Raw genomic sequence first — 144,179 nt, 5'->3', positions numbered from 1 at the left:
AGTGACGGAACTGGAACAACCATTCCCATTTTATTAAGGTGTATCCATATAAATGGCCCACCCTGTAGATCTTTTCTGTCTGACCACAGTGCTCTCTGCTGACACCTCTTTCCATGTCAGGCAATGTTTACAGCAGGAACAAATCTCCATAGCAAACCTCTCCTGCTCTGGACAGTTTATGACATGGACAGAGGTGTCAGCAGAGAGCACTGTGGTAAGACAGAAAATAACTATACAACTTCCTCTGCAGCATACACCAGCTGATAAGTACTGGAAGGATTAAGATCTTATATAGAAGTAATTTATAAATCTGTTTAACCCCTACAGGACCCATGACGTACATGTACGTCATGAATCCGCTCCCGTTCTATAACGCGGGGCCCCGGCGTGGCCCTGCGTCATAGCGGGTTGGGCCCGGCCGTTGTGGCTAATAGCGAGCGTCACTGATCACGGTGCTGCACGCTATTAGCCCTTTAGACGCGAAGTTCAAAGTTGATTGCCGCGTCTATAGTGAAACTAAAACGTTGCCGGTTAGCTCAATGAGCTATTGGGGATCGCCGCGGAGAAATCGCAGCATCCTGAAAAGCCGGAGGGTTCCTACCTGCCTCCTTTCTGTCCAATCGCCGAATGACTGCTCAGTGCCTGAGATCCAGGCATGAGCAGTCAAGAGGCCGAATCATCGATCAATGGTTTCCTATGAGAAACCACTGATCAATGTAAAAGATCAGAGTGTGTAGTGTTATAGGTCCCTATGGGAGCTATAACACTGCAAAAGAAAAGTGGAAAAAAAGTGAATAAAGATCATTTAACCCATTCCCTAATAAAAGTTTGAATCACCCCCCTTTTCCCATTTAAAAAAAACAAAAAACTGTGTAAATAAAAATAAACATATGTGGTATCACGGCGTGAAGAAATGTCCGTATTATAAAAAAATATCATTAATTAAACAAAGGCGTACGCGCAAAAAAATTCCAAAGTTCAAAATAGTGTATTTTTGGTCACTTTTTATATCATGAAAAAGTGAATAAAAAGCAATCAAAAAGTCCGATCAATGCAAAAATGGTACCGATAAATACTTCAGATGATGGTGCAAAAAAGGAGCCCTCATACCACCCCATATATGGTGAAATAAAAATGTTATAGGGGTCAGAAGATGACAATTTTAAACGTATACATTTTCCTGCATGTAGTTATGATTTTTTCCAGAAGTATGACAAAATCAAACCTATATAAGTAGAGTATAATTTTAATCATATGGACCTACAGAATAAAGAGAAGGTGTCATTTTTACCGAAAACGTACTGTGTAGAAACGGAAGCCCCAAAAATTTCAAAATGGCTTTTTTTTTTTTTTTTTCAATTTTGTCTCACAATAATTTTTTTCTGTCTCGCCTTAGACTTTTGGATAAAATGACTGATGTCACTGCAAAGAAAAAGTGGTGGCGCAAAAAATAAACCACCATATGGATTTTTAGGTGCAAAATTGAAAGAGTTATGATATTTTAAAGGTAAGGAGGAAAAAACGAAAATGGAAAAACTGAAAAACCCCGGGTCCTTAAGGGGTTAACTTTCTGGCACCAGTTGATTAGAGAAAAATAGTATTCCACTGGCTGGAGTACCCCTTTAAACCTTAAAGGAAAACTTTTGCAAAAATTAGCTATATATATATATATATATATATATATATATATATATATATACATATACAGTTACATTTTCCATGTGCTATCCAGTGCTTTTCTGGTTGAATAACATATCACAGTTTCTTAGTGGTTAACACTATGGCACTGCTGCACAGAACAATGAGGGGCATTTACTAAGGGGTTTAGTAATTTTTTCTGACTATTTTTGGCGCAAAATTGTCGCAATTGCGCCTACCCTATTTTTTGTGTGACTTTCTCTAGCAAGAGCTAGAAAGTAAAAAAAAAATGTCTCCGCTTAATTTACGCAAGTTTTCAGTTTTTACTTGCAGTGGTCAGGAATTTATTAACTGAGACAGTCGCAGTTGCGCAATAAACTGTCGCAACGGCTGTAAAAAATGACTAAATTTACTCCAGCTCCAACATGGAGCAGGAAAAGCTACTGCCGCCCGAGCTCCGACATACTTTCTCCCCGCTACCCTCACTGAGCTACCGGGACACTACAGTGATTTACATCCCCCCCTCTCACCTGCCAGCGCCACACAACTCCCATCTGTCTGCTGTTGCAAGACTACAAGTCCCAGCATGCCCTTACAGTGAGGACACGCTGGGAGTTGTAGTCTTGTAGCAGCGGGAGCTGAGCGGCGCGGGCAGGAGACAAGGGGGGGGTAGCGGGGAGGCCATATGAGGAGCCCGGGTGGCTGCACTGTAATGTCAGCCCGGGCTCCTGCCCTGAGAGCCAAAGGCTTTGGCTGTCAGGGCATGCTGGGTGTTGTAGTTTTGCTACAGCTGGAGGGCCACAGTTTGCAGACCAGTGGTGTGTGGTCTGTAAACTGTAGTCCTCCAGCTGTTGCAAAACTAAACAGCTGAAGGGGACCAGTGTTTCCCAACCAGGGTGCCTCCAGATGTTGCAAGACTACAACTCCCAGCATGCCTAGACAGCCTTTGGCTGTCCAGGCATGCTGGGAGTTGTAGTTTTGCAACATCTGGAGGCACCCTGGTTGGGAAACACTGGCCTAAAACAGTGTTTCCCAACCAGGGTGCCTCCAGATGTTGCAAAACTACAAGTCCCAGGTTGGGAAACACTGTGCCCGGCCTCCGCCCCACCTTACTGTAAGGGCATGCTGGGAGTTGTAGTCCTGCAGCTGGGGGCAGGGGACAAGCTTGTCACTTGCTCACACATCTCCTGCACCACACAACTACAACTCCCAGCATGTCCTTACTGTAAGTTGTAGTCGTGCGGGGCGGGAGATGTGTGAGCAGGTGATAATAAATGTACTAACCCATTTTTTTTTGTTCTCATTTCAGATCCGTGTATCCTATGGACTCCTTCGGATTCGGTGGACTACTTCGATGACCAGCGTTTTTCTTTGTTTGATTTTAATAAAATGGTTAACGTGGGCTTGTGGGGGAGCGTTTTTTGTAATAAATTTTTTTTAAAACCTTTAAAAAGCTGTCTTATAGACGGAGTCCATTACAAAGCTGGGCTTAGCGTTAGCCACAAAAACAGCTAGCGCTAACCCCTATTATTACCCCGGTACCCAATGCCACAGGGGTGCCGGGAGGAGCCGGTACCAACAGGCCTGGAGCGTCAAAAATGGTGCTCCTGCACCTAGGCGGTAACAGGCTGGCGTTATTTAGGCTGGGGAGGGCCAGTAACAATGGTCCTCGCCCACCCTGGTAACATCAGGCTCTTACTGTTTGGTTGGTATTTGGCTGAGAATTAAAATAGGGGGGACCCTATGCGTTTTTTTAAAATAAATAATTAAATATATTTAAAAAACGCATAGGGTCCCCCTATTTTTATTCTCAGCCAAATACCAACCAAACAGTAACAGCCTGATGTTACCATTGTAACTGGCCCTCCCCAGCCTAAATAAAGCCAGCCTGTTACCGCCTAGGCCCAGGAGCGCCATTTTTGACGCTCCGGGCCTGTTGGTACCGGCTCTTCCCGGCACCCCTGTGGTGTTGGGTACCGGGGTAATAATTGGGGGTTAGCGCTAGCTGTTTTTGTGGCTAACGCTAAGCCCGGCTTAGTAATGGACTCCGTCTATAAGACAGCTTCCACTACGAAGCCTGTATAGTAAAGTAAAAAAAAAAAAAACACAACAGGTTTAAAAAAAAATCATTACAAAAAAACACTCCCCCACAAGCCCTCGTTAACCATTTTATTAACATCAAGCAAAGAAAAACGCTGGTCGTCGAAGTAGTCCACCGAATCCAAAGGAGTCCACAGGATACACGGATCTGTAGCCAAAAAAAAAAAAAAGTGTAAGTACATTTAGGGAGAAAAAAAACTGTGTTAAAAAATGTAATAAACACACATACACACACACACAGTAAACACCGTTCTGAGCCATGACTACAATTTAGTTATTGAATTATTTAGATGTGGTTAAAAAGCTAAAAAAAAACTCAAAAACAAAAGATCCAGAAGGAAACCTAGCAGCCAAACCTATTCAGACAGCAGGAAAAAGGAACAGACTATTTTTTCTACTACATGAAGTAAATTTCCCACTTTTGCCTATGTGTGCCAAATTTATTAATGCCGTGCAACAATTTAGTAAATTTGTCGCACATAGTCAAAAATGAAGTAGAAAAAAACATGGTAAAAACCAGACTACATAGTAAAAGATTAGTAAATGCCCCTCAATATGTACATAGAGTTTTTAGAATACTATGGTATGTCTTCTAAACTGTTTCTATGAAGTTTTCATATTGGTATTCCTCCTACACTACAAAAACATACATATAGGTTACTCATGCTTCTGGGAAATGTGCATGCATTATTGAGGTTACAAGTAATAACATTACATTTTGAGTTTTATCGTATTTTTATACTACGGGTGGATTAGATGGCATTGTAGTGTTTTTTTTATAGAGATGATAGCAGGGGCTCTATATACAGCTTGTGTTGGCCTAGGCACTTGGAACGAATACACTCCATTAGGGTAATTAAACAAATGTCGGAATTTTTTCATGCAAATCTGACATAAATATGCAGCAAAAACCACATGCAAGCAAATTTGCTAGTAATTTAGAATTTATACATCTATAGTAATAAGTGTGTGGCAGGTATATTGAAAATGTTTATACATTTTTTTTTTAACCACTGAAGTGCTGCCCCCCTCATCCCTACTGCCAAAGCACAGACCCAAAGGTGCCTAATGGCAAGTACAGCCCTTATCATAACAGGCTTTATACTTCTTGCAGTTTTCTTCTTGCACTGTATTGGTTTATTATTGATCCTACTGTTTGAAATTACATATTCTTCAGTAGAGAATATTAGCTGCTATTGTGGTAAGTATCTATTGCTTGCTTGTAATCCTACTCTAAGTATATTTTCTAATCCTTACAAATAACAAGAGTTGTTTTTTTCCGTCTTCAGCTTGTCAAACAATGGACATCATCTATGCTTTGTGAGTCATCCATGATTTTTCTACAGATTTATTAAACCCATTTTCCTGCAGACGGGCTAAGCAGTTTATATAAAGCCTCTATCATTAACTTAATGATTCTCTGTAAATTATTCTGCACACAGCCCAGTTAATCCGGTAAATGGAACATTAATGTTGATGGATCAATCAACTTGCATTCTGCTGTAACCTAAGATAACACCGAATTCTGAAGTTGGCGATCCAGAATAAAAATATATTTATTAGAATTAATTTCTCATTTGCTAACATGTTAGAAAGTATGTTTAAGGCCTAAGCAATGACCTCTGTCTCCATACCTAAAACGCCATAATGTTAAAATAAACTTCCATATAAAAACAACAAGCCAAAGTAATTGATGAGACCTGTCTTGTTAAATTTCAGACTGTTATCTGTCATTTTAAGTCTATAGCTAATTTATTTCGTTGTTTATGGGAGTGCACAGCTATAAGTGCATTGTTTGTTGGCTGTTGATCAAATAAAACAGCAAAATGCATCTCCTGTCACGCTGAATATCAATCCTTTCATAACTTAAACAAAACAAAAAAATTGAGGATGTGCAGAATGAAGTTTCACACACTTACACGAGCATGTTTACTTGGTTAGTTATCTTTGTATTGTCTAAAATACTGAATCATAAAGACACATCATAAGCAGAGTACCAGAGCTTATTTCAGTTGTTTAGTTATAGTTTGAAGTGGGAGTTGAAACTAGAGATTTCCTTTCATTTGATAACTAGAGATGTCCTTTCATTTGCTTGTTGAAAATATAATAAGTGGTGTTTCAATACTTTATGCACCTTTATTTTAAAGCGCAACTGTCATGAAGTGTGAGCCATATAACCTAACCACAGTGTGTGTATTGTGTATATAATATGTATTCAGCATTACTTTTACCTTTTTTTTTTTATTGCAGTTTATTACCCCAAGAAAACGCCAGGCCACCATGCCTATTCCCTGTACGTCATCACTATGTGACTGGCACACAGGTCTTAGCGCATAAGCCCCTTATCTTCTTTATCTGTGCGCTGACATGAATTCTCAAAGCAAGTCCTCCCTCCCCTTTGTCCCCAAAGTCTACCACCTCTCTGACTCTCTGTCTTTAGCACTGCTCGGGCGCACAGAGGTGGCAGACTTCGAGAGCGAACGCTCACTGAGGGAGTGAGGGCTTGCTTTGAGAATTCACATTAACGTGCACATAAAGAAAATAAGGGAGCCATGTGCTGAGACCTGTACGTCAATCGCACAGCTGTCCCAGCGCTGATGTACAGGGGATAGGCATGGTGGCCACGAGGTAAAGCAAACTCTTGGCCAAACCTATCTGAATGTTATTGGTTACAAATGTGGTGTCCCGGTGCAGAACACAACTGTCTTCCTGACTTGTCAGGTGGATGTCCCTAACGTGTCTGCTCCGGGCCCACTGCTCGGATTTAAATGTACTATTTATTGCACTGTAATGTGTTTTGAATGCACTTTTATGCTCTTGTGTCCTTTAAAGTTAACTTGTCTTTGCAGGAGGATGCTTAGAGGATCACATGACTGCTTAAGCCAATCAGGACATCTGCCCTGTTCCCCCAAGTCTGGTAAGACAGGGAGGAGCTAGTTCAGTCCAGAGTTGGAGTGAGAGAGGAGAGTGAGTGGATGACTCCTTCAGACCTCTGCTTTGGACCTGTACCTCACCACATGAGGACAGGCCTAGGAAATCCAGTTGCTGCATTAATTTGTTGCTGAGCAACAACATCCTTTTACAAGATCCCACTGACCAGGTCATCCAGTAAGTCTGTCCATTCAAGTTCAGACCCAAGTCCGCAATGGGGAGAAGAGCCGAGTGAGCCCACAGATCCCATTTGCAAAAGAAGAGGAAATGGGAAAGAAAGCCTCAGGCAACTCTGGTCCACAAGTCTAAATCCACCCTGGCGGTAAGCCCTAACACAGGATTCTTAAGTGAAGAGCAATGCCAGTGTTTGTTAGCTCCAAAGTGTTATGCAAGTTACTCTCATTCCAGCTACAAAGCACAGTCTAAACCATATTTCAGTCAATCACAAAGCTAGTCAGCAAGGACTACAAGTCCCATAGTGCCTAGAAGCAACTGTGATTCCTAAAGCATCCTTTAGCGAACATTGCATTAATTATTGAACTGTTCCTGTTTATTCTGCTAATTCCTGAGTAAAATTAAAGTGGTTTCCGTAACCCTACATCTGTGGTCATTTTTGATGTGAAGTGCTTGGCCCAGGACGCTACTATCCTTGGAGTGTGGAGGTTAACACTACCTTGGTGTCACAAGTTCTACATTAGTCCCAACTACAACAAACAGAGGGGGCTCAGCTAAAGTATACATAGATATAGTGTATTCAGGTGCTATTGTAGGTGTTAAAATAACAACACAAAAAAACATAAATGACAAACAGCACACCAAAAAAACATGGCAATACAAGAAAAATACACAAGATAATATTATTAATTAAACATAATTACGTTAAAAAATTTCAGAAGAATATACAAGGACATACATTTAAAAACACAAAAAAGCACACAATATATGCGTAACTCTAAAACTGGAGGAGGCCAAAAAAAAAAAAAAAAAAACTCCAGCGGGCATCCACTCAGTATCTATAATAATTGAGTACCTCCACTGTTTCCGAAATTAAAAATTCTACATTAGTCACAGCACCCCACAAGAACATCATACACACCACCCTTAGCCTACCACACAAAGAGTTTTTGGGAGTAATAAAATCTGTAATAAAAAGCTAAAAGTAATGCTGAATACATATTATGCACACAAAACATACACTGTGGTTAAGGTATATGGCCCAAACTTCATGACAGTTGCGCTTTTATGTTAAAAAGCATACAAAATCCGCTAGGGCTGTGTGTTTCTAAACAAGCTGCTATTTATCTTTATTAACTTAGCATTAAAATCACCTTAGAAACTACTCGAATACATTCCTAGAAGTGCTTTAGAGATCAAAGGCGTTGTTATACACATGTGTTGAAGGTTATTGCATTTCCAGTTCAAGTAGAACTTGTTCAATGTAAACTGAACTTTTTGAGGAAACTTCTGTGAGCCTGGCGAGTTGAACTTTTCCAAAGCTTGCTGAACTCTTTTTAACATAGTGATGGGAATACAAAGCCTTGGTCATATAGTGTTTGTTTACTTCTATGTCGCTTATCACCTTGGGAAGTGATTTGTGCTGTTCTGAGCTCACTCACAGCCTCTATCCCTACCCACTTGACAATTTGCCCTAGGCACCAGACCCCCAATTGGACGATTGTGCAGCCTGGATGGTTCAGCCTCCGAACCACTGGTCATCATGGTCATTGTCATCATTACAGTCACCTTGTGTAGGTTCCTCGTCCCTATCCCTTTGACAAATTCCATCTCCAATTCTCCTTATGTCTCACCTTCTCACCAAACTCCTACTCAAGAAGAACATTCATACTGCTGCCAGCCAGATGTATATCATCCCCTGCACAATCATCAAAATGAGCATTTGCTCCAGAAGGAATATCAGTGGCATTACATCAGTGATTCCACTATTGTCCTTGCTAAAAAATCTTATTGCCTCTTCAAAAGGCCTGAGCCAATGAAGTCTGTCTACTGCATTAGATAGTCTGTCTACGCTTTGAGCTGCTGGTACAGGCGTTTATACCATATTTAATGTTGAGTTCAACCACATTGTAACGTTGCAAATTAGGCGGTGTTAAGAAAAAACATTTTGGCAATGTAAGTCTAGTAGGGCATGTTTACAAGCATAAGAAAGGGGTGGTCACCAAACAAACAAAATAGTGATACTATCTGTGGTCACATCACATCATTGTCACCAAAAAATAAACCACATGATATATATTAACGTCAATAAGGAATAACATTTATTGTTTAAAACCACCAAGAGATTCAAAAAAAAAATATATATATATATATATATACAGAAATAGACATATATTCAGGTACGGCAATTGGCACAAACAGAAAAAACTGTGGGATTTCGCAAAAGTACATAGATGGTAAGGTACAATATTATAAAGATATAGGTGTAGGAACATACAGCATATTGAAAAGAGCAGTATAAATGCATAGACAAAGGGAAAGGCTAATTACCTACAAGGTTAATAAAAAAGGCAATGGATTGGACTGTGCACCTAATAGAGAGACATTGACCTCCAGCCCCAAACACGCCTTTTTGCCCTGTGCTTCGCCCTGTGCTTGGAGGTAAGCCTGCCAGGGTTCTCCTTGCATCCGACAAAAGATCTGACTTCAGGCTCGCAGCGCATAACCCATGTCAGGATCCGGACTGGTATGCAGCGAGGACACTGGAGGTGGATCCTCTGTGTCAGTGAGGTGATGGCGTGGGCCGTACAAGGGGAACGGAATCTAAGGGGTTACTGGTTTTCACCAGAGCCCGCCGCAAAGCGGGATGGACTTGCAGCGGTAGGAAACCCCCAGGTCGTTCCATCCGATAGTGACTCAAGCCCACTGACAGCTGAGACAGGCGCAGTACACAGGGACAAGGCAAGAGCAAGGTCAGACGTAGCAGAAGGTCAGGGAAGGCAGCAAGAGTCGTAGTCAGGGGCAACAGCAGAAGGTCTGGGTACACAGGCTTGGGAACACACTAAAATCCTTTCTCAGGGCACTAAGGCAACAAGATTTGGCAGGGACAGGAAGGGGAAGTGGGTTTTTATAACAATGGAAGTGATTGACACTGATTGGGCCAGGCACCAATTAGTGGTGCACTGGCCCTTTAAATCTCAGAGAGCCAGCGCGCGCGCGCCCTAGAGAGCGGGGCCGCGCACGCCCTAGAGAGCGGGGCCGCGCGCGCCGGGACGTGACAGCCGGGGAACGGGACAGATGAGTGGATTGGGATGCGACCCTTTGGGCTGGCGCGTCCCGCTACGCGGATCGCATCCCCACCGGCAGAGACAGTGCAGTGCTCCCAGTCAGCGGGTCTGACCGGGGCGCTGCAGAGAGGAGAACGCCGCGAGAGCTCCGGGGAGGAGCAGGGACCCGGAGCGCTCGGCATAACAACCCGGAGACACGTTTAGAAGGGATTCCCTCTTCTTTCTCAGGTCACGCCGGGTCCTGACCTAGGTAAGAAAGGGGAATCCCTTCAAAACGCATTGTCTATGTATCTAAAATACCTGCAAAATAAAAAGATACCTGGATTTCACCACCACCGTGTCTCCGGGTTATGCGCCATGAGCCTGAAGTCGGATCTTTTGTCAAATGCAAAGAGAATCCTGCCAGGCTATCCTTACCTCCACCGTGTACCTGCATTTCCCACCGTTCTGAGAACAGCACCAACAGCCAGCTACTTTCCGAAATTTTCATTTCCAAAGCACTTCATAGTGTTGTGCTTCATAGCGCAAGATGTGATTTTACATCTAATCTGCACTCCCTGACTTGGTACAAATTTACTGCACTATATAGCCCCATCTCTGTGTCTCTCCTTTTAGTACGTGAATGAGACCAGGTTGATAGACAGATGAAAGGACTTAGAGGAGCAGCAGGGGCAAGGTTTTCTTCACATTGTGGGGCATCTTGACCGTCCCACATGGCCTTGTGATGCCACTCCATGTGCCTACGTAGAGAAGTAATTCCTATATTGTACCCTGGCCATGGCTTACTTTATGTTTGCAGAGAAAGCACAGTGCCATGTTTTCTGCAGCTGGTAAAGTAGAAAATAATTTCCAGATGGCAAAATAATGCAAAGGTACAACACAACACAACTTTGCCCCTCAAGCCTACTGTTAGGGACCGACCATGGGACAGGGAGAGTGAGCCCTAAACTGACCCTAAAACTGCTCTCCCTGCCTACTTGCCCACTCACCCTAAACGGTGAGTCGACAACTGGGCGCTGGTCCCTCCATGAACTTAAAAGGGTACTCCGCCCCTGGCATCTTATCCCCTATCCAAAGGATAGGGGATAAGATGTTAGATCGCCGCTGTCCCACTGCTGGGGACCCCGGGGATCACCGCTGCGGCACCCCGCCATCATTACTGCACAGAGCGAGTTCGCTCTGTGCGTAATGACGGGCGATAAAGGGGCCGGAGCAGTGTGAAGTCATGGCTCCACCCCTCATGACATCACGGCCCGTCCCCTTAATGCAAGTCTATGGCAGGGGGCGTGACGACCGCCACGCCCCCTCCCATAGACTTGTATTGACGGGGGCGGGCTGTGACGTCACGAGGGGCGGAGCCGTGATGTAACGATGCTCCGGCCCCTGTATTGCCTGTCATTATGTGCAGAGCGATCTCGCTCTGCGCAGTAATGATAGCGGGGTGCTGCAGGAGCGATCCCCGGGCTGCTCAACACTAGTCATGAACAGAGGACTCTATAGATCTGTGGTCATGAACAGAGGTCACTATAGACATGTATAAAACTCAAGAGATCAGAATACAAGATCTAATAACAAATAGAATTCAAAACACCAGACAGGAAAACGAATAAGTCAACAGACTACAGGAACAGACAGGAATATAGCATAATCCCCCAGAACGTCCAATAGACTCCAAGTCCATGGACCAGAAACAGGGCTCTATAGCTAAACAGGAATTAATACAATCCCCCAGATACCTCCAGTAGAAACAGGTATGTCTTGATACTAGAACGCAATCTCCCAGAGTCCACCTTGGAGCATGGAGATATCTTGTATTTATTCACAATTCTCTGGATTCCCCATGGACAGGTAACAGGGATATCTAGATACACAGGATATAATTATAGAACACTGTTCACACTGAACCCAAGACAGGAAACCGCAATCCCTCAGGAACGTCCAGTAGACTCCAAGTCCCCATGGACCAGAAACAGGTATGCCAGATAGGACACTTTTCAAACTGAACACAAACCAGGATACCAAACAGGCATAACTTACAGAGCATAATCAGACATAGTGTGAACAGACATATAAAAGAAAGGATAATAAATCCTAAAACCGTCTAAACAAACACAGCTTAAAATCTACTAAGAGCATGGCACATAAAATGGCAAAACCCAGAAAATACAAGGTGCTTGCTAAAACAGACATAGTAGATAAAAGCACAAAACAAACAGAGTTTCACCCAACCTTCATTAGCCGCATGTCCAACATGTTAGCAAGACAGGGTACAAAGAAGTTATCTGTAATCACCAGCAACCAGAGGCTAAGCTGGGATTACTATAAATAGACACACCCAAAAGGCTATTGGCTAACAGAGGCCTGGTCTGAAAAGGCCAGAAACATTTAACCATTACCTGGCCAGGAAACATAAAACTGTTCACACACAAGGTCTTCGCCAGGCAATTATAGATCGGTAAGTCTAACGTGCATTGTGGGTAAATTGTTTGAAGGATTTATAAGGGATTACATACAGGAATACATAGTATTATAAGTGATAGCCGGCATGGGTTTACTAAGGATAGAAGTTGTCAAACCAATCTAATTTGCTTTTATGAAGAGGTGAGTAGAAGCCTTGACAGAGGAATGGCTGTGGATATAGTGTTTCTGGATTTTGCCAAAGCGTTTGATACTGTCCCTTACAGACGTCTGACAGGTAAGTTAAAGTCTTTGGGCTTGGAAACTTTAGTTTGTAACTGGATTGAACACTGGCTCATGGATCGTACCCAGAGAGTGGTGGTCAATGATTTGTACTCTGATTGGTCCCCGGTAATTAGTGGTGTACCCCAAGGTTCAGTACTGGGCCCGCTGTTGTTTAATTTATTTATCAATGATATAGAGGATGGTATTAACAGCTCTGTTTCTATCTTTGCAGATGACACCAAGCTTTGTAGCACAGTACAGTCTATAGAGGATGTGCATAAGTTACAAGATGACTTGGATAGACTAAGTGTCTGGGCATCCACTTGGCAAATGAGGTTCAATGTGGATAAATGTAAAGTTATGCATCTGGGTACTAATAACCTGCATGCATCGTATGTCTTAGGGGGGATTAAACTGTCAGTCACTGGTAGAGAAGGATCTGGGTGTACTTGTAGATCACAGACTACAGAACAGCATGCAATGTCAGGCTGCTGCTTCCAAAGCCGGCAGGATATTGTCATGTATAAAAAGAGGCATGGACTCAAGGGTCAGGGACATAATACTCCCCCTTTATAAAGCATTGGTACGGCCTCACCTGGAATATGCTGTTCAGTTTTGTTCGCCTGTTCATAAAAGGGACACTGTGCAGTTGGAAAGGGTGCAGAGATGCGCGACTAAACAAATATGGGGCATGGAACATCTTAGCTATGAGGAGCAATTAAAGGAGTTACAATTGTTTAGTCTTGATAAGAGACGTTTAAGGGGGGGATATGATAAAGGTATATAAGTATATAAATGGCCCATACAAAAAATATGGAGAAAAACTGTTCCAGGTTAAACCCCCCCAAAGGACGAGGGGGCACTCCCTCCATCTGGAGAAGAAAAGGTTTATTCTAAAGGGGCGACACGCCTTCTTTACCGTGAGGACTGGGAATTTATGGAACGGTCTACCTCAGGAACTGGTCACAGCAGGAACAATTAACAGCTTTAAAACAGGGTTAGATACATTCCTGAAACAAAATAACATTAATGCTTATGCAGAATTATAAAACTACATCCCTTTCCCTTATCCCCTTACACCCTTCCCTTCAATACCCTGGTTGGACTTGTTGGACGTATGTCTTTTTTCAACCATACTATGTAACTATGTAACAAGCAGTACAATAGCTGTGTGTGAACACAGACCAATACAGACATGACACTTACAGAAGCAGCATTGCCGTCACCTGCTATTGAGCTCATCATACCAGCATAAAGAACCTATTGTGATGCCCAATCCATATGTACATATGGATTGGGCATCACAATAGGTTCTTTATATAGTTCCCTCTGGCTCTGCTTTTGTACATATTTTGTAAGTCATGTCACTTATCCTGTTTCCTTTGAGTCTATGTATATAACTCTATTACTTTACATGATGATTTTTTCTTACCTGTTGCTTTGTACATTGTATGTTTTGTTGCATCCTGAGGTCCTTTATTTGTGTGCCTTTATCTATATGTATCTTCCTGTTTGTTCTCTGGTGTCCATTTAGTTCTATTGTTTTATATGTATTTTATTATGTGTATAAAATAAAGATATATTTTAACATGACTTATTGATTTGTCTGTGTGCACTTTCCCTTGTTACTAAGGTTTTTTTTTCGGTGAACATGATTTGTTGCTGCACACCATTTCTACCAGGATTTCTGCTAGTATGTTCATTTGGTGATAGTTGCAATGTGTAACGGGTCTTGGCAGGTGGTGGATCCTCTGGGTTCCTGTGTGGATGATGATGTGAGCCGTGCCAGGGAGCAGAGTCTAAGGTGCCGCTGGTTTTCACCAGAGCCCGCCGCAAAGCGGGATGGTCTTGCTGCGACAGGCGGCACCCAGGTCGCTACCCCTGGCATGACTCGCCCACACAGGTAGCTGGGAGGTGGCATGGCACAGAAGGAGACTGGCAGGATGGCAGTAGGTCAGGGCAGGTAACACATGTGCAGGGGAGGTAAGGTAGCAAGGAACAGGTACATGGTAGCAGGGAAACAGACTTTCACTATGGCACAAGGTAACCAAAGATCCGGCAGGGAACCAAGGGAGGAGCTGATATTTAAGGACAGGGTGCAGGTGTAGACACTTAATTAAATGAGCACTGGCCCTTTAAGAGTAAGATCTCCGGCACGCATGCCTTAGGAGGCGGGGGCACACGCGCCAGGGCTGCGAGGACATAGAGAGGCGGAAGATGAGGGAGGTGAGTGACAGGCTGGAATTTGCATGCGGGCACGTCTGGTGATGCGAATATCAGCCCCGCCTGCAGCGGGGACATAAGCAGAGAGTGCTCACGGCCGGCGTGTCCGGCCAGAGCGCAGGTGTTACAGTATGCAAGTATACCCTGATGTAATCTCAGTGTTCCTACTTCCTCATCCTAAGCTGACATGGCACCAAAAGGCCATATGTTCCTTATCTCTTCTCCCATAGCGCTGTTGCCAGGCTCCTGAGAGCTAAGCCTGCCAAAGTTCTAAAGTTTAAAAAGATACTTTTCCCCAAAGTTTTGAGCAAGAGCAGGTTCGCCTGCTCAACTTGCTAATTTCTAATCTTAATGCCCTACAGATCAAGATGATGCTGCCTACACCTGTATTGCTACTTAGGATTCCCATGCTAAGTTAGTGAGGAATAGTGTTGGGCGCGAATATCTGCATTTCAAAATTTTATCGTGAATTTGCGAATATTGCGATTCCAAGTTATGAAGAGGCTTAGTCACACAGTGCTCCAGGCACTCGGAGCTCGTGTCTGAACAGTTTCCGACGGAACGTGCAAAGGTGGCCTTTGTCATTAGTCTACTGTTCAGAAAAGCCCTGGCATGGGCGACACCCCTTTGGAACCATGGTGATCCGGTATCCTCCAATTTGTCCCCTTTCTTGGTATGGTCTGAGTCATCTACCACACAGGTCCAGCGAATCCACTATCATCAGTGTTCCAGTCTACTGAAACATGAGTGTTACACTGAGAGGAAGAGAATTGAACAAGGACCACCGATCCCAGAAAGCCTTTACAAATCCTATAGAATTGAAAGTCAGCTGAACAAAGCATAAATCAGTTGGCTGACCACAGTGACCCCCTGTCACCTTCAGTGCTGCTGTATATAGTAAGTGCACTACAAATCCCAGCCAGCAATTAATGAGACCAGAAGAGTTGTCACATTACAGGCAAAGCAAAGCATTGTTCAGTGAGCTGACCTTCCCACAGATAGTAACCTCCTGCCTCCTGCAGTGTACTGCCCAGTTGGTGCACTACAAATCTCAGCCAATTGTGAAAAAACCCATAAAAACCACCAAATTACAATACATTGGAAACTGAGCAAAGCAGTAGGCTAACCTGTATTTTATATATTGAAAGTGTTGTGAACATGGAATACACATTTTTGGCCATGTATTTAGACATGTATTCTCTAGGGTTAATAAAATATTTCGGCCCCGATTTACTAAGAGTGGAGTGTAGTTTTCTTTGTGGGTTTTCATTTTCTACAATATTTTTTCCATAGTATTTACTAAGGTTTCCCTATATTTTGCACTTTTCCCTACATTTTGCTTTTTTTTACACATGCTCTGAGCTGTCGGGTTTTCCTCACCTTAAATCCACCATATTTTCTGTGGAAACCTTAGTTAAAATGTTGGGTTTTTGTAAAAATGTCAGGGATATGCCCCCTTTTCAGTAGCTACACCCCTTTCTCATCTATCATGCCCCCTTTTCGTTTTTTTCTCAGTAAAATGGAGAGTTGGTCGGTTTTTTTCAGAATCTGGTGCACAACTCAACGGGATTACAATAGTAAATCAGGGCCATAGAATTTGAAGCTGGGTGTATAAATCTACATTATAAGCGTTGAGAGTAAACATGGAATAGGCATATCAGGCCAAGTTACAAGTATTTACTCAGCTGTGAGACCTTATATAGACAGGGCTGTGTATTTCCAAATCCTGTCCAATCACCTGAATTTACCAGAGGTTACTCCAACAAGGTGCAGAAACATCTCAGAGATGATCAAGAGAAATAGAAAACCTCCAGAGCTAAGTACAATAGGAAAGGGTCAGAATAGTCCATTTTACTTTTTATTTTTAATACATTTGCAAAAATGTCCAATATTTTATTTTTACATTGTCTAAAGGCCTCAACATAACAACATGTGAAAAATTAAAAGGGTCTGAAAATTACATATACATACTGGCCCAGATTTATCAAACTGTCTGAGAGAAAAAAATTGAGAGATTTTCCCACAGCATCCAATCACAACACTGCTAACAAGCTCTGGTAATGTGAAAGCTGAGCTGTGATTGGTTGATGTGTGAAAATCACTCATTTTTTTCTCTCACACAGTTTGATAAGTCTTGGCCACTGTCTGCTGAATTTTCAAAACTATAACATACACTTTAAAAAAAAAAAATTTGCTGGTGCATCTAATAGTCTGAATGTAAGCTTCTGATGCACAACTCTAAGCTCTAAAGTACTGGCAGTGCTGTGTTCTGGAAGCGGCTTGTGAGGAGGATGAAAATTGGGCAGTTATATAAATAATTTATGCCTTCTCTTCAGCTGTTATTACATGTGTTTGCTGTGAAAAAAATGTAATGTCAATAGCCAAAATACGATTTTATGTTAAAGGGGTACTCCGGTGGAAAACTTACAGGTGCCAGTAAGTTAAACAGATTTGTAAATTACTTCTATTAAAAAATCTTTATCCTTCCATTACTTATTAGCTGCTGAATAGGAAATTCTTTTCTTTTTGGAACACAGTGCTCTGACATCTCTGTCCATTTTAGGAACTGTCCAGAGCAGCATATGTTTTCTATGGGGATTTTCTTCTACTCTGGACAGTTCTTAAAATGGACAGAGATGTCAGCAGAGAGCACTGTGCTTGTGATGTCAGCAGAGAACTCTGTGTTCCAAAAAGAAAATAATTTTCCTCTGTAGTATTTAGCAGCTATTAAGTACTGATAGGATGAAGATGTTTTATTAGAAGTCATTTACAAATCTCAATTGCAACAAAAAAAAGAAGGTTGCAGAGCACTCACAGGATGATTGTACCCCAGGCTGGTAGGTAGACAACAAAGGATTTCTTCTATTAGCGGGGAGGCGGTGGATGGTCTGGGGAGAGGCTCAGACACCGGTGTGGATAAGTACGGACAGATACGGAGCCATTAACTATTATGGGGCAGCTAGTGACTATGATCTGGTCATTTTCTCAGCATGTCAGATTTTTGACACGGACTGAAAATCGTGGCCAGCATCTGAGCCTCCCCCCCAGACCATCCACCGCCTCCCCGCTAATGGAAGAAATCCTTTGATGTCTACCTACCAGCCTGGGATACAGTCATCACGTGAGTGCTCCGCAACCATCTTTCTTGTTGCAATTGATATTTAGATACTTTTGTTTCGGCATGAGCACCTCCTGACATTCCGGTCTCCGATATATCATCTCCAGTATAAGCACTAACATATCGTTTCCCACAATTATACTTTCCATAGGTATATTAGTGCCGGTTTACAAAATTCCTTTTCCAGTTTAATTAATTTACAAATCTGTTTAACTTTCTGGCACCAGTTGATTAAAAAAAAGAAAAGTTTTCAACCGGAGTACCCCTTTAACTGTATATTTTGGCCATTGTATTTCACATTGGGGGAGATTTATCAAAACCTGTGCAAAGGAAAAGTTGCCCAGTTGCCCATAGCAACCAATCAGCTCGCTTCTTTCATTTTTAACAAGGCCTCTGCAAAATGAAAGACACAATCTGATTGGTTGCTATTGGCCACTGAGCAACTTGTCCTTTGCACAGGTTTTGATAAATCTCCCCAATTGTGTGTTCTTTGCTGCTGTTTCTGTAAGGTAAACAACATGGTGCAAAGGAAGTTTGGCTATGCTGCTGTTAGAAAGTAGAATAGTCTAGCATGAGGCATTCTGTAGGTAGGAGCCAATTGATACATTTGTAAGGATGGGTTCACATCACGATTTGACCTTCCGATGCACAGATACGATTTCGGAAGCTCAAATCGCCTGAAATCGTATCTGTGCACGTATGGACAGTTACGGAGCCATTAACTATTATGGGGCTGCGGACCCGATAGTATTAAGCTAGTGACTACAATCTGGTCATTTTCTTAGGGGATCCGATTTTTGACTCAGACATGCTGAGAAAATGACCAGATCATTGTCACTAGCTGACTACGATCGGGTCCGTAATAGCTAAAGGGGTACTCCGTTGGTCAATGTGCTTTTCCGTTTGTGACTTACCCTATTTGTTTTGTTTCATTTCTATTCTTGTTGTTTAGCCGACTCTATTTCCGCTATTTGTTGTCTTTTTATCCCCCACTTTGTTTTCCTCTGTTTACTTCTATTTCCTGTTTCTTGCGTTGCTGAAAACTACAAATCTCAGCATGCCACATGTCTTGATGGTTTGGGGCGGCTCCTTTTTTTTTGTTTGTTCCGCCCTTTCCCCACCCTACTATTTTCCCGGGTCAGCCCCCTTATACACAGCACACTAATATAATCAGCCTTGGTTGGGATACACTGGCATACACACACAAAAGGGACTACAACTCCCAGCATGTGTCATTCAGGAGTCTTCAGTCTGTGGTATAACACCAGCATGCTGCCTTTGTAGTCTCCTGGGGGTTGTAGTTCACCACACCTCTATAGAGCATACACCAGTGTTTTCCAACCAGGGTGCCTCCATCCAGGTGTTGCAAAACTATCACTACCAAAAGCTGTCCGGGCATGCTAGGAGTTGTAGTTTTGATACAGCTGAAGACACCCTGGTTGGGAAACAATGCACTTTGTTTGTAATATAATGAATTTGCTAGAACAGTGTTTCTCAACCAGTGTGCCTCCACCTGTTGCAAAACTACATCTCCCAGCATGCCCAAAGGCTGTCAGGGCATGCTGGGAGTTGTAGTTTTGCAACAGCTGGAGGCACACTGGTTTGTAAACACTAGCATACACACACATAACAGGGACTACAATTCCCAGCATGTGTCATTCAGGAGTCCCGTCCCCCCCTTCACACATAGATATCATCCCCAGTCCAAGATTTATTCCCCTGCAGTCTATACATCCCCAGCCCCTGCACTTTGTTATCCTCCCCTTCAGATAACACTCTTATCCTCTCTGTCTTCTTTCAGTGCAGATCTGCGTCCTCAGAAGACAGAGCAGGGGGAGGGGAGATGAGGCGCTATGTACGTCCTCTCTCCCCCTGGTCTAGCTTCTTTCTCTCATGCAGACCTGCGTCCTCCTGGAGGGAGAGATGAAGAGTGTGGCTTCTTTCTCTCATGCAGACCTCCGTCCTACAGGAGGGGGAGATGAGGGGCGTGGCTTCTTTCTCTGATGCAGACCTCCGTCATCCGGGAGGGGGAGATGAGGGGCGTGGCTTCTTTCTCTCATGCAGACCTGCATCCTCCGGGCTCTGAAAGAACAGAGAAAAAAAAAAAAAAAGCCCTGATGGACGACAGTAAGATATCCAACACAGAACTACAGAACGTCCTGGCCCACAAACAGGTAAGAAAAAAGACACATGCTACACAAATATATAATACATGTCAATTGCAAAAAACATGAACATTAAAAGAAGATGAAATATAGCCAAAAATATTAACCACCGGAGTACCCCTTTAATGGCTCCGTATCTGTCCATACCTATCCATGCGCAGATACGATTTCAGGCGATTTGAGCTTCCGAAATCGTATCTGTGCATCGTAAGGTCAAATCGTGGTGTGAATGCAGCCTAAGTATAAGTGATGCTAGGCATTGAGAGTTGAAAGCTGTGAGTTGTTAAGATGATCATCCTGTACCTAAATGGATTGTTGTGTATGCTGTGGACTGTAGAGATGCCACCTGAGTTTTACCAAGAGCACATGAAGTAGAAGTAAGAGTTTGAGATAGCAGTGCAAGGTTTGGTAGAAAGACCAAGAGAGTAAAGATTTCTCCTATTGGAGCAGAAATCAAGCGAACTGTGACTGGTTAATGTAGAAAGTGCCAGAGTTTGTGTAACTTTGGGGCCCTGGTCACAAGGGTCTAGAGTCTGATTGTGTGTAGAAAGCCATGGTCATAAAGTCTGTGTGTATTGTGAGCCTCTGGGACAGAGGTCTAGAGCTATTGTCCGATAGACTTTAGTTTATCCAATTTGCACCAAAACCACCAGCAGAACTGAGTATTTAAAATGAATACGGCTTTATGAGAACAGCAAAGCATTCTGAACTAGTTATATATGTTCCTACAATTGTCACTTTTTTGTGTCTACATTGAGTTCAGCATTGCAATCAATTGTGTGTCCATTTCTCCAGCTAGGTAGTAACTACCAGGCCTCGTGAGTGTACTAAACTCATATGTTATCTGTTCCCTGAACGGTCAGATCATACACACACACACTTCTGTAAATTGAAGCTTTCAGTGGCTTAAACTTGCTGTAGTCATTATAGGTAGGCTGTAGTAACAGAAAGAGCACCAAGTGATAACTGAACAAAAAAAAAGGTGCTTTGTAGCAAGCCCTAAGGAAAATAAAGAGGATTGATTGCAAGGCAGCCAGATCTGACACAATGTTTTTAGATACTGACGTGTCCTTCTGTACTTTTCCCTTTGACTTGGCATGATTTCTTGATTTCTTTATCTATATGTTGCCACTTAATGATTGTGATGTGGTTTTTAGACTGTCGATGGTTTTAATAGAATGTTGCAATAATGTATTGAATTTGCATCTTGAGAAAATTAATTAAAAATTTTTAACCCCTTGACGACATCGGACATAAATGTACGTCATGGTGCGGTGGCACTTAGCGCACCATGAAGTACATTTACGTCATGTACCACCAGTACTCGCATTATGCACGGCAGGGACCTGCCGGTAATGGCGGACATCAGCGATCGTGCTGCTGTCCGCTATTAACCCCTCAGGTGCCGTGATCAATACATCTGCGGCAGTGTGGCACGTAAAATGGATGATCGGATTGTCCGCAGTGCTGCTGCGAGGATCCGATCATCCAGCATGGCGGCCGGAGGTCCCCTCACCTGCCTACGGCCGTCTCCAGGGGTCTTCTGCTCTGGTCTGAGATCGAGCAGACTAGAGCAGAAGATCGCCAATAACACTGATCAGTGCTATGCCTATGCATAGCACTGATCAGTATTAGCAATCAAGTGATTGCTATAGATACTACCCTATGGGGACATAAAAAGCGTTAAAAAAATGTAAGTAAAAAAATGTTTAACCCCTTAAGGATGCGGGTTTTTCCGTTTTTGTATTTTGATTTTTTCCTCATCCCCTTCTAAAAATCATAACGCTTTCAATTTTGCACCTAAAATAACATATTATGGCTTATTTTTTGTGCCATCAATTCTAATTTGCTGTGAAATTTGTCATTTTACAAAAAAATTCATGGCGAAACGGAAAAAAAATTAATTGTGCGACAAAATTGAAGAAAAAAAATGCAATTTTGTAAATTTTTGGGGCTTCCGTTTCTACGCAGTGCATTTTTCGGTAAAAATGACATCTTATCTTTATTCTGTAGGTCCATAAAGTTGAAATGATACCTTACTTATATAGGTTTGATTTTGTATTACTTAAAAAAAAATTCATAACTACATGCAGGTAAATTTATACGTTTATACTTTTATTTTTCCTAGTACAGTCTGGTATGAGGGCTTATTTTATTTTTTTTAAACTGTAATTTTTATTGAAGTTTTCACAACAAAAAGACAAACCATGACAAAGTCAGGGGGAAACAGGACCCCTCATCACAAAACAGTAATGAGGGCTTATTTTTTGCACCGTGATCTGAAGTTTTCATTGGTATCATTTTTGTATTGATGGGACTTTTTGATTGTTTTTTATTCATTTTTGCATGATATAAAAAGTGACCAAAAATAAGTTATTTTGGACTTTGGAATTATTTTGCTCGTACGCCATTGACCCTGCGGTGATACCACATGTGTTTATTTTTATTTACACAGTATTTTTTAAAATGGGAAAAGGGGGGTGATTCAAACTTTTATTAGGGAAGGGGTTAAATGATCTTTATTCACTTCTTTGTTTACAATTTTTTTTTGCTGTGTTATAGCACCCCCTGGTGGCAATTACACTGCACATACTAATCTGATACACAGATCATTGCCGTGCACGGCAAAGAAAGGTGTTATCGGCGGTGGGCTGCTCAAGCCTAGATTTCAGGCTTGAAGCAATCAATCAGCGATCGGACGTGACGGAGGCAGGTAAGAGACCCTCCTGCTGCGTCCTAGCTGATTGGGACATCGCGATTTCCCCACGATGTTCCCGATCAGCCCCACTGAGCTGCCAGGAAGCTTTTACTTTCATTTTAGACACGGGGATCAACATTGAACGTCACGTCTAAAGGATTAATAGCGCTCAGCACAACGATCAGTGCTGCACGCTATTAGCCCAGGGTCCCAGCTTTCATTTGCCGCTGGGACCGACCCAGTATGATGCGGTTAAAATCCCCTCCCCCAATAAAAATGTAAAACGTCCCTTTTTCCCATTTTACCCCAAAAAGCGTAAAAAAAATTATTAATAAATATATTTGGTATTGCCGTGTGCGTAAATTTCCCAATTAAACGAAAATGTAAAAAAAAAAGTCCAAAATAGTTCGCTTTTTTGTCACATTTTATTTAACCTCTTAAGGATGCAAGGCATACCTGTATGTTCTGTGTCCGGTCCCGGTATATAACACGGGGTCATGGGTTGGTCTCGGAAGCTAATGAAAGCCGGACCCTGGGCTAAGAGCGTGCGGCACCGATCGCAATGAAATTGGGATATCCCGATCACCTAGAACGCGAGCGGTGGTCCCCTTACCTGCCTTCATCGCATCCGATCAGCAATTGATTGCTCCAAGCCTGAAATCCAGGCTTGAGCAATCGACCGCCGATAACGACCGCCTAATAAAAGTAAGAATCACTCCCCTTTTCCCATAAAAAAAAACTGTGTACATAAAAATAAAAAAAGCATATGTGGTATCGCCGCATGCAGAAATGTCCAAACTATAAAAATATTTCATTAATTAAACCGCACGCTCAATGGCGTATGCGCAAAAAATTCCAAAGTCCAAAATAGTGTATTTTTGGTCACTCTTTATATCATGAAAAAATGAATAAAAAGTGATGAAAAAGTCCCATCAATGCATAAATGGTGCCGAGAAAATCTTCAGATCACGGCGCAAAAAATTAGCGCCAAACCGGCCGGTAGGCGGAAAATAAAAAAGTTATAGGGGTCAGAAGATGACAATTTTCAACGTATAAATTTTCCTGCATGTAGTAATGATTTTTTTTTAGAAGTAATAGTAAATCAAACCTATATAATTAGGATATCATTTTAACCGTATGGACCTACAAAATAAAGATAAGATTTCATTTTTACCAAAAATGCACTGCGTAGAAATGGAAGCTCTCAAAATTTACAAAATTTAATTTTTTCTTCAATTTTGTAGCACAATTAATTTTTTTTCCCGCTACGCCGTGCATATTTTGTTAAAATGACTAATGTCACTGCAAAACAGAATTGGTGGCGCAAAAAATAAGTCACAATATGGAATTTTAGGTGCAAAATTGAAAGCGTTATGATTTTTAGAAGGTGATGAGGAAAAAATGAAAATGCAAAAACAGAAAAACCCTGCATCCTTAAGGGGTTAAAAAAAAATGAATAAAAAGTGATTAAAAAGTAAAATGTAGGTAAAAGTGGTACTGATAAAAACTACAGATCACATCGCATACCACCGCATATACGGAAAAATTAGAAAGTTATAGGTGGTCAAAATAGGGCAATTTCAAACATACTCATTTTGTTAAAATAGTCAGAATTTTTTTTAACCCCTTAATGATGCAGGGTATTTTCCATTTTTGCATTTTCATTTTTTCCTCATCACCTTCTAAAAATCATAACCCTTTCAATTTTGCACCTAAAAATCCATATTAAGGCTTATTTTTTGCACCACCAATTTCTACTTTGCTGTGGCATTAGTCATTTTACCCCAAAATCCACGGCAAAACGGAAAAAAAATCATTGTGCGACAAAACTAAAGAAAAAACGCAATTTTGTAACTTTTGGGGGCTTCCGTTTCTACGCAGTGCATTTTCCGGTAAAAACTCCACCTTCTCTTTATTCTGTAGGTCCTTACAGTTAAAATTATATCCTACTTATATAGTTTTGATTTGTTGCACTTCTGGAAAAAATAATTACTACATGCAGGAAAATGTATACTGTTACGCCGAGCGCTCCGGGTCCCTGCTCCTCCCCGGAGCGCTCACGGCGTGTCTCTCTCTGCAGCGCCCCGGTCAGACCCGCTGACCGGGAGCGCTGCACTGACATTGCCGGCGGGGATGCGAATCGCATCCCAAGTCACTTACCCGTCCCGGTCCCCGGCTGTCATGTGCTGGCGCGCGCGGCTCCGATCTCTAGGGAGCGCGCGTGCCAGCTCTCTAAGATTTAAAGGGCCATTGCACCAATGATTGGTGCCTGGCCCAATCAGCCTAATTAGCTTCCACCTGCTCCCTGGCTATAATACCTCACTTCCCCTGCACTCCCTGGCCGGATCTTGTTGCCTTGTGCCAGTGAAAGCGTTTAGTGTTGTCCAAAGCCTGTGTTCCCAGATCTTCTGCTATCCACATTGACTACGAACCTTGCCACCTGCCCCGACCTTCTGCTACGTCTGACCTTGCCTCTGCCTAGTCCTTCTGTCCCACGCCTTCTCAGCAGTCAGCGAGGTTGAGCCGTTGCCGGTGGATACGACCTGGTTGCTACCGCCGCAGCAAGACCATCCCGCTTTGCGGCGGGCTCTGGTGAATACCAGTAGCATCTTAGAACCGGTCCACCGACACGGTCCACGCCAATCCCTCGCTGACACAGAGGATCCATATCCAGCTAGCCGAATCGTGACATATACGTTTAAAATTGTCATATTTTGTCATTTTTCCGCATATGGAGAAGTATGAGTGCTCATTTTTTGCGCCGTGATCTGATGTTTTTATTGGTATCCTTTTTGTATTGATCGGACTATTTGATCGCTTTTTATTCACTTTTTTATGGTATAAAAAGTGATCAAAAATACGCTATTCTGGATTTTTTTTTACGTGTGTACGCCATAGACCGTGAGGTTTAATTAACAATATGTTTTTATAATTTGGACATTTACGCACGCGGCGATACCACAAATGTTTATTTTTATTTACACTGTTTTATTTTTTTTTACTGGGAAAAGAGCGGTGATTCTGACTTTTATTATGGATGGTTAAAATGATCTTTATTAACACTTTAATATAACATTGCACACACTGATCTTCTACACAGATCACTGCCTGGCAACAGCCGGGCATTGATCAGTGTTATCGCCGCTGATGGAGCAGTCATACGGCGATCGGACAGCGAGGAGGCAGGTAGGGACCCTCCAGCTGTTCAGCAAGCTGTTCGGGAAACCGCAATTTCATCGCGGCGGTCCCGAACAGCTCCACTGAGTTAACCAGCAAAGTTTACTTTCACTTTAGACGCGGCGATCAACTTTGATCGCCGCGTCTGAAGGGTTAATACTGGGCATCACTGCGATCGGTGATAACCGGTATTAGCCGCGGTCCCCGGCCGTTCATGGCCGCCAGGACCGAAGCGATATGACGCGGGGTCAGCGCATGACCCCGTGTTCTATCGCGGGAGCCCGCTCATGACGTATGCATACATCATGTAGCAGGAAGGGGTTAAAGTGGTACAATTATAAAAAAGCATATAACATGGGTATCATTTTAATCATATTAACCCACAAAATAAAGAAAACTTAATTTTTACCGTAAATTGTTAGTCTCTACTGTGTATGTAATCATATTGAGGGGCATTTACTAATCTTTTACTATGTAGTCTGGTTTTTACCCTGTTTTTTTCTACTTCATTTTTGACTATGTGCGACAAATTTACTAAATTGCTGCACGGCATTAATAAATTTGGCACACATAGGCAAAAGTGGGAAATTTACTTCATGTAGTAGAAAAAATAGTCTGTTCCTTTTTCCTGCTGTCTGAATAGGTTTGGCTGCTGGTTTCCTTCTGGATCTTTTGTTTTTGAGTTTTTTTTTAGCTTTTTCACCACATCTAAATAATTCAATAACTACAGTGGTCCCTCAAGTTACAATATTAATTGGTTCCAGGAAAACCATTGTAAGTTGAAACCATTGTATGTTGAGACCATAACTCTATGGAAATGTGGTAATTGGTTCTAAAGGCACCAAAATGTCGTCCAAAATAGGACAAAGTGACAAAGAAAAATAAGTAGATAACTGATATAGATAAAGCAAATCCCTACATATAAAAGTAATAAAGATCTGCTGGGAGCTGTAAATCACTGTCTATGTCAGTGTTTCCCAAGCAGGGAGCCTCCAGCTGTTGCAAAACTATAACTCCCAGCATGCCTGGACAGCCAAAGGCTGTCCGGGCATGCTGGGAGTTGTAGTTTTGCAAAAAATGGGGCCACCCTGCTTGGCAAAGACTGGTCTATGTAGAGGACAGGAGCTTCTTCAGGGGTCCTGTACAGTACAGGCAATGTCCAAAACAAGTAATGGAGTCGCCCTCACCTGGTGTCCAAAAGAGCAGCTAACCCTGATACAGGTAAAGTGTACAGAACATGTAATACCAGACACCAGTCAGTGCATACACTTCAGTAATACAGGGGTTTTACCAGTGAATGCCCATTTTGATTGGTTGGTTCTTCCAGCCATTGACACGTTTTACAGATCTGGACTGTCTGTAGCATTGTATGTTGAGTCTGGTTTCAACTTACGATGGTCCAGAAAAGACCATTGTATGTTGAAACTATTGTATGTTGAGGCCATTGTAAGTTGAGGGATCACTGTAAATTGTAGTCATGGCTCAGAAGTGGTAAACGACGTTTAGTGTGTGTGTTTATTACATTTTTTTAACACAGTTTTTTTCTCCCTAAATGTACTTACACTTTTTTTTTTTTTTGGTTACTTCTTCTACGGATCTGTGTATCCTGTGGACTCCTTCGGATTCGGTGGACTACTTCGATGACCAGCGTTTTTCTTTGCTTGATGTTAATAAAATGGTTAACGAGGGCTTGTGGGGGAGTGTTTTTTGTAATAAATTTTTTTTAAAACCTGTTGTGTTTTATTTTTATTTTACTTTACTAGACAGGCTTAGTAGTGGAAGCTGTCTTATAGACTGAGTCCATTACTAAGCCGGGCTTAGCGTTAGCCACAAAAACAGCTAGCGCTAACCCCCAATTATTACCCCGGTACCCAACACCACAGGGGTGCCGGGAAGAGCCGGTACCAACAGGCCAGGAGCGTCAAAAATGGCGCTCCTGGGCCTAGGCGGTAACAGGCTGGCGTTATTTAGGTTGGGGAGGGCCAGTAACAATGGTCCTCGCCCACCCTGGTAACGTCAGGCTGTTACTGTTTGGTTGGTATTTGGTTGAGAATAAAAATAGGGGGACCCTATGCGTTTTTTTTATATATTTAATTATTTATTTAAAAAAAAAAAAAAACGCATAGGGTCCCCCCTATTTTCATTCTCAGCCAAATACCAACCAAACAGTAACAGCCTGACGTTCCCAGGGTGGGCGAGGACCATTGTTACTGGCCCTCCCCAGCCTAAATAACGCCAGCCTGTTACCGCCTAGGCCCAGGAGCGCCATTTTTGACGCTCCATGCCTGTTGGTACCGGCTCTTCCCGGCACCCCTGTGGCGTTGGGTACCGGGGTAATAATAATGTTTTTGTGGCTAGCGCTAAGCCCAGGTTAGTAATGGACTCTGTCTATAAGACAGCTTCCACTACTAAGCCTGTCTAGTAAAGTAAGAAAAAAACACAACAGGTTTTAAAAAATTTTTATTACAAAAAACACTCCCCCACAAGCCCTCGTTAACCATTTTATTAAAATCAAACAAAGAAAAACGCTGGTCATCGAAGTAGTCCACCGAATCCGAAGGAGTCCACAGGATAAACGGATCTGAAATGAGAAGAAAACAAAAAAAATGGGTTAGTACATTTATTATCACCTGCTCACACATCTCCCGCCCCGCACGACTACAACTGCCAGCATGCCCTTACAGTAAGGACATGCTGGGAGTTGTAGTTGTGTGGTGCAGGAGATGTGTGGGCAAGTGACAAGCTTGTCCCCTGCCCCCAGCTGCAGGACTACAACTCCCAGCATGCCCTTACAGTAAGGTGGGGCGGAGGCCGGGCACAGTGTTTCCCAACCTGGGACTTGTAGTTTTGCAACATCTGGAGGCACCCTGGTTGGGAAACACTGTTTTAGGCCAGTGTTTCCCAACCAGGGTGCCTCCAGATGTTGCAAAACTACAAGCCCCAGCATGCCTGGACAGTCAAAGGCTGTCTAGGCATGCTGGGAGTTGTAGTTTTGCAACATCTGGAGGCAACCTGGCTGGGAAACACTGGCCTAAAACAGTGTTTCCCAACCAAGGTGCCTCCAGATGTTGCAAAACTACAAGTCCCAGCATGCCTGGACAGTCAAAGGCTGTCTAGGCATGCTGGGAGTTGTAGTTTTGCAACATCTGGAGGCAACCTGGCTGGGAAACACTGGCCTAAAACAGTGTTTCCCAACCAGGGTGACTGTTTTAGGCCAGTGTTTCCCAACATCTGGAGGCACCCTGGTTGGGAAACACTGTTTTAGGCCAGTGTTTCCCAACCAGGGTGCCTCCAGATGTTGCAAAACTACAAGCCCCAGCATGCCTGGACAGTCAAAGGCTGTCTAGGCATGCTGGGAGTTGTAGTTTTGCAACATCTGGAGGCAACCTGGCTGGGAAACACTGGCCTAAAACAGTATTTCCCAACCAAGGTGCCTCCAGATGTTGCAAAACTACAAGTCCCAGCATGCCTGGACAGTCAAAGGCTGTCTAGGCATGCTGGGAGTTGTAGTTTTGCAACATCTGGAGGCAACCTGGCTGGGAAACACTGGCCTAAAACAGTGTTTACCAACCAAGGTGCCTCCAGATGTTGCAAAACTACAAGTCCCAGCATGCCTGGACAGTCAAAGGCTGTCTAGGCATGCTGGGAGTTGTAGTTTTGCAACATCTGGAGGCAACCTGGCTGGGAAACACTGGCCTAAAACAGTGTTTCCCAACCAGGGTGCCTCCAGATGTTGCAAAAATACAAGCCCCAGCATGCCTGGACAGTCAAAGGCTGTCCAGGCATGCTGGGAGTTGTAGTCTTGCAACATCTGGAGGCACCCTGGTTGGGAAACACTGGCCTAAAACAGTGTTTCCCAACCAGGGTGACTGTTTTAGGCCAGTGTTTCCCAACATCTGGAGGCACCCTGGTTGGGAAACACTGTGTAGGCCAGTGTTTCCCAACCAGGGTGCCTCCAGATGTTGCAAAACTACAAGCCCCAGCATGCCTGGACAGTCAAAGGCTGTCTAGGCATGCTGGGAGTTGTAGTTTTGCAACATCTGGAGGCAACCTGGCTGGGAAACACTGGCCTAAAACAGTGTTTCCCAACCAGGGTGCCTCCAGATGTTGCAAAACTACAAGCCCCAGCATGCCTGGACAGTCAAAGGCTGTCCAGGCATGCTGGGAGTTGTAGTCTTGCAACAACTGGAGGCACCCTGGTTGGGAAGCCTGCGCAACTTACCGGCTTCCGTAGGATCCAGCGCTGCACGACACTGCCGCGCGACAGTGCCGCGCGACGATCTCCGACAGCGATCGTCGCTGGAGCCTCGGAAGGGTAAGTGAACTTCTTCGCCGGTCCCCTTCAGCTGTTTAGTTTTGCAACAGCTGGAGGACTACAGTTTACAGACCACAAACCAGTGGTCTGCAAACTGTGGCCCTCCAGCTGTTGCAAAACTACAACTCCCAGCATGCCTGGACAGCCAATGGCTGTCCAGGCATGCTGGGAGTTGTAGTCTTGCAACATCTGGAGGCACCCTGGTTGGGAAACACTGTTTTAGGCCAGTGTTTCCCAACAAGGGTGCCTCCAGCTGTTGCAAAACTACAACTCCCAGCATGCCCGGACAGCCAAAGGGTGTCCAGGCATGCTGGGAGTTGTAGTCTTGCAACATTTGGAGGCACCCTGGTTGGGAAGCTTGCGCAACTTACCGGCTTCCGTAGGATCCAGCGCTGCACGACACTGCAGCGCGACACTGCCGCGCGACGATCTCCGTCAGCGATCGTCGCTGGAGCCTCGGAAGGGTAAGTGAACTTCTTCGCCGGTCCCCTTCAGCTGTTTCGTTTTGCAACAGCTGGAGGACTACAGTTTACAGACCACACACCAGTGGTCTGCAAACTGTGGCCCTCCAGCTGTTGCAAAACTACAACACCCAGCATGCCCTGACAGCCAAAGCCTATGGCTCTCAGGGCAGGAGCCCGGGCTGACATTACAGTGCAGCCGCCCGGGCTCCTCATACGGTCTCCCCGCTACCCCCCTTGTCTCCCGCCCGGGCTCCTCATACGGTCTCCCCGCTACCCCCCCCCCCCCCCCCCTGTCTCCCGCCCGGGCTCCTCATACGGCCTCCCCGCTACCCCCCCCCTTGTCTCCCGCCCGCGCCGCTCAGCTCCCGCTGCTACAAGACTACAACTCCCAGCGTGTCCTCACTGTAAGGCCATGCTGGGACTTGTAGTCTTGCAACAGCAGACAGATGGGAGTTGTGTGGCGCTGGCAGGTGAGAGGGGGGGATGTAAATCACTGCAGTGTCCCTGTAGCGCAGTGAGGGTAGCGGGGAGAAAGTATGTCGGAGCCCGGGCGGCAGTAGCTTTTCCTGCTCCATGTTGGAGCTGGAGTAAATTTAGTCAATTTTTATGGCCGTTGCGACAGTTTATTGCGCAACTGCGACTGTCTCAGTTAATAAATTCCTGACCACTGCAAGTCAAAACTGAAAACTTGCGTAAATTAAGCGGGAAATTTTTTTTTGACTTTCTAGCTCTTGCTAGGGAAAGTCGCACAATTTATAGGGTAGGCGCAATTGCGACAATTTTGCGCCAAAAAAAGTCAGAAAAAAATGACTAAACCCCTTAGTAAATGCCCCCCATAGAGAGGACCATACACTGAGCACTCTGAGCCCCTAATAGAAGTAAATGCAAGTCTGGAGGGTCCACTAAGGAGAGAACTGACTGACTGACTTCAGTATATTGAGATAAGTGCAGTCATACCTGTTTTTCTGATCTATTGGAGTGCGCAGAAGCATTGATTGGAATGAAGAATATTAACTATTATTTTCAGCTGATGAGGCTGAAGACACATTATTGGCCGTGTTAGCATTGATTGGAAGCTGATTGTGGATGACTTGATGGATTCAAATGATTTCTATTTAAGCGGCCATGTCCCAAAATTTGCAATTCACTGTTCAAGTCTGCAAAAAGGGATATTATTAGCAGTCCAAAGACTTTTTAATATTTGTAAGTACTGAAACCTTTTTAATAATTCCTTCTCTTTTGTGGGTGCTCGATAGAAGTGGTGATGACTCAAAAAGTTAGGAGAGTTAGACAATACAATGGAGGAAATTGGAGAAGGTATACTCCTTTAATCATGAAATTAACTTATCTGTGGATGACATCTTATTAACAGTGACTAAACTTTTACTGTCTTTCCAAAATATGGAAAAACTTGAAATTAGTATAGTTAGATTTTGGGGTTGAAAATGAATATAAATGTAATATGTAATGCTATTCAATATTCCCCAGAATATTAGAAAATTAATTGATCATTGTTTTGGTTTTGATATAAAATACAATTACAGCATATTCAGTACCTTGGCATTAAATATATATTTTTCCAGCAAAAAATTATTTAAAGGCATCGAGATGCAGTTAGATTAAACTGCACAATCTTCCATATTGCTACCGTTACAGTGATGCCCACGTACCCACTGTTTATATATTCCTGGTGACATCTCAACAAGCAGCAAATGCCCTCTTACCCTTTCACCAGCCACAGCAGTAACTAACCTTAGCCAGTGCTTGGCTAAGTTGGCACTTCCTGCTTTTTGAGACATCACCAGGAAGCAATGAGCAGCAAGGGTCACATACTGTCATAATAGCAGTGGTGTTACTTATGTTTTATGCTTCAATCTTTTTTTTTTTTGCTTACTTTGATGCTAACCCCTTTAAGTTAAAGCATAGTTGTTTTAATTCATATGAGGTTAAATGCAGTTAAAAAAAAAAGTTATGAGTTAAAAAAATTATATGAAGTCTAAATTTTGTTAAAATGAATACTGTATATTACCTACAGTAGATTATTATGTGGCCTAACTGGGTTACAGGGGTTATCCAGAAAAGAGTTTTTATTGTGCAGTGGTCTCAGACTGTGGTGAAAATAATAAACATTTCCTTACCTATGCCGCTCAACTGCTGCCAACGCACCCATTTTGCTGCATACCATGTCTAAATGTAGACTAGATAGTATAGAACACCAGATTTATCAAACTATACAAAAAAGAAGGTTGCAGCAGCACTCTTGGGTAAAAAATTGAGACTCCTAGCGCACTTTTTGATCAAAACGTGTCCTCCATCCACCACGCGGAGGTTGCCTCATTTCGGATGGGACCCGAACACTCATTTCACTCACCTCTGCTGCCCAGCAGAGGTGAGTGAAATGAGTGTTAGGGTCCCATCCGAAATGAGGCCACCTTCACGTGGTGGATGGGGACATGTTTTGATCAAAAAGTGCGCTAAGAGCCTCCATTTGTTTGACCAAATGTGCTGCTGCAATCTTCTTTTTTTGTATACTCTGTATTTGCCACAGCAGTGTGCACCCGTGTATTAGGTAGATGTGCTGGCTATTTTTGTTTTTGCAGATTTATCAAACTGCTTCAACTACTTTGGTAAATCTTACACTAAAATTTTGACTGTTTTAGTAAATCTAGGCCGTGGTTTTATGTATAAGGACAGTAATACCTGTTGCTAAGAAAGTCCCCAGAAATTTGAAGAGAAGCTATAAAATATAAGTTATGTTAATGACACTCCTTTCTTATGGATTTGTTCTATAACTCAGCATTTATATTACATAAGAAGGTAAATACTTATTTTTATTTTTTAAAAAATATGTAATTTTCTTTGATAATGGTGAACTGCATAGTTATAAATGCCTATATAGACACATTGGGGGAAATTTATCATTGGCTTTACACCATTTTAATGTTGTAAAAGTCCCTGCAAATTTTTTTTGCGCTTTTTTTGGTAGAATATCTTTCAAAGTTGTCTACTGTTTGGTGCACCTTACACCACCACAAAGTCTGTCCCATGATGGGAGTAGTTGTAGTACCGCAGCGCTCAGGGACGGCACTTTTTTGGGACTTTTAGGACTACTATTCCCATCATGGACAGACACTGCCCATGATGGGAATTATAGTCCAGTGGCTGAGGGGCAGATTGCAGCAGATCATTCTCCAGAGACCCCCTGCGATCCGCATTTATCAACTGTACAAGCCGGCGGCACATGCGGCTCCACTGCGCTCCCCGCCGGCTCCAGGCTCCTCTATACAGCTTTCATAATTCATAATCCCTCAGCACTTCGGTACTACAACTACTCTCATCATGGAACAGACTCTGTCCCATGATGGGAGTAGTAGTACTAGGGCAGAGGGACAGATCGAAAGGGGGTCTCACTTCTGAGACCCCTGCGACCTTTACTGTTCCGCCAGGCCTGACATCATGCTGAAAATAAAAATGCGGGGAACCACACACATTTTTTTCATAAATGTTTTTTTTTTTTTTTTAATGCATAGGGTTCCCTTTATTTTCATTCTCAGCACTATACATACCAAGCAGCAACAGCCTGACGTTACCAGGGTGGTTTAGGACCATTGTTACTGGCCCTGTCGTGCTAATAGGCCCTAAATGTGAATCACTATTTCTAATATAACATGGCAATATGATCCACCATTTTGTCTGAATTCTCAGACGGTTTAAGAGGAGTTAATTGAAAGTCCATCTCTAAGAAATGTGTATTCATGCCATTTATTGAAAAGGCATACCTCTTCTGAGGGACATATAAAGAAATTAAGGGTCAAAAACAATGGTTTATTGGTAAGTTCTTTATCAAATAATAGTAGTGTCTGGGAAAAACAAATAATTGAAAGCCTTCGCATCTTAACAGTGTTAGTTGTTACATAGTTACATAGTTAGTACGGTCGAAAAAAGACATACGTCCATCAAGTTCAACCAGGGAATTGAAGGGTAGGGGTGTGGCGCGATATTGGGGAAGGGATGGGATTTTATATTTCTTCATAAGCATTAATGTTGTTTTGTTCCAGGAATGTATCTAATCCTGTTTTAAAGCTGTTAATTTTTCCTGCTGTGACCAGTTCCTGAGATAGACTGTTCCATAAGTTCACAGTTCTCATGGTAAAGAAGGCGTGTCGCCCCTTGAGACTAAACTTTTTCTTCTTCAGATGGAGGGAGTGCCCCTACGTCCTTTGGAGGGGTTTAACCTGGAACAGTTTTTCTCCACATTTTTTGTATGGGCCATTAATATACTTATATACATTTATCATATCCCCCCTTAAACGTCTCTTCTCAAGACTAAACAAATGTAACTCCTTTAATCGCTCCTCATAGCTAAGATGTTCCATGCCCCATATTAGTTTAGTCGCGTGTCTCTGCACCCTTTCCAGCTCCACAGTGTCCCTTTTATGGACTGGTGCCCAAAACTGAACAGCATATTCGAGGTGAGGCCGTACCAATGCTTTATAAAGGGGGAGTACTATGTCCCTGTCCCTCGAGTCCATGCCTCTTTTTATACATGACAATATCCTGCTGGCCTTGGAAGCAGCAGCCTGACATTGCTTGCTATTCTGAAGTCTGTGATCTACAAGTACACCCAGATCCTTCTCTACCAGTGACTCTGCCAGTTTAATCCCCCCTAAGACATACAACGCATGCAGGTTATTAGTACCCAGATGCATAACTTTACATTTATCCACATTGAACCTCATTTGCCAAGTGGATGCCCAGACACTTAGTCTATCCAAGTCATCTTGTAACTTATGCACATCCTCTATAGACTATACCGTGCTACAAAGCTTGGTGTCATCTGCAAAGATAGAAACAGAGCTGTTAATACCATCCTCTATATCATTGATAAATAAATTAAACAACAGCGGGCCCAGTACTGAACCTAGGGGTACACCACTAATAACCGAGGACCAATCTGAGTACGAATCATTGACTACCACTCTCTGGGTACGATCCATGAGCCAGTGTTCAATCCAGTTACAAATTAAAATTTCCAAACCTAAAGACCTTAACTTACCTATCAGACGTCTATGAGGGACAGTATCAAATGCTTTAACAAAATCCAGAAACACTATATCCACAGCCCTTCCTCTGCCAAGGCTTCTACTCACCTCTTCATAAAAGCAAATTAGATCGGTTTGACAACTTCTATCCTTAGTAAACCCATGCTGGCTATCATTTATAATACAATTATCCCCTATGTATTCCTATATGTAGTCCCTTATTAGTCCTTCAAACAATTTACCCACAATGCACGTTAAACTTACCGGTCTATAGTTTCCTGGGGAAGACCTAGAGCCCTTTTTGAAGATTGGCACCACATTCGCCTTGCGCCAGTCCCTTGGCACAATACCAGTCACCAGTGAATCTCTAAATATCATGAACAATTGAGATGTGAAGACAATGGCTCTCACATGTATTGAGCTAAGTGATACTGGGGGACTGTAAACAATGGACAGATCCCTGAGAGAGGTCAGTTTCAACTAGCCAGAGGTGAATTGGAGGCTAAAATATAATGTCTTCATAAAAATAGATGATCTCATGGTATGATCTTTATAGCATGAATATGCTATCTTGCTCTATTATACAATACTGATATATTTAACAATATACATATATATATATATATATATATATATATATATATATATATATATATCTGATAAATAGTGGCATAATAATGTAGTATGATTGTGTATACAGCTATATAGCTAAATGCTGTATTCAGGTGTTTAAATAATGTGTGAGATGTTGTATCATATAATTGGTGTTGCCTGATGTATTAATTCATGATTATTAATCTCAGGAATAATATAGCGTACTATGAAAATATAGTAGCCATGATAAATATATATATCACTTATGGTGAATTTAATCATATAGTATATAATGAGTAAATTAATGATTAGCTGTGATGTCATGAGACTAGACATGTGACTTGCCCTGATCTCCATATACGCACCCACCAATCATTATTGGATGATCTGAAATTGTGGGGGTGAATCTTTTAGATAGGAGACAAGCTAAAAGCAGGACAGGGAGACTTATAGGGGACACTGACACTGACCAAGGGACTTACAGATGGACATCACAGAAGTTCCTACAGGCTACCTGAAGGGGCAGAGCCATGAAGAGTCAGGGAGAAATACATTAGTCCATAAGCCCATTTTTCCCTACTCACCGGTTATGAATACAGGCGTTCCCATGGACTCCTGGCAGCCATCTTTCTTTTATACTGAAGTGCTCTCGGTAAGATACACAGGTTTCTTATTTGATTAAGCTACCTCATTTTAATGTGGACAATTATGTCATGTTTATGAGCAGACGGGCTTATTATATATATATATATATATATATATATATATATATATATATATTCTCCATTGTGAGATGGTAACAGTAGTGTATAAGCCACCCCCTTCTACTGCAGATGAACGGGGCGTCTTATGGGGATCAATGCAATGATCATATTGCATATTAGCATAGTCTGATTGGATCTCTCTGCTCCTCCACATGACATAATAATTGCCACGAGGAAAACTTAATTTAAGTTTTCTTAATATATAGTATATTTTTATACTGTATCTTACCAGGAAAAGCTGTGGTTAGGACTGGGTGGGGTTTATTCCCATTTTATATATCTAGAGATAATATGCCCATAGGATATCATATAATATGATGATCTCTACAGAAAGTAATATACTGATATCTGAACTAACCCACTTCTGTGATTAAGTTTAATTATTAACATAATATATTAATACATCATAGTTTAAATCTGACATTATGTCATGGATATTCGTTATATAATTTATTTTATATTATCGTAGTCCGTTTGTATTACTTTCCTTAATGTTAATCAACTGTAACAAATAAATGTACTTATTTTTATAATAACTGCGTTATTATTTTATTACATTGCAAAAGTTACTTTACCACTACTATAGAACTCATATCTGGGAAAATAGTCAGGCCCAGATATGGTGAATTGCATTGTTTGTATATTTTTGGCAATTCATAACGGTCATAATATTTTTCAGATTTTTGTTGACCATAATTAATAATTCATAAATGAGTTATTAAACCCCTGATAGCCCTCTCCAGCCTAAATAACGCCAGCCTGTTACCACCTAGGCCCAGGAGCACGCTCTGGGCCTGTTGGTACCAGCTCTTCCCGGCATCCCTTCCTGGAACATGCGGATATGTGGAATGTCCACCAATATTTTTCAGGCAGACATTCTGCACATTTTACATCTATGTGGCCACAGAATGCCAGAAAAAAATACTACAATCAACATGTTTTTATTTTATTTTATTTTTTGCTATTGTGCCTTAGTGGTTTTATACACAGCATTTATTTGGAAAAATGGCAGGAGTTATTGCAAAAGGAATGGGACATAAAATGGAAGGCCTTCACCTTACTGGATCTTCTCTTGCGTTTTGGTTTAAAAAAAAGCATGAATTTTGAATTTTTTTTATATGGAAATCCATGCTTAACCCCTTAATGACCAAGCCCATTTTCACCTTAAGGACCAGGCCAATTTTATTTTAGCGTTTTATTTTTTTTCCTCCTCGCCTTCTAAAATCCATAACTCTTTTATATTTCCATCTACAGACCCATATAAGGGTTTGCTTTTTGTGTGACCAATTGTACTTTGTAATGAAACCTCTCATTTTACCATAAAATGTACGGTGAACCCCCCCCCAAAAATTTTTTTAGGGAGGAAATTTAAATGAAAACCCATATTTTCCACATTTTGGAGGGTTTTGTTTTCACACTGTACACTTTACGGTAAAAATGACGTGTTCTTTATTCTGTGGGTCAATGCGATTAAAATGATACCCATGGCTAGATACTTTTATATTTTTGTACCGCTTAAAAAAAATCTAAAACGTTTTGTGCAAAATCAGTAATCTAAAATCGCCCTATTTTGACCACCTATAACTTTTTCATTTTTCCGTATATAGGGCGGTATGAGGGCTCATTTTTTGCGCTGTCATCTGTACTTTTTTTAGATACTACATTTGCGTATATAAAACTTTTAGATTTGCTGGATGATCGGATCCCCGCGGCAGCGCTGCGGGTGATCCGATCATCCAATCAAAGTACCGCAATGCCGCAGATACCGTGATGTGTATTGATCACGGCATCTGAGGGGTTAATTGCAGACATCCGCGCGATCGCGGATGTCAGCCATTACGGGCGGGTCCCTGGCTGCTGCTAACAGCCGGAACCTGCCGTGTATGAAGCGAGCACCCTTCCGATGCTCGTCCTGGTGCAGGAAGTCCCGCCAAACCAGGACGTACATTTACGTCAGTGGTCGTTAAGGGGTTAAAGGGGTACTCCGGTGCTAAACATCTTATCCCCATCAAAAGGATAGGGGATAAGATGTTAGATCACGGGGATGTGCAGATGAAAAACGGGGGTGCTGTAGAGGATAAGATGTTTACGGCCCGGAGTACCCCTTTAAAATGCTATAATTTAGCAGTTGAATATCAAATCCATACCAGTCCATATGCAACAGGTGTCACTAGTTATGATGCCTTCTTGTTTATTTCTTTTATACAATTATAAATTGCCTTGCAATCATAAAGTACATTGTGTATCTTGCATTAGAGCTGTGTTAGGATTTCCATTTTACATGCTGATATTGCTGTTCCTCGGTGATAAAAATAGAAAGACGACGATGCATTACAGGGATAGTAATTTACTCGGGGAACTGGGTGATAAAAATGGCAGTGTTCATGCAGGCCTTACTTTATTTCTGCATTTATAAGGTGAAACCAAATAACAATGAGTACAATATGTACTCTAGGGAAATTGTTTCTTTGGCACTTTTTGGAATTAATGTAGAAGATTTATTTACCTTTCATATATTCCAACATCGCAGTGTATACGCTTTAGTTAAAGCCGCAGAGAGAGGTCAGATTTGATGAGCCATAGGTTCAATCTCTGTGAGTTACAATGTACATTATGCATAAATAGGCAATATGATGAGGATATAGGTTTTATTAGACAATGTTCTTATTTGGTGCCTAAAGTGCGGTAGTGCATTTGTACAAAATCAGCTTCTAATGTAAGTTATGTAGATAAGTTCCAGATTTAGTCCAACAATTCAATTTATATGCAAACAGTGTGCTAGCTGAATAGCAATGTATAGAAGTGACAAAGGGCAGAACAGATGACTGATTTACTATTATATTCCAAAAATATGTAGAAATCAGTGTAGCATAATCTCCAGAATTAGCAAAGGCATTGCCATTATAAGGGTGGGTTAAAGGGCTTGCTCACTTTAGGAATTACTGTCAGGTAAAAATGGCTGCTGAACAAAGATTTCCCAAAGGATGATGATGATGTAGTACATTTTATACAATCTTTGTTAAAATGTAATAATTATTTTAAAGCATACCACTCATTTGAGACAGGTGGCAGGATCCAATCCTGGCAACTTAATTATTTGCTGCTAAAGCAAGTTGCATATAGAATTGCCTAGGACTTTGAGCAATTCTGTATACCAATCACATTAGTGATGGAAAACTGGGTTTGGGCCTGTCTCAAATGAGAGATACCTACTAATAAGTAAAAGTAGTACTCCTCTGTGCTCTCTCCTGTCTGATAGTACCCCTCTGTGCTCTCTCCTGTCTGATAACACAACTCTGTGCTCTCTTGTCAGACAGCACTCCTGTGTACTCTATCCTGTCTGATAGTACTCAATTGTGCTCTCTCCTGTCTGATAGCACTCCTCTGTACTCTCTCCCATCTGATAGTACTCCTCTGTGCTCTCTCCTGTCTGATAGGACTCCTCTGTGCTCTCCTGTCTGTTAGCACTCATCTGTATTTTCTCCTGTCTGATAATACTCCTCTGTGCTCTCTCCTGTCTGATAGCACTCCTCTGTGCTCTCTCCTGTCTGATAGTACTCTTCTGTGCTCTCTCCTGTCTGATAGCACTCATCTGTGCTCTCTCCTGTCTGATAGCACTTCTCTGTGCTCTTTCCTGTCCGATAGTACTCCTCTGTGCTCTCTCCTGTCTGATAGTACTCCTCTGTGCTCTCTCCTGTCTGATAGTACTCATATGTGCTCTCTCCTGTCTGAAAGTACTCCTCTGTGCTCTCTCCTGTCTGATAGCACTCCTCTGTATTCTCTCCTGTCTGATAGTACTCCTCTGTGCTCTGTTCTGTCTGATGGGACTCCTCTGTGCTCTGTTCTGTCTGATAGTACTCCTCTGTATTCTCTCCTGTCTGATAGCAATCCTCTGTGCTCTCTCCTGTCTGATAGTACTCCTCTGTGCTCTCTCCTGTCTGAAAGTACTCCTCTGTGCTCTCTCCTGTCTGATAGCACTCCTCTGTATTCTCTCCTGTCTGATAATACTCCTCTGTGCTCTCTTCTGTCTGATGGGACTCCTCTGTGCTCTGTTCTGTCTGATAGTACTCCTCTGTATTCTCTCCTGTCTGATAGCAATCCTCTGTGCTCTCTCCTGTCTGATAGGACTCCTCTGTGCTCTCTCCTGTCTGATAGTACTCCTCTGTGCCCTCCCCTGTCTGATAGTACTCTTCTGTGCTCTCTCCTGTCTGATAGTACTCTTCTGTGCTCTCTCCTGTCTGATAATACTCCTCTGTGATCTCTCTTGTCTGATAGTACTCCTCTGTGCTCTTTCCTGTCTGATAGTACTCCTCTGTGCTCTCTCCTGTCGTATCAGACAGGAGAGAGCCCAGAGGAGTGCTAACCCACCCTCATTTACTGGACTTTGTCCATGCCTGTGCTTCAGTTGGGACAAAGCCATGATTTCTATAAAAAGGATATACAATTTTCTTAGGAAGTATATTAGAAAGGTTAATGTTTTGCCAAGATGTACAACATATAAAAGGTTTTTGTATCTTGCTGTACCCATTTAAATGCACAAGCTCAGCATTATATCAAGAGGTTGTCTTTGGTAAAAAAAAAAAAAAAAAAAGACGTATCAGTCCTGCCAGCATTGCTGGAGAGGTGGAAGGGGTGTAGGAGTGGGGGTGTCAGCCTGTCAGTGCTCAGACGATATGCCGTACACGGCATCAAGTTGGCCTGTCGTCCAAGAAGGAAGCCTCTCCTAAGGATGAAGCACAAGAAGGCCCGCAAACGGTTTGTTGAAGATAAGCAGAATAAGGAAATTGATTACTGGGACCATGTTCCATGACCATTTCAGTTCAGATGGTGTCAAGCAAGTGTGGCAGCAACCAGGTGAGGAGTAGAACAAATGTGGTGGGGGGAGTCAAGCATGGGAGTGGGAGTGTCATGGTTTGGAAATGCATCAGTGCTGCTGGCACAGGGGATCTACATTTCCTTGGGAGAACCATACATGCCAAAATGTACTGTGGCATACTGAAGCAGAGCATGATCCTCCTCCCATTGAAGATTGGGCTGTAGGACAGTATTCCAACATAACAAACCTAAATACATCTCCAAGACCACCACTGCCTTGCTATAGAAGCTTTGGGTAAAGGTGATGGACTTGCCAAGCCTGTCTTCAGACCTAAACCCTATTGAGCATCTGTGGGGCATCCTCAAATAGACGGCAAGGTCTCTAATATCCACCATCTCTCATCGTCATGGAGGAGTGGAAGAGGACTCCTGTGGCAAACTGTGAATCTCTGGTGAACTCCATGCTCAAGAGGCTTAAGGCAGTGCTGAAATATAACGGTGGCCACTCAAAATATAGACATGTGGTGAGGGTGTGATGAGGGCAGATGTTATCACCCTAGGGGCAGATGGCATTAACCCCTTGCATTCGTGACGCCAGGGCGTGGTTAATATCTGCACCACCCGAGGTTTGGCAACTGGATCCTGGGCTAGGCATGGGGCAAATAATGACTCCAAAGCCAAGTTATGGAACAATGGCAGCTTTACTGAGGTAGACAGATGGAATAGTCTTTACAGCTCAGTTAGGCCCAAGGGGGTGACCAGTGACTTTAGAGACTTGTGGGCTCGTTGGGACTTGGACAAAAGGCTGCAGACCCACACTGAACTTAGACAGACTTGACTGACTTTGATTAGGACTGACTAGACTTCACCCCTTGTGTAGCTTACCAGGCTTTTACATCCACCTGTTGGACACTTGGTGATGGAAGCGTGGCTGCATGACTAGGCCTTAGGTCTCCTCAGCAAACCAGACACTCTCAGGTCTTGACTGTTCCTCAGCATGTTCTAAACTGAAAATAACTATCTCCTCCCTAAGTTTATATAGGGGAGACTTTTGAGGGGTCCTATAGGTCACCCACAAGTCATCTGGTCACTGTCACCTAATTTCAAGTGACTCTACAGCTGTTCCAAAGCTAGAATTCCCATCATGCCTGGAGAACCTCAGGTAGTATGGAAGTTGTAGTTTTGCAACAGCTGAAGAGCCACAGATTGGGGTACAGTGTCATCCAACATCACTGTAGAACTAACAAGTGACTGCAGCTCAGATGGGACAGGAGAATACACAATGAAACCAGTGACCTGAGTGACATCTTCTCTGTTGGCCCATGCACCAGGTCTTCTTCCAGCTACATCTTCTCTGTAGAGTCTGACGCCCGGACATCATTGGCTCCTCACTTTGTCAGCAGACCCTCATCCTCTGTATGAAAAAATAAATCATTATAACACTGCCAGACACTGTGCCACCTGAATATATTCCCGACACACATTGTACCCTTAAAGGGTACCTCTCATCAAATAAACTTTTGATATATTTTAGATTAATGAATGTTGACTAACTTTCCAATAGCATGTTAATGAAAAATATAATTCTTTCTATTGCATTTTTCCCGATCAGTCCTGTCAGCAAGCATTTCTGACTCATGCTGGAGTCCTAAACACTCAGAGCAGCCAGCATGCTTTGTTCACAGCCAAACAGGCTGGGAACAAAGCAGGCTGGCAGCTCTGAGTGTTCTCCTTTGTGAGCAAAGCAGACTGGCAGCTCGTAGTGTTTAGGACTCCAGCATGAGTCTGAAATGCTTGCTGTCAGGACTGGTAGGGACACCCCTAGTGGTCATTTCTTCAAAGTGGAAAATTAAATAGAAAGAAGCATATTTTTTAATAACATGCAATTGTAAAGTTATTCTGCATACATTAATCTATAATATATGAAAATTTTTTTTTGATAAGAGGTACCCTTTAATAATAATAATACTGCCACACATTATTTCTTCTCAGTGTGGCTGAATTTTATCCCTGCACTGTCCTCTTTCATCTCCCTCCTCCAGACCCCTCTTGCCTCGTTCGTTGTCCTCCTCCAGATCCCTCTCCCCCTTCTCCACCAGACTCCTGTAACATCTGCGCTCCGACCAGACATGCTGGCCGTGAGCGCTCTCTTGTCATGTCCCCGTTGTCAGCGGGGCTGGGATTGGCCCGCCCGCATGCGAATCCCAGCCCGTCACTCACCTTCCTGGTCTTTCTGTTCCCGCAGCCCCGACGCATGTGTCCCTGCCTCCTAGGGAGTACGCGCACGTGCCGGAGTTCTAACATTTAAAGGGCCAGTACTCATTTAATTAAGTGTATTCACCTATGCCCTTGTTATAAGTACTTGCTCCTCCCTTATATCCCTGCCAGATCTTTGTTGCCTTGTGCCCTAGTGAAAGCATAATGTGTTCCTGTGTTCCTGATTTCTGTGTTCCTTATCCTTGTTCCGTTACCTTACCCTGCACCTGTGCCGCCGGCCCTGACCTACTGCTACCTTGACCTGGTCTTGCCAGTTTCCTTTGTGCCACGCCATATCCTAGCAACCTGTGTGGACGAGTTGTGCCAGGGGTAGCGACCTGGGTCTGCAGCTTCTCCCGGGACCAAACTTTATTTGTTCTTGCCTTCTAAGTATGACGGAGATCCCAAGCTGTGTAGAGGCTTTGTGACACAGTGTTCTATCCATCTAGAACTCATGGCGGCTCTGTTCCCGACAGAGTGTGGTCAGCCTACTTTCTGGGAAAGCTTTAGCCTGGGCCACTCCTCTCTGGGATCATAGAGACCCGGTCTCCTTGAACCTGTCAGCTTTCCTTGCAGAATTCCGCAATGCATTTGAAGAGCCCGCGCAAGCCTCCTCTGCTGAGACGGCTCTTCTGAACTTCTGCCAAGGGAACTTCTCCGTTGGCGACTACGCGGTTCAGTTCCGCACACTTGCCTCTGAACTTGCTCGGAACAAGGAGGCCTTGTGTGCTACCTTTAAAAAAGGACTCTTACGTTATGCGCTCGGGCCGCACATGCTGGCCGTGAGTGCATGGTCCTGTTACCTGCTGCTGCCAGCGGGGCTGGGATTCGCATCGCGGGACGCGCCCACATGTGAATCCCAGCCCACCACTCACCTGGTACTTCTCCTGCCCCCGCCTTTACCTCTCTGCTCCAGCACGCATGTCCCCGTTCCCCAGGTTGCATGCGTGTCAGAGCTTTAAGATTTAAAGGGCCAGTGCGCCCATTAGTGAAGTAACACCTGTGGCTAATTGATTAACTCCTCCACCTCCCACACTTCCCTACCGGATCTTTGTTGCCCTAGAGCCTTAGAGAAAGCATTCCTGTGTATTGCCTTGCTGTGTATCATACCCTTGCTCCGTGACCTGATCTTGCTCCTTTGCTGCCTACCTACTATTTGCTACGTTTCTGACTACGCTACTGTGCCACCTGCCCTGGCCTTCTGCTATCCTGACCACGAGTTGCCTTATCCTACCTGTGCCTTGAATCTCCTCAGCCGCCTGTGTGGTCGAGCCGTGCCAGGGGTAGCGACCTGGGTGCCACCTGCCGCAGTAAGTCCATCCCGATTTGTGGCGGGCTCTGTTGAAATCCAGCGACTTAGACTCCACTCCCTGGTATGGTCCGAGTGATCTACCACACAGGTCCAGCAGATCCACTATCATCAGTGTTCTAGTCTACTGAAACGTGAATGTTACAAGGACTTTCCTCTAGAATTAAGGATGCTCTCGCTCCACGAGATTCTCCGACTAACCTGAGCGAACTCATCCATTTAGCCACTCGAATTGATGTGCATTTTGCAGAGAGGCCGGAAGAACTTCCTTTGGAATAAGATCCTGTCCGAACACGTCGATTACCTTGTCTGGCACCCGTGTTCCAACATCCACCTCTACTGTCTTCTTTGCCTCCTGCCGAAGAAGCTATGGAAGTGGACCGTTTTCGCTTAACGCAGCAGGAAAGATCCCGTCGACGCAATGAAAATGTGTGCCTATATTGTGCCAGTCCAGAGCACTTTCTCAAAGACTGTTCTGTTGTTCTGTAGGTCCTCCACGTCCAGGAGAATGCTTTCATCTTGGACAAGTAGGAGTGGCATCCCTTGATGTGAATATTACCACCCCGGTTCAAGTGTTTACGTCTGCCAAGACTTCTTTCATCACTTCTGCTTTTTTAGACTCTGGTTCTGCTGGCAACTTCAATGGTGCCTCCCAGGTCCATAAAAACCATCTTCCAGTGAAGCGTCTTGTCAAGCCCTTCTACATTTCTTCTGTTAATGGACAAAATCTGAACTGTAAGGTGCAATTCCGCACTGAACCCCTCGTCATGCAAGTGGTGGATTTGCATAAGGAAAACATTTAGTTGTATGTGCTACCACATTGTAATTCGGAGCTTTTTCTTGGTCTTCATTGGCCTCAACGTCAATCTCCACAACTTGACTGGAAATCTGGTGAAATCACTTGTTGGGGACAATTTTGCCAAGATCACAGTCACATGCCTCCTCTTAGGTCTGGTAATAAAAGCTTCAGACCCGACGCTCTTTCCAGATCCTTCAATGTCGCAGGATTGAATATTACGCCAAGGCATAATGTTCCTCATGTGATATCTACTGTGCCTGTTAAACTCAGACGTAAAGTCTTGAATTGGGGACATTGTTCTTTGCCAGCTGGTCACCTTAGAAGATGGAAGACTCCACGACAGAAACCTGCAAGTCCCTTACAGTCTTTGCCCATTCCAGAGATCCCTTGGTCTCATGTAGTGATGTCGCGAACATAACATTTTCGGTTCGCGAATGCGAACTTCCGCAAAGGTTCGCGAACTGCCGAACCGGGCGAACCGCCATTGACTTCAATGGGCAGGCGAATTTTAAAACCCACAGGGACTCTTTCTGGCCACAATAGTGATTTAAAAGTTGTTTCAATGGGACTAACACCTGGACTGTGGCGTGCCAGAGTGAGATCCATGGGAAAACTCCCATGGAAAATTACATAGTTGATGCAGAGTCTGGTTTTAATCCTTAAAGGGCATAAATCACCTAACATTCCTAAATGGTTTGGAATAACATGCTTTAGCCCCCTTTAAGCAGCACATAGAGCCCCCCTTTAGGCATCGCATAGTTAGATCCCCCCTTTAGACAGCACATAGATTCCCCATATAAGGCAGCACATAGTTAAAGCCTCCCTTTAGGCAGCACATAGTTAGATACCCCCTTTAGGCATCACATAGTTAGAGCTCCCCTTTAGGCAGCACATATGATTCCCCCATATTAGGCAGCACATAGTGGGATTTGAACCCAAGGCAGCAGTGCTAACCTCTGAGCCACCATGCTACCCTTAGCATACATCTAATATCCCCGGTTGCTAAAATGGACAGAGATGTCAGCAGAGAGTACCAGACAAATTAGACATGTACACATGCCTGAAAAATTTGGTATTGTTGCAGCTGCTTCTGTAGCAGCGGCCAGAAAATTTGCAGCACCATAACAAGTGCAGCAGCAGAGGCCAGAAAAATTAGGCATGTACACATGGATGAAAAATTAGGTATTGTCGCAGCCGCATCTGTAGCAGCAGCCAGAAAAATTGCAGCACCAGAAAAAGTGCAGCAGCAGAGGCCAGAAAAATTAAGCATGTACACCTGGCTGGAAAATTTGGTATTGTTGCAGCTGTAGCACCGGCCATAAAAATTGCAGGACCATAACAAGTGCAGCAGCAGAGGCCAGAAAAATTAGGCATGTACACCTGGCTGGAAAATTTGGTATTGTCGCAGCCGCTTCTGTAGCAGCGGCCAGAAAAAATTCTGTTTGTTTCGCCAGGCAGAATGTGCCCTAAAACATTGCGGCTTGAACCCTAGTTGGTGGCGGATAAGTCACGTAAGTCATCCGGCATTCAGAGTTCAAATACAGCAGCGTGTGGACCATTTTTAGCCCAAGGCAGCTCATCTGATCAGGCATTGTTCAGTCAAATGTATCGCCCAGTGTCAGTCCCTTCGGGATCCATCCCTCATTCATCTTAAGAAAGGTGAGGTAATCCAGACTTTTTTGACCAAAGCGACTCCTCTTCATAGTGACAATACCTCCTGCTGCACTGAAGGTCCTTTCTGACAGGACACTTGAAGCGGGACAGGCCAGACGTTCGAGCTCAAATTGGGATAGCTCAGGCCACAGATCAAGCCGGCACACCCAGTAGTCAAGGGGTTCATCGCTCCTCAGAGTGTCGATATCTGCGGTTAAGGCCAGGTAGTCTGCTACCTGTCGGTCAAGTCGTTCTCTGATGGTGGACCCCGAAGGGCTGTGGCGATGCGTAGGACTTTAAAAGCTCTGCATGTCCTCCATCAACAGCATGTCTGTACAGCATCCTGTCCTTGCTGGCGTGTTCGTGGGAGGAGGAGGAGGATTACTTTCACCTCTTCCCCTGTTAGATCCCTGTTGTGCTGTGACATGACCCTTGTACGCTGTGTACAGCATACTTCTTAATTTATTTTGGACCTGCTGAATCCTTTCCGCCTTTCTGTAATGCTGTAACATGTCAGGCACTTTATGTTTATACCGGGGGTCTAGTAGCGTGGACACCCAGTACAGGTCGTTCTCTTTCATCCTTTTTATACGAGGGTCCCTCAACAGGCACGACAGCATGAAAGACCCCATTTGTACGAGGACGGATGCCGAGCTACTCATGTCCCGTTCTTCGTCCTCAGGTGCCGCAGGTCAAGCAAACGATGCTGATAAGGCTGTTTCTGGTGGTGATAGTGTCCACAACTCTTCCTCTTCACGCTCATCTACTGCATGATCCAGCACTCTTCGCAGGGCATGCTCCAGGAAGAAAACAAACGGTATGATGTCGCTGTTGGTGCCTTCGGTGCGACTGACCAGGTTTGTCACCTCCTCAAAAGGACGCATGAGCCTACAGGCATTGCACATGAGCCTCCAGTAACGTGGCAAAAAAAAACTCCCAGCTCCGCAGATGATGTCCTAGCACCCCGGTCATACAAATATTCGTTGACAGCTTTTTCTTGTTGGAGCAGGCGGTCAAACATTAGGAGTGTTGAATTCCAATGTGTTGGGCTGTCGCAAATCAAGACCCTCACTGGCATGTTGTTTCACCGCTGGATATCTAACAAGTGCGCTATGGCCGTGTAGGAAAGCCTGAAATGGCCACACACCTTCCTGGACTGCTTCAGGAAATCCTGTAAGCCTGGGTACTTGAGCACAAAGCGTTGTACAATCAGATTACACACATGTGCCATGCACAGCACATGTGTCAACTTGCCCAACCTCAATGCCACCAACAAATTTGTTCCATTGTCACAAACCACCTTGCCGATCTCCAGTTGGTGCGGAGTCAGCCACTGGTCCACCTGTGTGTTCAGGGCCGTCAGGAGCGCTGGTGCGGTGTGACTCTCTGCTTTGAGGCAAGTCAACCCCAAGATGGCGTGACACTGCCGTATCCGGGATGTGGAATAGCACCTAGGGAGCTGGGGGGGGGGGTGCCGGTGATGTGGAGCAAGACGAAGCAGTGGAAGAGGACTCGGCCGAGGATGTTATGGAAGAGGATGGAGTAGGAGGAGGTGGCAGCAGGCCTGCCTGCAAGTCGTGGCGGTGTCACCAACTCCTCTGCAGAGCCACGCATTCCATGCTTGGCAGCCGTCACCAGCTTTACCCAGTGCGCAGTGTAGGTGATATACCTGCCCTGACCATGCTTTGCAGACCAGGTATCAGTGGTCAGATGGACCCTTGCCCCTGCACTGTGTGCCAGACATGCCATAATTTCCTTTTGCGCAATGGAGTAAAGGTTGGGGATTGCCTTTTGTGCAAAAAAATTTCGGCCGGGTACCTTCCACTGCGGTGTCCCAATGGCTACAAATTTTTTAAAGGCCTCAGACTCCACCAGCATGTATGGTAAAAGCTGGTGGGCTAGCAGTTCCGACAAGCCAGCTGTCAAATGCCGGGCTAGGGGGTGACTTTGAGACATTGTCTTCTTGCGCTCAAACATCTCCTTGACAGACACCTGACTGTGGGCAGATGAGCAGGAACTGCTCAAGGCGAGAGACGGAGATTCGGATGGTTGAGAGGGGGCAAGGAGGGCAGCAGTGGTTGACCTGGCTGAAGATGCTGGACCAGGAGGAGGATGGCGGCTTTGACTTTGTGTGCTGCTTGTACTGACGTGTTGATCCCATAGGCGTTTGTGATGTGACATCATGTGCCTTCGCAAAGCAGTTGTGCCTAGGTGGGTGTTGGACTTCCCACAACTCAGTTTCTTCTGGCACAGGTTGCAAATGGCCTCGCTGTTGTCAAAGGCAGACACACAAAAAAAATGCCACACTGCTGAGCTCTGCGACGATGGCATTCTGGTGGTGGCAACAGCATGCGTTGATTGGCGTCCCGTCTGGCTGACTCCGGTTGCCGATGCATGCTGTCTGACTGTGCCACTAGCTCCTTGCGACGACCTCCCCCTGCTTCCAACTCATCTCCTCCTCCTCTCTGTCTCCCCATCTGAACTTTCCCCCTCTTCTTCTCTTCTAGCGGGCACCCACGTGGCATCCACGGAAACATCGTCCTCATCAACACCTTCACCGCTATCTGATACCTCAAGAAAGGAAGCAGCAGCAGGTACAACATCATCATCACACCGTACGTCCATGTGTGTAATGCTGCCTGACTGAGACATATCCCTCTTAACTACATCCTCTGGCAATAATGGTTGCGCATCACTCATGTCTTCAAACTGATGTGTAAATAACTCCTCTGACGGATCAAGTAAAGCTGTTGTGGTGCTAGTGTTGGTGGTGGCTGCAGGCGGGCAAGTGGTAGCATGAGAGGTGCATGAAGCTAAGCTAGAGGAGGAGAAGGATGGTGCGTCAAGGTTCCAAGCGGAAGCAGTAGTAGATTGGGTGTCTTGTGAGATTGGGTGTCTTGAGACAGTCAACTAAGTCCTCAGAACTTTGGGGGTTCAGGGTACGTGGCCTATGAACACTGGCCATTCTAGGGCCAAAGGGAATCCCAGCACCATGACGGCTCCTGCGGGGTAGCCTTCCTCTGCCTGTCATTTTTTTGGTCACACCAAATGTGATTTGCACTAGGGTGACACAATTTGCCCTGCAGGCATAAAAACTGTTAAATTTGACGTGAACAGACAGTGATGACTGGTTTTATTTAACAGCCAAAAAAGATATTTTTTTTTTTATTTTCACAACCGTCACACCTAATGTGATTTGCACTAGGGTGACACAATTTGCCCTGCAGGCAAAAAAACTGTCAACTGCGACGTGAACTGACAGTGATGACTGGTTTCATTTAACAGCCAAAAAAGTAGTTTTTTTTTAATTTTCACAACTGTCACACCTAATGTGATTTGCACTAGGGTGACACAATTTGCCCTGCAGGCAAAAAAACTGGCAACTGTGACGTGAAATGACAGTGACGACTGGTTTTATTTAACAGCCAAAAAAGTTTTTTTTTTTTATTTGCACCATTGTCACACCTAATGTGATTTGCAATAGGGTGACACAATTTGCCCTGCAAGCAAAAAAACTGGCAACTGTGACGTGAACTGACAGTGACGACTGGTTTTATTTAGCAGCCAAAAAATTTTTTTTTTTTTTTTTTTGCACAACTGTCACACCTAATGTGATTTGCACTAGGGTGACACAATTTGCCCTGCAGGCAAAAAAACTGGCAACTGTAACGTGAACTGACAGTGACGACTGGTTTGATTTAAGAGCCAAATTTTTTTTTTATTTAATTTGCACAATTGTCACACCAAATGTGATTTGCACTAGTGTGACAATGAGCAAAAAAGCTTGCCAGCGGAGTTCCCCTTTTAAGCAGTGGTCCCCAACCAGGGTGCCTCCAGCTGTTGCAAAACACACAGACTGATATCTTTCAACTCTTTGAATACTGTAGTAGTTAGTTGTTTGAAGGAACTTAAATTTTATACTGGAGTACCCCTTTTAACCAGCGGTTCCCTCCCAACCAGGGTGCCTCCAGCTGTTGCAAGACGCACGGACTGATATCTTTCAACCCTAAAAAGGGCTTTTTTGGGTGCTGTCCTTAAAGCAGATGTTACACTAGTGCTTTAGAAGTAAACTGGACCCTGAATACACCACCTAGCAGCAACCTAGCTATCGCTTTCCCTATACAGCAGGAGCAGCTTCTCTGACCCTCCACTTCCTAAGCCTGCAGCATGCTGAATGAGGGTAAAATGGCGTCCGTGCAAGAGGTAGGAGGTTCTGGAAGGGAGGGACTGCTGCTGATTGGCTGTAATGTGTATGCTGACTCTGACTCACAGGGTCAAAGTTTACTGCAATGTTAAAGTATAGGGGGCGGATCGAACTTCACATATGTTTGCCCGGCGATGCGAACGCGAACATGCTAGATTTAACTGTTCGCCGGCGAACAATTCGCGACATCTCTAGTCTCATGTAGTGGGGATTTTTTTGAGTTCCAAAGAAGAGGGGGAGACCAAATAGGGGGGGTACTGTAACATCTGCATTCCGGCCAGACACGCTGGCAATGAGCACCCTCTTGTCATGTCCCCACTGCCGGCGGGGCTGTGATTCGTATCGCGGGATGCGCCCGCATGTGAATCCCAGCCCGTCACTCACTTCCCTGGTCTTTCTGTTCCCACAGTGTGTGCCCCTGCCTCCTAGGGCACGCACGCGCCGGATCACTTACATTTAAAGGGCCAGTACTCATTTAATAAAGTGTATTCACCTGTGCTCTTGTTCTAAGTACTTGCTCTTCCCTTGTATCCCTGTCGTACCTTTGTTGCCTTGTGCCCTAGTGAAAGCATACTGTGTTCCTGTGTTCCTGATATCCGTGTTCCTTATCCTTGTTCTGTTACCTTATCCTGAACCTGTGCCGCCTACCCTGACCTACTGCTACCTTGACCTGGTCTTGCCAGTTTCCTTTGTGCCACGCCACATCCCAGCAACCTGTGTGGACGAGTTGTGCCAGGGGTAGCGACTTGGGTGCCACCTTAGACTTTTCTCCCTGACACGGCTCACATCATCATCCAGACAGGCCCAGAGGATCCACCACCTGCTGTGACCCATTACAACCACTCTGTCCTCCTCTTTTCCTCCTCCAGACCCCTCTGTCCTCCTCCATCCACCCCAGACTGCTCTGTCCTTCTCCAACTTCCTCCTCTTCTAGACCCCTCTGTCCACCTTCATCTTCCTCCACCTCCAGACCCCTCTGTCCTCCTCCAGACCCCTCTGTCCTCCTCTATTCTCCTCTAGACCACTCTTTCCTCCTCCTCCTCCAGACCCCTCTGTCCTCCCTCTCCAGACCACTTTTTCCTTTTCCATCCTCCTCCTCTAGACCCCTCTGTCCTCCTCTATCCCCTCCTCCAGACCCCTCTGTCTTCCTTTATGCTCCTCCATATCTCTCCAGACCACTCTTTCCTTTTCCATCCTCCTCCTCTAGACCCCTCTGTCCTCCTCTATCCCCTCCTCCAGACCCCTCAGTCCTCCTTTATCCTACTCCAGACCCATCTGTCCTCCTCCAACCTCCTCCAGACGCCTTTCTCCTCCTCCAACCTCCTGCTCCTCCAGACCCCTCTGTCCTCCTCCATCCTACTCCTCCTCTGGACCCCTCTGTCCTGCTCCATCCTCCTCCTCCAGACCCATCTGTCCCCCTCCATCTTCCTCCTCCTCCAGACCTCTCTATCCCCCTCCATCTTCCTCCTCCTCCAGACCCCTCTGTCCTCCTCCATCCTCCTCCTTAAGAACCCTCTGTGTTCCTTGATCCTCCTCCTCCAGACCCCTCTGTCCTCCTCCATCCTCCTCCTCCAGAACCCTCTGTCCGCCCTCAATCTTCCTCCTCCTATAGACTTCTCGGTCCCCCTCCATCCTCCTTCTCCAGACCCCTCTGTCTTCTTCCATCCTCCTCCTCAAGACCTCTCTGTCCTCCATGATCCTCTCCTCTAGACCCCTTTCTCCATCTCTTCCAGACCCCTCTTGTCCTTCCTCCAGACTCCTCCATCCTCCTCCTCCAGAACCCTCTGCCCCCCTACTCCTGAGGCCATTTTCACAGGGTATAATTTGTGCAGAATGCCAGCACAGAAAACACATGTGGGCATTCCGCACATTTGAATAATCTCGCAGGCACTAGGACTGCTCAGAAATGCACCCATAGATGGCAATGTATTTCCAAGCGAAATCCGCAAAATAATAGACATGTCTATTCTTTTAGCAGATGCTGGAATTGAAATTTCTGCAGAAGAAACATCTGCCAAGTAGATTCTACAGTGAGAACAGTGCAGCCAGCAGAATCCCATTGAGAGCAATGAGACTCTGCTGCAACGGAGTGTCCGTGCGGACTACTCCTGCGGAATTCCACATGGATATTCCGCCATGTGAACATACCCAGCTCCTCTGTCCTCCCCCCCCCACCACTAACTTAGTCCTCTACAGGCTCTTCTGTCACCTTTCACCAGACCCCTGAGTATAATATATTTGTTTATGACCAGTGTATGCATGATGATAGATGTGTGTAAGTTTCATAGATATGTGTATGATGTACACATCTATCATACACACATCTATTGTATACTAGAGATGTCCCGAATTGTTCACCGGCGAACAGTTCCCGGCGAATTTCGCATGCTCGCGTTCGCATCGCCGGGCGAACATATGTGAAGTTCGATCCACCCCCTATACTTTAACATTGCAGTAAACTTTGACCCTGTGAGTCAGAGTCAGCAGGCACATTACAGCCAATCAGCAACAGTCCCTCCCTTCCAGACCCTCCTAGCTCTTGCACGGATGCCATTTTAGCCTCATTCAGCATGATGCAGGCTTAGGAAGTGGAGGGTTAGAGAAGCTACTCCTGCTGTATAGGGAAAGCGATAGCTAGGTTGCTGCTAGGTGGTGTATTCAGGGTCCACTTTACTCCTAAAGCACTAGTGTAACATCTGCTTTAAGGACAGCACCGAAAAAAGCCCATTTTAGGGCTGAAAGATATCAGTCCTGGTTGGGAGGGAACCGCTGGTTAAAAGGGGAACTCCAGAATCAAACTTAAGTTCCTTCAAGCAACTAACTACTACAGTATTCAAAGGGCTGAAAGATATCAGTCCGTGTGTTTTGCAACAGCTGGAGGCATCCTGGTTGGGGACCACCGCATAAAAGGGGAACCCTGCTGGCAAGTTTTTTTGCTCATTGTCACACTAGTGCAAATCACATTAGGTGTGACAGTTGTGCAAATTAAAAAAAAAAATACCTTTTTTGGCTGTTAAATAAAATCAGCCGTCACTGTTAGTTCACGTCACAGTTGCCATTTTTCCTGCCTGCATGGCAAATTGTGTCACCCTAGTGCAAATCACATTAGGTGTGACAGTTGTGCAAATAAAAAAAAAATACCTTTTTGGCTGTTAAATAAAATCAGTCGTCACTGTTAGTTCACGTCACAGTTGCCATTTTTCTTGCCTGCAGGGCAAATTGTGTCACCCTAGAGCAAATCACATTAGGTGTGACACACTGCAAATTTAACCAAAAAAATGACAGGCAGAGGAAGGCCACCCCACAGGGTCCGTCGGGGTGCTGGGATTCCCTTTGGCCATAGAATGGCCAGTGTTCAGAGGCCACGTACCCTGAACCCCCACAGTTCTGAGGACTTAGTTGACTGGCTATCACAAGACACCCAATCTACTACTAAAGCTTCCTCTCCGAACATTGACGCATCGTCCTTCTCCTCCTCTAGCTTAGCTTCGGGCACATCTCATGCTACCACTTGCCCGCCTGCCGCCACCACCAACACTAGCACCACAACAGCTTTACTTGATGCGTCAGAGGAGTTATTTACACATCAGTTTGAAGACATGAGTGATGCACAACCATTATTGGCAGAGGATGTAGTTAAGAGGGATATGTCTCAGTCAGGCAGCATTACACACATGGACGTACTGTGGGATGATGATGTTGTACCTGCTGCTGCTTCCTTTCTTGAGGTGCCAGATAGCGGTGAAGGTGTTGATGATGACGATGTGTCCGTGGATGCCACGTGGGTGCCCGCTAGAAGAGAAGAAGAGGGGGAAAGTTCAGATGGGGAGACAGAGAGGAGTAGGAGACGAGTTGGAAGCAGGGGGAGGTCGTCGCAAGGAGCTAGTGGCACAGTCAGACAGCATGCATCGGCACCCGGGGTCAGCCAGACGGGACGCCAATCAACGCATGCTGGTGCCACCACCAGAATGCCGTCATCGCAGAGCTCAGCAGTGTGGCATTTTTTTTGTGTGTCTGCCTCTGACAACAGCGAGGCCATTTGCAACCTGTGCCGGAAGAAACTGAGTAGTGGGAAGCCCAACACCCACCTAGGCACAACTGCTTTGCGAAGGCACATGATGTCACATCACAAACACCTATGGGATCAACACGTCAGTACAAGCAGCACACAAAGACAAAGCCGCCATCCTCCTCCTGGTCCAGCATCTTCAGCCAGGTCAACCACTGCTGCCCTCCTTGCCCCCTCTCAACCATCCGCCTCTCCGTCTCTCGCCTTGAGCAGTTCGTGCTCATCTGCCCACAGTCAGGTGTCTGTCAAGGAGATGTTTGAGCGCAAGAAGACAATGTCTCAAAGTCACCCCCTAGCCCGGCGTCTGACAGCTGGCTTGTCGGAACTGCTAGCCCGCCAGCTTTTACCACACAAGCTGGTGGAGTCTGAGGCCTTTAAAAAATTTGTAGCCATTGGGACACCGCAGTGGAAGGTACCTGGACGAAATTTTTTTGCACAAAAGGCAATCCCCAACCTTTACTCCATTGTTCAAAAGGAAATTAGGGCATGTCTGGCACACAATGTAGGGGCAAGGGTCCATCTGACCACTGATACCTGGCTCATTGGGTAAACCTGGTGACGGCTGCCAAGCATGTAATGCGTGGCTCTGCAGAGGAGTTGGTGACACCGCCACGACTTGCAGGCAGGCCTGCTGCCACCTCCTCTACTCCTCCTACTCCACCCTCTTCCATAACATCCTTGGCCGAGTCCTCATCCACTACTACGTCTTGCTCCACATCACCGACACCCCCCCAGCTCCCCAGGTGCTATTCCACATCCCGGATACGGCAGTGTCACGCCATCTTAGGGTTGACTTGCCTCAAAGTGGAGAGTCACACCGCACCCGCGCTCCTGTAGGCCCTGAACGCACAGTTGGACCATTGGCTGAGTGGTTTGTGACAACATCGGCAAGGTGGTTTGTGACAATGGAACAAATTTGTTGGTGGCATTGAGGTTGGGCAAGTTGACACATGTGCCGTGCATGGCACATGTGTGTAATCTGATTGTACAACACTTTGTGCTCAAGTACCCAGGCTTACAGGATGTCCTGAAGCAGTCCAGGAAGGTGTGTGGCCATTTCAGGCGTTCCTACACTGCCATGGCGCACTTGTCAGATATCCAGCAGCGAAACAACATGCCAATGAGGCGCTTGATTTGCGACAGCCCGACCCGTTGGAATTCAACACTCCTAATGTTCGACCGCCCGCTCCAACAAGAAAAAGCAGTCAACGAACATTTGTATGACCGGGGTGCTAGGACATCATTGGCAGAGCTGGGAATTTTTTTGCCACGTTACTGGAGGCTAATGCGCAATGCCTGTAGGCTCATGCGTCCTTTTGAGGAGGTGACAAACCTGGTCAGTCGCACCGAAGGCACCATCAGCGACATCATACCGTTTGTTTTCTTCCTGGAGTGTGCCCTGCGAAGAGTGCTGGATCAGGCAGTAGATGAGCGTGAAGAGGAAGAGTTGTGGACACCATCACCAGAAACAGCCTTATCAGCATCGCTTGCTGGACCTGCGGCAACGCTGGAAAAGGATTGTGAGGAAGAGGAGTCAGAGGAGGAATGTGGCTTTGAAGAGGAGGAGGAAGACCAACCACAGCAGGCTTCCCAGGGTGCTCCTTGTCACCTATCTGGTTCCCGTGGTGTTGTACGTGGCTGGGGGGAAGAAGATCATACCTTCCCTGACATCACTGAGGACGAGGAACGGGACATGAGTAGCTCGGAATCCGACCTTGTGCAAATGGGGTCTTTCGTGCTGTCGTGCCTGTTAAAGGACTCTCGTATAAAAAGGATGAAGGAGAACGACCTGTACTGGGTATCCACGCTACTAGACCCCCGGCATAAATATAAAGTGCTTGACATGTTACCGCATTACAGCAAGGCGGAAAGGATTCAGCAGGTCCAAAATAAATTAAGAAGTATGCTGTACACAGCGTATAAGGGTCATGTCACAGCACAACAGGGATCTAACAGGGGAAGAGGTGAAAGTAATCCTCCTCCTCCTCCCACGAACATGCCGGCAAGGACAGGAAGCTGTACAGATATGCTGTTGATGGTGGACATGCGGAGCTTTTTAAGTTCTACGCATCGCCACAGCCCTTCGGGGTCCACCCTCAGAGATCAACTTGACCAACAGGTAGCAGACTACCTGGCCTTAGATATCGACACTCTGAGGAGCGATGAACCCCTTGACTACTAGGTGTGCCGGCTTGACCTGTGGCCTGAGCGATCCCAATTTGCGCTCGAACTTCTGGCCTGTCCCGCTTCAAGTGTCCTGTCAGAAAGGACCTTCAGTGCAGCAGGAGGTATTGTCACTGAGAAGAGGAGTCGCCTTGGTCAAAAAAGTCTGGATTACCTCACCTTTCTTAAGATGAATGAGGGATGGATCCCGAAGGGACTGACACTGGGAGATACAATTGACTGAACAAGGCCTGATCAGATGAGCTGCCTTGGCCTAAAAATGGTCCACACGCTGCTGTATTTGAATTCTGAATGCCGGATGACTTGCGTGACTTATCCGCCACCAACTAGGGTTCAAGCCGTAATGTTTTAGGGCACTTTCTTGCTGCAAATCAAACAGAAATTTTTCAGGCCGCTGCTACGGCAGCGGCTGCGACAATACCAAATTTTCCAGCCAGGTGTACATACCTAATTTTTCTGGCCTCCGCTGCTGCACTTGTTATTGTGCTGCAATTTTTATGGCCACTGCTACAGCTGCGACAATACCAAATTTTCCTGCCAGGTCTACATGCCTAATTTTTCTGGCCTCTGCTGCTGCACTTGTTATTGTGCTGCAATTTTTATGGCCACTGCTACAGCTGCGACAATACCAAATTTTCCTGCCAGGTCTACATGCCTAATTTTTCTGGCCTCTGCTGCTGCACTTGTTATGGTGCTGCAATTTTTATGGCCGCTGCTACAGCTGCGACAATACCAAATTTTCCAGCCACGTGTACATGCCTAATTTTTCTGGCCTCTGCTACTGCACTTTTTCTGGTGCTGCAATTTTTCTGGCTGCTGCTACAGATGCGGCTGCGATAATACCCAATTTTTCATCCATGTGTACATGCCTAATTTTTCTGGCTTCTGCTGCTGCAGTTGTTATGGTGCTGCAATTTTTATGACTGCTGCTTCAGAAGCGGCTGCAATAATACCAAATTTTTCAGGCATGCGTACATGCCTAATTTTTCAGGTACTCTCTGCTGACATCTCTGTTCATTTTTGCAACCGTGGATATTAGATGTATGCTAAGGGTAGCATGGTGGCTCAGAGGTTAGCACTGCTGCCTTGCAGCACTGGGGCCCTGTTCAAATCCCACTATGTGCTGCCTAAAGGGAGGCTCTAACTATGTGCTGCTTAATATGGGGGAATCTATGTGCTGTCTAAAGGGGGGAATCCAACTATGTGATGCCTAATGGGGGGCTCTCTGTGCTGTCTAAAGGGGGCTAAAGCACGTTATTCCAAACCATTTAGGAATAGTAGGTGATTTATGCCCTTTATGGTTTAAAACCAGACATCAACTATGTAATTTTCCATGGGAGTTTTGCCATGAATCCCACTCCGGCACGCCACAGTCCAGGTGTTAGTCCCCTTGAAAGAACTTTTAAATCACTTTTGTGGCCAGAAAGAGTCCCTGTGGGTTTTAAAATTCGCCTGCCCATTGAAGTCAATGGCGGTTCACCCGGTTCGCCGGTTCACAAACTTTTGCGGCCATTCGAAAATTTTATGTTCGCGACATCACTATTGTATACACATCTATCATACATATGCATATACACATACATCTATTATACATACACACATCTAACATGCACACACACAACATACATACACACATCTATCACATACACATCTTTCACACATATATAATACATACATACATACATACACACATCATACATGCATGCACACATCATACATAACACATACATACATATACACATCATACATACATAATACGTACAAAACACATAATACATACATAATACATAAAAAAGAGAAAAAAAAAGTGTAATTTCAGCTACCAGGTTGGATGCTGTAGTAGTTTTGAGTATATTTGCTGGCAGAAGAGCACTGATTGCAGAGAGTGGGCCGTGTCCCGTGTACCAGAACAAAGGAAATAAGAAAGTTGCCTCCAGCTCTTCCAAGGAAAACAGTGCTTGAAGTATTAAAATATCAAACATTTAATCTGTATGCATAAAAAAAAAAAAAAAGGTGGACATCAATCATAAAAGAGAAGTGAAATGCCAACACGTTTCAAGCTACATGTAGCTCAAATCGCGATGGAGTTACACTTCTCTTTTATGATCGATGTCCACCTTTTTTTTTTTTATGCATACAGATTAAATGTTTGATGTTTTAATACTACAAGCATTGTTTTCCTTGGAAGAGCTGGAGGCAACTTTCTTTTTTCCTTTATTCTGATACATAATATATATATATATATATATATATATATATATATATATATATATATACACGACATACATACATACATACATACATACACACATCATACATACATAACACACACACACATATATATATATATATATATATATATATATATATACACATCATACATACCGCATTTTTCACCGTATAAGACGCACTTTTTCTTCCCCAAAACTGGGGGGGGAAAGTCGGTGCGTCTTATACGGCGAATATACCCCTATCGCGGCGGTCCCTGCGGCCATCAACGGCCGGGACCCACGGCTAATACAGGTAATCACCGATCGCGGTGATGCCCTGTATTAACTCTTCAGACGCGGCGATCAAAGCTGACCGCCGCATCTGAAGGGAAAGTGACACTAACCCGGCTGTTCAGTCGGGCTGTTCGGGACCGCCTCCACCGCGGTGGTCGCGAACAGCCCGACTGAATAGCCGGGTTAGTGCTTACAGGACACCGGGAGGGACCTTACCTGCCTCCTCTGTGTCTTCTCCGTTCAGGGATCCCCTGTATGGCCGGCGCTCTCCTTCCTCGTCATCACGTCGTCGCGTACGTGCGTCGGCGTGCGTAACGACGTGATGACGGCGACGGAGAGCAAGGATACCCGGCGGGTAGCAGAGACGTTCAGCAGCAGGCCGGCAGCAGAGCGACGGGGACACGGCGACAGCGATGGAGCGACATCCAGGGCAGCGGTGACGGGTCCGGAGCGGCGGGGACACGTGAGTATTACCTCCTATGCAGTGGTCTTCAATCTGCGGACCTCCAGATGTTGCAAAACTACAACTCCCAGCATGCCCGGACAGCCAACGGCTGTCCGGGCATGCTGGGAGTTGTAGTTTTGCAACATCTGGAAGTCCGCAGGTTGAAGACCACTATTGGCTTCAAAATCTTAAAATTTTTAGGTTTTGCACACCGGTGCGTCCTATAGGGCGAAAAATATGGTACATACATACATAATACATAAATACAAACATCATACATACCATATGCATATATACATATCATACATATATAGTACATCATACATACATAATATATACATACATAAAACATATGTAATACACATCATACATACATCCAACCCCACTTCCCCTTCCCCTCTCAGTCGCCTTACACCCATTCCGCACATTCTCCAGACCTGCAGGGAGAGCCGACTCCCTTCTTCTAAGGTGTGCTTTGCAATGGTCTCCCCTACTTCCTCATGCCGAGGTATGGCCATCTCAGAGGGTGGAAGCAGACGTTCAGAAGAGTGCACCTGCATGGGGCACGTCTACTCCCAGCAGCCTCTGCCGTTAGCGCAGCATTGTGCGTGGCTGGGGAAGGTGCGGTCGAAGGAATGGGGAAGTGTGCACGGCCGGAGAAGTGGGGCAGAGCGGCCGGAGAAGCAGGGCAGCGGGAGAAGCAGGACAGGGCGGCCGGAGCCGGACCACTAAGCAAATGCCCAGTTTGCCCGATGGCCAGTCCGGCCCTGGTTATAGGCCTGTATGAAGAGATGTGTCTTTATGGTGTGTTTATAACTCTGGATGTTGGGTAGAAGTCTGAGGGTTTGGGGTATTGTATTCCAGAGAGCTGATGCGCATGTGAACCTGGTCTAACAGAGGAAAGCCCTAGATGAGAACGCCTTCCATTAACTAAATCTGGAAACGCATTTAGCTCTGGAACACCATAGGAGTACCTTTTTAGTGATGTTATGACACGACATGTTGACGGTGAGGCTGTCAGCAACCAGATGCCCTGTGATCATCATGGCTTTAGGGTACACTCCAAAGGGCATGGGGTTGTCTGGAAAATCCTTTAACCCCTTAAGGACGGACCCCTTTTTTACCTTAACATCTTAAGGACCAAGCCCATTTTCACGTTAAGGACCAGAGCATTTTTTGCACATCTGACCACTGTCAATTTAAGCATTATTAACTCTGGAATGCTTTTACTTATGAATTTGATTCCGAGATAGTTTTTTCGTGACATATTCTACTTTAACATAGTGGTAAATTTTCGTTGATACTTGCATCATTTCTTGGTGAAAAATTCCAACATTTCATGAAAAATGTTTTTACTTTTGGAAGACATCAGAGGGCTTCAAAGTTCAGCAGCAATTTTCCAATTTTTCACAAAATTTTCAAAATCGGAATTTTTCAGTTGTGCCTCCGGCCATTGCATAACTACATCTCCCAGCATGCCCTTCCGCAATCAGTACATGCTGGGAGTTGCAGTTTTGCAACAGCTGGAGGCACACTGGTTGGAAAATACTGAATTAGGTCATAGAACCTAACTCAAGGTTTTCCAGCCAGTGTGCCTCCAGCTGTTGCAAAACTACAACTCCCAGCATGCATGGTCTGTCAGTGCATGCTGGGAGTTGTAGTTTTGACCCCCCTCCCGTGTGAATGTACAGGCTACATTCACACTGGTGGCAGATTACAGTGAGTTCCACGCTGCAAATTTGAGCTGCGGCAAATTTTCCGCTGCAGCTCAAACTCCTAGCGGGAGACTCAGTGTAATCTGCCGCCAGTGTGAATGTAACCTAAAAACACTACACTAACATAAAATAAAGAGTAAAACACTACATATACACACGTACACTGCCCCACCCCCCTTCTCCAATAAAAATGAAAAACGTATTGTATGGCAGTGTTTCTAAGATGGAGCCTCCAGCTGTTGCAAAACAAAAACTCCCAGCATTTCTGGACAGCAATTGACTGTCCAAGCATCCTGGGAGTTTAGCAACAGCTGGAGGCACCCTGTTTGGGAATCACTGGCATAGAATACCCCTATGTCCACCCCTATGCAAGTCCCTAATTCAGGCCTCAAATGCGCATGGCGCTCTCTCACTTTGGAGCCCTGTCGTATTTCAAGGCAACAGAATAGGGCCACATAAGGGGTATCGCCGTACTCGAAAGAAATTGCCTAACAAATTTTGGGGGGCTTTTTCTCCTTTTACCCCTTATGAAAAGGAACAGTTGGGGTCTACACCAGCATGTTAGTGTAAAAAAAAAAAAAAAATTTACACTAACATGCTGGTGTTGCCCTATACTTTTCATTTTCACAAGAGGTAAAAGGGAAAAACGCCCCCCAAAATTTGTAACACAATTTCTCCTGAGTACGGAGATACCCCATATGTGGGCGCAAAGTGCTCTGGGGGCGCACAACAAGGCCCAGAAGGGAGAGTGCACCATGTACATTTGAGGTGATTTGCACAGAGGTGGCTGATTGTTACAGCGGTTCTGACAAACGCAAAAAAAAAAACCACACCCACATGTGACCCCATTTTGAAAACTACACCCCTCACGGAATGTAATAAGGGGTGCAGTGAGAATTTACACCCCACAGGTGTCTGACGGATCTTTGGAACAGTGGTCCGTGAAAATGAAAAATTTTGCACAGCCCACTGTTCCAAAGATCTGTCATACACCAGTGGGGGGTAAATGCTCACTGTACCCCTCATTACATTCTGTGAGGGGTCTAGTTTCCAAAATGGTATGCCATGTGGGGGTTATTTTGCTGTTCTGGCACCATAGGGGCTTCCTAAATGCGACATGCCCCCCGAGCAAAATTTGCTCTCAAAAAGCCAAATATGACGCCTTCCCTTCTGAGCATTGTAGTTCGCCCGTAGTTCACTTCAGGTCCACTTATGGGGTACCTCCATACTCAGAAGAGATTTTGAGGGGTCTTTTCTGCTATTAACCCTTGCAAAAATGTGAAATTTGGGGGGAAATCCACATTTTAGTGACATTTTTTTTTTTTTTTTTTTTACATATGCAAAAGTCGTGAAACACCTGTGGGGTATTAAGGCTCACTTTATTCCTTGTTATGTTCCTCAAGGGGTCTAGTTTCCAAAAAGGTATGCCATGTGTTTTTTTTTTTGCTGTTCTGGCACCATAGGGGCTTCCTAAAGGTGACATGCCCCCCAAAAACCATTTCAGAAAAACGTACTCTCTAAAATCCCCTTGTCGCTCCTTCGCTTCTGAGCCCTCTACTGCGCCCGCCGAACACTTTACATAGACATATGAGGTATGTGCTTACTCGAGAGAAATTGGGCTACAAATATAAGTATACATTTTCTCCTTTTACCACTTGTAAAAATTCAAAAATTGGGTCTACAAGAACATGCGAGTGTAAAAAATGAAGATTTTGAATTTTCTCCTTCACTTTGCTGCTTTTCCTGTGAAACACCTAAAGGGTTAAAACATTTACTGAAAGTCATTTTGAATACTTTGGGGGGTGCAGTTTTTATAATGGGGTCATTTATGGGGTATTTCTAATATGAAGACCCTTCAAATCCACTTCAAACCTGAACTGGTCCCTGAAAAATTGCGAGTTTGAAAATTTTGTGAAAAATTGGAAAATTGCTGCTGAACTTTGAAGCCCTCTGGTGTCTTTCAAAAGTAAAAACTTGTCAATTTTATGATGCAAACATAAAGTAGACATATTGTATATGTGAATCCAAAAAAAAATTTTTTGGAATATCCATTTTCCTTACAAGCAGAGAGCTTCAAAGTTAGAAAATTGCACATTTTTTTAATTTTTCATCAAATTTTGGGATTTTTCACCAAGAAAGGATGCAAGATACCACAAAAATTTACCACTATGTTAAAGTAGAATATGTCACGAAAAAACAATCTCAGAATCAGAATGATAACTAAAAGCATTCCAGAGTTATTAATGTTTAAAGTGACAGTGGTCAGATTTGCAAAAAAGGGCTTCGTCCTAGAGGTGAAAATGGGCTCCGTCCTTAAGGGGTTAATACTGCAGAAAAAGAAAATATTGCTTTTCTTTTGATTCTAAGCCTTCACTTATCTGCATTTTGTATTTGACAAGCGTAGGAGAAAATAAATTTTATTAAAGAATACAGTGAACAGAATAAACCAAAGAACAAAGTATGCTGCATGGATAAAGAAAACAGTAAATAGGGATTAAGGAAAGATGATTTCCAAGATATGACTTAGTGTGCAGGGGTGTCCTCGTGCACCTTCCGTACATTGCAATGGAAGGTAAGCCAGTATATTTTTCTATTTTACAATAGCACAGTCATAGATTGCAAAACATTGCTGCTGTCTTGTACTACTGTGTAAATTTAGTGTCTAGAGCTCGGTGCTATATCTATGGTCCGTACTCCGTTTCCAAGGTTCCCAGGCAGACTGTCATTGCCACAGCAACTAGCTTCTGGGAGCAATGCCAATTTTTTTTTCCAATTGCAATAAAATTGATACTGAGCATTGAATAGCCTGTGCAAAACATTTATTGCATTACACTTTAGTAAAACATGGATAAGGGTTAATTAAAAAAGCCTGTAAAGCATCACACACAAGATTTAGCTGCTGGGAAATGTTTCTTTGTCTAAAGCTCCTGTGTGTGTTTTGTTGTATAAGCCTTCCATTGCTGGGAGACAAGAATCAGTTTTATCATTACATAAGGCAAACTATGGCAGCATACTTCTTTCTAGCTCGTGTTCTTACATTGTAATTGAATAAGAAAATGAACTGACAAAAATACTTTTATTTTTATCCATAGAGAATGCAGCCAGTTAAATGGGTATTCCAGTATCAGAAAATTGGATTTAAATAATATTTTCATCAAAAATGTATAACTTACTTATACGTCTTATCAAAAACTGTACTGGCTTTCGCATGCTTTTGCAGGATTTTCCCCTGACGGGAAGTTGTAAAGTTTTTTTTTTTTTTCAATGTGGTGTTGTCTCAGCAGCAGCATCAAGACAATGCATGATCCTTTGCTTTTTCAGGAGGCTCTGCTGGATTGTGTTTCTGAGATCTATCCCCACACCCTAAGTGATGCCACCACTTCTGACCAGCCCCTACACTTATAATTCCGTCTGCATGTTATATACTGCTCAAAATAAGTACATAAAGGGAACACTTAACTCCTTAAGGACTCAGGGTTTTTCCGTTTTTGCTCTTTCGGTTTTTTCCTCCTTACCTTTTAAAAAGCATAACCCTTTCAATTTTCCACCTAAAAATCCATATTATGGCTTATTTATTGCATCGCCAATTCTAATTTGCAGTGACATTAGTCATTTTACCCAAAAATGCACGGCGAAACGGAAAAAAAATCATTGTGCGACAAAATCGAAGAAAAACTGCCATTTTGTAAATTTTGGGGGCTTCCGTTTCTACGCAGTGCATATTTCGGTAAAAATGACACCTTATCATTATTCTGTAGGTCCATACGGTTAAAATGATACTCTACTTATATAGGTTTGATTTTGTCGCACTTCTGGAAAAAATCATAACATGCAGGAAAATTTATACGTTTAAAAATGTCATCTTCTGACCCCTATAACTTTCTTATTTTTCCACGTACAGGGCGGTATGAGGACTCATTTTTTGCACCTTGATCTGAAGTTTTTATCGGTAGGAATTTTGTTTTGATCGGACTTTTTGATCACTTTTTATTTATTTTTTAATGGTATAAAAAGTTACCGAAATACGCTTTTTGGGACTTTTGAATTTTTTTGCGCGTACGCCATTGACAGTTTAATTAATGATATATTTTTATAGTTCGGACATTTACGCACGCGGCGATACCACATATGTTTATTATTTTTTTTACACTGTTATTTTTTTTATGGGAAAAGGGGGGTGATTCAAACTTTTATTAGGGAAGGGGTTAAATGACCTTTATTAACACTTTTTTTGACAATTTTTTTGCAGTGTTATAGGTCCCATAGGGACCTATAACACTGCACACACTGATCTCCTATGCTGATCACTGGCGTGTATTAACACGCCTGTGATCAGTGTTATCGGCGCTTGACTGCTCCTGCCTGGATCTCAGGCACGGAGCAGTCATTCGCCGATCGGACACCGAGGAGGCAGGTAAGGGCCCTCCCGGTGTCCAGTCAGCTGTTCGGGACGCCACGATTTCACCGCGGCGGTCCCAAACAGCCCGACTGAGCAGCCGGGTCACTTTCACTTTCACTTTAGAAGCGGCGGTCAAAGCTTCTAAAGGGTTAATACCGCACATCGCCGCGATCGTCAGGTCACGGCCGTTGATGAGCGCCGGGACCGACGCGATATGATGCGGGATCGCGGCGCGATCCCGCTTCATATCGCGGGAGCCGGCGCAGGACGTAAATATACGTCCTGCGTCGTTAAGGGGTTAAACAACACAATGTAACTCCAAGTCAATCACACTTCTGTGAAATCACATTGTCCACTCAGGAAGCAACACTGATTGACAATCAATTTCACATGCTGTTGTGCAAATGGAACAGACAGCAGGTGGAAATTATAGGCAATTAGCTAGACACCCCCAATAAAGCAGTGGTTCTGCAGGTGGTGACCACAGACCATTTCTCAGTTCCTATGCTTCCTGGCTGATGTTTTGGTCACTTTTGAATGCTGGCGGTGCTTTCACTCTAGTGGTAGCAGGAGTCTACAATGCACACAGGAGTCTACAATGCACACAAGTGGCTCAGGTAGTGCAGCTCATCCAGGATGGCACATCAATGCGAGATGTGGCCAAAAGGTTTGCTGTGTCTGTCAGCGCAGTGTCCAGAGCATGGAGGCGCTACCAGGAGACAGGCCAGTACATCAGGAGATGTGGAGGAGGCCATAGGAGGGCAACAACCAAGCAGCAGGACCGCTACCTCCGCCTTTGTGCAAGGAGAAGCGGGAGGAGAACTTCTAGAGCCCTGCAAAATGACCTCCAGCAGGCCACAAATGTGGTCCACTCAAACGGTAAGAAACAGACTCTATGAGGGTGGTATGGGGGCCTGATGTCCACAGGTGGGGGTTGTGCTTACGGCCCAACACCGTGCAGGACATTTGGCATCTGCTAGAAAACACCAAGATTGGCAAATTCACCACTGGCGCCCTATGCTCTTCACAGATGAAAGCAGGTTCACACTGAGCACATGTGACAGACGTGACAGAGTCTTGAGACACTGTGGAGAACATTCTGCTCCCTACAACATCCTCCAGCATGACCGGTTTGGTGGTGGGTCAGTAATGGTGTGGGGTGGCATTTCTTTTGGGGGCCACACAGCCCTCCATGTGCTTGCCAGAGGTAGCCTGACTGCCATTAGGTACAGAGATAAGATCCTCAGACCCCTTGTGAGACCATATGCTGGTGCGGTTTGCTCTGGGTTCCTCCTAATGCAAGACAATGCTAACCTCATGTGGCTGGAGTGTGTCAGCAGTTCCTGCAAGAGGAAGGCATTGATGCTATGGACTGGCCCGCCCATTCCCCAGACCTGAATCCAACTGAGCACATCTGGGACATCATGTCTCGCTCAATCCACCAACGCCACATTGCACCACAGACTGTCCAGTAGTTGGCAGATGCTTAAGTCCAGGTCTGGGAGGACATCCCTCAGAAGACCATCCGCCACCTAATCAGGAGCATGCCCAGGTGTTGTAGAGAGGTCACACGGGCATGTGGAGGCCATACACACTACTGAGCCTCATTTTGACTTGTTTTAACCCCTTAAGGACCAAGGATGTGCCGGTACATCCTGAGTCCTTTCCCTTTCTATAACACGGGGCCACGTCGTGGCCCTGTGTCATAGCGGGTCGGGCCCGTCCTCTAACAATGGGCGGGACCCGTGGCTAATAGCGCGCGGCATTGATCGCGGTGCCACGTGCTATTAACCCTTTAGACGCAACGTTCAAAGTTAAACGCTGTGTCTAAAGTGAAAGTAAAACAATGCTGGTTAGCTCAGGGAGCTGTTCGGGATGGCTGCGGTGAAATCGCGGCATCCCGAATAGCTGTGATACAGCAAGAGGGTTCCTTACCTTGCCTCCTGGTGTCCGATCGCTGAATGACTGCTTAGTGCCTGAGATCCAGGCATGAGCAGTCAAGCGGCAGAATCATTGATCAATGGTTTCCTAAGAGAAACCGTTGAACAATGTAAAAGATCAGTGTGTGCAGTATTATAGCCTCCTATGGGAGCTATAACACTGCAAAAAAAAATTGTAAACAAAGAAGTGAATAAAGATCATTTAACCCCTTCCCTAATAAAAGTTTGAATCACCCCCCTTTTCGCCTAAAAAAAAAAGTGTAAATAAAAATAAACATATGTGGTATCACCGCGTGCGGAAATGTCCGAATTATAAAAATATATTGCTAAATAAACTGCTAAAAAATTCCAAAGTCCAAAATAGTGTATTTTTGGTCACTTTTTACATCATGAAAAAATGAATAAAAAGCGATCAAAAAGTCAGATCAATACAAAAATGGTACCGCTAAAAACTTCAGATCACGGCGCAAAAAAATTATTCCTCATACCGCCCCATACGCGGAAAAATAAAAAAGTTATAGGGGTCAGAATATGTCAATTTTAAGCGTATAAATTTTCCTGCATGTAGTTATGATTTTTTCCAGAAGTATGACAAAATCAAACCTATATAAGCAGAGTATCATTTTATTCGTATGGACCTACAGAATAAAGATAAGGTGTCATTTTTACCAAAAAATTTACTGCATAGAAACGGAAGCCCCCAAAATTTACAAAATGGTGTTTTTACGTCAATTTTGTTGCACAATGATTTTTTTTTTTTTCATTTCGTCGTAGATTTTTGGGTAATATTACTGATGTTATTACAAAGTAGAATTGGTGGCACAAAAAATAAGCCATCATTTGGATTTTTTGGTGCAAAATTTAAAGTGTTATGATTTTTTAAATGTAAGGAGGAAAAAATGCAGGTGGAAAAACCCTGTGTCCTTAAATGTGCACTGTCACCAACTTTTTTTTTTGATATGTTGTAGTATTTATGTACTACAACATATCTCTAATATAGTTTCATTATTATTTTTTTTAATTAACATCGTGTATTTTACATTTGAAAACCGGCCACTAGGGGTCTCCGTGGCCTCCCACGCCGGCCCCACCTCACGGCATCCCGTAGCTGCTGCCGGTGTGAGGTAAGATCTGCAGTTTGGTATGGTCCTGCAGTTTGGTATGAGGGGGTTCGGGGGTTATTATAGCGTGAATTTTTCATAGTTGACTGTCCTGCAGTTTGGTATGAGGGGGGAGTGGGTTGCGCGGCGGGGTTTCGGGGGGATGGGGGGTTGCGCCGCGGCTATGAAACGATTTTGTTTTTAACACAGGGGGCCTCCAGTTGTTTCACCACTACAACTCCCAGCATGCCCTGACAGCCAATAGATGTCAGGGCAAGCTGGGAGTTGTAGTGGTGAAACAGCTGGAGGCACCCTGTGTAGAAGAACTAAGTAAGGGCGGAAGTGTCGGCCCCAGCAGGCATCAGTGACGTCGCGCCTGCTGAGGATGTCTGCCTGGTAGTGAGCACACTACCAGGCAGACAAAAAAGCATTTTTAATATAGTAAAAAAAAAAAAAAGGCAGGGAGGGGGTTAGGGATAGATGAACAATAGACAGGGACAGAAAAAAAAAGGATGGCGGGAGCTACCCTTTAAGGGGTTAAGGACATTACATCAAAGATGGATCAGCCTGTAGTGTGGTTTTCCACTTAGATTTTGAGTGTGACTCCATATCCAGACCTCCATGGGTTGATAAATTTGATTTTCATTGATAATTTTTGTGTGATTTTGTTGTCAGCACATTCAACTATGTAAAGACGAAAGTATTTCAAATGATTAGTTCATTTATTCAGAGCTAGGATGTGTTATCTTAGTGTTCCCTTTATTTTTTTTTGAGCAGTGTATCATTTTACAGGCAATAAAAAGCAATATTCAGTTTCCCTAAATGGATGGGCATGTCAACCAAACATAGTTAAAACTAAAGGGCACTAAAAAGGGACAGGTAGACTATACAAGGTGAAGGAGGGAGGGGGAGGAAAGTTGTAAGTTGCCAAAATCCATAGAGGTAAGTGTAGTCAAACTGGGTGAGGCATCAGTAGTGGGAGAGCTAGGGGAGTTAGGGGGAGTCTGGAGGTGTAGTGGGTCGAGGTTAACCAGGGAATCCAGAATTCACAAACTTATCATGTGTCTTGTTGGACCAATCAATCAAATCTTAAAATTTGCAAATGTCATTAACTTTATTCCTTCATTCTGACATAGTCAGAGGAGAATGTCACAAGGTGGATTGCTAAGTTATTTTGGATGGAAAATATTACAAGTATATAGAAAGCAATATGTGACTGAGAATAAAGCAATATGTGACTGAGAATAAAGCAATATGTGACTGAGAATGGTAGCAACCTCCGACTATGAGAGGGGAAAATTTGAACCCGTGTTCCCAAGAATGGAGGTATGTCAGCTTATGGGAGGCATGCGGGGGTGCAAGTAGACAGAAGGTTGCAAAAACAAAGCACTTAATAGTGGTCGTGGAGGAGTTAAGGCCTTCAAAAGTGGTAGGCTCAAGGTTAGTATTGCTATAATTGTCGAGCATCAATGTTAAAAATGAGAATTGTGCAGGAAGGTAGGAGTGTATGGAAAGGGAACGAATTGAACCGTCAAGACAATCAGTGTTTTTTATCCTGCAGTAGGGTTGCTATAAGAGTAAAATCCAGTCAAAACCACATAGGGAGGTAGATGCTGGAGGGATTATCAGGAAACCAGGGTAGTAGAGAGAAGGGACAGCAAGGAGAGGAGGGGAGCGCCATAACTGGGGCAATCTCCTTTCACATCTCCTGACACTGGACCCTTTAGCACAGGAGAGATAGTGGGTGAGTGAATGGGAGGCAGTCATACGAGGGGGCTGTCATGTGTGATTTTGATCATGGAGTGAAGATCAGCTTTGCTATGGTTTTTGAGATCGGAACTTGGGGACCGAGCTGTGCCCATATAGAGAGACAACATTTGGGATCATATCCCATTGTGTATATTTTTACAGTGCATTCTCTTTTAACAGGACTAAAGCTTGCATGCATATTTTGAACCTGTAAAAGCAAGATATCACTATTTATATTCTTCTATATAAAATTATATTGCCAAATCCATTCACAATGTATAGACTCCTATATAAAGTGATATTGCTAAATCCTATTATGATGTACATTATCCTATATAACAGGCCTATAACATTCTTTAATTGGCCTCAACATATCCTCAACATATCCCCCCCAAAAAAACTCTTGTTTGTAAAGTTATTGTGTAATATTATGTCTGATACTTGTCTTTGTTTGTACCCCATAATTGTAAGTGCTGCGGAATCTCTAGGCGCTATATAAATAAAATTATTATCATTATATAAAGTGATATTTCTATATCCTCATGCTTAATGATCCTATTCCAAATACATACTGTAAATAGCTTGAATTTCTACATAAAACAGGTTTTGTGCCAGTCCCCTTTGTCCCTTGTTAAAGGCACATTAGTTAATATTCAGTGACTGTCAGACAATCTTAAAAGAGATGCCGGATCTGCTGCTCTTCGCTAAATTATTCAGATGACTGTAGTCATATTTGCTGATGGGACTAGTAGGATTTTCATGTCAAAACAACACTCATTAAACTGAGTGCTTCAGTGAAACCAGCAGATTTTTGTTTTAATCTGTTTGTGATCCTCCTGTCTGCATTGAAAGACCAAAGGTTTGGCTTGTAAAAACATCAGAGGTAACAGATGTCAGTTCTAAAAATCAAAGCTGTCTGTATCTCAAAATAGAAATGCACATCAGCATATAGGTCCTCCTCTATAACAATACACCACTCATCTACAAATCACAACCACCCAGGGCATCATATGCGTTTATGTTTCTTTATCTAAGAATGAAATTAGTCACATCTTTGGTTGAAGTTATTTTCTTTGTTGATATAGGTTGTCGGATTAATTGTTACAGTATTGAGTATTGGGTTCTGTATGGACCCCTGCTAAGCAGTCAAGATCACCCAGCATTAAGAGATCAATTTATGAGACAACTTAAATAATATTGTGCTCAGGGTGTGCTAAAATATAACCTTTAATGATCATTATCATAAAAATCACCAAAATTGTAATGTGCCTGTGCACCCCAAAATCAAAATAGAATCAAACTAATGATACAATTTGCGGCATAAATGCTAGTCCATTAGACAGTCGGGTAATGTAATACCCCTATCGTCACAGGTACTAGTCTTATCAATCAGCAACACCGGCCCATTGTCCCAGCAGGGACAAATTATGGGTCCGTATGCTCAGGATTTAACCACCAACGCGTTTCTGCCTCACTGTATAGCCAGGCGTCATCAGGGGGGTTATTCGTGTTTTAAACCACAAGTAGATAGCCGTTAAAGGGCAAAACAATATTTGTAAATCAATTAGCTACGACCTGTTAAGAGAAACATGGCAACACTTCATAAATAGTAATCATGTATTTTGGCATAAGGGGATTTCGTCCCCCAACCTGTAAAGAAAATATGCACAAATGACAGACACTAGTGTGTTGTGGCCAGTTCTCTATTTTTCCAGGAGTACCGTCATTGGACCTGCAAAGACAAAAGCGGGACAGGCACAAGCCCGTTCAGTGCTCGCCCTGTGGATAAAAGAGGAGGATGTATGTATACATTCCCCTATTGTTACTCACGGTTCTGTAGCGTGGACAGCGAGCGATGCACCAACCTGCATGTAACGCAGGGAGCCGCTAACTGTGGCTCTTACCGCCTAGTATGGCGGGGTGCCGGCATCTGACGCAGCTTCCGGTCATGAGCGGAAGTATATGTGCGTAGCTCCACCCACTCTCGCGACGCCGTCACGGGAGTGGGGGCGTGTCAGCAACTACGCTACATATTCCTTTCTGCTGCCGCTCATTGATTATAACCGGAGCTAGAATTCATAGATGGATCATATAGACAAGTAGACTAAATTTGCACCACATTATTAGTTTATAGACTGCCAAGTCAAAGTGTTAAGTTGTCAGCGAGCCCGAATTGGGACCAGAAGCAGGGGACCACCCAATAAGGATAGTATACTAAACATTTCAGTGAATAGCATGTCGTGAATAATTTCAGTGGTGGAAGCATATATATATGCTCCTATAGGGCATCTATAGTGTGAGGCTGATATAGGGTGTGTTGGGGTTAGTACCTATCAGGGGAGGTGAAAGGTAAAGTAAGGGGCCTAATGAACCTAATCTGGCCCTATACCACCCTAGAGTAAATATGCCCTGAGCCTAGGCGGGGTGGCCGCCCTAAAAAGGGCGGTCCCGCACTGGAACCTCCTATTAATTGGCTATTATACCCTAGATAGGAGATGGGTTCTAACTCCTGTAGGACTTACTAAAGTCCTTCCCTCACTACCTGAGTGCCACTCCAACACCCCAATCATACCAACACTACAGAAAACAACCGAAATTTTGTTGTTCATTGAGCCCTTTGGGTGCCACCGTGTCCAAATGATGGATCCAGCGGCATTCACGCTGGAGTAATATTTTATCATTGTCACCCCCTCTCTGAGAAGGTGTTAGTGTGTCCACACCCACAAATTTTAAACATGTAGGGTCACCATCATGTATTGTATTAATATGGGTGGCGATAGATGTCTCCCTTTTATTTCTAACATCCCCTATATGTTCCAATACTCTCTTTCTAAACTCCCTCAGTGTTTTTCCCACATATAAAAGGGGGCATGTACAATGGGCTACATAAATGATGGCTTTGGTTGAACAGTTTATATGATGTTTTATAGGTATGGGCACTGTTTGTCCAGAGGACAAGGACTTGGTTTTTTCAACATATTGACAGGCATGACAGTGCCCACACCTATAGCATCCTTCAACTTTGCCTAATCTTCCCAGCCAGTTGGTAGGGGTATCACTCACTGGTCGTAGATGACTGGCAACTAACATATCCCCTAAGCTGCGGCCACGTCTGTATGTGATCTGTGGCGTTGGCCCTATTACATCCTGGAGATCGTTATCCATTTGCAATATGTCCCAGTGTTGTGTAATAATCCTACATATTTCATTGGACATTTTATCATAGGTACCAATTATCCTCATTGGTTGTTTAACTGGAGGGGAGTATTTGGGTATCAGGAGATCATTTCTGGGTGTGGAGAGAGCTGTATGTTGTGCTCTGGTAAGTATGTAATTTGGGTAACCCCTATTCCTGAATCGCCTCTTCATGGCCGCTGACTCCTTCCTAAACTCCCTATTCGACGAACAGTTCCTCCTGAGGCGGAGGAATTGCCCCTTTGGGATCCCCCTTTTTAGGGGGCCCGGGTGGCAACTCTCCCACCTCAGGAGGCTATTCGTCGCGGTAGATTTTCGAAAAATAGTACTCTGTAGGACACCCTCTGGGTCCTTATATACTTTTACATCCAGGAAGTTGAGTTCACTTTCGTGGGTTTCAAAGGTAAAAAATAAACCTAGGTCATTGTTGTTAATATGACCCACCAGTTCTTCGAACTCAACCTTAGTTCCGTTCCACAAGACAAAAATGTCATCGATGAAACGTAACCATATCAGTGCTTGTTCACTAAAATGGGTCATCTCATCATGGAACAAATGAGTCGCCTCCCACCACCCTAATGTAAGATTTGCGTAACTCGGGGCACAGGGGGACCCCATCGCGGTCCCCCTTATTTGATGGTAGATAATGCCATTAAATAAGAAAGAATTCCTGTTCAAAACAAAACGTAGTAGTTGTAGGACAAAGGCATTGTGTTAATGATATTCTGTACCTCTTGTACTTAAAAAATATTTGCATGCTTGTAATCCTACATCATGACGGATAGAGGAGTACAGTGCTTCCACGTCAATGCTCGCGAGGATGGACCCCTCTGTCATGGTGATACCTTCTATATACCGGAGTAGGTCCATCGTATCCCGCAAGTATGACGGGAGGGAGAACACAAATTGTCTAAGAATTCTATCAATATAGATTCCCAATCTCTGCGTCAAACCCCCAATGCCCGAAACAATTGGGCGGCCTTTTAGTGGCATTAGGCCTTTGTGAATCTTGGGTAAGGCGTAAAAGGTGGGGAATACTGGTTTGTGTGGAACAAGGAATTCAAACTCATTGGTATCCAAAAGTTTTTTATCAAGAGCTGACTTTAATATCGGCATCAATTCCTGGATGTATTCTGAAGTAGGGTTATTGGTCAGTACTTCATATGTGTCCCTATCATCCAACAACCTCCTGCACATTCTGATGTATTTTGGGCGATCCATAAGAACTATGTTTCCCCCTTTATCAGAGGCCTTTATAACTAGCTGTTCATTATCCTGTAACTGTTTAATGGCACACTTCTCAGAGTATGACAAGTTTTCTCGTAAACAATTGCCTTCAGTTGTAATCTGTTTGAGGTCTCTCAATACCAGTTCGAGAAACACCTCAATACATGATGTGTCCCCCAATGGAGGGAAAATCTTGCTGGTCAATTTGAGATCCGTAAAGGGTCCCTTGCCCACTGGGCGTTCACTTTCCTGCATCAAAGTGGCCAAGTCCCTAGCTGACACAAGTTCTTCTTCCGTTAGACCTAAATCTTGGCCCTCTCTTTTATTTTTTAATTTGAAGAACTTGTGCCATCTGAGCTTGCGTATAAATAAATTCAAGTCTTTTGTCCATATAAATTCATCATATTTCACTGTGGGTACAAAGGAGAGACCCTTTAGTAATACAGATGATTGAGCCTCAGACAAAGTGTGACTCGAGATATTAATGATCTGTGTCTCATCTGAGGGGTTTGTATTTATTAAAGCGGTGGTGGTTTGTTCTGGCCTCGGGGTTGAAGTCGTAACTCGTAGGGGTCTCGCTGACCCAATGCTAAAAAAGGAGAGGGATAGGATGAGGATTGTGGGCCACATGTCTGATTATTTAGATTATTTTGACCACCTCCTTGGCCCCTTCCTTGTCCGCGCTTTCTGCCTGTCCCCCTATTGCCGCTTCTGCCACCTTTCCTGCCTCCTCTCTTATTGTTTGAAGGCCCTGACTCAGACAAGTCTGTATCGGATGATGATATCTCCGTCTCCGTGTCTCGTGGAGTGGATCCCCTCTCCAATACACTGTATACTTTATTGTCTTTAAAGTCTGCCAAATCTCTAATGTATTGAGTATGCTTACGATATTTAACCTGGTATTGAAATTTCTCAACCTGACTCTGCAATTGTGCTTCTTTATTTGGAAACTCGGGATCGCCCTTAAAGCGTAACACCACCTCCTTTTGTTCTTGCAGTTTAACAAGTAGGGCTTCCAGATTTTTTTTGTTCTTCCTCTAAGAGGATATGTAAAAATTTTGTAGAACAGCTCGTGGCTTCTGTCTCCCACTTAGTGAGGACTGCTGGTGTCCTCAATCTCGCAGAAGGCAATATGGGGACTCTTAGACCACTGGGTACTAACCCTTGCTGAATGTAGCTCTGGAAGCTCTGCACTTCCCAAAAGGAGGTGGTGTATTGCTTGTATGTCTGGGTAAGATCTTTAAATGCAGTGCGTATGGAGGGGGTGAATTTTGGTTGAGTAAATGAATTTTCGGAAAACACTTCCTTGGCTTCAGTCATCCAACCATCTGTGCTAAACACATTATTGAGAAAACCTGCCATATCCTAAAGTAATCGGATTAATTGTTGCAGTGTTGAGTATTGGGTTCTGTATGGACCCCTGCTAAGCAGTCAAGATCACCCAGCATTAAGAGATCAATTTATGAGACAACTTAAATAATATTGTGCTCAGGGTGTGCTAAAATATAACCTTTAATGATCATTATCATAAAAATCACCAAAATTGTAATGTGCCTGTGCACCCCAAAATCAAAATAGAATCAAACTAATGATACAATTTGCGGCATAAATGCTAGTCCATTAGACAGTCGGGTAATGTAATACCCCTATCGTCACAGGTACTAGTCTTATCAATCAGCAACACCGGCCCATTGTCCCAGCAGGGACAAATTATGGGTCCGTATGCTCAGGATTTAACCACCAACGCGTTTCTGCCTCACTGTATAGCCAGGCGTCATCAGGGGGGTTATTCGTGTTTTAAACCACAAGTAGATAGCCGTTCAAGGGCAAAACAATATTTGTAAATTAATTAGCTACGACCTGTTAAGAGAAACATGGCAACACTTCATAAATAGTAATCATGTATTTTGGCATAAGGGGATTTCGTCCCCCAACCTGTAAAGAAAATATGCACAAATGACAGACACTAGTGTGTTGTGGCCAGTTCTCTATTTTTCCAGGAGTACCGTCATTGGACCTGCAAAGACAAAAGCGGGACAGGCACAAGCCCGTTCAGTGCTCGCCCTGTGGATAAAAGAGGAGGATGTATGTATACATTCCCCTATTGTTACTCACGGTTCTGTAGCGTGGACAGCGAGCGATGCACCAACCTGCATGTAACGCAGGGAGCCGCTAACTGTGGCTCTTACCGCCTAGTATGGCGGGGTGCCGGCATCTGACGCAGCTTCCGGTCATGAGCGGAAGTATATGTGCGTAGCTCCACCCACTCTCGCGACGCTGTCACGGGAGTGGGGGCGTGTCAGCAACTACGCTACATATTCCTTTCTGCTGCCGCTCATTGATTATAACCGGAGCTAGAATTCATAGATGGATCATATAGACAAGTAGACTAAATTTGCATCACATTATTAGTTTATAGACTGCCAAGTCAAAGTGTTAAGTTGTCAGCGAGCCCGAATTGGGACCAGAAGCAGGGGACTACCCAATAAGGATAGTATACTAAACATTTCAGTGAATAGCATGTCGTGAATAATTTCAGTGGTGGAAGCATATATATATATGCTCCTATAGGGCATCTATAGTGTGAGGCTGATATAGGGTGTGTTGGGGTTAGTACCTATCAGGGGAGGTGAAAGGTAAAGTCAGGGGCCTAATGAACCTAATCTGGCCCTATACCACCCTGATATAGGTTGTAGAGAAAATCGCGATCCAGCACTTGGAAGCTTTAATGGTTGCACTAGTATAGTCGACTTGCGAGGCTCAATAATTCACTGTGGTGAAGGTGCCAACGATAGAACAGGTCATATATGTAAAACAGGCAATAGAGGAACAAACATTGCACTCAACACATTACATGTAAAGACGTACATCAGCTCATCTTTTTATTTTGAGGTGCTGTACATAGTGGCAGACGGGGAGGGAGGAAGGCGGACATCAGTTCCGTGGAGCATGCTGAGTGAGACGGGCCGTTTCGCAGAGAATCTGCTTGATCATGCTAGCATGATCAAGCAGATTCTCTGCAAAATGGCCCGTCGCACTCAGCCAGCTCCACGGAACTGATGTCCGCCTTCCTCCCTCCCCGTCTGCCGCTATGTACAGCATCTCGAAATAAAAAGTTGAACTGATGTACGTCTTCACATGTAATGTGGTGAGTGCAACGTTTGTTTTTCTATTGCCTATTTTCTTTGTTGATAATAATATATCACCGCACAGTCGTCTATATTTTCCATGTGTTCTGTGATTTAGAGTCAACTGGAAAGAGCGGATCTGTATATACAGTCTGTATCTGTGCTGTGTAATGCAAGCTATGAAATAATGCTATGTATCTGTGCTGTACTGTAAAGCTAATATTTGAGCTTGGATAGACTATTTATGATATCAATGTGCACAATAACTAATTCATTATGAAACTTACTTAGATGCAAAATCATAGAATGTTGCAGAATCTTGTAAAAACCTTTTTTAGTTGACTAACAGTATTTTGTAGAGACAAGCTTTCGGGAGTCCTCACAACCCTACAAATAATATGGATACATCGATGATATTTTCATTATTTTGTCAGAAGGAAAAGAAAAACAGTGAAGGTTTCATGATACCTTCAACACATTTAATTCAGCCATCAAGCTTAAAGGGGGTACTCCGGGGGAAAACAATTTTATTTAAAATCAACTGGTACCATAAAGTTAAACAGATTTGTAAATTACTTCTATTTAAAATCTTAATCCTTCCAGCACTTATCAGCTGATATATGCTCCAGAGGAAGTTATTTTCTTTTTGAATTTCTTTTCTGTCTGACTACAGTGGTGTCTGCTGCCACCTCTGTTTGTGTCAGGAACTGTCCAGAGTAGGAGCAAATCCCCATAGTAAACCTTTCCTGCTCTGGACAGTTCCTGACACATACAGAGGTGTCAGCAGAGAGCACTGTGGTCAGACAGAAAATAAAATAAAAAAGAAAAGAACTTCCTGTGGAACATACAGCAAGTGATAAGTACTGGAAGGATTAAGATTTTTAAATAGAAGTAATTTGCTGTTTAACGTTCTGGCACCAGTTGATTTAATTTTTTTCCCCCTCCGGAGTATCCCTTTAAAATGGACTTCTCTACAGAAAGTCTGAAATGCTATTGATTCGAAAAAGGAGGACTCCTGGAAGCTTGTGTCTACAAAATACTTTTACATATATATATATATATATATATATATATATATATATATATATATATATATATATATATATAAAGCTCCAGAGCCACCTCACTACCTGGATATGTTCCCTGTAAACCATCCTGCCTGATATGCATGTCTCCTGTGGCCACTGTTGTCTTTTTTCGCCGCATGATATTCTTTGCCATCCTTCCCTCCTCTTGCCTACATATCCCAGCAATCATTGCAGCTCTGCTCTGACAGTCACCTCAGTCGTTGAGAGCAGCCCCCACCCTCCTGCTCTAAGCAGTATAGATAAATTCAGTGTCTGATTGTCTGAGACTACATGCACCTCCCAGCACTAAAGGCAACATGACTAATCAGTATAGGGCAGAAACCACATGGTCTGTGACTCTCAGGAGGGTGGGGGCTGCTTTTAGAGAGGGAATTGGACAGAGACAGAGTGGATGGCTGGATGATGTAATTCTCTCACTTTATACATGTAAGTGACAGCCAAAAAGGGGGAAACTGCTCTATATAGCTAATGAATGATATTTAGACAATGAAATAGGTTCATGAGAGGGAAAGGGTAAGCTATGGGTTTAGTTCCCCGGAGTACCCCTTTAAGCTGGGATATGGTCAACTTTTAAAGTATATACAGTAAATGATAAGTATATAAACAGTAAATATCAGTATTAAAAATATGGGGAAAATTTTTCCTAGTAAAACCCCCCTCAAAAGACAAGGGGGAACTCCCTCTGTCTGGAAATATAAAGGTTTAGTCTTCAGGGGCAACTGCAGAGCACTGGTGAGACTTCATGCAGTAGTGGAGACCATGGGGAACATTTATCAAAGCATTTAGTAGGTCTTTTTGCTTAAAATTGTCGCAAAAAAGTTGCATGTGCGACTACTCTATTTTTGTGCGACTTTTTGATTGTGCAGTGCCCTAAGCAAAAAAAAAAGAAACTTGCTTACCAAAGCAAAAACTGATTTTTGACTTGCGGTGGTCAGAGATTTATCAAAAGCGAAAGTTGGAAAAAAAGTCACATCACATGAAAAAAACTACTAAATTTACTCCAGCTCAGACATGGAGCAGAAAAAGCCACTACCAAAGCAAAAAAAATAAAAAAAATTGCTTATGTGAAAAAAATTTATCAACAGGCTGAAAGCAAAAAAATTGTAAGAAAAAAACAACAACAAAAAAAGGAATACATAAGCAAACATTGATAAATGTCCCCCTATATCTCCAGAAGAATATTCAGGGTGGGCATTTATATGGATACAACTTAATAAAATGGGAATGGTTGGTGATATTAACTTCCTGTTTGTGGCACATTAGTATATGTTAGGGGGGAAACTTTTCAAGATGGGTGGTGACCATGGCGGCCATTTTGAAGTCGGACATTTTGAATCCAACTTTTGTTTATTCAATAGGAAGAGGGTCATGTGACACATCAATCTTATTGGGAATTTCACAAGAAAAACAATGATGTGCTTGGTTTTAATGTAACTTTATTCTTTCATGAGTTTTTTATAAGTTTCTGACCACTTATAAAATGTGTTCAATGTGCTGCCCATTGTGTTGGATTGTCAATGCAACCCTCTTCTCCCACTCTTCACACACTGATAGCAACACCGCAGGAGAAATGCTAGCACAGGCTTCCAGTATCCGTAATTTCATGTGCTGCAAAATGGGCAAAACAAAAATTGGAACAGGACCCTCAGTTTACGCAGAAGATTTTGTTCAATGAGGAGGCAAACTTTTATGTGAATGGTGAATTTAACAAACAAAACCACCGCTATTGGTCTGACACTAACCCACATTGGATAGATCCCTCCAAGACTGTTGGAACACAAAAATTGATGGTATGGGGTGGTATATGGGGTACAGAGATAGTGGGGCCATTCTTCATCAATGGAAACCTCAAGGCCACTGGATATGAGAAATTGCTACATGATGAGGTGTTTCCCTCTTTATGCACTGAAGCTGGCACGTTCCCTGAGTTTTTCCAGCAAGATGGTGCACCACCACATTATGAGTGTCAGGTCCAAGCATTCCTAGATGAACAGTTTCCTGGGAAGTGGATTGGTCATCGTGGGCCAGTTGAATGGCCCCCAAGGTCTCCCGATCTGACCCCCTTAGACTTTTATCTTTGGGGTCATTTGAAGGCAATTGTCTATGCTGTGAAGATACAAGATGTGTGTTACGCCGAGCGCTCCGGGTCCCCGCTCCTCCCCGGAGCGCTCGCTACACTCTCGCTATTGCAGCGCTCCGGTCAGATCCACTGACCCGGTGCGCTGCGATCCTGCCTCCAGCCGGGATGCGATTCGCGATGCGGGTGGCGCCCGCTCGCGATGCGCACCCCGGCTCCCGTACCTGACTCGCTCTCCGTCGGTCCTGTCCCGGCGCGCGCGGCCCCGCTCCCTAGGGCGCGCGCGCGCCGGGTCTCTGCGATTTAAAGGGCCACTGCGCCGCTGATTGGCGCAGTGGTTCTAATTAGTGTGTTCACCTGTGCACTCCCTATGTATACCTCACTTCCCCTGCACTCCCTCGCCGGATCTTGTTGCCATTGTGCCAGTGAAAGCGTTTCTTTGTGTGTTCCTAGCCTGTGTTCCAGACCTCCTGCCGTTGCCCCTGACTACGATCCTTGCTGCCTGCCCCGACCTTCTGCTACGTCCGACCTTGCTTCTGTCTACTCCCTTGTACCGCGCCTATCTTCAGCAGTCAGAGAGGTTGAGCCGTTGCTAGTGGATACGACCTGGTCACTACCGCCGCAGCAAGACCATCCCGCTTTGCGGCGGGCTCTGGTGAACACCAGTAGTGACTTAGAACCGGTCCACTAGCACGGTCCACGCCAATCCCTCTCTGGCACAGAGGATCCACCTCCTGCCAGCCGGCATCGTGACAATGTGCAGCACCTGAAACTATGGATACTGGAAGCCTGTGCTAGCATTTCTCCTGCGGTGTTGCTATCAGTGTGTGAAGAGTGGGAGAAGAGGGTTGCATTGACAATCCAACACAATGGGCAGCACATTGAACACATTTTATAAGTGGTCAGAAACTTGTAAATAACTCATGAAAAAATAAAGTTACGTTAAAACCAAGCACATCATGGTTTTTCTTGTGAAATTCCCAATAAGTTTGATGTGTCACATGACCTTCTTCCTATTGAAAAAACAAAAGTTGGATTCAAAATGGCCGACTTCAAAATGGCTGCTATGGTCACCACCCATCTTGAAAAGATTCCCCCCTCACATATACTAATGTGCCATAAACAGGAAGTTAATATCACCAACCATTCCCATTTTATTAAGGTGTATCCATATAAATGGCCCACCCTGTATGTATATATATATATATATATATATATATATATATATATATATATATAATATACTTTGTAGAGAGTTCAGGGACGAGCTACTAAACTAGTACATGAACTACAGGACAAAACTTACCAGGATAGATTAAAGTAACCTTAACATGTATAGCAAGAAAGAAGAGATAGATAGGATATGATAAAAACAACGAAGTAAAAGAGGAGAGTATATTTATAAGAAGAAAAACTACCACAAAAGGACATAGTTTTAAATAAGAGGGACAAAAGTTTATACAGTAATATCAGGAATAGGAGTAATGGATGCATGGAACAAATACAGTGAAGTATTTTAAGCATGCATGGGATGGGCATAAGGCTATCCTTCATATAAGATATTGGGCAGACTAGTGTGACTACATAACGGTGTATCATTACCACACCATTGCTTACACAGCATTGAATAGTCATGTTGCTGCCCAGTACCCTGTCACAGTTACAAATAGAGATGAGCGAACCAGATCCACAGAACGTGAGTTCAGTTAGAACTTTGCTAATAGTTTAGTTCGGCTAGAACCCGAACTTTAGGCAGTTCAGTTTAACAGAATTTGTTAAAATAACATCAGCCACATCACAGCCACATGGTCTGGTATCTGATTATTAAGAAATCTGGCCTGGGGTATTATAACTTTAGATTCTGTTGTGGAGTCTGATCATTTAGGAGCTTGGAGTGATAAAAAACACACTGGCCCTCATTTACTATTGCAAACCCGACATGTTTTGTCAGGTTGTGCGCCAGATTCTGTCGCATTGTGCCAGAAATTCTGTCTGCGTCAGATTTTGCGCCATAATAGAAAAAACCCTGACTAACTCTCCATTTTGCTTAGAAAATCCGAAAAAGGGGCGTGACATCTGGGGAAAGGGGGCGTGGTCTCCGAAAAGGGCCGTGTTCCCGACATTTTCACAAAAACCCAACATATTTACTAAGGTTTCCACATAAAATGTGGTGGATTTGAGCTGAGGAAAACCCTACAGATCAGAGCATGTGTAAAAAAAGCAAAGTGTAGGGAAAGTGGAAAATGTAGGGAAACCTTAGTAAATACTGTGGAAAATAAATTGTAGGGAATTAAAACCCACAAAGAAACCTACACTCCACTCTTAGTAAATAAGGGCCAATGTCAGTGTCAGTGTGTGTCCCATCTCTCTCTCAATGACTTCTGTTATAGGAAAGAAAGGCTGGGCATATATAAAAAAGAGAGATGCAAAAATAAATAAATTGATAAAAACATGAATCCCACCCTATGAATCAGTTAGCAGCTCAGTTAAGAGGAACTCCATCATTGTTATACTTAAAGATGTTTGTTTGTCCCTTTTTTGTAGACTGAATGCAAATATCACAGTACACACAGTATTACAGAAAATGTTTCATATAGATTGCTTTTATTGATTTAAACCAGGTAATGAAACATTTTATATTTTTTTTCTAATCTGTTTCTATTTTCTGATTGTAATTTTTTTTTTTTACATTATTGTCTGAGCTCTCTATACAACATTTAGACATATTCTTTACAGCAGCCCATTGACAAGTGTATAATAGACTGGAGGATTAATATTGACTTCTATTGGAGAGTTCCTAGGCATGCTTTGTGACCTGTACTCTGAACACCAATCACTAGTAAAGACACATGCTAGGGGCTCTATTGTGCATCTCTATAGCAGCAGTCAGTAATATACAACAAATTTTCTCTGATCAGTTCAGAAGTGCTCTGACCATCACCTGAATGGCCTGATCCCATCTTATCTATACACTAGCATTATCTTTCATCATAATCCTGTCTGGGATGATAGTAAAGAGACTGCTGAAAAATTTTCTCTACTGAACAGAAAGTATCAGCTTAGTGGGCAGAATGAAAACTGCAAGATTTTAGGATTATTTTGAAATAAAAGTAACAAAATAAAAAAATATAAATGCCCCAAAAATAAAATATAGATAAAGTTTAACTTGATTTAAACAGTGTCATTTTTTCATGACACAGTGCCACCATTATCCAACCTCTTAATTTAAATCCCACATTTTATTGTAACACATTGAAAAAAATGACAATATTCTCTTTTTAGTAACTAAATTATAAAAAAAATAGGGTGTCGTACACTATAACCAGATTTGAAATATATAAATATATTGCATACATATTCTATTCTATATTAGTGTTGAGCGGCATAGGCCATATTCTAATTCGCGATATTTCGAGAATATATGGACGAATATTCGTCATATATTCGCTAAATTCGCACATTCGTAATATTCGCGTTTTAGTTTCGCATATGCAAAAATTAGCATATTCAAAAATTTGCATAAGCAAAAATACGCATATACAAAAATTAGAATATGCGAAAATTAGCATATGCGAAAATTTACATAAGCGAAAATTCGCATATGCGAAATTTAGCGTATGCAAATTTTCGCATATGCGAAAATTCGTATGCCAGTCTCACACAGTAGTATTAGAGCCTTCTTTACACCACACAAGCTGGAAGCAGAGAGGGACAATTTGCAATATTCGCGAATAAAATTTGCATTGCGAATATTCGCGAGCAACACTACATATCATATATTATCATCTGTCAAATAAACAAAATGCAGCCCTGAAGTAATGCAAACCTAATAAAGATGAAATAACCTATTTATGGAATAGTTATTAATAAAACCTTAATACAAACAAAGCCAAGGCAGCAAGAAATATTTCTAACACATGTAAACCAATGCATTGCTACTCTTTCATGCTGGGTCACTTAACAACAACACTCTAGGATAATGGAAAAGTTTTCTTTTTCCTGGAGAAATTTAATATTTTATGAACCTATAGGATTGGGGCCACTTATGAATAAGAAAAAGTTTCCACAGGACAAATAAACTCTTATAAAATAAAATAAAAAACTGCTATGTGAATCTCATTGATGCCAATCATTGCCCTTGGCATTCTTGATAATTGGTACATTTTAATGTCTCAAAACATTATATCATAAGGTTGTAATCTAAATGGAATCTACCTTCTTGTGTGTATTAAGCCAAGTTCTACAAATGAAAACGTTGCTGGCCTGACAAAACGAAATGCTTACATTTTTTACCTATTTTACATTTTTACATTTGTATATGCAGGTCTAGAACTTATTGATACCAGTCTCCTCTAAGATTACATTAACATGGAGAAATACTTGCAAATTTTCCATCTGTAAAACACTGGTTGACATTCTACAAATAGAGGACGGCGTCAGAACATGAACCGCTAGGACCGCTTGGAAATGCACTCCATAGGGGACCCCTGCTGCACTTTCTCTATTATCCCAGGAACCCACAAGGATCCCAGAAGCCTACAAGAACCTCCTTTCCAGTATAAGTGCCACATGGAATGGTAACATCAATATTCCAACCTAACACTGAAGATCTAGCTTTGGCCTCGGCAGTATATGTCCCTGGTAAATTAATTTTTATCAGTTCCATGACAGAATCGATGTTATTACTGTCGCTTATTTAATTGCTGTAACAAACGATGAATATTTCTTGTTTTTATATGTCTTATATTTTGATTCGTCCGCTGGAATTTTCGCGGGCTTTTGCTTTCATAAAAGGAGGCTCAGCCTATCTAATGCCAGGATCTGACGAAGAGGGGGTCCCACCCCTCGAAACGCGTTATCCTATGTTTGTACTATACCTGAATAAATCTCTAGTTTTTACCTACCTTCCGATTGTGTGGCTATCAATTCCACACTTTTCCTGCTGGAAAGGAGCGCTCCAAGGCACCATCGTTTTTCGGATCGGAGATCCTACCTATTTCTTCTCACCATAGATAGCAATGCACTTTAGAGCTGACTTTACAGCTGACTCCGCTGAAAGAATTGATACCTACATTTTTTCACCCGAGGTTGGAATTGGGATTTCCATGGCAGATGTTTCCGAAGCCAAAATGCAGAGTAAAGCAGAATCTAATTGAAAACAAATGGACTTTGCTGCATTTCCAAGCTTAATTTTACTGTTGGATTTTGCTTGGAAATTTCTTAGTCATGAAGAAATGTATTATTTTATATTATTTTTATAAACAAAAAAACTAAAATCAGAACCTCCCTTTTAAATCTATGAAAATATTGTAAAACTGTACACACTCATATTTAGATTATACATAGGATAAGGGTCTGACTGTTGGAACCCCCTGTGATCTCCAGAATGGAGCCCCAACTCTCAGTGAGATAGTGGGATGGCACATGCCCCATTCTTTTCTATGGGAACATCTAAGATACCTGAGTACAACACTCAGGCATCTCTGACACTCCCATAGAAGCACAAGCATTGCTAAATATTAGAGATGAGTGAACTTTGAAAAACGTTGGTTCTACAAATTCACTGAATAAAAAGTTCTGGTTGTGATCGAACTAGTTTATGAATACCCAAAAAATGCCTGTATAACACTGTCTAAGAGCTTCAGAAGCCTTTTATTACACTAGGTTTCCACTATTTTTTTTTTATTTTTTTTTCACACCCCAAAAAACACCAGAAAAACACCAAAAAAAAAACTGCCACTGATTTTCCCTGCATTTCTGCATTAGCGCTTTTTTGTGGCATTTTTTACTTTGTGTGGAAATTACATTTTTGTCCCCTTTGCCAGTTTTCCTGCAGGCATTTCTTTAGAATTTTGTTGGGCAGTAGGGATGTAAAAAATTGTATTGAACGAAATGTATATTTTTACAACAAACTTTTTTTTCAATCAGGGACCAATTTATGTGACCGGGCAGGGACATAAAGATGTAGCTGACAATATTAAAAATGTATAAAGGGGCCGTGTAATTGTAAAAATAATATATATTTTTTAATTCATTTTATGAAAATTTTTATTAATAATGTACCGGTATTTTAATAATGTGTTTTATAAAGTGTGTTTGATTTTTACTATGTTTCAACTTAATTCTCTCTATTTTGGACATTATTTAGGTATACTACTACTCCCAGCATGGGACAGACAGTTCCATGCTGGGAGCTGTAGTACCTGAACTAAGGACAGATAGCCCCGGGTGTCATTTCAGACACCTGATGTGATCATGCTTTTTATTCCTGAGATACGGACCGTCCCTCTGCAGCACTCCACATCTCTGCTCTGTACTCCGGCTCTGTATCTCTGCTCTGTGTATTCCAGCTGACCAGTGATGTGAATAGAGATTCATATCACTGATTCATATTTGTCACTTAGAGCGGTGATTGGCCAGATGGTGCCGGTGTGAGGTGGAAATTTGCAACCCATGCAGACTTGCGTCCGCTCCTCCCCTCAGCTCTCCGAAGATTTCCAAAGCTAAAGCTGGGTGGGAGGGCAGAGCGAAGGCATAGCAGGGGGAGATAAGAGGTACATGCCCCTTCATCTCCGGTACATGCCCCCCTCATCTCCCCTCCCCTGCTCTGCCTTTGGAGGATGCAGGTTTGCACGGGAGAAAGAACACAGAGCAGGGGAGAGAGGACGTACACTCCCCCTCATCTCCTGCCTGAGCTCTGGCTGTGTTCACTGAACGGAACGGGAGAATGACAAAGTGCACGGGCTGGGGATTTATAGACTGCAGGGGCTGGGAAATAAATATCAGACTGGGGATGATTTCTATGTGTGAAGGGGGGGGGGGACTTCTGAATTACACATGCTGGGAGGGGTAGTCCCTGTTATGTGTGTATACTAGTGTTTCCAAACCAGGGAATGCTGGGAGTTGTAGTTTTGCAACACCTGTAATCACCCTGGTTGGGATAAACTGTTGCATGCCCTGTAGAAGTGTGGTTAACTACAAACCCTAGGAGACTTCTGAGAGACAATAGAGTTGTTGTGAACTACAACCTCTAGGAGACTACTGAGAGACAATAGAGGTGTTAGTGAACAACACCCTCAGCTGCTGGTGTTATACCACAGACTGAAGACTCCTGACACAACATGCTGGGATTTGTAGTCCCTGTTGTGTATGCCTTATAGAGGTGTGGTGAACTACAACCCATGTTTGCAGATGATACTAAACTCTGTAAAGCGGTAAACACAATAGAGGACAGTGCACTGTTACAAATGGATGTGGATAGTTTGGGGGTTTGGGCTGAGAAGTGGCAGATGAGGTTCAACACTGATAAATGTAAGGTAATGCACATGGGGAGGAAAAATCTGGGACGGGGTTAATATTAAATATGAGCACACTTGGGACGACTGACGTGGAAAAGGACTTTGGGGTCTTAGTTAATAGTAAGCTTAGCTGTAGTGACCAGTGTCGGGCAGCTGCTGCCAAGGCAAATAAAATCATGGGGTGCATCAATAGGGGCATAGATGCCCACGACAAGGAAATAATTCTACCGCTGTACGAATCACTAGTCAGACCACACATAAAATACTGTGTACAGTACTGGGCACCAGTGTACAAGAAAGATATAGTGGAGCTGGAGAGGGTTCAAAGACGGGCAACCAGAGTAATACGGGGAATGGGAGGACTACAGTACCCAGAAAGATTATCAGAATTGGGGTTATTTAGTTTAGAAAAAAGAAGGCTTAGGGTAGATCTAATAACTATGTATAAATATATCAGGGGACAGTACAGAGATCTCTCCCATGATCTATTTATACCCAGGACTGTATCTATAACAAGGGGGCATCCTCTACGTTTAGAGGAAAGAAGGTTTCTACACCACCACAGATGGGGGTTCTTTACTGTAAGAGCAGTGAGACTGTGGAATTCTCTCCCGGAGGAGGTGGTCATGGTGAACTCTGTAAAAGAGTTCAAAAGGGGTCTGGATGCTTTTTTTTTGGAGAATAATAACATTGGTGGTTATGTATACTAGATATTTAGGGACAGCATGTTGATCCAGAGATTTATTCTGACTGCCATATTTGGAGTCGGAAAGGAATTTTTACCTCTAGCATGAGGGTTTTTTTTACCTTCCCCTGGATCAACTCAGTAGGGACTCATTAGGGATATAGGTTGAACTAGATGGACTCTGATCTTTTTTCAGCCTTACGAACTATGTTACTACAGAGGCAGCATGCTGGTGTTCTACCACAGACTGAAGACTCCTGAATGACACATGCTGGGAGTTGCAGTCTCTGTTATGTGTGTATGCTAGTGTTTCCCAACCAGTGAATGCTGGGAGTTGTAGTTTTGCAACACCTGGAGGCACCCTGGTTGGGAAACACTGGTGTATGCCCTGTAGAGGTGTGGTGAACTACAACCTCCAGGAAACTACTGAGACAATAGAGGTGTTGTGAACTACAACCCCCAAGAGACTACACAGGCATATTAGTGTGCTGCGTATAACGCAGTTATATTAGTGTGCTGCGTATAACGCAGGTTTCCTCGGGCTGCAAGTTGGAGGATGAACTGCACGGGCTGGTTTCTGCTTTTTCATGGGGTGTTCATTAGCCCCATAAAGAGGACATAGAAATGCATGGGGTTTGTACAGTACATGAACCTGTGCATTTCTATGTCAGCATTCATACAGGGACGTAGAAATGCACGGGGTTCATACAGGGAAGCATAAATGCACGGGGTCCATACAGGGAAGCAGAAATGCACGGGGTTCATACAGGGACGTAGAAATCCACAGGGTTCATACAGGGGAGCAGAAATGCATGGGGTTCATACAGGGATGTAGAAATCCACAGGGTTCATAAAGGGAAACATAAATGCACGGGGTTCATATAGGGAAGCAGAAATGCACAGGGTTCATACAAGGAAGTAGAAATGCACGGGGTTCATACAGGGAAAGATAAATGCACGAGGTTCATACAGGGAAGCAGAAATGCACTGGGTTCATACAAGGACGTAGAAATGCACAGGGTTCATACAGGGAAGCATAAATGCACGGGGTTCATACAGGGACGTAGAACTTCACGGGGTTCATAGAAGGAAGCATAAATGCACGGGGTTCATATAGGGAAGCATAAATGCACAGGGTCCATACAGGGAAACATAAATGCATGGGGTTCATGCAGGGAAGAAGAAATGCACAGGGTTCATATAGGGACGTAGAATTGCCCAGGGTTCACACAGGGACATAGAAATGCAAAGGGTTCATACAGGGAAGCAGAAATGCATGGGGTTCATATAGGGAAACAGAAATGCACAGGGTTCATACAGGGAAGCAGAAATACACGGGGTTCATACAGGGACGTAGAAATGCACAGGGTTCATACAGGGAAGCATAAATTCACGGGGTTCATACAGGGAAACATAAATGCACAGGGTTCATACAGGGAAGCAGAAATATGCGGGGTTCATACAGGGACGTAGAAATGCACAGGGTTCATACAGGGAAACAGAAATGCACAGGGTTCTTACAGGGACGCACAAATGCACTGGGTTCATACAGTGAAGCATAAATGCATAGGGTCCATACAGGGAAGCATAAATGGACACGGTCTATACAGGGAAGCAGAAATGCACAGGGTTCATACAGGGACGTAGAAATGCACAGGGTTCATACAGGGGCGTAGAAATGCACAGGGTTCATACAGGGAAGCAGAAATGCTCAGGGTTCATACAGGGACATAGAAATGCACAGGGTTCATACAGGAAAGCAGAAATGCATGGGGTTCATACAGGGAAACATAAATGCATGGGTTCATACAGGGAAACATAAATGTGCACGGGGTCCATACAGGGAAGCGTAAATGTACAGGGTCCATACAGGGAAGCAGAAATGCACGGGGTTCATACAGGGAAGTAAAGATGCATGGGGTTCATACAGGGAAGCAGAAATGCACGGGGTCATACAGGGAAGCAGAAATGCACGGGTTCATACATGGACATAGAAATGCACAGGGTTCTTACAGGGAAGCATAAATGCCCAGGGTTCATACAGGAAAGCATAAATGCACTGGGTTCATACAGTGAAGCATAAATGCATGGGGTTCATACAGGGAAACATAAATGCACGGGGTCCATACAGGGAAGCAGAAATGCACAGGGTTCATACAGGGACGTAGAAATGCACAGGGTTCATACAGGGACGTAGAAATGCACAGGGTTCATACAGGGAAGCAGAAATGCACAGGGTTCATACAGGGACATAGAAATGCACAGGGTTCATACAGGAAAGCACAAATGCATGGGGTTCCTACACGGAAACATAAATGCACGGGTCCATAGAGGGAAGAATAAATGGACACGGTCTATACAGGGAAGCAGAAATGCACAGGGTTCATACAGGGACGTAGAAATGCACAGGGTTCATACAGGGTCGTAGAAATGCACAGGGTTCATACAGGGAAGCAGAAATGCTCAGGGTTCATACAGGGACGTAGAAATGCACAGGGTTCATACAGCAAAGCAGAAATGCATGGGGTTCATACAGAGAAACATAAATGCACGGGTTCATACAGGGAAACATAAATGTGCACGGGGTCCATACAGGGAAGCGTAAATGTACAGGGTCCATACAGGGAAGCAGAAATGAACGGGGTTCATACAGGGAAGTAAAGATGCATGGGGTTCATACAGGGAAGCAGAAATGCACGGGGGTCATACAGGGAGGCAGAGATGCACAGGGTTCATACAGGGAAGCAGAAATACACGGGGTTCATACAGGGATGTAGAAATGCACAGGGTTCATACAGGGAAGCAGAAATGCACGGGGTTCATACAGGGACATAGAAATGCACAGGGTTCTTACAGGGAAGCATAAATGCCCAGGGTTCATGCAGGAAAGCATAAATGCACTGGGTTCATACAGTGAAGCATAAATGCATGGGGTTTATACAGGGAAACATAAATGCACGGGGTCCATACAGGGAAGCATAAATGCATACAGTCCATACAGGGAAGCAGAAATGCACATGGTTCATACAGGGACGTAGAAATGCACAGGGTTCATACAGGGAAGCAGAAATGCACAGGGTTCATACAGGGACATAGAAATGCACAGGGTTCATACAGGAAAGCACAAATGCATGGGGTTCATACAGGGAAACATAAATGCATGGGTCCATAGAGGGAAGCATAAATGCGCACGGGGTCCCTACAGGGAAGCATAAATGCACAGGGTCCATACAGGGAAGCAGAAATGCACGGGGTCCATTCAGGGAAGCAGAAATGCATGGGGTCCATTCAGAGAAGCAGAAATGCACGGGGTTCTTACAGGGAAGTAGAGATGCATGGGGTTCATACAGGGAAGCAGAAATGCACGGGGGTCATACAGGGAAGCAGGGATGCACAGGGTCCATACAGGGAAGCAGAAATTCACGGGGTTCATGCAGGGAAGCAGAAATGCACGGGGTTCATACAGGGAAGCAGAAATGCACGGGGTTCATACAGGGAAGCAGAAATGCACTGGATTCATACAGGGAAGCAGAAATGCATGGGGTTCATGCAGGGAATCAGAAATGCACGGGGTACATACAGGGAAGTAAAGATGCATGGGGTTCATACAGGGACGCAGAAATACACGGGGGTCATACAGGGAAGCAGAGATGCACAGGGTTCATACAGGGAAGCAGAAATACACAGGGTTCATACAGGGAAGCAGAAATGCACAGGGTTCATACAGGGAAGCAGAAATGCACGGGGTTCATACAGGGACATAGAAATGCACAGGGTTCTTACAGGGAAGCATAAATGCCCAGGGTTCATACAGGAAAGCATAAATGCACTGGGTTCATACAGTGAAGCATAAATGCATGGGGTTCATACAGGGAAACATAAATGCACGGGGTCCATACAGGGAAGCAGAAATGCACAGGGTTCATACAGGGACGTAGAAATGCACAGGGTTCATACAGGGACGTAGAAATGCACAGGGTTCATACAGGGAAGCAGAAATGCACAGGGTTCATACAGGGACATAGAAATGCACAGGGTTCATACAGGAAAGCAGAAATGCATGGGGTTCATACAGGGAAACATAAAAGCACGGGTCCATACAGGGAAGCATAAATGCGCAGGGTCCATACAGGGAAGCAGAAATGCATGGGTCCATTCAGAGAATCAGAAATGCATGGGGTCCATTCAGAGAAGCAGAAATGCATGGGGTCCATTCAGGGAAGCAGAAATGCACGGGGTTCATACAGGGAAGCAGAAATGCACGGGGGTCATACAGGGAAGCAGGGATGCACAGGGTCCATACAGGGAAGCAGAAATGCACAGGGTTCATACAGGGAAGCAAAGATGCACAGGGTTCATACAGTGGTCTTCATGTCATTGTTCATTGCACAGCAGCTTCGAGAGAAAATCATGTCAGGAGGGATGTACAGGAGCACAAACATACTGGAGAAATAACACTTTAGCATGTACATCTTCATCCAGGAGAAACCGAGGAGGAGAAAACGGATTTTGGCGGCGGCCGCCAGATGAAAACTACACTTGCAGAATTCTGGAAGTGTAGTTTTCGATTAAATCATTAACCTGTCTAGGACCAAGGGCATACAGTTATGCCCTAGCTTCCCTGTATGAACCCTGTGCATCTCTGCTTCCCTGTATGAACCCTGTGCATTTCTGCTTCCCTGTATGAACCCTGTGCATTTCTGCTTCTCTGTATGAACCCTGTGCATCTCTGCTTCCCTGTATGAACCCTGTGCATTTCTGCTTCCCTGTATGAACCCCGTGCATCTCTGCTTCCCTGTATGAACCTCATGCATTTCTGCTTCTCTGTATGAATCCCATGCATTTCTGCTTCCTTGTGTTAACCCCGTGCATCTCTGCTTACCTGTATGAACCCCATGCATCTCTACTTCCCTGTATGAACCCCGTGCATCTCTGCTTCCCTGTATGAACCCTGTGCATCTCTGCTTCCCTGTATGAACCCTGTGCATTTCTGCTTCCCTGTATGAAGAATCCTGGAAGGGGTGGCTAAATATTTAAACTAGGTGAGTGGGGGGAGGATAATAAAGCAAAGAAAGCAGACAGTGGGATGGATAGGTTAGAGAGGGGTCAGGACATAATGGTGGGTGGAGAGGAGTCCTGTGGGGGGAGGTTAAGTGCAGTGGATAAGGAGATCCATGGGTTACAAACCAGCCATAAAATAAATGTAGCCCGAAAAATTGTAATCCCAATAATTCAAAAAATTCCATTAGCCCCAATAACTCAATAACTACAATAAGCCCCATTAACTCAAAAAATACAGTTAGCCCCAATAACTTAAATAACAATGTTAGACCCAATAACGCAAAAAATCCCATTAGCCCCAATAACTTAAATAGTACAATTAGCCCTTATAACTCAAATAATATCATTAACCCCAATAACTCTGAAAATCCCATTAGTGAGACTATATGTGTAAAATTTTATGAAAATGTAAAGTGTATGTTCACAAATGCCAGAAGCCTAGCAAATAAAATGGGGGAGCTTGAGGCCTTGATACTTGAGGAACATATTGATATAGTTGGGGTCACTGAGACATGGCTGGACTCCTCGCATGACTGGGCCGTTAATCTGCAGGAGTTTACATTGTTTCGCAAGGATAGAATGAACAGAAAAGGTGGTGGAGTCTGTGTGTATGTAAGAAGTGGTATGAAAGTCAGTGTGAACTATGCCATAGTGTGTGATGATTCTGAGGATGTGGAATCACTGTGGGTAGAATTACAAAAGGAGGGAAATATTGAAAAAATAATATTTGGTGTAATCTACAGACCCCCTAATATCACTGAAGAGATAGAAGGTCGGCTGTATAAACAAATAGAGAGGGCCGCCCGGGCAGGTACAGTGGTAATAATGGGAGATTTTAACTATCCAGATATAGATTGGGGCCGGGGGCTGGCTAAAACTACAAAGGGGAGAAAATTCCTAAATTTATTGCAGGATAATTTTATGGGCCAGTTTGTGGAGGACCCAACAAGAAGTGATGCCTTGTTGGATCTGATCATTTCCAACAACGCAGAGCTGGTTGGTAATGTAACTGTGCGGGAAAACCTTGGTAATAGCGACCACAATATAGTTACTTTTGACTTAAAATGTAGAAAACAAAAACAGACGGGGAAGGCAAAAACATATAACTTTAAAAAGGCAAACTTCCCTGGGCTGAGAGCTGCACTACAGGACATAGACTGGGGGAGGTGTTCTCAAATACTGATACAGAAGGTAAATGGGACATCTTTAAATCAACTCTAAATAACTATACAGCTAAATATATACCAAAGGGGAACAAATATAAACAATTAAAACTAAATCCTACATGGCTGGCAAATGATATTAAAAGAGCAATAAACAACAAAAAAATAGCCTTCAAAAAATGCAAATCTGATGGGTCAGCTATAACATTTAAACAGTACAAGGAGCTTAATAAAATCTGTAAAAAAGTAATAAAAACTGCAAAAATTCAAAATGAGAGACAAGTGGCCAAAGAAAGCAAAACTAATCCTAAATATTTTTTTAGATATATGAATACAAAACAACCAAGGACAGAGCATGTAGGACCCCTTAATAATGATAATGGGGAGGTTGTCACGGGCGATCAAGAGAAGGCGGAGCTACTGAATGGGTTCTTTAGTTCTGTATACACTATGGAAAAAGGAGCTGACATTGGCCAGGTCAGTGCTGGTAACACATCATGTAATGTACTGAACTGGCTTAATGTAGAGATGGTACAAGGTAAGTTAAGTAAAGTAAATGTAAGCAAATCTCCAGGACCGGATGGACTACACCCAAGAGTTCTTAGAGAGGTAAGTTCAGTAATATCTGTACCCTTGTTTATGATATTTAGAGATTCTCTGGTGTCTGGTATTGTGCCAAGGGACTGGCGCAAGGCTAATGTGGTACCAATCTTCAAGAAGGGCTCTAGGTCTTCGTCAGGCAATTATAGACCGGTAAGTCTAACGTGCATTGTGGGTAAATTGTTTGAAGGACTTATAAGGGATTACATACAGGAATACATAGGAGATAATAGTATTATAAGTGATAGCCAGCATGGGTTTACTAAGGACAGAAGTTGTCAAACCAATCTAATTTGCTTTTATGAAGAGGTGAGTAGAAGCCTTGATAGAGGAATGGCTGTGGATATAGTGTTTCTGGATTTTGCCAAAGCATTTGATACTGTCCCTCACAGACGTCTGACAGGTAAGTTAAGGTCCTTGGGCTTGGAAACTTTAGTTTGTAACTGGATTGAACACTGGCTCATGGATCGTACCCAGAGAGTGGTGGTCAATGATTCGTGATTGGTCCCCGATAATTAGTGGTGTACCCCAAGGTTCAGTACTGGACCCGCTGTTGTTTAATTTATTTATCAATGATATAGAGGATGGTATTAACAGCTCTGTTTCTATCTTTGCAGATGACACCAAGCTTTGTAGCACGGTACAGTCTATAGAGGATGTGCATAAGTTACAAGATGACTTGGATAGACTAAGTGTCTGGGCATCCACTTGGCAAATGAGGTTCAATGTGGATAAATGTAAAGTTATGCATCTGGGTACTAATAACCTGCATGCATCGTATGTCTTAGGGGGGATTAAACTGGCAGAGTCACTGGTAGAGAAGGATCTGGGTGTACTTGTAGATCACAGACTACAGAATAGCATGCAATGTCAGGCTGCTGCTTCCAAAGCCGGCAGGATATTGTCATGTATAAAAAGAGGCATGGAATCAAGGGACAGGGACATAATACTCCCCCTTTATAAAGCATTGGTACGGCCTCACCTGGAATATGCTGTTCAGTTTTGGTCGCCTGTTCATAAAAGGGACACTGCAGAGTTGGAAAGGGTGCAGAGACACGCAACTAAACTAATATGGGGCATGGAACATCTTAGCAATGAGGAGCGATTAAAGGAGTTACAATTGTTTAGTCTTGAGAAGAGACGTTTAAGGGGGGATATGATAAACGTATATAAGTATATTAATGGCCCATACAAAAAATATGGAGAAAAACTGTTCCAGGTTAACCCCCCCCCCCCCCAAAGGACGAGGGGGCACTCCCTCCGTCTGGAGAAGAAAAGGTTTAGTCTAAAGGGGCGACACGCCTTCTTTATCGTGAGGACTGTGAATTTATGGAACGGTCTACCTCAGGAACTGGTCACAGCAGGAACAATTAACAGCTTTAAAACAGGGTTAGATACATTCCTGGAACAAAATAACATTAATGCTTATGCAGAATTATAAAACTACATCCCTTTCCCTTATCCCCTTACACCCTTCACTTCAATTCCCTGGTTGGACTTGATGGACGTATGTCTTTTTTCAACCATACTAACTATGTAACTATGTAACCCCGTGCATCTCTGCTTACCTGTATGAACCCTGTGCATCTCTGCTTCCCTGTATGAACCCCATGCATCTCTGCTTCCCTGTATGAACCCTGTGCATCTCTGCTTCCCTGTATGAACCCCATGTACTGTATGTTTCCCTGTATGAACCCAGTGCATTTCTGCTTCCCTGTATGAAACACGTACATTTCTGCTTCCCTGTGTGAACCCAGTGCATTTCTGCTTCCCTGTATGAACCCAGTGCATTTCTTCTTCCCTGTATGAACCCTGTGCATTTCTGCTTCCCTGTATGAACCCAGTGCATTTCTGCTTCCCTGTATGAACCCCGTGCATTTCTGCTTCCCTGTATGAACCCCGTGCATTTCTGCTTCCCTGTATGAACCCCGTGCATTTATGCTTCTCGGTATTTCTGCTTCCCTGTAGGAACCCAGTGCATCTCTGCTTCTCTGTATGAGCCCTGTGCATTTCTGCATCCCTGTGTGAACCCCGTGCATCTCTGCCTCGCTGTATGAACCTCATGCATCTCTACTTCCCCGTATGAACCCAGTGCATCTCTGCTTCCCTGTATGAACCCTGAGCATTTCTGCTTCCCTGTAGGAACCCCATGCATCTCTGCTTCCCTGTATGAACCCCATGCATTTCTGCTTCCCTGTATGAACCCCGTGCATTTCTGCTTCCCTGTATGAACCCAGTGCATTTCTGCTTCCCTGTATGAACCCAGTGCATTTCTGCTTCCCTGTATGAACCCCGTGCATTTATGCTTCCCTGTATGAACCCCCTGCATTTATGCTTCCCTGTATGAACCCCATGCATTTCTGCTTCTCTGTATGAACCCCATGCATTTATGCTTCCCTGAATGAGTCACAGCTCAGTCTGTCTCCAGTCAAGTCAAGTCAGTTACTGTCATCTATTGTCAAGTCAACGTGGCGTGCACTAAATTTTCCAAAACCACTGCAAGTCCCAGCAATACCTTAAGGTCTCTGAAGTCACCTCTGTGGGCCTGGCTACACTGTATAGACTGTACCATCTGTCACTCAGTAAAGCTACCATTGTCTGTAACTTGGCTTCGGATCCGGCGGTATACCTTCAGGTAGTATTGAGGATAAACCACGCCCTGGTGTCACGAACACAAGGGGTTAATGCCATCTGCCCCTAGGGTAATTCCATCTGCCCTGCGTCACACCCCATACCACATTATATATTTATTTATTTACCACATGGTGAACACAGTGAAAAGAAATAACCCCCCTCCCTAAAACACCAACTCCATGCCACCTTGGAAAATAAACAAAGGCTATTCATTACATGTATCCTAAAATGATGTCATTGGAATAGATTTTCTGATAAAAACAAGCTTTTACTATTAGCTGTTTTCCTGCTGAAAAGGTAGTAAAATGTCAAATAAAACTGCACATACCTGGTATTGGTATAATTGTAATGACCCATTGAACAACATAAAATTGTTCTTTATACCTTTCAATGAACAGCATAAAAAATTGAAGGAATCACTGGTTTTCTCCCTCCTCCCAACCAAAAAAATGAATAAAAGTCTATAGTTTTTCATAGGTATTCACAGGAAAAAAAAAGTTATGGTTCTAAAATAAGCAATAAAAAAATGACTTGTAATTAAGGGCCAAAATGAGCTAGTCTGGAAGATGTTAATTACTATTTTCCTACTATCTTATGTCGACAGTATGGTTAAAATATGCAACTGAAGCAGAAAAGTTAGTTAAGGGCAGAATGCAAGTCTATAGCTACATGATACTACAGGATAGGCATCCTATTGCACCATCCTGTTTTGACAAGATAAAAAAAAGGACAAATCCATTTTTAAACAGACTCATACTGTTATGATGAATCCATAAACAATGTGCTATTGTTCGGTAAAAATGTAATGGTTTTAACTGTTTTAGCTCTGATAGCAGATCCAGCCCCTCCTATCAGCTGCAGCATCACCCACTGCCGTGACATGCCAATTGGGGGGCGTGGCCGACTGATCAATTGTTTCCCTTGTAAACTGGTCTATTTATACTACACTCTGTCTCAATGCCCTTGCTTGTGATAAAGGATTTTTCCCTTGTCTCTGGTTTGATATTCACCAGTGCACTTGTGTTGACTACTCTGTTGCAACCTGATTTTGTACCATGCAACCCTCTTTGTTACTGACATGGCTTGTTAGAACCTGATTATAAAGATTATATATTTGTTTGTGCATTCCCTGTTAGTTATCCTATTGCTGTTCTGTTGTTTGTTAACCCTTTTGTGCCCTGACCTTTTCCATGATTTTCACACTGCGTTGTTTGTCACTTTAACTTTGCTATGTCCTGCACCTTAGTGACGTTGCACCATTGTTGGGGCCACCATATTAAGGAAATAGGTATCACAAAATGCAAGGACAAAGAGTTTCAGTCAGTTCAGGGCCCTGCCTAGTGTGACAAAAAGCTTCCTGGTGTGAACCTAGTCATAAATTGATTAATAGTTGTCAGAACATTAGTAATATAAATAAAAATAATGCTATTGGATTCTTGTGCCCCAGACAACTGAACTGTTCGTAGCCAGTTCATACATTACCAAAAATGTCATCTAGTTGTGATGACAAACCACCTTCAATATTTTAACCTTATAAATGCTTCATTCTTCTCCTTCATCTAGCCAGATCATTACAGGCTACTGCCTTTCAAAATGAATGTCAGTTCCTTTTGCTGCACAATGGAATGAAGGAGAAAGAGAAACAGATGACCTTTAGTGAGTAAAACGGGTTTGTGAGCTTTCAGTGCTTTGTAGTTATGTCTGAAGCTCATTATCTCCTTATCTCAAGAACTTGCAGTCCCTGTATCAATAACTGTGTATGTGCAATAGTTTTGTGTCTCTTGCTGGTGAGATAGGGCTCTGGCATAAAGGTTTATTAATAGCTGAGAGCAAGCTGCCAAATGGATCAGAGCATTAGAAATTGAAGGAAAGTGCTCCATTTTGCATTCTTTCAACTAGTGTTTTGGCTGTCAGATTTTTTATTTTTAGCTGCTGACCCCAGACAGTGATGACAGGTAAAGTCAGCTCTCAATACTACAATATTGGTTTAGTGTGGGGGATATATTAAATCTATAGGGTCAGTACTTTATTTATTTATTTATTTATTTGTGATCGCATCAGTACTTTCTATGGTAAAGCTTGCTAAAATTACGACTTTAATACAAATACCTTACTTTAAAACATTTCAAACATGACCTGTTAGGCTATATTCACACCAGTAGCATGACTTTATTCCTAACAGACGTCACTGTGTTGGGGTTTCATTGAACTTTCTATGTTTTTCTTTTTTTTATATATATGTTATTCTTGTCATCAAAAGCCACTGAACATTTAACACAGAGTCTGATCAACAATGTAAACCAAACCTTAAAGAGAAACTGACAACCTGTTTACCCGCACTAAACCCAATATATTGGGTTATAATGCAGATGAACATCTCTAAAAATAGAGGTTACTTATATTGATAGGTGTAGTACTTGAAGAGTTGTCTCCCTTTATTCTTCTATTCCTTCTGCCTTCTGGGTCTATCAAGGCAGCGGCACCTGCACCCTGCTCAGAAAGCTGTGCTAACCCCAACCAGCAGGCTCTCACATTGCAGTGAAGTGAGAGTAAGTACATTTGCATATTTATCATGAGGGCGGGGGAGGCAGTGAAGCTCGGCAAGCCAGCTCCCCGTCTGCATTGCGCACAGCAGAACAATAGGAATAAAAGAATTAAAAGAGAACTGTGGTGAAACATTTTTATTTCCCCTGTGTCCGGGCTGCAAAAAACTAAAAGAACAAGCTTTAACTCACCTTTCTACTTTCCCCCAATATCGGTGTCCTGGTCCTTTGGTGATGGTCTTCTTCCTGGTTCCTGGGCACGGTGACTCATACTGCGCTCAGCGTATCGCTGGCCGCATCGATGTCCCACCTTAGCCGGTGATAGGCTGAGCGCACTGTCGTGTAAGGAGCCTGGGCCCCGCCTTCTCACTGCTGCCTGGGTTCCTTACATGACAGTGTGCTCAGCCTATCACTGGCCGGGGCATGACATCTCTGCGGCTGGTGATACGCTGAGCGCAGTATGACTCACCGTGCCCAGGAAGCAGGAAGAAGACCAGCACCGGAGGGCTGGGACGACGATATTGGCGAAACAGGGGAATGTAAGAAGGTGAGTTAAAGTTAGTTTTTTAGTTTTTGCAGCCCAGGCAGAGGGGAAATGAAAAATATTTCAGCACAGGGACATAACTCATTAAGTACTACACTAATTAATGTAAGTAACCCCTGTTTTTAGAGCTGTTCATCCATATTATAACCCAATATATTGGGTTTAGTGTGGGTTAATAGCCTGTTAATTTCTCTATAAAATGTTTAGCAGGGAAAAGCTCAAAGTGTACAACTCTTTCCTAAACCAGGAGTTAATGTTCAGATTGTCTATTGCCAAAAGCTGCTTCATAGAGCATGTGATCATAATGGCTGGACCATTAAAAAGGTGCTCCACTGGCCAGCATTCGGAAGTAAATGTTCCGAACGTTGTTTTCGCACTGCGGGGGGGTCAACCATGCCCCTCATGATGTAACGGTCATGCCCCCCCAATGCAAGTCTATGGGAGGGGGCCAGTGGAGTACCTCTTTAAACAATGGTAGTAGGCGGGTGTATATGCATTGCTTACCTGTGGAAGAAATGACACAAGGATTCAATAGGCACCATTCAGCTGAGTGTTGTTGTTTTTTTTTTTTACTTTACAGCAGTGGTTTCAAACTTTTTTAGTTCATGATTTCCTTAGTGTATCAAAATGTGTCCAAGGCTCCCTAAAGTCACAACATCTAACAGTTGCAGCACACATATAGAAGTTAGGCCCACTCTGAAACTCAATTTAGGCCTTACATTGTGCCTCCCTATAGAAGTTATGAACCCCCTGTAGTATTTAGTCCGCTGTAGTTTTAGCCCCCCCCCCCCTGTAGTAATTGGTCCCCCTGCACTATTTTATCCTCTTGGAATTAAGTTCCCCCATTGCATTAGGTCCCCCTGTAGTATTAGGCTCCCATATAAAAAAAAAAATAACTTATCACAGTGTTCTCTTGCAGCTCTGCTGTATCCTCCCAGTGAGCTGTCCTTCCTGCAGTGTATCTCCTCTCCCAGCAGGCACAGAGTAGAGAAGCGGCAGGCCATGTCGGGAGGCAACTGAAGTACTGGCACACCCCACAGTATCTCTATTTTACAATGAGTGGGTGCTTAGAAACTGTAAATGAACACATTCTCTTGACGGAAATCATCTATGGCACCCCAATGCACCACTGTGCACCGTTTGCTAACCTCTACTGTAGAGGAAAACAGAGTACACTTTGTGTTTTTCTATATAATTAGACAATCCAAAAAAAGCACACTGTGCAGAATACTTTTAATTGTGACCAATGGCAGACATATGAATCTGTACATTAACAGAATTGCAATTTCATAAGTATACACTTGACCTCAACCTCCGATGTATAGGCATAGCATAATGTTAACAGAGCTTATCATTGTTTGTCATAACACATGCTTGCTGACTGTACCTGGCATGTCATCAATATGCAAATTTAAATAATATTAGAACTGTTTATTAGGCCACTTACTAAAAGAAAAACAACTACAGCTAAGTCTGGCAAATATGGGTCACAGGCAGTTACAGCCAGCTGAGCAGGAATGAGGAGGCAGTCACAGCAGCAGATAGAATCCGAGGGATCATATCACTATGTCTAAGGCAGCTGGTATAGAACAGAGACTACACAGGCTTGGGGTGGGACTTGATATGTTTTTGTAAGTGTGCCATCTGTGGCATCAGATAATTTATTATACTGATCGAGCACCTCTATTAGGATAACAAATAAGCTGATGCAGCAACTGCCTGGTACACAACAAATCACTCTATTATAAAAGTGCTGGTCCAGCCAGCGGGCACAATTACAGACTAGCCAATGCTGTCTAATACAGAAACAGTGTAAACTTAAAGGGGTATTCCAGGAAAAAACTTTTTTGTATATATCAACTGGCTCCAGAAAGTTAAACAGATTTGTAAATTACTTCTATTAAAAAATCTTAATCCTTTCAGTACTTATGAGCTTCTGAAGTTAAGGTTGTTCTTTTCTGTCTAAATCCTCTCAAATGACACGTGTCTCGGGAAACGCCCAGTTTAGAAGCAAATTCCCATAGCAAACCTCTTCTAAACTGGGCGTTTCCTGAGACAGGTGTCATCAGAGAGGATTTAGACAGAAAATAACAACTTTAACTTCAGAAGCTCATAAGTACTGAAAGGATTAAGATTTTTTTAATAGAAGTAATTTACAAATCTGTTTAACTTTCTGGAGCCAGTTAATATATATCAAAAAGTTTTTTCCTGGAATACCCCTTTAAACTAGACAGTCTATGGATATGCCATATTTTTCACAGGGACTCATGCTGTTTGATACATTTTGTAAGATTTTAAGATTTATAAACTTTAGACTTTTTTATTTGTCACACTAAATGCCACACCTTTTCAATAAAGTCATTCCCACTTTTCATTTATTCACACCTCCTTCTCTAATGACCCAGATAAAGTGCTCAAACACAAGCTAAGGCCCTATGAGACACTAATAATATGTATTAGGGTGCCTAGAGCTTGTACCCTCTGCTCTAGCCCACATGTCCCTTTGGCTTTATCCCTGGGGCAATTCTCAGCTTCTTGGATGTGAGCTTGTTCAAAAGTCTCTATTTACAAACAATGCTAAAGTTCCCTACTGTGGAGTAAAGGTTTAAATGGTCTGTAGCCTGGCAGCCACATGGTCCTGTGGACTTGGTGGAAAGCCTACTGAGGCTTTAGGCTAATGCTATGCAACTTTTTAACAGCTTTCATTTTCATATAGTTTTTTCCTCCTCACCTTCTAAAAATGCTTTCAGGTTTCCACCAACTGACCTATATGAGGGCTTGTTTTCTGCACTACCAATTTTACCTTGTAATGATATCAGTCATTTCACCACAAAATCTATGGCAAAACAAAAAAATATATATATTTTTGGGACAAAATAAAAACACCATTTTGTAATTTTTAGCAGCTTCCGTTTCTATGCAGTGCACTTTTCGATAAAAATGACACCTTATATTTATTCTGTTGGTCCATACGGTTACGAGGATACCCAAGCTATGTAGGTTTTATTTTATTATTCTACTTAAAAAAATTATAACTACATGCACCAAAATTTGTTTGTTTAAAATTGTCATCTTCTGACCCCTATAACTTTTTTATTTTTCCATTATTTCTGTTAGTGTGTGTTTCCATACAGTGCCCAACCTCCATCTGTATTGTTAGTTTATTTTGTTGACGTTTTACTCCCTGCACTTATTCAGGCAGGGACTGTCACTGTGGTTTTGGACCCTTTGGCTAGGGCGGGTACGCAAGTAGGCAGGGCAAGTGGGAGTGGATGAGTTCAGGGCTTCACTCTTCCCTGCCCAGACATGACAACAGAATTGGTCAGTTTTATCAGCGCTCTGCTGCTCTAGCCTGCTGAGCAGGCACGGAGCAGCAGTTTACGGATCGGATGGCGAGAAGGCAGGTAGGGACCCTCCCCCCGTACTCTCAACTGTTCAGGACACCGCGATTTCACCGCAATGTTCCTGAACAGCCAGACTGAGCTGCCGGGAGCAGTTTAACTTTCATTTTAGACGCAGTGATCAACTTTGATCGCCGCATCTAAGGGGTTTATGCCAGGCATCACCGCAATCAGTGATGTCCGGCATTAGACACGGGACCTGGCGGCTGATAGCCACTGGGACTACCCGGCTATGACGTGGGGTCAGCTCATGAGCCCGCGTCATAGCAGGGGAGTGGGGGCAGGGTGTACAGGTATGCCCTGCATCCTTAAGAGGTTAATGCAGACCCAAACCCATATTTCAAAACTAATTCAGTCTCCAGACCAATCCCAAAATTAATTCTGAATCTAAATTGCCACTTTCTTGTCATGATGCTAAATGCAAATAATACGTACAAGGATCACAAAGTAATGTCATACAATGCACACATACACACACAAACTCCCACACACCTCTGCTCACAACATGCACACTTATGCACACTCACTACCACTGTGGATCTGATGACCTGAACTAACAGCATAACAAGGACTGGTTGTTTAATACATTCTATGTTTCTCTGAGTAGAACTTAGGAGTGTGCTATGAAAAGTTACTTGTACACAACTGGGAATAGAATTTATTGTTGCAATAAGATGCCTACATCTAAGCTTCAAATAAATAAACTCAGTTTATGCCAGTATGTAGTTCCACAATCCCCAATGTGATTCAACTACATATCTTTATTTTATAGGGTTTCCCCTGTTGGATGTGGTTATATATTCTAAGGTGCATAACTGTACATTTGCAATAGAATTGGTTGTTTCACATTAATCTGTCAGAATAATTTTGTTTAAATTGGTTTTGCTTTAATTTATTATGTATTTATTCTGTGTTACTAAAATGTACAACTTACTTATCTAGTTAACCATGATTTCAAACATTTGTCTCTAACCCATTGTATAGGGCTATGTGTGGTGTGCCAGCATTAAAGGCTGTCCTGTGGGCTGCAGATTTCCTCAGGCAGGCCTGCTGCTCTTGTGTTGGGCCCACTGTCATGTTTATGCACTTTATTATACTTACTGTATTCATTGTGTTTTTTATGTACTGTACCTTTAAGAGGGAGATGCAGTAGTAACCAGGTGACCCTGTCGGCCCAGTGGGAGCCCCAAGGTTCTCCTGTGTGTAGTGTAGGGGGGAGCAGTTGCCCCAGTTAAGGCCTGGAGTCAGTCTAAGTCCAGTTTTTGTCTGAGCTACAGTGTGGAAGGGAGGTGGAAGACGTGTGTGGTGAAAACTGAGGGAAGCCTGAAGAAAATCTTTCATCAAGTCAACCCTGCCATTCTGCAAGTGTTCCCTTGTACAGTTGGTGGGTCATTCCTTGGCGATGATAGTAATTGGACCTTGTCAGAATGCTAGTCAGCGTGGCATATCTTCAAGTCTCAAATATCAAGTCTATATCATTCAAGTGGGTGAAAACCACCATAAGTCCCAGCAAGGCAACAGGGCTCCCAAGGGTTACACTGCATCCCTTCTACTCTGCTCTGTACTGTGTGTTGTACCATCTACACCTGCCTCAGTAAAAGACAGTTATCTGTAACCTGACGTTGGTGTGTTTCTTGCCCCCATGCCTGGCCCAAGAGAAGCTGTCTCCACCTCAGACCATGTATACGCTAATTGTGCCCTGGCATCACGAATTGACAAGTGTAACTTGCACCCCCCGTGTCACCACATAGGTACTATTAGTGGTTACTGGTAACAAATACACATCTGTAGATGGTATTTGGCTTGGTTTATGCTAGTGATTCCCCAATTCCAAAAGTGAATAATATTGCCTCCTGGGGGGGGGGGGGCACTGGTATGATCCCTTGGGATGAAGGTAGTATCCCCAAGTGCACTTAGAGAGTATTTAATAAAAATATGAAGGTAGTGGAAGCATAAAGAAAACCTCCACATGTGTTTCATCTGTTGTGTAACGTAAGAGTTAAAGTCTTAATAATGACTTTATTTTTCGTAGACACACAAAATGCAGGAGATAACTGATTATTACAGACATATGGATACCTAATTGCACAGATTTTTTTTTTTAACTAAAAAAAATGTTTTTTACATTAAATAAGTACTTTTTCAAACTTTGTTTTTTTAGCAATATAATGTTTTTGGGGTGGGATCACCTCTTTCTCTAATTTTAGCTGCTGGTAGTCTTGATTTTCTTGCTAAAAGTTTGTCACTAACATTTCCTTCCTCCATATGTGTGTGCTTTATCGAATCTGAAGTCTCTAATAGCCCCAGGTGCACTGGTTACAATCATATTGTATGTTTTTTTTTTTTTTTTTTTTTTTATGGATAGAGGTTGGTTACATAGTATTAGTATGACATTAGGAAAGGCAGGAAATAAAGGTTAAGGTTGAGAACAGTAGAGTAAGGTATTGGGTTGAATACTGGATTGGTAGTGATAGGGACTAAAGGGGTGCTAATGGTTCATGGGTTAGGGGGAGTAAATTCTTGCCTTGTCCTGGACGCTGGCAACTCGCGCTATGCCACTGGTGTTTCTATACCTATTCTACAATATTATAAAGGCACATTGCTGAAACGTTGCACTTGTACACTATGTGGTGCATAATAAGTTCCTGAAACTCTTATTATCCGGATCTCTGGTCTTCTGTGCTGTGACCATATACTATATTTGGACCTATTCTATTCAGTGCTCTTTACTAGACTATTCCCTATTCTCTTATAGTTTAATAAAACTAGATGTTACTTTTCAAAGATAGGTACCCCATAAAAAATAACTCCTGTAAATATTCAGCAAATTTTAGCAACGTGTAAAATCTCATATCACCAGAGCACTTTAAAAGTGTTATAATAAAAGGCTGTTTGCAAAATTAGGGTCAAATGCTAAAATGCTACTTATTGTCATAAACCTACAGAAAGTTGAAACCCATACTAGACATACTTAATGCAAATAATAGACATGGTATTTTATTTTATATTACAAAAATATTTAATGGTTTATTCTTTTTAAAGCTGTATAATGTAATGGTGCTATATTTCATAAGCCTCTAAAAGATATGGTAATGGAAATGTGATGGATTTCATTTGGTTTCCTGGTAGGAGGCATAAAAAATAATGATGATTGGGTGTTACTGCTAGGTTACAAACCTTCAGCAACAAGCGAGTGGATATTTAAAACTATTAAAACGGTTTATACAAAAAGATGTATGTCAAAAAAGAGGGGAAGAGAGAAGAGAACAAGTAAAGAAAATGCAATTTCTGATTCAAAAGTGTAACAATAATCTCTAGTATAGTTATTGGGTTTCTGGAGATGGATTGTTGGTCCAGAGATTTATTCTTATTGTTTCATGTGAAGTTTGAAAATGTTGCCACATGTTGGTGTTTTCCTTCCTCTGGATCAACATTAGGGTAGGATAATCTCTTTTTTCCACCTTACAAACCACTTGTAGCATCAAGAAATGTTTATTACTGCCTTTTATATCCTACCCCTTGACAAGTGCTGTTGTACTGACATAACATAGAAACATGGAATGGTTGAACTTGATGGACATATGTCTTTTTTCAACCATATGATTAAAGGGGTACTCCGGTGGAAAACTTTTTTTTTTTAATCAACTGGTGCCAGAAAGTTAAACTGATTTGTAAATTACTTCTATTAAAAATCGTAATAATTCCAGTACTTATTAGCTGCTGAATACTACAGAGGAAATTGTTTTCTTTTTGGAACACAGTGCTCTCTGCTGACATCATGACCACAGTGCTCTCTGCTGACATCTCTGTCCATTTTAGGAACTGTCCAGAGCAGCATATGTTTGCTTTGGGGATTTCCTCCTACTCTGGACAGTTCTTAAAATGGACAGAGATGTCAGCAGAGAGCATTGTGGTCATGATGTCAGCAGAGAGCACTGTGTTCCAGAAAGAAAAGAATTTCCTCTGTAGTATTCAGCAGCTAATAAGTAATGGAAGGATTAAGATTTTTTAATGGAAGTAATTTACAAATCTGTTTAACTTTCTGGCACCAGTTAATAAAAAAACAAAAAAAAAAACAGCTAGCTATGTCTTTGTTTAGGCACATCCTGTCCCCTATGCTGCAAAAGACTTTTATTCAAAGTCGTCAAAAGTTGGAGAGACATGGCCAGACATCCACAATACACCATGGTCAACAAGCTTCTCTTCTCTACAACATAGCACCGCCCTTGTCCGAGCATCACTCAGCTCTGCTGCGCATGTGCTGTCTTTTTTCTATTATGTTGCTTGTGAGATAGGTCTGTAAGCTCTGCTGAGGCAGTCTTGTAACATCCGTGGGGCATTGTGGATCCCTGGCCGGGCCTCTCCAACTGTTGGCGACTTAAAAGTAATTTTTACGGAATAGGAAACCCAAAGTGCCAAAACAGAAGTATGGCTGTAGTATACACGTAATCAGCTTGTAGGCTGTGTTGACAGTTTATTGAACTATTTTTATGTGACAGTTGGGCTATTCACTATATCTGTTAGATTTGGACCCCTATGATACATTTGTGTTATGGCCTTTAGCTAAGATTCCGCACAATTCAACGTGGTGATCTTTTGTCATGGAACCCATTTTTTTTATTTTGCCCAGGTATATGCAGCCTTGCTCCCATCATATGTCATATTTGTTATGCCGAGCACTCCGGGTCCCCGCTCCTCCCCGGAGCGCTCGCAGCGTTCACCTTGTCGCAGCACCCCGGTCAGACCCGCTGACCGGGAGCGCTGCGTTAGTGTCTCTGGCGGGGATGCGATCCGCGATGCGGGACGTGCCCGCTCGCTGTTCGCATCCTAGTCTGCTTACCCGCTCCCTAGGGCACGCGCGTGCGCTGGCTCTCTGCGATTTAAAGGGCCAGTGCGCCTCTGATTGGCGCCTGGCCCAATTAGTGCTTACACCTGTGCCATAGCAGATATTACCTCACTTCCCCTTCCCTACATCACCGGATCTTGTTGCCCTTGTGCCAGTGAAAGTGTTTCCTTGTATGTCCCAAGCCAGTGTTCCAGACCTTCTGCCATTGCCCCTGACTACGATCCTTGCTGCCTGCCCTGACCTTCTGCTACGTCCGACCTTGCTCTTGTCTAATCCCTTGTACCGCGCCTATCTCAGTCGTCAGTTGGGGTTGAGTCGATATCGGGTGGAACGACCTGGGGGTTACCTGCCGCAGCAAGTCCATCCCGCTTTGCGGCGGGCTCTGGTGAAAACCAGTAACCCCTTAGACTCCGTTCCCCTGGTACGGCCCATGTCATCACCCCACTGACACAGAGGATCCACCTCCAGTATCCTCACAGTATCCGGATCCTGACAATATTCCTATTTTATACAGTGAACATATTACTGAGACACGTCAATTCCTTAGAATTTAGGAGCAGCAGAAGTAATTTAGCAATGACTAGGAGTGCTATATACTGACCATATAACATCTATGATAGAATGGAAATAATGAAATTATTTATCAGTTATTATTGCTGAAAAAGTAATGCAGCTGTTTGGTGTTTAGATGTTTATCTACTCTTGCTGTTGATATTTGGCATTTATATAAAAATCTTCTAAATATTTCCTTTCTTGTTTCTGCTTGGGTGATTCCAGAGCTACAAATCAGCACATGTATACTCTGATAATAATGAGGCTGCGCCTCTACTGACTGGGAATAGTGGATCAACTGTTGAAGGATTTGGCAGCTCATTATTTTCTGCACTTAGGAGACATGTTTGTTTTAATATTTGCCTTTTTCTTCTTCTTTTTTTTTTTTTTTGTAACGTCCAATTTTCTTGACTGAAAAAACAGAACAGCATATTGTCAAGTGCATGAAATGTAATTGTGAAAATTAGATACCATTTATTAATTTAATATAATTGTGTGCTTCTGTGACATTTCTTTCCATATTCTTCTTTACCAAGCATAGAGTTTCCTCCTTCTTTTCTAAAAGAAGTATCTTCTTATTACAAGGTCAGATTAACAGCACTGCAACGATAAAACCATCTTATTAAACAAACAACTTGCCATATCATGGTTAGATGCAATGCCCATAGAATCTTTTTAAATCGATAGTCTGCTCATATAATGCATGAAAACTGTAGACACCTACAGCATCAAAAATTATCTTTAACCCCTTCCCGACCCATGACATACATGTACGTCATGACCCGACCTATGACGTACATGTACATCATGCAGATACTGGCCACAACTCGCAGCATCCCGCCGTACCCGGCAAGATGGTGGCTATCACAAATAGCGAGCCATCTTGCCTCAGGACCTAGAGGGGTTTCGTCCCCCCCCCTCACAGTGATCGCTCCTATCAGCTAGTCAAATCTGACTAGCTGATGGCAGCGTTTCACACATAAAAATCCTGAGCACAATGCTCTGCTAGGAGTCCCCAGTGTCCCTTACCTGTCCCCCTTCCCCTGATGTCCCTTACCCATACTGAGCTGCTGACGCTGTCCCCACCTGCATGCTTCACTTCCGGGTGAAGCAAGAGAAAACTTTTTTTTTTTTAAAGGAGCTGTTTAGTTTTACAACAACTCCCCCTAGTGTCCTAAACCTGTTACTGCATCCTTTGTGCACTAGACACTAGTGGGAGATGTTGTACAGAAGTAATAAATAAAATAAAAAATAAATAAATATATATATATATATATTATATGTGTACACACACATAATACCGCCCTGCAGTAATACCGCCCTGCATAATACAGACCCCGGAATCACCACCCACCATAATACAGACCCCACAATCAGGCCCCATCATAATACAGACCCCAAAATCTCCACCCACCATAATACAGACTCCAGAATCACCACCCACCATAATACGGACCCCAGAATCACCACCCACCATAATACAGACCCCATCATAAAACAGACCCCAGAATCAGACCCCAACATAATACAGACCACAGAATCACCACCCACCATAATACAGACCCCAGAATCAGACCCCATCATAATACAGACCCCAGAATCAGGCCCCATCATAACACATACCCCAGAATCAGGCCCCATCAGAATGCAGACCCCAGAATCACAGCCCACCATAATACAGACCCGGGAATCAGACCTCACTATAATACAGACCCCAGAATCAGACGCCACCATAATACAGACCCCAGAATCAGATCCCACCATAATACAGACCCCAGAATCAGACCCCAGAATAATACAGACCCCAGAATCAGACCCCAGAATAATACAGACCCCAGAATCGGGCCCCATCATAATACAGACCCCAGAATCAGGCCCCATCATAATAGAGACCCCAGAATCTGACCCCACCATAATACAAACCCCAGAATCACCACCCACCATAATACAGACCCCAGAATCACCACCCACCATAATAGAGACCCCAGAATCACCACCCACCATAACACAGACCCCAGAATCACCACCCACCATAATAGAGACCCCAGAATCACCACCCACCATAATACAAACCCCAGAATCAGACCCCCATAACAATAGACCCAAGAATCAGTCCCCACCATAATACAGATCCCAGAATCAGACCCCAGTATCACCGCCCTACATAATACAGACCTCAGAATCACCACCCACCATAATACAGACCCCAGAATCACCACCCACCATAATACAGACCCCAGAATCACCACCCACCAGAATACAAACCCCAGAATCAGACCCCACCAAAATACAGACCCCAGTATTACCGTCCTACATAATACAAACCCCACAATCAGACCCCACCATAATACAGATTCCAGAATCACCACAAACCACAATACAGACCCCAGAATCACCACCCACCATCCACCATAATACAGACCCCAGAATCAGTCCCCACCATAATGCAGACCCTAAAATCAGACCCCAGTATCACGGCCCTGCATAATACAGAACCCAGAATCAGACCCCAGTATTACCGCCCTGCATAATACAAACCCCAGAATCAGAACCCACCGTGATACAGACCCCAGAATCAGACCCCAGTATCACCTCCGTGCATAATACAAACCCAAGAACCAGACCCCAATATCACCACCCTGAATAATACAAACCCCAGAATCAGACCCCAATATCACCGCCCTGCATAATACAAACCCCAGAATCAGACCCCACCATAATACAAACCCCAGAATCAATCCCCACCATAATACAGACTCCAGAATCAATCCCCACCATGATGCAGACCCCAGTATCACTGCCCTGTATAATACAGGCCCCAGAATCAGACCCCAGTATCACCGCCCTGCATAATGCAGACCCCAGAATCAGACCCCAGTATCATGCCCTGCATAATCTGTAGATGACTGTTATTGGGATCTGTCGATGACACACTTATGGGGGAGCTGTGAATGACACACTTATGGGGGAGCTGTGAATAACACACTTGCCTGTCTCTGGGGCAGGAAAGCTGCTGTCAGAGCCAGGAGCTGAGCTGAGTGTATTACACGGAAACATATAGGAGACTTACTGGTCTGTAGCAGTGACCCCTGGTAAAGAGCACAGAGCGATCCCCCTCCCCCTCCATGCTGCCCACAGACAGCGGGCGGGCAGCTGAAACGTGACAGTTGAGGAAAAGAAAGAGAACTCTCTCTGTCTGAAGTTGTTCCCAGCGCAGCACTGCAATAACTGGGCAGGGAAAGGGAGGGGACATATCTCCTGCCCTGGCCGGATCTTTAAGCAGCTGCGGCGGTTTAAAGTGATAGTGTCCCGGGACTGCCTGCAGGTCGGCACTTGCTCGTGTGCCATTCAAACACATCCCGCATGTCATGGGTTGCTGACCCCTGGTGTAGAGACACAGATATGAAGAAGGGTTCAAAAACATTTCTGAGCACAGTGTCCTCTATAAAACCTAAATGTAAGAAGTTTGGAATGTCCTTGAGCTAACTGCCACACTAAACTTAGTAAATGGGAGGAGAAAGGCATTAGCAAAAGAGGTGACCAAGAACACAATTGTCATTCTTGCTGAGCTCCAAATATCCATTTTGCAGAGAGGAGAAACTTCCAGAATGTCAACAATCACTGCAACACTCCACCAATCTGGGCTGTATGGGAGAGTGCAAGAATGAAGTCAGTAAAAGACACACAAAAGCCTGTCTGGACTTTGCAAAAAAATAAAAATAATAAATAAAATAAACACCTAAAGGACCCTCTGAAAAAACAAGATTCTCTCCTCTGATAAAACCTAAAATTTTACTTTCTGGCTTCAATTTAGATAATACTTAGCCAAGATAATACAGGAGTGACTTGTGAAAAATTGAGAATGTCCTTGAGAGCCCTGAAAATAGCTTCCCACTGATGGTCCCCATCTGAGGTGACAAAGTTTGAGAGGATCTGAAGAGTAAAATGGCGGAAAACCCCCATATCCAGGTGTAAAAACCTTGTGGCATTGAACCCAAGAAAACTGGAAGCTGTAGCTGCCAAAGGTGCTTCAACTAAGTACTCAGAAAAGGGTCTGAATACTTATATCAATGCAAAAATGTTGTTTTTCCTTTTCAAATGTGGTGTCCCGGAACAGGACTTGGTCCTATTCCTCTGTCTAACGTCCCCTCAGCCAGAGCCCCTCCATGGCAATAGGGCTCTCCTTTAGGACTAACCCCTATTCGCCTCATATCAATGGTATTTAATGTATAAATATGTATATTTAATATGTTACATAGGAATACCTCTGTATAAGACCTTAGAGGTCACGTGCCTTAACCCCTTAACGACCAAGGACGTATATTTACATCCTTGGCCGGCTCCCGTGATATAACACTGGGTCACGCGGTGACCCCGTGTCATATCGGGTTGGTCCGGGCATGTATCTGAAGCCGGGACCAGGGGCTAATAGCGCGTGTCAGCGATCACGGTGCCGCGTGCTATTAACCCTTGGAACGCCGCTTCTAAAACAAAAGTGAAAGCTGCCCGGCTGCTCAGTGGGGCTGATCCAAAGTCAAAAATAACATATTTTTGGTCACTTTTTATATCATGAAAAAATGAATAACAAGCGATCAAAAAGTTCAATCAATACAAAAATACCACTAAAAACTTCAGATCACGGCGTAAAAAATGAGCCCTAATGCCGCCCCATACGTGGTAAAATAAAAAAGTTATAGGGGTCAGAAGATGACAAATTAATACGTAAATTTTTTTTCTCCATATAGTTATGATTTTTTACAGAAGTATGACAAAATCAAACCTATATAAGTAGGGTATCATTTTAATCGTATGGACCTACAGAATAAAGATAAGGTATAATTTTTACCGAAAAATGTACTGCGTAGAAACGGAAGCCCCCAAAAGTTACAAAATGGCATTTTTTCTTCAATTTTGTCGCACAATGATTTTTTTTCCGTTTCGCTGTAGATTTTTGGGTAAAATGACTGATGTCACTGCAAAGAAGAATTGGTGGCACAAAAAATAAGCCAACATATGGATTTTTAGGTAAAAAATTTAAAGGGTTATGATTTTTAAAAGGTGAGGAGGAAAAAACAAAAGTGCAAAAACAGAAAAAACCCGTGGTCCTTAAGGGGTTAAATTAATTATACTATGGTTTAACCCCTTAAGGACACATGACGTACTGGAACGTCATGTGTCCACTCCCGATCTATAACGCGGGGCCACGGCGTGGCCCCGCGTCATAGCGGTTCGGGCCCGGCCTCTAACAACGGCCGGGACCCGTGGCTAATAGCGCGCGGCATTGATCGCTGTGCCGCGCGCTATTAACCCTTTAGACGCGGCGTTCAAAGTTGAACGCCGCGTCTAAAGTGAAACCGAAAGCATGCCGGCTAGCTCAGTGGGCTGTTCGGGATAGCCGCGGTGAAATCGCGGCATCCCGAACAGCTGACAGGACAGCGGGAGGGCCCCTACCTGCCTCCTCGCTGTCCGATCGCCGAATGACAGCTCAGTGCCTGAGATCCAGGCATGAGCAGTCATGCGGCAGAATCATCGATCACTGGTTTCTTATGAGAAACCAGTGATCAATGTAAAAGATCAGTGTGTGCAGTGTTATAGGTCCCTATGGGACCTATAACACTGCAAAAAAAAAGTGCAAAAAAAAAGTGAATAAACATCATTTAACCCCTTCCCTATTAAAAGTTTGAATCACCCCCCTTTTCCCATAAAAGAAAAAACACAGTGTAAATAAAAATAAAAATAAACATAAATGGTATCGCCGCGTGCGGAAATGTCCGAATTATAAAAATATATCGTTAATTAAACCGCACGGTCAATGGCGTGCGCGCAAAAAAATTCCAAAGTCCAAAATAGTGCATTTTTGGTCACTTTTTATATCATGAAAAAATGAATAAAAAGCGATCAATAAGTCCTATCAATGCAAAAATGGTACCGTTAAAAACTTCAGATCACGGCGCAAAAAATGAGCCCTCATACCGCCCCATACACGGAAAAATAAAAAAGTTATAGGGGTCAGAATATGACAATTTTAAACGTATTAATTTTCCTGCATGTAGTTATGATTTTTTCCAGAAGTCCGACAAAATCAAACCTATATAAGTAGGGTATCATTTTAATCGTATGGACCTACAGAATACATATCAGGTGTCATTTTTACCGAAAAATGTACTACGTAGAAACGGAAGCCCCCAAAAGTTACAAAACAGCGTTTTTTTTTTTTATTTTGTCGCACAATGATTTTTTTTCCCGCTTCACCATAGATTTTTGGGCAAAATGACTGACGTCATTACAAAGAAGAATTGGTGGCGCAAAAAATAAGCCATCATATGGATTTTTAGGTGTAAATTTGAAAGAGTTATGATTTTTTAAAGGCAAGGAGCAAAAAACGAAAATGCAAAAACGGAAAAACCTCCGGTCCTTAAGGGGTTAAGGACCTTTAGGTCATGTGATTCCCAGAGTTCACTGGGTCGGGACTGACAGGTTCTGCTGACCAATGAGTTTTGTCCCACCCCCTTAATATATAAGGGGCTGCTGCCACTAAATTCTCTCTCTTATTTCCTGGCTACAAAGCAAGCAACTCTCTTAGTTACGGATTATCAGAGAAGCACATCTCAGCACAACTCATCAATTCAAGCTAGGTCCAAAGCCTAAGAATCCGCAGCCACTAAACATGAGTTATTCAAAGCTCAAATCTCTAAATTCTGTGTGACTACTAGAAGCTCAAATCTCCTAAAATAGTAGCACAGTGGCTAGCAAACAAAGCACATTGATCCCGGAGTCCCAGCAAACCTATGAGGAACCTGTACCACAGTTCTCTCTCGCAAAGACTGTTCTGTTACATGCGGTTGCATAAAATATACAGTAAAGTTACTTCAAGTTTACTTCATAAAATCTGCTGTGGACATTCCATTATTTCTCACTGCCATTTGTGGGTAGGTTGGCGGTAGGACCATTACATTGAGAAAACCGAACCTTGGCATCACAACAATTAAGGGTTAACACCAATATACCCTACATTATCACCAGCACCACCCTGTCACCACACAACCATTTCTAAAATTCTGTTTTCTTATTTTTATTATGGGGTATTGAGTGCAGAATAAAGAGGGGAATACTTGAATTTTGTAGATTATTAGCACAAATCCTCAACAAAAAAATATGTGACAAAGTGAAAGGATCTGAAGACTTTCCAAATGCACTGTACCTATGTTGCTGTTAATCCATAACAGAGAATTTTTTTTTATTTCTCTCTCATACTGATCTGGGAAGTGTTTGCTTGGTTTTGCCGTACTATAAAAGGGCTCTGGCTTAAGGTTATGTTCACACGGTGAAATGTCCGCACCAACAATTTCTGTGTGGTCATTCCACAGACAACGGAGCACCAGCAGAATATGCTGGTGCTAGGACTGCTCAGAAATGTGCCGTCTCATAGATGACAGTACATTTCTGAGCGGGATCTGCAAACATTGAACATTTCCATGGCAGCAACATTTACTGCGGATATCCTGATTCCGGCATGCCTTACGAGGGAAGTTTCCTGGCTTCTGGCTAAAGGCAAGTGGTTAGGAAGGGTTTAGTAATGGCGTTGCTCATTCTTCAGGTGGAAATACTTGCGGAACACATTGTAGTCTATTGGAGACTACAGTGTCCGCACGGTCCAAACGCCAACTGATTCAGTCAACGCTGGCCGCACTCGGAATCTCCAAACTTTCTGCCCGTAGATTCAGCAGTGTAAACATAGCCTTAGGCTAAGTTCACACTGTGGAAATTCTGGGCAGAATCTCTGCTGATCGAGATCGAGCCGGCGGCACTAAGACCGAGCAGACTGCATTGGTGCCCCCATATACTGCAATGCATTTCTGGATGGATCTTTTGGGAGATCTGCTCAGAAATGCATTGCCATCTATGGAGATGGCAATGTAGTCCACACGGTCCTAGTGTTGCCGGCTTGATCTCCAGCAGAAATTCTGCCCAGAAATTCCACAGTGTGAAGCTAGTCTTACTGTTACTAAACCATCCCAAACCACTTCCCTCTGACCAGAAGCCAGGACACCTCCCTAGTAAGCCAACCTCAAGCAGACGCCAGCAAGCATGACAATTACTTATTTTTGCTATGCTACTTTGATGAAAGTTTCTATAGACATGTTTAAGTATAATTTAACCTAATACGGCCTACGTAGTGCTGCTGTTTAGTTCTTACAGACTTAAAAAAAAAATCAGTGCAAAGGTAATTATAGCTTTAAAGGCGCACGCTTCTCTATTAACCCTAAATTCATTTACAGCTTATAGGTGTACCCCGCCCATAGACATCTTATCCCCTATCCAAAGAATAAAAGATAAGATGTCTGATCGCAGGGGTCCCGCCGCTGGGGACCCACACAATCTCCCTGCTGCACCTGGCGTTTAGAGTGTTGGGTGCAGTGCTGGAGGCTCGTCCCCTCAAGCAAGTCTGTGGGATGGGGTGTGATGGACATCACGCCCCCTCTTATAGGCTTGCATTGAGGGGGCGTGGCCATGATGTCACGAGTCTCCGCCATGCATCGCCAGTCATCCAGCACGGAGCGAAGTTTGCGGATGACATGGGTCCCGAAGCCAAGATTGCGGGCGTCCCCAGCAGCGGAACCCCTGCAATCTGACATCTTATCTCCTATCCTTTGGATAGGGGATAAGATGTACCCATTTAAATTCCAACTTATCTCCTATCTTTTTTGGAAATAGTGCATGTTATTATACAGAATTAATGAAAATAAATAAATAAATGATTGACATATCAGGAATTCTTGAAAAATCTTTTTTTCAGATTTTTATTGTTTCAAATACGTAGAACACATTGTAATAACAGTGGGATTTGTTATTGGTCAATAACCAATCTGCATTCACCACATAACCTAAACCTTACCATTGGGAGCATTGGCAAGATTGGAAGAAACCCGATTATAAGGCTGTTGCATACCACAACATTGTAAGACAGATATTAGACATACTGTGGGTCCATCTAATTAAAACATTAAAGGGGGACTCCGATGGAAAACTTTCTTTTTTAATCAACTGGTGCCAGAAAGTTAAACAGATTTGTAAATTACTTCTATTAAAAAATCTTAAACCTTCCTGTACTTATTAGCTGCTGAGTACTACAGAGGAAATTATTTTCTTTTTGGAACACAGAGCTCTCTGCTGATATCACGACCACAGTGCTCTCTGCTGACACCTCTGTCCATTTTAAGAACTGTACAGAGTAAGAGAAAATCCACATAGAAAACATATGCTGCTCTGGACAGTTCCTAAAATGGACAGAGATGACAGCAGAGAGCAATGTGGTCATGATGTCAGCAGAGAGCACTGTGTTCCAAATAAAAAAAGGATTAGGGGATAAGATTTATGATCGCAGGGCTCCTGCTGCTGGGACCCCCACGATCTTGGTGCAGCCCCCGGCATTCTGTGTCCGGCACTGCCTCTGGGATGTAATGTCGCACCATGCCCCCTCGGGACATCACGCCAGACCCCCTCCCTTCATGTCTATGGGAGGGGGTGTAATGCCCGTCACGCCCCCTCCCATAGACATGAATGGAGGGGGCATGGCTGTGATGGCATGAGGGGGCGTGACCATGACATCATGTCTTGGAGGCAGAACCCCCTAGAACTAGGGCTATGCGGTACACAAGAAAGTGTCCTGCCCTAAAATGTCTTGGAGGCAGTGCTCAGCACAGAGTGCCACTGGACTCCGATCATACATCTTATCAACTGTCCTTTGGAAAGGGGATAGGATGTATAAAGTATTAATATTCATATATGTTGACTATTTGATGGATAATTAGAGACAAACTTCATAGTACTCTCAAAATGATATTTCTGATTCAAGGCTACCATCCAAGAGCAATTTAATATCAAGCTATCCAAGTTAACCGATTACGAAGAAAAGAACTCTTAAAACACAAAGCAAAACAAGAAAAGCATTGGGAACCTCTGGTAGTCACCTACATTTGCAATGTAAAATTTTAGATACTAGGAGGAGCTGCAAAGAAACTATATCCATTATGACAAAGTATGTCTCCTGCTCAGTACGCAGTTTCCATGGCTCCCAAGAGCTTGAGTCGCCACGCAAACCACGTAGAGGAGCAGAGGCTCATGCCAAAGACAATGCTGCTTACTTTCTGGGAGCTGTAGGGTTAATCCAAATTGCCCATCAATTCAAATCAATCTTGACTACCGCAATACCTTCAATAACTAATTTTAGGTAATTCACTCATCACTGGTTACACCCCTTTATTTGCTGCCCCCATGCCTTCACAGCAAGTTGAACTTTTACTTTCTTCACATTCATCCCCAGATTTCCTATTTTATTATTGAAATTGTTTTATTATCAGTGGAGTCTTTAAAACCTGATTTACAGATATAGTTTTCTGCTTAAAATAGTGCAGTATGTAGTGTTACAGTTAAAAAGATGGCAATTATGCCCAATGTCATTTTAGCATAAATCAGTTGAAGCTTAAAAATTGGAAATGTCAGTGGTGTTAAGAGGTGTAAATCGGATAGTTTCTCATATAGTAAGTTTATACTAGGCTATACTCTGAATTATTAGTCATAAAATATGTGTTTTTATCTCACAGAAAAGATTTCCAAATCCAGGACTCTCAGAATTTAAAATGATTGGATTTAAAGGGGTACTCCACTGGAAAAAAAAATGTTTTAAATCAACTGGTGTCAGAAAGTTAAACAGATTTGTAAATTACTTCTATTAAAAAATTTTAACTCTTCCAATACTTATCAGCTGCTGTGGACTACAGTGGAAGTTCTTTTCTTTTTGAATTTCCTTTCTGTCTGACCAGAAACCTCTGTCTATTTTAGGATCTGTCCAGAGTAGGAAACAATCCCCATAGCAAACCTATCCTGCTACAGAGAGTTCCTGAAATGGACAGAGTTGTCAGCAGAGAGCACTGTGGTCAGACTAAAAGAAAATGTAAAAAGAAAAGAACTTCCTCTGCAGTATACAGCAGCTGATAAGTACTGAAAGGGTTAATATTCTTTAATAGAAGTAATTTAGAAATCTGTTTAACTTTCTGACACCAGTTGATTTAAAAGAAAATGTTTTCCAGTGCAGTACCCCTTTAAGTAACCAAGAGGCAAATGAGCAATGTAATAACATGCTTATAAGTTGCTTTTAAAACATATGTATACAATGTTTAAATAGACTATAATATACATTAACACAATACATGTACAAAAATTGTGCACCTTCGTAGATGATATATGTTTTGTTACAACACTTTTTTTCTTTCATCTGAAGCATGACACACAGATCTTGGGCCATCTCTAAGACCAACATTGGACCACTTCTATGAACAAGATAATGGCCACAGTTTAATTACATCTGACAAATGGAAAATTTAAAGAGGACCTGTGGTAATAGTTGAGGGGGCTACGCACATTCCTTGTTATAGAATGATGAACAGCCCCCCTCTCCCGAGATATAAGGCTTTATATCACTTCTAATAGTCTTGCTACTCGTACTTGAGCATTAATTCAGCTCTGAACATGAACAGGATACAGGATTACGCATTTCAGGAGATCCTGCTGTCTGAACGGAATACACAGCCTGGTCATTAAATATGACTGCCCACATCATACTAAGTTACTCCTAAAAAGATACATACAGAAATTCATCAACACAGTTTTTTGCAGGGTCAGATTGGCACCGAAAATGGGGGGGTCCGAATGCTGGGACCCTCATTGATAACCTTGGTTCAAGTAACTCTCCAGCTGTTGCAAAGCTACAACTTCCATCATGCCTGAAGAGCTTCAGGCATTAGGGGAGTTGTAGATTTGTATTAGCTGGAGAGACACACACTAGGGTTTTTATTCGACTGTGCTTCAAAGGCTGAAAAAATATTGTAGTTCATAATATAGTGTCTGTATCTGTGTTTGATAAATACAAAAATATGTCACCCAGTCAGAGGCTATATGCCCAGCAAAGGTGAGTGAAATGAGTGTTAGGGTCCCATCCAAAATGAGGCCACCTCCGCGTGATGGATTGTCATACTTATTGTAGGCCCCAAAAATGAATCACCATGTTTAATAGAATAATAGCATGCAGTGTCTGCCATGTTGTATGAATTCTCATAAGGCCCCCAAGTAAAGAAGGCCTAAGTGGAGTTCATTGAAAGATCACAGAATGTTTGAAAATGTGTTATCTCTTCTAAGAGGCATGTAAATAGTAACTAGGGGTATGAAAAATAAGTCAAAACAATACCCATGATGTTTGATAAGTCTCCAAGAAAAGTCCTGGAGAGTGAAATTCATTGTCTGTCATTTTGACTCCAAGGGGGGGGGGGGGGGAGGGGGTCTGATCTGTACACCTGGATACAGGTGTTTACCAATGTCTTGTATTTGCATTCTATTTGTCTACATCTCTGGCCATCTATTTGAGATGCCCGAGAAGTATCAATGACATTGGCCCTGATTTTTTAAGAGTGTTGTGTAGGTTTCTTTATGGGTTTTAATTCCCTACAATTTATTTTCCACAGTATTTACGAAGGTTTCCCTACACTTTCCCTACACTTTGCTTTTTTCTACACATGCTCTGATCTGTCTGGTTTTCCTCAGTTTAAATCCACCACATTTTATGTGGAAACCTTAGTAAGTATGTTGGGTTTTTGTGAAAATGCCAGGAACACGCCCGTTTTTGGAGGCCACGCCCCTTTTCCCGGAGGCTACCTGAACGGGCAAAGCCATGAAGAGCCAGAGAGAAAAACTTTAGTCCATAAGTAATTTCTTCTCTGTTAACCGGTTATTACTACAGGCGTTCCCATGGACCCTTGACAGCCATCTTTCTTTCATCCAGAAGTACTCTTGGTAAAATACACAGGTTTCTTATTTGATTCAGTTACCTCCTTTTAATGTGGACGGAATTATCTTATGGGGAGGAGTAGACCTGGCTTATATATAACCTCAATTATGAGATGGTAAAAGTAGTTTATAAACCACACCCCCTTCTACTGCAGATGATCGGACGCATCTTATGGAGATCAATGCAATGAGCATATTGCATATCAGCATAGTCTAAATGGGATTTTCCTCTGCTCCCCCACATGAGATAATAATTTCCCTGAGGAAACTTAATTTAAGTCTTCCTAATTGGTAGCATACTATAAATTATATATTTAGTACCGTATCTTACCAGAGATAGTTGTGGTTAGAACTGGGCAGGGTTAGTCCCCTTTTATACATGTAAAATGCCCATTAGATATCCTGTAATGTAATGATCTCTACACAAAGTAATATATTGATATCTGAAGTAGCCTACTTCTGTGACTAAGCTTAACCCTTTCCCGACCCATGACATATATGTACGTCATGGTTTGGCTCCCATTCTATAATGCGGGGCCACGGCGTGGCCCCGCATCATAGCGGGCCGGGCCCAGCACCTAGCAATAGCCAGGATCCATGGCTAATAGCGCGCGGCACTGATTGTGATGCTGTGTGCTATTAACCCTTTACACGCGGCATTCAACTTTGAAAAAGTGAAATCAAACTAATGCTGGTTAGCTCAGGGAGTTGTTCGGGATCGCCGCGGTGAAATCGCAGCATCCCGAACAGCTTACAGGACAGCCGGAGGTTCCCTACCTGCCTCCTCGCTGTCCGATCGCCGAATGACTGCTCAGTGCCTGAGATCCAGGCATGAGCAGTCAAGCGGCAGAATCATTGATCACTGGTTTCTTATGAGAAACCAATGATCAATGTAAAAGATCAGTGTGCGCAGTGTTATAGCCCCCTATGGGAGCTATAACATTGCAAAAAAAAAGTGAAAAAAAAGTGAATAAAGATCATTTAACCCCTTCCCTAATAAAAGTTTTAATCACCCCCCTTTTCCCATTTAAAAAAAAAGAAACAGTGTAAATAAAAAAAAATAATAAACATATGTGGTATTGCTGCCTGCAGAAATGTCCGAATTATAAAAATATATAGTTAATTAAACCGCACGGTCATTGGCGTACGCGCCAAAAAATTCCAAAGTCCAAAATAGAGTATTTTTGGTCACTTTTTTAATTATGATAAAAATGAATAAAAAGGGATCAAAAAGTCCGATCATTAAAAAAATGGTACCGCTAAAAACTTCAGATCACGGCGCAACAAATGAGCCCCCATACCTCCCATAGGCAGAAAAATTGTTATAGGGGTCAGAAGATGACAATTTTTAAACGTATACATTTTCCTGCATGTAGTTATGATTTTTTCCAGAAGTACGACAAAATCAAACCTATATAAGTAGGGTATAATTTTAACCATATGGACCTACAGAATAAAGATAAGGTGTCATTTTTGCTGAAAAATGTACTGCGTAGAAACGGAAGCCCAAAAAAGTTACAAAATTGTGTTTTTTCTTCAATTTTGTAGCACAATGAATTTTTTTCCGTTTCGCTGTAGATTTTTGGGTAAAATTACTGATGTCATTACAAAGTAGAATTGGTGCGCAAAAACAAGCCATCATATGGATTTTTAGGTGCAAAATTGAAAGAGTTATGGTTTTTTAAAGGTAAGGAGGAAAAAACAAAAGTGCAAAAACGGAAAAACCCTGGGTCATGAAAGGGTAAATATTATTGAATAACTTACTAAAATATCATTGGTTTATATCTGACATGACGTCATTGATATTGTTTATATAATTTCATTTATATTATGATCTGTTTTTATATACTCTTTTATGTTGATCAATTGTAACCAATAAATTTACATATCATTTTTATAAGAACTGCGTTATTATTTTATTATATTGCAAAAGTTACTTCTACCTCTACTTCAAAGAACTCATATCTGGGAAAATAGTTAGGCCCAGATATGATGAATTGCATTGTTTGTATATTTTTGTCTATTCATAACGGTCATAATATTTTTCATATTTTTGTTGATCATAATTAATAATTCATAATCCATAAATGAGTTATTGACGCTGACAGGATGGAGGACACGTTTTGATCGAAAAGTGCACTAATAGCCTCCATATTTTGACCAAGAGTGCTGCTGCGACCTTCTTTTTGTATACTTTATATTTGCCACAGCAGCGTGCACCCATGTATTAGGTAGTTGTGCTGGCTATTTTTCTTTTGTTTTTGCTGTGCAATTTAGGGGGAGTGGCACCCTCTGTAGCCGTGCACCCCTCACTGTTTCACAGCAGTTTTTTTTTTAAATTGATAGTGGATCCAGCATGTCACCCAGTCAGAGGCTATATGCCCAGCAGAGGTGAGTGAGATGAGTGTAAGGGTCCCATCGAAAATGAGGCCACCTCCGCTTGATGGATGGGGGACACGTTATGATCGAAAAGTGCGCTAAGAGCCTCCATTTTTTGACTAAAAGTGCTGCTGCAGCTTTTTTTTATGTGTTTGATCTCACAATTCTTATGTAACCTTTGCCCCCATATTTATTTTTAACAGCACACAAAATGAGTATCGTCTCAGGTTTTCCCAGGGTGCAGTTTGGCCTGAGACATTACATCACTAGTCAGATGTTGAAAGGGAGCCTGTCTGCAGGGTTGCAGTAAATTGTAGCTCAGGTGTGCTGCAAAGGGTGGGGTGGTGGAAGGGAGAAACATGACCTCACACTTTCAAACAAGGGATCCTGGGACTTGTAGATGGAGGGCGGGAACTCCAACAGGAAATAGCCATTTGACAAAAAGAAAGCAGCACTCACAACACAGTCATTTAGCCCCAACACAAGCACAGAGTGTTCCTAAGCATATCCATTACTGCCTGGCATGTAAGTACTAAATTTACCTTATGGTGGATAACACCCTTTAAAGGGGTACTCTGGTGGAAAACTTTTTTTTTTTTTCAAATCTACTGGTGCCAGAAAGTTATACAGATTTGTAGATAACTTTGATTTAAAAATCTTAATCCTTCCAGTACTTGTCAGCTGCTGTGTACTACAGAAGAAGTTGTGTAGTTCTTTCCAGTCTGACCACAGTGCTCTCTGCTGACACCTCTGTCCATTTCAGGAACTGTCCAGAGCAGGAGAACATCCCCATAGCAAACCTATCCTACTCTAGAAAGCTCCTGACACAGACAGAGGTGTCAGCAGAGAGCACTGTGGTCTGGAAATAACTACACAACTTCTTCTGTAGCATACAGCAGCTGATAAGTACTGAAAGGATTAAGATTTTGATATAGAAGTAATTTACAAATCTATATAACATACTGGCACCAGTTGATTAGAAAAGTTTTTTTTTTCACCATAGTAACCCTTTGAGGTATATGGATGGCATAGAAGGAGAATCCTAGCTTAGAAGCCCAGTCTATGAACCAGAACAAAGAGTTGATCTATGGTAGTAACTACCAATCCTATAGGCTTAAACTATCCTTGAAGTACATGGACAGCCATTTATCTAAATGGCTGCCGTTTCCTGGAAATTCAATAGACACAGTTTAAAAGGCAATGAGACAACCCCTTTACCATATTATAGGTGTTATTCAGTAATAGTAACCACAGTGTTAATTTTTGTAACAGCACTAAATTGTGATTTATGAACATCCAGCAACAACAAACCTTCTGTATCTCAGCATCTACAGTATGAAGTAAGATTTATAATTGCATGCCAATCTATATTCTGTTAAAACAGGAGATGGAAGAACAAAGGCTGAGATTAGAAAATCCAAAGTTGTTTAGAGATGACACAAAAAATCTGAAAAAATCATGAATTCAATTAGCAGCTACTGTCCTTGGGGATGAATAATGTATGAAGACACAGGACAATAGGGGAGTAGAAAGTACTTCATTCTTTTGTTACAACACTTTTATGTGGAAACCAACATTTCTAAACAGGAGATTTCTTCCACTGTATTGTAATTCAAATTCACTGAAAACTGAATGGCAAATATACTTCATTTTAGTGCTTTAATATTTAATTTATTTTCTAATTACAGGAAAAAAAATTCTTCATTAAAATGCAAAATGAGCTGCGCTATGATGTAGCCATTCTACAAAGAATTTATAAGGGAATACATCATTTTTAACAAGAAGAATTTCTTAGATTATTATTTGTCTCTCTCTTGTGAGTTCAGTTTGATATTTTTATAACATTAAGGAATTTCAAGCATTGTGATACAATTCAATTTGTTTTTTTTATGTAACCCAACTAGGTTCTATCTGAGCCTTTGATGTTTAACTCCTTAACGACATGCACCATACATGTACGGAGTCCAAGGACAAAAATAAATTGTGCATATCACTTATTGGGGGGGAGGGCTGGTTCTTTTAATTCTCATTTTGTAAGTCATTCCAATATTAGGATGTCATGTGGACGTTATTTAACAGGTATAAAAAGAAAACGGTGCTCCTGTCACACATAGAATTCACATAGGAAAGCTGGTAAATAGAACATAACATTCACAAAGCAAAGCCGGTAAAGAAAGAATATTGATCAATGTTTAATTCCAAAACATACACATCCCCTGCTCTCTCTCTTTGGGAGTGCACTGTATAGAGACAGCATGAACATTATGCTCTGCTCACCAGCTCTGGGAGAACTGTAAATTAGAGATGTAGCCTGCAGAGCAGAAATCTGCTGAAAATGCCATACAAGTTATATAATGGCTAGAAATAGCACAGTTCCTCATGTATGCACACAAGGCATCTTATCCTGAAAAGTCACCTGAAATGACAGGCATGCTTTTAGAAGGCTTACAACAGGACTGAAGATTAAATAAGTCAAGCTAGAAACCTTACCCAGAGGGAGAAGTGACTAATCTGTAGACAGCTGTTTTGCGGTTCATGCCCTTAGACAGAACTGAAGGTGCTGGCTGGCTGAAGTGAGGCCTGTATCATGGGAACGAATGGGTAGTGTTTCTCCTTGATGAAAACTCAGCCCAAGGTAATAGTTTGAACCATCTGCCATGATTTGCATTGGCATAGGTTCAAAGAAACTTTAGAAAATCAGTCCATGACCACTGAAACAGTAAATTTCAGTAGCAGGGTAGAACTATTGAAGGGGTAGTAGGATGGGAGGCTTGTGTAGATGGTGTGGAATAGGTAGTTAGTATGCTAAAAAAAAAAGAAGAAAAAAAAGGACCCAAAGATGTCTGGGTGGCAAACCCTTCAGAGATAAGTTGTATCTTTAAAAACTTGTCATGGTGGTCTGAGACAGTTGGAAAAGAAAAGCAAAACTGAATGACTCCAGTGATAAGATAAATCACTTGTCTATGGATGTAATTGTGATACTTAGCACTCTGGACAAACATGCTGGCTGTGAGTGCTCCCCTCCTCTGTCTTTCTCTGCTGGCAGGGCTGGGATTAGCATTGCGGTATGCGTTCACATGCGCATCCCAATCCATCACTCACCTCTGCTCTCTGTTGTCCCTCCGGTCCTCTCGCAGCACTGGCGCACGTGCCCCCACCTCCTAGGGCGCACGCGCGCCAGAGCTCTAAGATTTAAAGGGCCAGTGCGCCCGTAATTATCATCTACACCTGCACCTATCCTATAAGTATCAACACTTAACAGTAACCCCTGCTGAATCTTTGTTTGCCTCAGTGCCTTAGAGAAAGAATTTTTGTCCTTGCTATACCGTGTTCCAGACCCTTCCATTCCGTGACCTGACCTTGCCTCTCTTCCGCCTGCCTATTGACCTTTTGCTACTTTCCTCATCTTGCACCTGTGCCGCCTGTCCTGACCTACTGCTATCCAGACTATGAGTTTGCCTGTATCCTTCTGTGCCAAGTCTCCTGTCAGCAACCTGTGTGGAAGAGTCGTGTCAGGGGTAGCAATCTGGGTGCCACCTGCCACAGCAAGTCCATCCCGCTTTGTGGCAGGCTCTGGTGAAAACCAGTGGCACCTTAGACTCCGCTCCCTTACACGGCCCGAGCCATCATCCACATAGGTACAGAGGATCCACTACTGCCGTGAGTGTTACAGTAATTGTATAATAATCACCTATACAATCTGTGGTGCAACTGTGTAGACCTTATTAGGACACACTTCTGCAGTTGTAAGTAGGGTACACAGACAGGCTTCAGATGTGTTTTGCACTCTCTTCCTCTTTCCATGGTTAAACACCCAGCTATATCCCTGGTTGAGATCAATTAAAAGGTGCAAAAGAAACACCAATGCGTTTGGACTTGTCAACAAGTCTTACTCATGGCACATCATACTAACACAAAACCCAGTTTAATCCCTTAAGGACTGAGCCCTTTTTCACCTTAAGGACTGAGCACTTTTTCGCAATTTAAGCGTTAATAACTCTAAAACGCATTTACCGAATATTCTGATTCTGAGATTGTTTTTTCGTGACATATACTACTTTATTTAGGTCGTAAATTTTCAGGCGTAAGTTGTATCCTTTCTTGGTGAAAAATCCCAAAATTTCATGAAAATTTTGAATTTTTCTAACTTTGAAGCTCCCTACTTGTAAGGAAAATGGATATTCCAAATAAATTTTATTTTTATTCAAAAATAAAATATGTCCACTTTATGTTGGCATCATAAAATGGACATATTTTTACTTTTTGAAAAAATTAGGGGGCTTCAAAGTAGGGCAGCAATTTTCAAAAATGTCATGAAAATTGCAAAATCTGAAGGGACAGATGTTACAGAACTACAACTCCCAGCATGCCAGGGTGGTCTATGAATGCAGAGAGTTGTAGTTTGGCAACATCTGGAGGGTTACCGTTTGGGCACCACTGTAACAGTGGTCACCAAACTGTGACCCTCCAGATGTTGCAAAACTACAACTCCCAGCATGCCCAGACAGCCTTTGGCTGTCTGGGCATGCTGGGAGTTGTAGTCCGGCCTTCCTAGTGGTTGCCACAGTAAATATCACATTACATTCACTTTCATTTCTCCCCCCCCCCCCCCCCCACGACGATTCCCTACCTGAGCCATGATCTCCGCTGGCTGTCTGCGATGATCGCCGGGCCCCACGCATCTTCTCCTCAGGTACAGGACTCCATCTTCTCCCCCCCCCCACCCCCCCCCCCCCGTTCTGCCCGACATCCAGGGGTGGGCAGAACGGGGGGTTTCCATGGCAACCCCCTGTCCTGCACTGCCATTGGTCAGAACTCAGTGCCTGCTGAATAATTTCAGCAGGCATCCCGATCCGGTCCCCAACCGGCTAGCGGTGGGGACCGGAATTTTCACAGGCATATCCATACGCCCTGCGTCCTTAAGGACTCGGGATGCAGGGCATATGGATACGCCCTGCGTCCTTTACAGGTTAAATATACCGGAACTAGACACCTGACACGCCATCTGGGATACACGCCCCTACAGTGATGTCCTACATGCGGGCGGAAGATAAACACCATTCAGGTCCAATAATCAACAACAGAACATGTGTAAAACTTGCACATATTTTCCATAACAATAATATCTAAGTACAAATGATAGATGTACCCAAAAGGTTTTGTGGAGGAACAACCACTATTAAAATCTATGAAAGATTTAAGTATTATGGTAAGTAACACTAGAGAACAAGAAAACACTTTGGGGGATATTTATCAAAGCTGTCAATGTCCCGCATCAATTTAAACCAAACGACGAGTGTTTGGCTTGTCTATTGTGCACCTAATTTATCAAATGGCGCATGGCTCTTGATAAATTCTGTGCACAGACTTCATGATCTATGCTTAAGTCTATATTTAAACCTGCTCCATGGTCTGACATTTCGGCGTACTTTCAGCCGATGCGACTTGTCGCTGAAAAGTCGCTTTTGATAAATTCAGCATCAATGCATTTTTCAATGCATTTCAGTCTAAAATAGACTAGAATGCATCATGTCCTAAAAATCCTCTACAGCAAAAGTCGCAGAAAAGTCGCACATATTTAGACTGCGACTTTCTGTGCGACAAATTTAGACAGGAAAAACCAGTCTAAATCCTTTGATAAATCTCCCCCTATATGTCTTAGTAGATATAGGACAAATCGTTCCTATGATTGAGACTAGAGATGAGCGAACTTACAGTAAATTCGATTTGTCACAAACTTCTCGGCTCAGCGGTTGCAGACTTTTCCTACATAAATTAGTTCAGCTTTCCGGTGCTCCGGTGGGCTGGAAAAGGTGGATACAGTCCTAGGAAAGAATCTCCTAGGACTGTATCCACCTTTTCCAGCCCACGGGAGCACCTGAAAGCTGAACTAATTTATGCTGGAAAAGTCATCAACTGCCGAGCCGAGAAGTTTGTGACGAATTGAATTTACTGTAAGTTCGCTCATCTCTATTTGAGACCAGAAGGATATCGGCTTTCAAGGTTGAGAATCCAAAATGCTTCACATTTATATACTTGCTTGGATTAATGATAAATAAACAAAAAGCGTTTTTTTTTTTTTCCTATTTCCACTGTATAAATCTCTATAGCCAGCATTTTTTTTTTGGCATTTTGATTTGTTTCTTCTTCGCTTCTTTTACTTTTTCATCTCTGGAGGGCTTGTTTTTGCTGTAAAAATTTAACTTACAATAACAATGACACCTGTTATGACACCTTTAAAGCGTACCTGTCATATCACAGAAAAATAATGCTGATATATGTTACTCACTAGGTCATGCAGATACTTTAAATCTCTTTTATGTGTCTAGTTTCTGTATTTAGCTAACAAATCCTTAAGTTCTGATGCTCACTCATTGTCACATCCACTGCTCAGGAAGGGGCATGTCCGAGGCAAGCACTGAGCCCACTCTCACTCACCATTCACTTCTGCAGTCTGCTGTGCTGTGCTGGGTCTCTTCATCCAATCACTGCAGGCTGCTCTGTAACCTCCTCCTCTCTGTTTTCATGCTGTAGTCTGATAGACAGGACAGGAGTGAGCACAGAGTATTACTAGTCCCACCCTCACTTCCTAGACTTTGTTCTAGCCTGTGCTTTAGCTGGGACAAAGATGATGCTATTTATAAGCTATTAATTCTATAAAAAGCAGAGAAAACATTTTTATGAATTATAATATAAAGGTTAATGTTTTGCCAAGATGTACAACATATAAAACATATTTGATTCTGACAGTGCCCATTTAATGAATAGCATAAAAATCTATGTGGACCTGTTTTGAAACAAGGCAAGAGAAAAATATTGGATTTAACCCTGAAGTAATTCTGTTGTCTCTACATATTATAACAATAGTGTTAGACTCAGGATACTATTGGAAGCCAGGCAGTTAATACGCAATGAGTCAGCCTTAGCCATGCAGTAGCATAGATCATGTTCATTTAAACTCTTTTTCTCATTACAATGAATCTAGGTGAAAAGGCAGCCTAGATGCTGACGTTAGAAGAGGAGAGTTGCTTAGCGATCCAAATATAAAATTATACTCTCACTGAAAAAAGCTAGAAATGCTATGAAGGCACAACTGCAGAAATGGTGATATAGAATGTATTTCTTTTATGGAAACTATAGGACTATTATTAGGTTGTCACTCCAATAACTTTATTCATTTTTTCATTTTTGGTTAGAGTGAAGCCTATTTTTTTTTAACAAAGAACAAATGTGCTGCAGCAGCTACATTTTTAGCTGGAAATTGACAGGAGTAAAAAATTGTAAAGCATATTTCCCAGGAGCCAAAAGATCCATATAGATAGCATGCACTTTCAGCAGATCACACCAAGGACCCACACGGAGCAGGTGAGGAGACCGCCGGCGGACATTCAAACCAATCAGAAACCTGCATACATGTTGTGGGCGTGCCAATTAGGCAAAAGGGACTGTCCATACGGCTCTTTAGTCTTGTTATTGCTAATGATCACAGCACTTAAGGGGGTAATGGCGGATAATGACGGGAACGCTTCTGTTCATCATTGACTATGAGTGCAAGGCTGCTGAAAGTAATCACTCACTGTCTATGAAGCAAACACAGCTTGATAGATGGAACGCCGCTCCGGGCATAAACATACGTTCTGGTGCGTTAGGTACATTGCACCCCCAATCAGCACTACCATGAACAGTGATCTCTATTTGTTTACAACAGTGTCTGGAGCTATAGCTCAGCTTCATTTACTTCAGTAGGATAGGTCATACATATAAAACGCTCTTTGACCCCTTCCCAACCATTGATGTACATGTATGTAATGGTTGGGTGAGGGAAGTATGGTGCTAGTGGTCCTATCGGCACCCCTGTAATGTAATCGCGAGGTGCTGATAGGTTCTTGGGGAAGCCCAGGACCTTAACCAGGACCTCAATGTCTTCCCTGGTGTGGCAATTGCTAACCCCTAATGACCCAGCATTTTTTTTTTCTGGCTCACGTTTTTCTCCTCCTTACCTGCTAAGATCCATAGCTTTTTTTATTTTTTGACTGACAAAGTTGTATTAGGACTTATTTCCTGTGTGACAAGTTGTACTTTCCACTGATAAAAACTTTGTTCATTGCCATGTTCTCACCCCAATGACTTTTAAATTTTTCCACCTATGGAGCTGTGTTAGGGCTTTTTTTTTTTTTTTTGCGCCATGGGCTGTAGTATTTTACAGTTCCACTTGTGTAGTTCTGGCTTTTTGATTGCCATTGCCCGTGCAAGATAAGGAACATAATAATTTTGTGTTTGGACAATTACGCGTGAGGCAATACCAAATATATGTATTTTTTTCTTTTTGTACAGTGTTTCATTAAAAAAATTTGAAAAAGGGGAGATTGTTTTTACATCTGTTTTTTACCCTATTTGGGCCAATCATAAACCATCATTAGATGGCTTACATAGATCAATGTAATGCTATTGCATTTTGTTGATCCATGAAATCTGTGCTCGATTGCTAAGGGCTGCCAAAGGCCAGTAACCCCTGGGGTCTAAGGGACCCATCTGCAGCTCTGCAATCTAATCACGGGCTGCAAATGGGTTGCGGAGAAGAACGGAGACTTACCCGCCCTTCCTTGTCCTCGGTGGATCGACGATTGCTTAAGGCTGCCTTTGGTTATCAGCAATCAAGCACTGATAATGTTGATAACCTAGATCAATGTTATGCAACTAGGGGGCAAAAAATGTATAAACATTTTTTTTTAATTCATTAAAAAATCCTCCCCTAATAAAAGTTATAATAGCCCCCCCTTTCCCATTACTCAAATAAAACACTGTAAAAAAAATGGATTTGGTATCGCCACGTGCATAATGGTCCGAACGATTAAATTATAATGCCAAAATTGCTGATTTTTGGTCACATCAAGTCCCAGAAAAACATAATAAAAAGTGATAAAAAAAAGTCATATGTACACAAATGTGGTACCATTAAAAACTAAAGCTCATGGCACAAAAAATAAACCCTAACATAGCTCCGTAGGGTCAGAACATGGCATTGAACAAACTTTTTTTTCTTTTTCAAGTTTAAATTTTTTTTTACCTTGAAACAAAACAAAAATTACCCAAGTTACATCACTGACCAATAGAATAAAGATAGCAAATCAGATTTACCGTATTGTGAACCCTAATAAAATTATTGCCCCCCTCCGTAATACATTATCACAATCACGTAATACATTAAAATCAAGTATGCCAATGAAAAGTAAAAAGTATAACTTGTCCCACTAAAAATAAGCCCTAATACAACTTTGTCAGGGGCTATGAGGGGCTATGGGACCACTAGACACCAGGAATGTCAAGGTCAGGAAGGAGTTAAAGTCTGTCGTAGGCTGCGTTTAAAGAAAGGACTCTCCTTTCTCATGAATCCACTTCTGGTTTTGGCTCAAAAACTGCTTTGGCAGTTGTAAAAAAAATAAAAAAATAAACTGCCAAGGCCAAGCACCAAGAACAGAGATCAATGTAATGCAATAGCAGTACATTAATCTATGTAAATCATCTACTGATGGCTTATAATAGGCCCCTAGGGGGGCCAAAAATGTGCAAAAGAAAAGTAAAAAATTTTTTTTTTAAACTGTAAGACTGTAACATTTTTAAGCATTTCTCTTTTCTATTTAAAATAAATGTATATGGCATTGCCGCATGCGTAATTATCCAAACTATTAAATAATGACATTCCTGAGCCTGCAAGGTTGGTTAAAAAATTTCAAATGCCAAAACTGCATAATAAATATACCAATCACATAGTTCTCTGCAGGCACTCTCCCGTTATGCAAGAGAACATGCCCCGTGCATCTCCCTCCGCCCACTAGCCACTGTTGGTTAGTTGTCTTCCTATACAAAGTATCAGCAGACAGCTGTCAATCAGAGGTGGGTAGGCAGAGGTAGTGGGTCTTCTTCAATATGAAGTGGTTGATGCAAATACAGTGCAGTAGTTTAAGCATGTATGGGATGGGCATAAGGCTATCCTTCATATAACATAAGGAAAGGCATAAGGCTATCCTTTATATTAGATGGGGACAAGGACTATTTATAGTATTCAGAAATATTGGGCAGACAAGATGGGCCAAATGGTTCTTATCTGCTGACACATTCTATGTTTCTATATAGTGCACAGTGCTCAGTGTCCTTGATACAGTAGAATCTCCAATAGCGGGGAATTCTCACAATCACGGGGAATAAAAAAGTGTCCGCTATTAAGAGATGTCCCCTATTGGGAAAAAGGCTCAAAAACCTTTCTAAATGTATAAATACTGTACTGTACTCTCTATAGAGTGTAATTACCTATAAAACATGATAAAAAGCAATAGTACAGTACAATCTTCCAGTGATGTTTAATCACCCCTTATCCCCCCAATCATCTCATTGTCGCGATTCGGCAGGCTGGATGTGGATCCTCTGTGTCAGCGAGGGATTGGCGTGGACCGTGTCGGTGGACCGGTTCTAAGTTGCTACTGGTATTCACCAGAGCCCGCCGCAAAGCGGGATGGTCTTGCTGCGGCGGTAGCAACCAGGTCGTATCCACCGGCAACGGCTCAACCTCGCTGACTGCTGAGAAGGCGTGGGACAGAAGGACTAGGCAGAGGCAAGGTCAGACGTAGCAGAAGGTCGGGGCAGGCGGCAAGGTTCGTAGTCAAATAGGAATAGCAGAAGGTCTGGAACACAGGCTTTGGACAACACTAAACGCTTTCATTGGCACAAGGCAACAAGATCCGGCAAGGGAGTGCAGGGGAAGTGAGGTAATATAGCCAGGGAGCAGGTGGAAGCTAATTAGGCTGATTGGGCCAGGCACCAATCATTGGTGCACTGGCCCTTTAAATCTTAGAGAGCTGGCGCGCGCGCGCCCTAAGGAGCGGAGTCGCACGCGCCAGGACATGACAGCCGGGGGCCGGGACAGGTGAGTGACTTGGGATGCGATTCGCTGCCGGGCGCGTCCCGCTATGCGAATCGCATCGCTGCCGGCAGTGTCAGTGCAGCGCTCCCGGTCAGCGGGTCTGACCGGGGCGCTGCAGAGAGAGGAACGCCGCGAGTGCTCCTGGGAGGAGCAGGGACCCGGAGCGCTCAGCATAACAGTACCCCCCCCCCTTAGGTCTCCCCCTTTTTTTGTCCGGCAATTGCTTCACGTGGGACGAGGACACTGGGAGCGATTGTAGGGTTTCCTCATCAAAGGCAGGCAGTTCAGCAGGAGTGGGAATGGGGAGGGAGGGCAGAGGGTGAAGCTTGGCACGGGGCAGAGTGTTACCAGGACAGGGGCTATGAGGAGGCAAAGCATAGTCCTGATAGACTTTGGGGAGACCAGGTGTAGGAGGAGGCACCGAGGCTTGCCTGAGGGGACTGGAAGGAGACGTGAGGCATTTCAAGCGGCAAGCAGGGCCCCAATTCTTGATCTCCCCGGTGGTCCAGTCAAGGGTGGGAGAATGATGCTGGAGCCATGGCAGACCAAGGAGGACTTCAGAGGTACAGTTGGGAAGGACGAACAATTCAATCTTTTTGTGAGGGGGTCCAATGCACATTAAGAGGGGTTCTGTGTGGTAACGCACAGTACAGTCCAACTTCACTCCGTTGACCGAAGAAATGTAGAGCGGCTTGATGAGACGGGTCACTGGGATGCAGAATTTATTTACCAAAGAGTCCAGAATAAAATTTCCAGAAGCACCAGAGTCCAAGCAGGCCACGGCTGAGAAGGAGGAGTTGGCATAAAGAGAAATCCGCACGGGCACAGTGATACGTGGAGAAGCAGACTTTGTACCAAGAGACGGCACACCCACGTGAGCTGGGTGCGTGCGCGTGTTTCCCAGACGTGGAGGACGAATAGGGCAATCCACCAAGAAATGTTCGGTACTAGCGCAGTACAGACATCAATTTTTATCCCTACGGTGAGTCCTCTCTTCATGGGTCAGGCAAGACCGATCCACTTGCATAGCCTCCTTGGCGGGAGGCACAGGGGTAGATTGCAAAGGATACCGTGAGAGAGGTGCCCAGAGATCAAGGTCTTTTTCCTGGCGGAGCTCCTGGTGTCTCTCAGAAAAACGCATGTCAATGCGGGTGGCCAGATGGATAAGTTCTTGCAGGTTGACAGGAATCTCTCGTGCGGCCAGCACATCCTTGATGTTACTGGATAGGCCTTTTTTAAAGGTCGCGCAGAGAGCCTCGTTATTCCAAGATAATTCGGAAGCGAGAGTATGAAATTGGATGACGTACTTGCCTACTGAAGAATTACCCTGGGCCAGGTTCAGCAGGGCAGTCTCGGCAGAAGAAGCTCGGGCTAGTTCCTCGAAGACACTACGGACTTCAGCGAAGAAGGACTGGACAGTGGCTGTGGCAGGATCATTGCGGTCCCAGAGCGGTGTGGCCCAAGACAAAGCCTATCCAGATAGAAGACTCACTACGAACGCCACCTTAGACCGTTCTGTAGGAAATTGGTCCGACAACATCTCCATATGCAGGGAACATTGAGACAAGAAGCCACGGCAGAGTCGGGAGTCCCCATCAAATTTGTCCGGCAGGGACAAGCGGAGGCTAGGAGCGGCCACTCGCTGCGGAGGAGTCGCAGGAGCTGGCGGAGGAGATGGTTGCTGCTGTAGCAGTGGCAGAAGTGGCTGTAACGTGGCGGTCAACTGCGACAGCTGCTGTCCTTGTTGGGCAATTTGCTGCGATTGCTGGGTGACCACCGTGGGTAGGTCAGCGAGACTTGGCAGCGGCACCTCAGCGGGATCCATGGCCGGATCTACTGTCACGATTCGGCAGGCTGGATGTGGATCCTCTGTGTCAGCGAGGGATTGGCGTGGACCGTGTCGGTGGACCGGTTCTAAGTTGCTACTGGTATTCACCAGAGCCCGCCGCAAAGCGGGATGGTCTCGCTGCGGCGGTAGCAACCAGGTCGTATCCACCGGCAACGGCTCAACCTCACTGACTGCTGAGAAGGCGTGGGACAGAAGGACTAGGCAGAGGCAAGGTCAGACGTAGCAGAAGGTCGGGGCAGGCGGCAAGGTTCGTAGTCAAATAGGAATAGCAGAAGGTCTGGAACACAGGCTTTGGACAACACTAAACGCTTTCACTGGCACAAGGCAACAAGATCCGGCAAGGGAGTGCAGGGGAAGTGAGGTAATATAGCCAGGGAGCAGGTGGAAGCTAATTAGGCTGATTGGGCCAGGCACCAATCATTGGTGCACTGGCCCTTTAAATCTTAGAGAGCTGGCGCGCGCGCGCCCTAAGGAGCGGAGCCGCGTGCGCCAGGACATGACAGCCGGGGGCCGGGACAGGTGAGTGACTTGGGATGCGATTCGCGAGCGGGCGCGTCCCCCTATGCAAATCGCATCCCCGCCGGCAGTGTCAGTGCAGCGCTCCCAGTCAGCGGGTCTGACCGGGGCGCTGCAGAGAGAGGAACGCCGCGAGCGCTCCGGGGAGGAGCAGGGACCCTGAGCGCTCGGCGTAACACTCATCCACCCTTTATACCCTGTGCCACTTTATGGCAAATTATCCCCCCTTACCCCCCGTGCTATATCATTTTCCCTTGATCCCCCCTGTGCCATTTCATTCCCCAAATATTACCATCTGTGTAAATTCATCACCCCCTCTTTATAAAGAGGCAAAGGGGGATGAAGGGGGAATGAAATAACACGAGGGGGGGGGGATCAAGAGGAAATGATGTGGCACAGGGGAAAAAAGGGGTGGAGGTGATTTGACACAGGGGGAATAAAGTGGCATGGGGGGGGATCCGGCAAAAAGAGGGGGTGAATGATGTGGCCGACGGGTGTACAGAAGCATGAGATGACTGAGGTATTTTGCTTCTGTGCTGGGGCTGCTGCAGGGGGCTGCAGTGGGGGCCTGGGCCCCTTGGGAGTCTGGGCCCCTTACTGGGGTATTGGCTGTACCCAGGGCTGGCCTTTGGAGTGTGCGAGCTGTGCGGCTGCACAGGGCGCCATAGCAACAGGGGCGCCCGGTGGCCGACACAGCTCGCTTTTTTTTTTTAACTGGCTTGTCTCATAGTCCAGGGGGCCCGCCGCCGCCCGCACATTTCTACTTCTAGGGTGCCGGTCCCTTAAGAATCATTGCAGGGCCGGACAGGCCAAGGGCTGATTGGAGTAGAGACGTCACGTGCCCCGCGCAGGCATGCATGTCTACTCCAATCACCTGACCTGTCCCTGCTTATGTCCTGCGCGATCTTCTTCATCCTCCCCCGTGCAGTGACAGGAGCAGCCGCCTCACGCCGATGCATCAATCCCCGGCAGGGTAAGTAAACTTGCGGGGGGGGGGTTTGTGGAGGTGATACAAGGTGCAGGGGGGGGGGGTTATGGGGTGATGAGAGGTGCGGGGGGGGGTGATTAGAGGTGCGGGGAGTTATGGGGGATGGAGGGGATGAGAGGGTCAGGGGGGTTATGGGGGGGATGAGAGGTGCAGGGGGGTTATGGGGGGGGATAAGAGGTGCAGGGGGGTTATGGGGGTGATGAGAGGTGCAGGGGGGTTATGGGGGTGATGAGAGGTGCAGGAGGGTGATGAGAGGTGCAGGGGGGTTATGGGGATGATGAGAGGTGCAGGGGTGATGAGAAGTGCAGGGGGTGATGAGAGTTGCAGGGGGTGATGAGAGGTGCAGGGGGGTTATGGGGATGATGAGAGGTGCAGGGGGGTTATGGAGTGGATGAGAGGTGCAGGGGGGGGTTATGGGGGTAATGAGGTGAGGGGGGTAATAGTAGTGATGAGGTGGGGTTTGGCAGGGGTTTTGGGGGTGATGAGGACACAGAGGATAAGAGGGGGTGTATATGTATATATGATGTGTATGCATGTATGTCAGAATTCTATTCAGTGGGTACAGTGTGTGGTAGTATTATATTTAGTGGGTACAGTGTATAGCAGTATTTTCTTTAGGGTACAGTGTATAGCAGTATTATATTCAAGCTACAGTGTGGGCCAGGATTATATTCAGGGTACAGTGTGTGGCAGTATTATATTCAGGGTACAGTGTATGGAAGCATTATATTCAGGGTACAGTGTGTGGAAGGATTATATTTAGTGGGTACAGTGTGTGGTAGTTGTCACGATTCGGCTGGCTGGAGGTGGATCCTCTGTGCCAGAGAGGGATTGGCGTGGACCGTGTTGGTGGACCGGTTCTAAGTTGCTACTGGTATTCACCAGAGCCCGCCGCAAAGCGGGATGGTCTTGCAGCGGCGGTAGCAACCAGGTCGTATCCACCAGCAACGGCTCAACCTCTCTGACTGCTGAAGATAGGCGCGGTACAAGGGAGTAGACAAGAGCAAGGTCGGACGTAGCAGAAGGTCAGGGCAGGCAGCAAGGATCGTAGTCAGGGGCAACGGCAGGAGGTCTGGAACACAGGCTAGGAACACACAAGGGAACGCTTTCACTGGCACAATGGCAACAAGATCCGGTGAGGGAGTGCAGGGGAAGTGAGGTATAAGTAGGGAGTGCACAGGTGAGAATACTGATTAGGCCTGCTGCGCCAATCAGTGGCGCAGCGGCCCTTTAAATGGCAGAGACCCGGCGCGCGCGCGCCCTAAGGAGCGGGGCCGCGCGCCGGGACAACACAGACGGGGAACTGGTCAGGTACGGGAGCCGAGATGCGCATCGCGAGCGGGCGCGTCCCGCATCGCGAATCGCATCCCGGCTGGGAGTAATATCGCAGCGCACCCGGTCAGCAGGTCTGACCGGGGCGCTGCGAATGAGAGAACGCTGCAAGCGCTCCGGGGAGGAGCGGGGACCCGGAGCGCTCGGCGTAACAGTACCCCCCCTTGGGTCTCCCCCTCTTTTTGGAGCCTGAGAACCTGAGGATAAGACTTTTGTCCAGGATGTTGTCCTCAGGTTCCCAGGATCTCTCCTCAGGGCCGCAATTCTCCCAGTCGACCAAGAAGAATCTTTTACCTCTGACCGTCTTGGATGCTAGAATCTCCTTCACAGAAAAGACGTCAGAAGATCCGGAAACTGGAGTGGGAGAAACAACTTTGGGAGAGAAGCGGTTAAGGATGAGTGGTTTAAGGAGAGAGACATGGAAGGCATTGGGAATACGGAGAGAAGGAGGAAGAAGGAGTTTGTAAGAGACAGGGTTGATCTGGCACTTGATTTTGAAAGGACCAAGATAGCGTGGTCCCAGTTTATAACTGGGGACACGAAAGCGGACATATTTAGCGGAGAGCCATACCTTGTCTCCGGGAGAAAAGATTTGCTGATAAAAAAAGAAGAACTCCCCCCGAGTTCTTCTTTTTTTATCAGCAAATCTTTTCATCCGGGATGAAGCCTGTAAAAGAGAATTTTGGGTCTCTTTCCATATGGTGGAAAGATCACGAGTCACTTCATCCACAGCGGGCAAACCAGAGGGCAAGGGAGTAGGGAGGGGAGGAAGAGGGTGACGGCCGTACACCACGAAAAATGGGGATTTAGCAGAAGATTCGGAGACTCTGAAGTTGTATGAGAATTCGGCCCATGGTAGAAGATCTGCCCAGTCATCCTGGCAGGAGGAAACAAAATGACGTAAATAGTCACCCAGGAACTGATTAACTCTTTCTACTTGCCCATTGGATTGGGGATGATAAGAAGAAGAGAAGTTTAATTTGATCTTGAGCTGTTTACAGAGGGCCCTCCAGAATTTAGA

Source organism: Hyla sarda, chromosome 1 (assembly GCF_029499605.1).
Source record: "Hyla sarda isolate aHylSar1 chromosome 1, aHylSar1.hap1, whole genome shotgun sequence".
Taxonomy (NCBI): domain Eukaryota; kingdom Metazoa; phylum Chordata; class Amphibia; order Anura; family Hylidae; genus Hyla; species Hyla sarda.
Note: the sequence above shows the minus strand (reverse complement) of the source record.